The following is a 118,130-nucleotide window of genomic DNA, read 5'->3' as shown; positions in this document are numbered from 1 at the left end:
AATGTCTGAGCGTGTGCATGCGCATGGCATCGGGGTTAGAGAGGAGGCGGGAAAAAAAAAGAGATAGATCAGGTGAAGTGTCTTCTGACTTTTGACTTCGGGGTTTGAGCGACAAGGTATAAGCCGCCTACTGGGGGCCGTGGGGAGAGGGAATCCCCATGCAGACGGAAAGAGAGACAATTGGATTGTGGAGCTCCGTCGAAAGCTCAACGCCAGATACAACGCTGGGAATAGAGGCAGGTGATAGGAGGGACTCTAGCACGGACAAGCACTCCGGCAGCAGCTCCGGGCAATATTAGACGCTGATCAGTCAGTCGATTCAGAGACATATTTTGCGGCGAGTGCAGCTCGCTAGGCACACTCGAGAGGGTAGTAGTGAGAGATGTGATGGGATGTGATGGGATGGGATGGGTTAGGTTAGCTTAGATTTGGCAACCTGTCAGTGTCAATCGACCTGAAGTGAGGTTAGTTCGGGTTTGCTGACATTGGGTACCGGGGTAGTGAAGGTAGCATAGCCTCTTGAGTGCGTGCCTTGAATAGCTATCTAATTAATACACAGTAACTACCTCAACTACTCTTCATTAAGCATGGTAAATCTTCAGGTCTCCGTGTCTGGTGGGCCGCGTTGGGCCTCTAGACCTGTCTCACTCAGCTCGCTACTCTCTCCTGAGGTGTTTGCCATGCAGAGCTGTCACTTTTCTGTTTTTCTGTTTGGATTGACCGTCTGTCTTGTCTGTGAGTGGTTTAGCTGAGGTTGTTAGGTAGTCTTAGAGTCTGTCTATTGAGGGTTGAGGATGAGCGGCAGGCATACTACCTAGGCACCTACTAGGGACCTACCTACTATGTAGGTACTGTGCAGTAGAGGCTAAGTTGCCGAAAGGAACCTACCCTTGTCCGCCTGTGCCTGTCAGTTTGTCAAGTGTGTGTGTGTGTGTGTGATCCGCCAACCACCCCCGGTCCCCTGGCATTGGAGCTGCCTTTCGGGCGGTTAGGTGTCCTAGGTGTCTTGGTCTGGCAGGTCTGGGTACCTCTCACTGCGCACTTAGGTGGCATGGCCATGTATTGGTGCGGTAGTCTTGGTCGGGAGGGGTGTCTGATTGCCCCTTGCGAAGTCCGCCATGTCTCTCGCTCGGCAATTTTCCGCCTAGCGAAGGGTAAGGTACTTCAGAGTCTAGGCCCTTCGCCTTAGAGCTTGGAGCCCCTCTTGCACCCAGCCACACTTCACTAAAGCAAACGGTGGAGGGTGCCGTACCTGAAGGTACCTCCTTCGCTCTTTCTCTCTCTGAGTTATGATCGCTAGGAAAGGAAGGAAACTAACCCGCAACTGACCTGGCCTAACAAGCTACCCAAGGTACGGTCACTCGGCACAAGCCGACTTCACAGCTTGCTACAGTAGGACTACCCGCGCGCGCACGCAACAAGCTTCCTCCCTCACCTTAGCTCAGCTATCTACGACTGCGATCCTGTCCCTCATCCAGCGTCTGTCTGCATCTGCATCTGCGCGTGCTCTCATCCGCCCTCGTCAGGATTGACCATCCTACCTGACGCTGACGCTGACCTGACCTGGCCTCGCCTGTTCTGGCCTGACCTGGCTGGTCTCTTCACCCTGCCCGCCCGCTCGCTTGCTCGCTTCTCACCTGCGTGCGCCAGCTTCCTCCAAGCTGCTGCTCCTCCAAACTATAGCCTCACTCGCCCACTTAATGACTCCACAGGCTCGTTCTCTTTCGTGGGGTTTCAGCTTCTCCGCCTCGTGTCGACCCAGTTGGGGCCCGCTCATCACCTCGCTCAATTGATAGCCAACGTCCTCTCTCTTACGCGCGCACATCCGTCTACCGTACCCTGGCCCCGTCTGTCTGTCCAGCCATCTATCCGTCTACCCGTTCGGTATCTCGTTCATACTTGGTTTCCGTCGTCGTCAGCAATATTGCCATCTCAGTCTCCACATCGGCGCGTCTCGACCTACCTGTCTACCTGACTACTTACATCAGGTGCTCGTATCTGACCACCCCTACTACCGTTACCGTCTGTGCCCGTGCTGTCCTGGCATGCCGTCCCACCCGCGATGGACAGCCTCGCGAAGCTGGGCGGCGGTGGAGCTGGCGTTGGAGTAGGAGGAGGAGGAGGAGGAGGCATAGAGATGGGACTGGGAAATGGAACGATACCGCCGGCTGCCGGTCCGGCATCAGCCTCGGCCGCGGTGCTGGCTGCCCGCGAGCAGCAGTGGGTGCGGTTCTTCGCGCACGCCATTGCCTCCCGCCTCGAGCCCGAGACCTTTGCGCAGTATGTCCCGCTGCTGGCCGCTAAGCACCCGCTGCCCCCGACTGCCATCGCCGACCTCGTCCTGCGGCCCACCCCAGGCAATACAGACACCCTCGACCCCCGTGTGCCGAAGTATCTGCAGTCCCTGTTTGAGCTGCGCATCGTGGACGTACCCGCTGTGCTGAGGGGCCTCTATCGATATAGCACGAGCCATGCGCAGTCGGGGTCCCAGGGCCATGATGCCGACGGCAAGCCAAAAGACGGAGCGGAGCATGCCAATGGCGACAAGAAGCAAGACGGAGAGAGACGCACGGAGGAAGGTAGCGTGCCCAAGTGGACAAGTAGCTACAGCGCCGAGGAGGTCATCTTCTATCGCCTGACTAAGGCCGTTGCCCAAGGGGCCGGTATCAAGACTGCGCGGGATGCTACTGAGGTGGCGGCTGTAATGGCACGATGGATGAACCTTTTCACGGCTGCTGCGACGGCCTTCGCTGAGGATGTCATGGGCCAGCTGCATAGTCCGCAGAATCGCGAAGAAATGGAGTCTGCAAGAGCTGCGTTTGTCCTGCTCCTTTTGAGAGTCTGTGAGAACCCGGTCATGCTAACGGCCCTCAGCGAGCCGTTTGCCAAAGCTCCGCGGGCCGCACTCTCAGAGAGCCTCGCAAACTTCGTGCCGTCGATCCTGCAGAGCGCATCCCAGATAGCAGCTAGGTTGGAGCTATTTCGGACGCAGACTCTGGCTGGGTTTGAGCCCGTCGACAAGAAGAAGGAGGCCGCCAACGCGGAAATCGACGATCTCCTTGATTCAACAATGGGTCTGGAGAACTTTGTCATCCCAGAACTACCCATCACCAATACCCGTGCTGGGTTATATATCTATCTCAATGCTTCTGTAAGTGGACCTAGGTGCCCGAAAAGCCAAGATGTGGCTTGACTAACGGTCCCCAGTTGGTTGGACGGCCTTTGATCGATGATTCTGCTCTTATAAATTACCTACATAATAGATATCAGGTGGGCACTCTTCTATGCTGATACAAATGAGCGCTTCTAACTTCTTCAAGGGTGACATCCAGACAACTGCGAATGATCTCATATTGGCTTCTTTCGACGTCCTTGCAAACGCTGTTTTCCGCAATGAAGGACAGAAAGCGGCACACCTTTTGCGATCATATTTAATCAACAAGGTGCCTTTATTGTTGGCATCCTTTGTGGGCATGCAATCGCCCATGTACCCTTTTAATCCCGAATACTGCATCACCCAAGCGCTCAGCCAGGTTGACACTAATGCTTTCCCAACGCTGTCGTCAATGTTTGATGTCACTAACACGAACAACACATTCACGGAATCTGTAAGACAAGATTTCTGCTTCGCGTGCTGCCTACATGGCCTGGTCCCTGAAACGAGCATCGAGAGACTGCTCGGCGAGATTACGTATCAGACCTTGCCTGCTGGCGGCCGATATAACAAAAATCAACTGGTCCAGGAGTGCATAGCGGATCACGATCGGATGTACAGCCTCATCGGAGAATTGGATAACATGGATGGCAATGTTGGGGCAGTCTGCCAGGCTTTGACAGAGGTATGGCGCCCTGGTAACCGATTATTTCTTCCGATCGGTGCTGACATCTGCAGATGATCGCCCGGCTCTGCAACGAGAAAGAGACAATGTCTCTCAAAATGCTATGTAGCCAACTCGCGCGGAAGCCTTTAGCTCTTGATGTGATGTTGCTCTTTGACAAACCGACAACCATCCTGCATCCTCTTTGTGAGCTTCTGGATAACTGGAGGTATGAAGAAGACCAAGGCGAGTATCAGCCGGTTTACGAGGAGTTTGGCTCGATACTACTTCTCCTTCTGGCATTTGTATACCGTTACAGCCTTTCTGCCTCGGATCTAGGCATTCGTTCGCCCGAGTCTTTCGTAGCAAAGCTCCTCAGCAAGGGTCATCTTAGTAGACCACTAGAGGACCTGTCAGACCAGGAGAAGAGCCATCTAGACGGCTGGATACATGGCCTTTTTGACACAGAGGCTGGTGGCTTGGGTGACGAACTGATGTCATCCTGTCCGCCGCAAGATTTTTACCTGCTAATCCCCACACTATTTCACAACATCGTCCTCGCTCTCAGCACTGGCTATTTAACTGAGGATAGTCTGAAGAGCGGTGTTGAATGTAAGTTTGTACCCAAACTAAAAGGGTCCGGTCCCATAGCTGACATCCGGCTAGATCTTGTGGACACATTCCTATTGCCGTCTCTTGTCACGGCAAACATGTACCTGTCAGATTGTTTATGGGCCGACGGCCCTTCCGAACAGAAGGCTATCGTTAAAGTACTGCAGCTGATTCTGCAGCCTAATCAAATATCGAATGAGGCATCAACGATGCTTTCATCCGTTCTAAATATTGTAGCTAAGCCACTGGAGCATTCGCTACGGACATATCAGCGACAAGACCCCAAAAGTCAGGAGGTCGAGCCTCTGCTAAGAGCCCTTAAGGAGAACATACAATTATCAAGACGCACAGGCGGCGCTGATCACAACGAGCTCGAAAGCTGGACCAGCACTGCCAATGGGGGGCTGACGGCCTCTGTTAGGCACACTATTCAAAATCTGGTACAATGGGGACTTCATCCCGGTATCAATGTCATGCCTACTTCATACACACATCGACAGATTCTTGTAGGCTTGAAACTTTTGGGGGCGAAGCGAATGCTGCACATTATTGTGGAGGAGATGAAGCAACTTACGGAAGCAGGAAGCGGAAGTGTGGCGTACGATGTTGGGACAGCACTCGTTTGTGCCCCAGATGTCACGAGCGATGACCAGCCGCTCACTATCTCACTCTTGGATGAGTCGGGTAACGTCCCGGCATCACCACAACGTCGCATATCTCTAAGAGAGGCGCTCAAGTGGGAAGCGGAAGAGTGGAAGAAGATTCAAAAGACCGACCCCGTCATGGCGGAGACTGTTGTGCGCCTCTATAGAAAGGTCGAGGCGCAGATGGTTGTTACCCAGGCACCCACCGTACTTCAGACAGAGCTGGGCACCCTCGAGGGCGCGGCTCTTGATGATGCGATGGCTGCGGCTGCGGCTGCTGCATCAGCGGTGCCCGATGATGCCATGACCATTGACACCACCGGCATGGGCCTAGGTCTGGGTACCGGCGGGGGAGATCTAAGCCTGGGTGCCTCTTCTGCAAACTCTGCAGGAGGCTTGGACCTGGGTGCAGACAACGATATCTTCAGTGGCCTGGGTTCCCTGGACGGGTGGGACGGGATGGACGGAATGGACCTCAGCTAGAAGCTGTACCAGGTTATTTGAGGCGCTCGTGAATATTTTACAAAGACATTGCATGGGTCAGAACGGTTGTATGGGCAGAAGGCGTCAATACCCCGATGTATCATTACACGGTGTTCTAGGTCATTATAGGCTGTGGGCTACTCCAATGACATGAAAAGCTAAAGCACGTGAAGAGTCTCAGTTTACTCCACCCAACTCCCTATTGTGAATTGTGAGTTACACATGTTCGTCAACTCCCAGTCCTCTGCACCCATGACCCCCTCCATCCCCTCGTCCGCCTTGTTACCACACAGCCCCGCCACAAACATCGTCGCCATGAAGTGGTCGTCCGTCGCGTGCGCATCGCGGTACCGCGGGTGCTTCATCAGGCTCGTCGCCTTCCGCCGCAGCAGCGGCCCGCCCACCCCCTTCCCTCCGCTGCGGATCTCGCGCCCGAAGGCGGCCTCGTCGGCGGGGACGCGCGCGGAGGCGCCGGCGCAGAAGACGTCGACGACCTCCTGGCGGAAGTCGAGGGCCCAGGGCCCCGGGGGCGTGGGCTGGGCGAAGTTGTCGCGGTGGCGGACCATGGGGCCCCAGACGTTGCGGTAGAGGTTGTGGACGCTGCCGCCGGAGCCGACGAAGAGGGTCCGGTGGGCGGCGAAGTCGGCGCGCAGGGGCCGCAGCGCGGCGCCGACGGCGGCGTGGAAGTGCGGGTCGTAGAGGCTGTTTGTGCTGACGATGGTGGTGGGCGGGCAGCCGGCGGGGAACATGCGCACGAGCACGAGGTACGTGTCGTGGATCCAGTCAAAGGTCGGGTCTGGCCGCGAGGGGATCCCCGCTGCGGAGAGGTGCGCCTGGATCGTGGGGATGAAGTCCAGGTCCGGGTTGAGCTCGTACGACTGGTACTTGGATGGGTGGACGTATGCGACGGGCGATTTGGCGGGCTTGGGGTTTGCGGAGATGAGGACTCCTGGGTCGGACGTCGACCAGTGTGCGCCCTGAGAAGTTGTTAGGTGAGATTCATAGAAGCAAAGACAAGGGAAAGAGAGAGGAACTCACCATCATCACGATATGCTTCACTCCACGCGCAAGTGCTTCGTCGCCACACTTCTTCCAGTAGTTCGCTGAAGCGGACTCTTCACCCAGCATCATCGTCGTGCCGTGCGAGAAGAGGTGCACAGGCGCCGCGGCCGAGTTGGTCTTGCCAACCGCCATCTTGACGGCTGTCTATCTCAATCGCGGTTCGTGTTGCTGAGCTGATCGACCTGCTTGTCTTGAATCAAAGACTCAACACAACAGAGTTGTGCAGGAATTGCAGTGAGGACAGTGGCAGCACGATTAATTAGTTATCGAATACTTCATTCTCAAAGCTGAGTCGTTATCTATCTTTCTCAGCTTACTCCATCTTCTCGCCTTCTCTAGAAAAGTGTGTACTGTAACGGTCATGATGTTGCGCGAGTGGGGCCGAGTCTCACTTACACGGGGAGTTGGAGACCATTCCCCCACCTTTCCGAGCCGCATTGCTTTCCCCACAGAGACTTCGGCAGCGGATGCGGCAGGAGTGGACATGTCTCGGCGACGCTAACGAGAAGCTGGTAAAGTGTGGGTTTTGTCTTAGTGTAGGTTGTTGAAGGTCCAGAGTGATCGGCAGTGGCATGTGTGTCAGTGTTTGCCTCTCGGATGACCTACGAAACTCCGTTGTAGATCCGAGCTGGTGAACTGCTCTTTGCTGCACATCGTGAGCGATACGCGGCCTCCTGAGTGGCGACTGTCACCCTCCTCTTCGAGAGTTTCGACATTGTCCTGATGCTACCCGGCAATTACAAACAACATTCTAAAGGATGAAGCAGTGGGATGCATATTTTATCATGATACTAGGATCTGATTTCACACTTAACTTGAATACCTGGGTAATTGTTTCAACATAGTGGATATGATATAGTACTAGTTTACATGTTATTCCTTAACGCCTCAGCTTCCCAATGTACTCAAACCCTTTTCTTCCGACGACATAAGAAGTCCAACCTACCACCGGTAAAATCGCAGTCAAGGCGATGCTTGCTCCAAGTAAGAAACCAGATTCAAAAAAGCCAGTAATCTCATTCTTGGGTTGCCCAGTCGGCTTCAAGGGCTTCACTACTAGTGACCGGAGGCTTGACGTGGACACCCCTTTCGACCCAGCCAACAGCTCTTCAGCCTTCTTGAAGGTTTCTGAAGGCGGTTCTACAAACTGCGGACGAGGCACGCTGAACATTTCTTTGGTATACCGATAGTACAAATCCGGCGTGTGAGCAGTTGGTGCTGCTGGTCCAGCGAGAAGCTGCACGGGTATCTGGTTGATGCAGGATATGTGACAGGGGATGTGTTGCGAGAGATATTTCGCGGACTCCGGTTCTGCAAAGAAGTATCCTGCCAACAATGGGTCTCTACACAAGACGTTAGTGGATTGACGTTGCTCTTTACTAAGTTTACGAGGTCCTTACTCAAACTCTTGTCCGAATGCAGCATCCACCAGACCTGAGCAGGTTGCTATCGGCAAATAGCGACCACTGATCTTCATATTTAAGAGCGGATTGTTCCTGTAGACTGATTAATTATTATGTCTTTGTAAAGATGGAGTATACCCACTTGTCGAGAATGTCGACCAGTTTGAAGTCATTTGAGCCAAAGCTCGATACCTGTCTTCTATCTTCCGCGTCCTTGACAGCTTTTCTAGTCGCCTCATTCTGATTACCACTTGTTTTCTTGATCGTACTCTCCTTTGCAAATGATAGCGTGGCATATTTGGAGCAGGCCTCGAAGAATTCCTTCTTGGCAAACTCGTTGATCAATACTAGATCAGGTGCATATGGTGAAGTACCGCCAAAGCTGAATCTAGCCTTTGCGATTGCCTTTGCAGCCTCCTCGATGTTAGCTGTCCGGTCGACAACAGCTATTGCCCTAGCCTTGCTCGACGAGAGAAGCTGATTGGTAAGAGTGGCGCGAGGGCCACTGGCAGTCTGATCCACCAGTATGCCAGTGTCTAATATTGACTGGTCCGTAACCGTTTTGGTAATACAGAACGTATTGAAGTCGAGCGCTTTGAGCAGGAGAGACCGGAGAACCGAGTCTATTTGCGATATGGTGTCCGATAGCTGCAGGTGGTGTTAATGACTGAAACAACTGTCAAATCTCATTTGAGTGCCTACTTCAAGAATGACGCAGTTTCCAGCAGCAACGGCAGCAGCAAGCGGCGTGATAATGGAGTAGAAGCGTGTATGGCTTGTCGGTCGAATGATGACTATGCCCACTCCCAACCGCCTTTCTTCGTTGTTCCTCCCGTGAACAACAGAGTATTCCTTTGCTAATTCTTCGTCAAAATGTAAGCTCTCGTAGGCATGTCTGACAGCTTCCAATGCAAGATAATACTGGGTTTCTGCTTCCGCGCTGCTCGATTTCGTGTCCGTAAGAAGTGCGCTCACAATGCTTGCCGCCGCCTCTCTCAAAGCTTTGTGTAGGGCTTGGAGCTGATCTTGTCTATATCGAACATTGTCCGCGCGACGGTCAGTGGCAGCTAGCTGCAGTCGTTCGAGAGCGAGGTCTTGAGCCGATGCCATTGTGAATGATTATGGTGGCAATCTCAGGAGACTCAGGAACAGCAACAAGAAGGGACCAAGAGATCAATGTGAATTCTATTCAGCTCACCATCTTAGAAACTGACTTTGTAGTCTCCAAAAACAAACGTTCCGAGCCGAGCTTCATGAATCTAGAGCTCTTCGGCATGCGACCCTGGCTAAGGCCTGTCTTACACGGGAGTGGCAGCGGGGGGTCGGAATGTGGGGTGTAGCACTACACCTGGCAGGTCATACGAGAAGATCTGCGAACATCAGATCGCCTCAGGGCCAATACGTCGTACTTACGGTAAGATAATTCCTATTCAGTAGCTGTGTTCCTTTCTTGCGGCTCAGTCACGGCGCAGACTCCATTCGTTGCGGCAAACCACTTTGCACTCGATTTTGACTACTATTCTCTTCTCACCTGAACCTCCTGGAGTCAGTTCAGCAACACGACACAAAATGTCTGTAACAACGACGGACAATCCACTCACAACTACAATCCGGCAAGATTATCTACAGGATTATAACATTCATTTGAGCGGCGGCGAGCAGTCGCGCCCGCTGGAGCCGCCCAATAGCGACAACATCCCGCCGCCGGTCGAGAATCCGCCCGACTGGGACGACCAGCATCGCGAAGTCCCTCCATACAGACCGGTCAATACACAATTAAGTCGAGAGCAGCGGCCATGGGGATCTAACGGCGTGGAATCTGCATTTGTATTCACCATGCTACATGGTGTTTGGTTGACAGCTGTAAGTGACCTTTGTGCCACTCAGAGATATAGTGCGCATTGATAATAACAACCTAACAGACTGCATCATGGGTATGGAGGAAGACAGGAGGAAAATGGAACGATCAGTATTTCAGATACAAGGTAGGCGGAGAAATCTGAAGGAAATTGTGTTGTCCACGGTTTGCGGTGGAAGACGAGCTACAGCGTCGATGAATAAGAGCAAGACAGCCATATTTTACAGTGCCAGTCTTGTGTTACAAGAAGCAATTCACTTAAATATGTAGATTGCAAACTGCAAGTGATGTCTGTTATTTTTGTTTTGTTTTGTATTGTATGTTATGAAAGTCTGCTGTTACGCACAAGATCTGAAGCAAGCGTTGTACCAGTGACAGAATCAAATCTTATCAGTCAGGACACATGATAATCGAAAACACACCAAGTAAATGAACACCTTTGAAACTCAAAGAAAAGAAGCACATCGGCTCCGTACACTCGGTCTACTAGGCTCATCATGCATCAGTTATTGAAGCTCTACCATTCCCCGCCCCCACCTTCCGCCGGCCGAGGAGCACTCGGAGAAGTTCCTGGTATTATACAAGCAAGCTACAGGAGCTTAGAAAATATGCTTGGGCAGGCATTCGGGACGAGAAGTTTCATTTACATTCGAACCTGTAAGATTTGCTATCAAAATGGATGTTAAAACACCCCCTATCAAGGACATCCAGTCCGTCACGGAGGATAAGGAATCCGGCCTTACATTCATGAAGAACGTATCGATTCCTCTGAAAGCCTCTCCACTACCTATACGTGCCAACGTATATATTCCTCTGTCCACAGACCCCAGCGCCAAATACCCGGTTCTCGTCACTTACGGGCCGTATGGAAAGGATATTCCGTATGAAAGATTCCACAAAGGTTCTTTTGATGAGGTCAACCCGGAACACCGGTCCAAGTACTCGGCATGGGAGACTCCGGATCCTGTCTATTGGTGCCGGGAAGGGTATGTGATTGTCCGTGCCGATGAGAGAGGTCTCGGTCAGAGCCCTGGGCTGCTGGACACCATGAGCAGGGGCACAAGTGAGTGCTTCTTCGATGTAGTGGAATGGGCTGCTGAGCAGCCGTGGTCTTCTGGAAAAGTTGGACTTTTGGGCATATCCTACTATGGCGGATCGCAGTGGCGCGTGGCGGCAAGACGGCCGAAAGGCCTGGCTGCTATAATCCCCTGGGAAGGCATGTCTGATTATTACCGGGACCGATGCCGGCATGGTGGGATCCTCTCGAACAAGTTCATCGGTTTCTGGTGGAACCGGCAAGTGCTCGTAAACCAATACGGCAAGGCTGGCAGATCAAAGCTTCAGTTCCCGCCAGACGGACCAGGCGCTAGGGGTCAGGAGGACACCATCGAAGGTGATCTGCCGGATGAAGTCCTAGTAGCCAACAGACGCGACCAGACTAAAGACAACGAGGAGAATCGATTTCGCGATGATGAGTACTATGCTAGCAAGGAGTATCGTCTTGAGGATATTGAGGTACCACTCCTCAGCGTTGCGAATTGGGGCGGTATTCTGCTCCACCTGCGAGGCAATGTTGAAGGCTATACACACGCCGGCTCTAAGTTCAAGTACCTGCGCTTCATCACGGGACGCCACGATCTCCCATTCTACTACCACGAGGAAGTCGAGCTTCAGAAGAGCTTCCTGGATGCCTTCCTAAAAGGACAGGACCGGGTTGGCTGGAGTGTGCCGGGCAAGGTGCCTCCCGTGACTCTGACATTAAGAAAAGGAAACGTTGGCTTCAACGATTCTGAAAAGGAGAAGGCCTTCCCAAAGCGAGATGAGAGTGCATGGCCACTGCCGAATACTCAATACACCCAGTTCCATCTCCATCCCGACCAGAAACTTACGACAAGCAAACCGAGCAAGGAATCAAAAACCATATCCTATAAAGCCCTTGGTACTTTAGATAGTCCTCAAGCCGTGCAGTTCACAACGGCGCCCTTTGAAGAGGATACAGAGATCACAGGTCATCCATTGGCTCACTTGAATGTCTCCGTCACACCGGAACATAGCGAAGGAGAGAGCGATATAGATCTCTTCCTCTCACTGAGACACATAGACCCAGCTGGGAAGGAAGTCTTCTACACAGGAACGGCTGGCGATCCTGTGCCACTTTGCAAAGGTTGGCTGAGGGCGAGCATGAGAAAAGTCCACGATCAAAATCCGAAGCACCGACCGTGGTTGCCGCACCGGGAGTACCTGTCGACAGACGTCCTTCCGGTCAAGGCTGGGGAGATCTACCCGGTGGACGTGGAGATCTGGCCCACGAACGTAGTGGTGGAAAGGGGAGGCAAGCTCATATTAGAGGTTGCGAGCGGTGACACGCAAGGATCTGGAGTCTTCCAGCATAATTCTGAAGTTGACAGGTATGTGCATTGTATCAAGGATTCCCGGCCAACTGACTGACGATCGTAGACCTCCGTCGAAATTTGCGGGGTTAAATCACATACACTTTGGAGAGGATAGAGAAAACTACCTGACTTTGCCTATCATTCCCTCAAAATAGATATTGTCGCAATCAATGTAAGCCAGATATCGCAAGGCAAGTTGAGGTGAGGAATCACTTGTCTGTAGCTGCCAATAGACTGAATTGAAAAAGTGTTATGGTTATCTATCTTAAAACTCGACCAGCTGAAGAAGCCATCTTCTGTCGATTCTCTTCGGAACAGTGACTTCTCCATGGTTCTAGAGCTCTGCAATTGAGAGTCCAGAAGCTTTTTGTTTTGCATGATTGGTGGAAGCAAGGGCGGGTCAGGGCTGGAAGCCTTTGAAGCTAAGGAGTGCTGTGGAGGTAAGAGACAGATAAGGTAACATTGGAATTCATTTCGATGAGGCTGGAATTAACGTCGAGACGCTAAGGGAGAACCCCAGTCGGCGGTGGCGCAGAAAGCTGTCGGAAGGCCACATTGCAACGCACGCACACCCACCACACACACACGAGAGCAATTGGGGTAACTAACCACCTTTTTCCCGACAATATCTCATCGGCCACTTTTGGATGCTTCATCCCCCGTACACCTGAACTCTCCTTCTTTCTTCCATCTCCTTTTCGCCCGCCGCCTCTCTTGTCCAGCATCATGGCGTTTCTGAAGTTCTCGACTCTTGCTCTCCTGGCTCTCCGTGTCGCCTCGGTCTTCGCGCAAGTTGACGTAAGTTAATGCTTCCTTAAGGGTCCAAGTCGAATACATCGCGAAAAGCAGCTCCACATCCTGCAATTGCCACAGTTGTATCGCAGCTGCTGACCGTGCTTCTCTACATCAGCCAGATGACTTGACCACCTCCGCCCAAGCTCCCGAGCTCAAGGTTGACGTTACTACGACATTCCCCGACTCGGACATCTTCGGCGTGAAGCTTGTCAATGGCCGCGCTACCAAGGCCGTTGTCGAGGTGAAGAACCTCGATGACGAGCCTGTCACCGTTGCCTTCATTGGAGGGATGCTGTCGACCACTCAGCCCTTGCCCGAAGATGCCCCGACCATGGCTGGCGTCCTCCGCAATCTGTCCGCTGTGAGCTACGATATCAGCATCCCTGCTGGAGAGTCTCAGAACCTTCCCTTCCAGTTCCTTCTCGACATGCAGCCTCAGGATGTCAAGCTTGATCTTCTCGCTGTTATCAGCAATGGCAAGGGCCAGGTCTTCCAGATCCAAGCCCACAGCGGCACCGCCAGCATCGTTGAGCCTCCTACCAGCATCTTCGACCCCCAAATGTACGTTTCTCTTCCGACTCGCTCCAATTGACTTGCTAACGGCCCACAGCATCTTCCTCTACCTCTTCCTGACTGGTCTCTTCGGAGCTACCTTGTACTTCGTTTATAAGACGTGGATCGAGGCTCTCTTCCCTCAGGCCAAGCGCACCAAGAGCACCAAGACTAAGAAGGTCGTGGAGGTCTCCGAGCCCCTCTCAGGCTCCGAGTCCACTGGCGTCACAACCGGCGCCTCCAAGGACTACGACGAGGCCTGGATCCCTGACCACCACATCAACCGCCCTGTCGCCAAGCGCGTCAAGAGCAGCGCCAGCGCCAAGTCCAAGACCAGGGTCGTCGAGTAGACTTGCGACTCACACCCGCATCCCCGAATTATCCCTCTGCGAAAAGAACGGAGCAAGAAATTCTTGTCAACATCTACGTGTTACAACATACATGCCTGGGACAGGCAAAAATTGGGCGGGGTGGTGGTGTTGGAAATTGAGGGCGGGCAAAAAATGAAGCATAGCAAGAAGCGGCCGTGGATCGCGGCGCGGGGACTTTGTACAATATATAAAAGTTCAATGCAATGGCTAATTTTTCGTCGCAGTGCTAATGTATGTACAGCTTCAGAATTATGTGCAGTGTCCAACTTTTACCCAATCCCCCCTGACGAAAGCTCCTTACGATGCGGCTGCGACCATCGGCGTCGCGGTGGGGGCGTCCATGGCCTTGGTCTTCTGCAGGGTATCATAGTTGCGCTTCATGGCGGCCTCGGTGAACTGGCTGCCCGTCACCATAGGGTACTTCTTCTGGGGGCCTTGGATCTCGCAATCAGTGTTGGGCTGGTTGAAGAACGCCAGGCTGTAGCGGGGACCGAAGTAGTCGACTGCCGGGTCAGTGGGCGTCTTGACGCGGTGGAAGGTCGACTTGAAGCGGTCATCGCTCCACGACATGAGCAGATCGCCACTGTGAGGGGGTTAGCACCTTGTTCTCAAGTGTCTGGAGATAGCAGTGCGCTGAGTTTGCCTTACATGTTGCAGACGATCTCACCGGCTGTGGGCTCGACCTTAGTCCAGGTGTCACCGATGCCATATTCGGTGAAGACTTCCCGGCCGGGGCAGATCTCGAGGCCGCTCTGGCCCGCGCGCTGGAATAGGAGTGTGAGGAAGTCCCAGTCAACGTGCGCTCCGGCGCGGTAGTAGCCCTCGGGCGTTGGCACGGAGGGGTCTACGGGGAAGTAGTGTAGGGCGCGCAGGACGGTCTGCGTGTTGGGCCGAGTGACGTTGTGCGCCTTGATGAAGTAGTCGTCGGGGAAGCCGAGGCCGCGCGCGAAGCACACCATCAGACGCTCCGAGACGCCCTGCACCTTGCGCATGAAGGCCAGGCTCTGCTCGCGGAAGCCGGGGATGACGTCCTCGGGCAGCCACAGCCCGTCCATGTTGGAGCCGAACTGCATCTGGTAGCTCTCCTTCTGGTCCGCCTTGCCGGTGGAGGGCCGGATCTGCGCGTTCTTCTCCCACCCGGCGTTGAGGTGGCTGAAGGGCACGGTGGCCTTGACCTCGTCAGGGAGCGAGAAGAAGCGCTCCGCGGCGAGGAACTGGTCTTCAACCTCGTCTACTGAGATTCCGTGGTTGACGAGGGCAAAGAAGCCGTCCGTCTCGGCGGCGGTGATGAGCTCCGTGGTGATCTCATCGATCCGGCTGTCAAAGTCATGCAGGGAGATCTTGGGGATCGTCCGGCTGGAGTAGTTGGTCTTGCTCTGAATGGCCATTTTGAAATTTGGCTAAGAACGGCACTACGCAGGGGAGACGTCTATGTAGGTAGAATAGAGGATTGACTAACAGAGTGCCGGGTATCAAGTAACTTCGAGTCAAAGGCGGCAAATACCCATACAAATATTCAAGTGAAGCTTGTGTTGAAAGAAGGCTAAACCATGGAGATTCTCACGATGGGAACATAATGGGTTTAAGATGAGAGCTGTCTGTTGTTCCCCCATCCACCCAGCGGCGAGTTCCAGCTCACTCGTGGCTATCTGGCCTTCAGAGTGTTAGTCTTTCGGCCGACTTGGCCTTATTTCATTTGCCCTTTCACGTAAGAGCTTTTACTTTTGCGAGGGCGTCTCCGCCAGATTCCGCAAGCCACTGGTTCCGTGAGCCGAGACTGCGTGGGCCCAGGGATTGAGGCTCGTCGCCACTGGTGTAATCTTTGGTATCAACGGTGCTCCCCGCAATCTGAGAATCTGGCGTTTCCCAGGCTACTGGAATAGGCGCGATAGTAGAGGTTGGCTATCGCTGCGTCTCTCGTCCAATGGTGGTTCTTCACGCTGTCTTATCACATCCGGAGCCCGCCGCAACCAACTAACACAATCTGCTCCACTGTAAACTTCATCCTTCAGGACCCATCAGCCCGTCCAACCTCCACAGCATCGCTCTGCTTTGAAAGGCCGGAAGAGCCGCATCATGAAACTGTGAATCATTGTGATGACCTTTTTCTGTGTCATTGCAATTCCAAGTTGCGACGCTGTTCGGCCGAGCCATCGGCGACTTCCACTGATAGAGCATTGCGCGGGGTGCAACCTACCCAAGTGCTGTGATTGAGTGATCACGAGTCGCGTCAACCTTGAAGGTAAACCATCACAGGTCGACGAATGCTGGGGATGTCTGCTACCCTCTTATGTTCCCTGTATAGACCGAGTTTTCATTACCTCACTTTTATGCTCTTGTAATTGCCCCCAATTCTGGGAGATCTGACAACTCAGGTGGATGAGATTCCGTTGTTGTTGGTCTTGCCTACTACATCGTGTAATCACAAGCTGAGCCAAGATGGTAAATACAGACGAGACCGTCCTCCTGACGGACGTAACTATCATCACAGTCGATGTTTCAAGGCGTGTCATACTCAATGGATGTGTACTCATCTCAGGTTCTCGAATCTTACATGTTGCCTCAAAAGCACCTACATCTCTACCCCCTGACACCAGGACCATCTCGCTTCCCGGCCGCATCATAATACCCGGTCTGATCAACACTCATGCCCATCTGGCACAGTCAATACTTCGCGGTTTAGCAGAGGACCTCCCACTGCACTCCTGGCTATGCGACCGCATCTGGCCTCTCGAAGCGTCTTACCAAGGAGATGATGGATATGCGGCTGCCCGACTCACTATAGCAGAAATGCTGCTGTCGGGAACAACATGCTTCCTTGAGGCGATGCTGACCCACGGAAGCGGCGTGGGGAATGTAGCCCGTGCGGTAGAGGAGATGGGCATCCGCGCCTGTCTCGGCAAGCTGGTCAAATTCGTCGAGACGAACCCGGCGCTCGGCGTCACAGATGCTCGGGACCGTGACGTCCATCACATGAGCATCGACTCACTACTCGATGCGCACAAGACACACCACGATTCCTGCGATGGTCGCCTACAGGTCTGGGCTGCGTGTGGGACTCCTCGCGGCGCGCCCCTGGATGGCTACGCAAAGGTCGGAGAGGCGTGCAAGGCGCACGACATCGGCATCACGATGCACTGCGCCGAAGCACCCGGCGACCTGCCCATCTTCCACGATGTGTACAACATGTCGCCCATGGCTTTCTGTCGGGATGCAGGGCTGACGAGCCGCAAGACGGTGCTGGCGCACATGTGCCACCTAGACGGCGAACCGGACCTTGCCATCCTAGCGGAGACGGGGACCAGCGTAGCGCACAACCCGACCAGCAACCTGAAGCTGGCGTCTGGGATTGCGGATGTGCCTGCTATGCTGAAGGCCGGCGTGAGTGTGGGACTGGGGACGGATGGCGCTCCTTGCAACAACTCCTACGATATGCTCCGCGAGATGCATCTAGCGAGCATATTGCATCGGGGTGTGACGCTAGATGCGGGCAGTGTGGGTGCTCACCGGGCGCTCGAGATGGCTACGATAGGCGGTGCTCGAGCCCTTGGTTTAGCGACGGAGATTGGCAGCATCGAGGTAGGCAAGAAGGCCGATCTGGTAGTTCTGGACCTCAGGGGAAGCTGGGCTGCGCCGTGGGATCCGGAGACTGTGCGGCAGGGTGGGCTTGACCCGGTAGATCTGGTGGTTGGCAGCTGTGTTGGGAGAGATGTAGAGCTAGTCATGGTCGATGGTAGGATATTGGTGGAGGATAGAAAGCTTGTTGATATTGATGAGGGCGAGATCATCAAGGCGGCTCGGAGGGCTGTTACAGGCATACAAAGTAGGAGTGGCGTTAAAGCCACGCAAAAAGCCGACTGGACGTATGAATAAAAGTGAAGCCATTCGGATGCCAATGCATAGATTTCTTCGTCCCGATTTCTCATGACAATTTGGCAAGGATAGGGCAAGGGGGCCTTCCAATGCCCCACTCCACCATGCAGGTACGTAGATTTCTATCTGCGAGTGATTTCACTGCAGTTTTAGTGCTACTAGATGCTTGATATTCTGTAAACATGTGTTCTAGACACAATTTAAGCATTCATTCTTCCTTTGCATCAAATAATAGATAGTAGTTTATCAAGGATATCATAAGTTATTCAACCAAATACTTAGTACTTAAATCGAAGTTGGCAGATTCGTGGTATCAAAAAGAACATCTCAAAGCTTTGATCAAGTGTCACGATCCTTGTCACTCAGTATCATTATCCTCGATGTGGTAACTGTTATTATACCTGTGGAGGAGTACGGCATGTGATGTTTACTGTAGCCCGTCTTCATGGAAGGTTCTACCAGAATGGTAGATGTAATCATAGATATATTTTCACATATAGCACTAATTCAGACTCAACAGATCTAAACCCATTCTAAGAAAAAATGCTGATTGTCCAGGGCGCGGCAGGATTGCGTTCGTACGTGAATCGTTATCTGGTTCAAATTCAGGAATGGCACCTTGCTCAGCCTGCTGCATCGCCCTGAACCAGAACATGACTCTCCACATCTCGATCAGCTTGCCCGAGCCTATAGCCTCCTTCAAGACCGGTGCGGCAAGTACAGTCGCCTCAGATATGCGTTGTCTCTGAGCCATGAAGAGCGACCTGCGCTCTCGGATAGGTGGGAGCTCTCGGTGGCCGTGTATCACTTCCCACGAGCGCTCTATCGCCTCTCCGAGCAGTGCCTGTCGGTTTGTTGGATCAAGAACGGCGAGGAACAGAGTGATTAGCACGTTCCAAATACCGGCACCGCAGAAAAGGGATAGTCCAGTGTCGAATGTGTCCATGTTCATCTTTCCGTAGGATGCCAAGTATTTTACGAAATCAGCACGCCATCTTTGACACTGTCGATGCATGTCCCGTAGCTCATCGACCAGGGTCTTGACATCGGGACTGGAGGGATCCAGATCTTGTGCAATGGCGCCGAAAGCGCGCCTTTGAATAGTTGGCATTCTCGCCATGCCAATGGAGTGTTCCTTTGCCAGATATCCTCTCTCTGACAAGGGATCCTCACTGTCATAGATAGAATCGAAGACTTCCCGCCAGGACTCTTCTACCAGAAAGCATGGCTCTGCATTGACCCAGCTCTCGCAAATCTAATGGAAATCATCTAAGCTGATGTGTACATCATTTCGACTATTTCGAGGCATGGAAAGGAAACTTACGAGGGGATAGCAGAGAGCCGTAAGCAGACTCTTCTCAAATCCAGTCTTGAAAGCATCTGGACCTTTCGCCTCGATCAATCGGGCGGCTCCAGCAATATGTTGCTTCCAGAAATGGGGCGTGTCACGGTTGAAGAGCTAGACCTCCATTAATCTGATGCACTGAAACGTATGCGAATGAAATTACCTCGAATATAGCCAGAACATTCGTTGCGCAGAGAACCTCGGGGTCAGCCCACGACGGGCTACTCACGGCGGCCTGGAGGCTTGATAGTGCATATCCATATTGAGCAAGGATGGCAGCCTCCGTAATCGTATTGTTTGGAACGAGAACAGACTTGGCTTTGCTGAAGAGGCAACGAAGGGCAGCATCTAGACATTCAGACTGGCCGTAACGTTGTCCGACAAACGCGAAGTAACTCGAGTCCTCGTCTCCTCTCTGGAAAAACAAGTTGCGAGCTCCCCCTGGGTCATCCCGCACAATATCGCAAACAACGATATTATGATGGATCGTCGTTAGAGAAGACAGATCGTGCGGATAGATGCCGTATGCGCTAATGAGAAGGTCCAGTCCACTGAAAGGCATCATATTGGGGACCTGTGAGTCTGTGTAATTGTATGTCTCTGGAACCAACCCTTGATTCCCAGAAGGTGAGTGGACTAGCGGAGAGTGCACCTCTGGCTGGTGAGACGAAGCTTCTGACCTCCTGCCACGGTCAGGTTTGTTGCGAGTGCTTTTTGTAGGTCCGGTCACTGCATCCTCAGTCCTGTCGCCCACGCTGCCTGAGCTAGACGACTCTTTACGGCAAGCTCGATTGACTGCTTTGGTGGATTGTTTGCGTGCATGGACAACGGACTTCATCGCTTGTCGGCGAATCTTAGTTTTGGTATCTTTAGACAAGTCCGGTTCCTCCAAGCTCTGGACGACGAACTCGAACTTCAAAGGAGCAGCCATTTTGAAAAGCCTTCAACTCAAATGCATCCAAAGACTGGCCGATGGTGCTGAGCAAGTAGATTTCACCTAACATTTTCGGGGATATGGCTTTCTTTCATATTGATATTTACAGCAGTACGTACTGTTTGTTAGCTGAAGGCAGGAGGAGACTTAGGTAATTATCCCAGTCGGTATACGACACTCAGCCTTACACGTCCAAACCTTGTTTCCAAGCGTATGTTGTGCAACTGACTTCGTGCCGCCCAGCGTCAAAAATGACCATTTGGTCATTGATCGACGTTGTTTTGACGAATGGTGGTTTTGCGGAGAGCGATCGGAGCGCTGCGTTTTTCTCAACGCGGATTGGCGCCAGTGCCAGGTGGCACTGCCTCGTCCTTTAGCAGGCAGACTGACAAAGGGTCGACAAATCCTTCGCTTGTTCCACGAACCACATGTCACCCGCGTCTCGAATTCAAAATGGCTCCTCGTAAAACGTGTAATACCACCTATTCAGGACTGACGACCGACATACGTGCAGTCTTGGCACGGAAGATGGGCCGAAGAAGGCTCATTGGGAGAGTCTAATTGCCCAGAAGGTATAGCTCCATCTTGGAAGGGACTTTTAATGATCCTTCCCATTCTTCCATCTCAAGATCCTTTCGGGAAAGACAGGTTGAACACTTGTTGTTTATTCTCCGAATGCAATGATATGTCACTACCACCGAGGTGGCTCTTTTCCAGAACATGAAAATTATCTATGTAGAGGGAGTTTTGTTGAATGTGAAATGTTCTACTATATAGTATGTTACTTCAGAGCGTGTTGATGCCTGTATTGAGTCAACTGAGTTTCAGTTTCCTTATTTACCTTACTACACGACACTCTTGCTCTGTTGACAGACACGGTTGACGTTCATCAGTATGATCATCATCGTCCAAACATGACTCTTCAAATGAGCTGCTGTAGTTTGAAATGGCTCTCATATGTTAGAAGTGTCACTGCTAGCCTTACCATAATATGTGTCTGTCACTGAGGTCTGTAAAATGATATTTGCATTGTCTCATTGGGCAATAGAAGTTGCTCTGAAGATGGCTCCTCCAGTCGGGAGGTCTTCCAGAAGCTCTTGTGCCTGCACGCTTTGACAAGTCTTGGTGACTAAATCTGCGGCGTAGCAAATAAAACCAGTTGACGCTAGGCCAGATTCAACAGTGGAGGTGGAGCCGGCCACCTCCGACAGAGATATCATATCTCTCTGCATGAGTCGCGCCTATCAGCACCCACGCGGCTCTGAGATACGGGAGCTGCCACGGTCTGGATCCGGAGGCGATCGACAGCGGGTCTGCGCGCTGTGATAGGGGTCCAGCGGCTTCCTTGACAATGGATCTCGTTGACCAGTCATTATTAACACATAGGTAACGCGGATATATAATATAACATCCTCGTTTGCCCAATGGCGCTTCTCACCGGAAGCTGGACATTGTGCCTCACTCATTGCGAGCCTCAGTGAATCCGACCGGACTGACAATGGCTGCGTCGACTGCCGCCTCTTCCGAGAAAGTCGCTATGTCCAACGATGTTGTCGATGAGCCTCTTCCCGAGCAGGGACTAGTGGCTCAGGGCGGCTGGAGAGCCAAATGGCAGTACCTGAAATGGTACTCCACCAGTAAAGCTGGGTGGCTTGGCGATTATGCACGTCTAGCTCAATGTCTGTGAGAACCTCACTTGCTAACCTAATCATAGGACTATGTGTATCTTGTCACACCGAACATCTGGCCGCTCAATCGGAAGTACAAGGACTACAAGGCCCCTTTCTATGGTCTGAATGATGAGGTTCCCATTGTTCTGACCGTCATACTCGGTCTGCAACATGCCCTCTCCATGATTGGTTCAATCGTCAGCCCTCCTCTTGCCATTGCTGGCGGTGCCTTTTATATGAACTCGGCTCAAACGCAGTACCTCGTCTCAGCGGCCTTCATCTGCACTGGTATCGCGACCGCCCTTCAGGTGACACGGGTTCATCTGAAGAAGACTCCGTTCTTCATCGGGACAGGCCTACTCTCCGTAGTTGGCCCGACATTCGACATCTTACCTATCGCCTTCAACTACACTGCTATGCGTTACGAGAATGGCACTTGCCCAACCGCCGAGGACGGAACCCAACTGCCATGCCCGGATGCCTACGGTGCAATCCTGGGGACCATCTTGTGCACAGTTTGGGTGCAGATTCTCATGTCCTTTGTCCCGCCGAAGACATTGAACAGGATCTTCCCTAAGATTGTAACAGGTAGTTTGCTCTTGCTTGTTGGAGTCTACTTGATCAGCAATGGAATGCAAAATTGGGGCGGAAGCAGCAACTGCCATGACGGCACCGGCTACTACGCCCTCTGCCCCAATGTCGGTGCCCCGAAGCCTCTGAGCTGGGGTGACCCGAAGTTGATCGGTCTCGGTTTCAGCGTCTTTGTCTCGATCATTCTGGTGGAGCAGTTTGGATCACCGCTCATGAAGTCCTCCTCCGTCATCATTGGTCTTTTCGTCGGCTGCCTCATCTCGGGGTTGACTGGATACTGGGATCTTTCTAACATCCGGGCTGCGCCGGCTGTTACCTTCCTCTGGGTGCACACTTTCCACCTCTCTGTGGATGGCGCGCTCGTGCTACCTCTGCTGATCATGTTTGTTTGTGAAGCTGTCTCCTGCATGCCTGATATCCTTGCCACGGCTGAAATTAGCAACGTTGATATCGAGGGAACAGAGTTCAACTCCAGGATCCAGGGAGGCATTCTCTGTGATGGTCTGGGCAGTCTGATCAGCGCATTGGGAACTGGCCCGCCGATGGTGTCTCAGGCTGGAAACAACGGTGTTATTTCTTTGACTGGCTGTGCCTCCCGCCGGGCTGGTTGGTGTGCTGCCGCCTTCTTGATTCTCATGGGTATCTTTGGCAAGTTTGGTGCCGTCTTTGGCTCGATGCCGCCATCGGTGCTTGGAGGCATGCAGGTCTTCCTTTATTCCACCATTGCCGTTGCCGGTATCAGAGTCCTTGGTCTAGTGCCCTTCACGCGAAGGAACAGATTTATCCTCACTGCTAGGTAAGCCAATTATTGCTGATATGAACCTACGAAACTTACTGACACAATCCCAGCTTGGGTATTGGTTTCATGGATATTGTCCAACCAGACTGGTTCGGCCAGATCCTTGACTACAGTGGTGCCAACGTTCATCTGGCGGGTTTCGAGCAGGGCATCAACCTGATTGTTGAGACGCCGTTCATTGTCGCGGCTGTCATTGGAGTCTTCCTCAACCTGGTTCTGCCTAATGATTCAAGTGAGATGGATGACTGGATCAGAGATGCAGCGGGCCATCCCGTCCTCGACAAAGAGCACAGGGCTTAAAAACCCCGGATATGCGCTGTTACCCAAGTGCCCAATAGATTTATACGTAATTAATAGAGAAGCTTTGGGAGATCTATCATCATAAAAATGAATATGTTTGAACTACAACGAAAGGAGTTTCTGAGGAAGTAACATGTGAAGCACCTGCCTACCCCTGGCGCTAGCTCTTCAGCTAAGGCAGCTTACCTACCCCTGTTTACTAGCACGATAAGCTAGCTGCAGCTTCCGATAACGCCACTAACAACAGAGGGAGGTACCTACCTGCAGGCGCGACCTTGTTGCACACACTCCCAACCGACGCGTTTCATCGACTTCTGCCAGATGTAAATTGCAATTAAAAAGAACACAACTTCTCTATTCACCATCAACTTTCTTCCCCCTCGGCTGTGATCAATTACACTTGGCCACGCGCTCGCATATTTTACTGAAGGTTATTATCACCTCAGAGTTCAGCATCAATCAAGAACAAAGGCTCACGTCGCCTAGCAGAAGTATATCACCATGGCGCCAACCAAGCCGGCTGCCCGCCGAGGTCGCCTATCCAAGGCTGAAGCCGGTGCTGAGACGCAAGAAGACAAGGCAACTTCAGCTGCAAACGGGGCCGAGCCCGTCAAACGCCGCGGCCGACCTCCGAAGGAGGACGGAGCCAAAGTCACCAAGCCCAAGCCTAAGCCCAAGGCCACAGGTGGCACCGGCCGACCGCGTGGTCGCCCGCCTCTGGATCCCTCGCAGCGCAAGACGAAGCCCTATGTCCCGTCGGGGCGACCTCGCGGAAGACCACCGAAACCAAAGGCGACAGGCAAGCCTGGTCGGCCGCGCAAGTCTGATGCCGCCGCCATCAAGGAAGCCCTTCCCGAGAGCGATGACAAGGTGGAGGAGGAGGTAGAGGGGGAAGACGAGGAAGAGTATGCCGAGGCGGAGGGAGAGGAGTAAGCTGACGGAAGATCTTTCCATCACAGCTTTCATATCTCCATTTATTGCTATAAGACCGGGGAGGAATTTCATTTTATGGGAGATATTCGATACCTCGCAATATTTGATCATTGGACGGGCGGACTCAAGGGGGACTCGGCGTTGGAACTGGCTGGGCAATTGCTTTATTGCCCATGGATTACTCGATTGTACTCCTAAACTCGGATTATAACACTTGATTGCTAGTAAATACGGGCTCGAACTTCATCTAGGTCTCGGCAAGGAAATATGCTCTACCTTCAAGAGGAATATACTTGTTTTGCCATGGACGCAATTTGCTATACCTTTAAATATTCTTAATTGTGAAAACGAACGCCTTTATCTAGCGAAGTGAAGTCACTCTCTTAGACAAGCAAACCCTTAAACGCCTGTAGATGCTCCTTTACGACCGGACCGAAACACCTCGTGAGTTTTGATGATAGAACCGCGCCACATTAATTTCCAGCCTCATATTTCAGTGACGAGGAACAGTCACTCGCGTTTCCATTCCCCGAACTCGATCTCCAGGTGATCCTTCAGTTCCTTGAACTTATTCTTAAAGTCCCGTCCGCATCGCCAGCACACCATGCCCTGCTTCATGAACCCCTCATGCCCCGGATGGCGACGCGGGTCGTCCTCCGCCAACGGAAAGTCGGCTATGTCGACAAGAAACGGCGTGTTGAAGCTGTTGTAGTGCTTGCGATGCTTCAGGCAGGGGCTGTGCATGTCCCGCGAGAAGACGTGGACATGCAGGTGGCTCATACTCGGATGTGCATGTACGCCGACTTTAACCTCCGCCTCCCAGTCACGCCCTTCTGGCAGCCGCTCTGGATGCTCGAGGTCCGGCGGGTCCGCAGTCCCGTTCAGCACCGCCTCGCGGGCGGCATCTTGCTTGCTGTGTGGCCCGAACCGGCGCTGGAGCTCTTTGGCCACGAGAGTCTTGAGCTTGGCGGTCTCTGCCTCCACAGAAGCCAGGAAGGCGGCGTCCTCGAAAGCGTCGAATGGGTGCTCAAGATTATGCTGGTCTGACCGCGGAAGCAACAGGCAGTGCACCGATGCTTTCGGGTACAGGTCGTGGATGGCGACGAAGTCTGGCGTGTGGTAGATCACCCTGCTGGGCGGGAAGCCACCTGGATTTGCGATGTAAGCACCTAGGCCATCGCGGTCCTTGAAGACGCGGGCTACAGTATTTCCCTTAGAGTGTGTGGCCCCTGGCGACTTTGACTGCGGTTTGGGCTTTGCAGCCATCAGTTCAGTGACTAGAGGAGTCAACAGTTTGTCCAACATTTTGCCTTGATAACTGGGGCGCTTTGGATGGGGAGGTGATCGCAACTCACAGGCATTTCGAGGTTTTGCAGGCGGCGCCTGTGAGGCAGCTGGAACTTCCGTGCCCTGGATCTCCTCCTTTGTAATTGCCTCGTCTGAATCCGAATCTACTGGAGGCATGATGGAAGTCTCGTCTTAGTGGGAATTCTGAGAGCATGTAGTACTTGGAGAGCTGCCTGGCTTGTACATGTATGATGTAGGTTCTTGGAGCTTCGATGCCTGCAGCCCCGCCCCCACACAAGCTCCCTAATAGCTTCCAGGTAGAACTACCCCTATTTCACAGTCGTCAATAACCTTGAGATCATCACACTGTCAAATTCTGACATAAATCTATCTTCTTTGCCTTAAAAGCGATGGTATTCGTTTAAGTCATTTCGAAGCCAAGACCTTGGTGTCCTACATTTACAGTTCTATACCTACAGAAAGAAGCCAGTCTAATATACCATAGCAAAGTAAAACCAACGGTTCTTCGCATAACAGCTGTGTGCTTCGCACCACATTCGCAACAATGCTCCTCCTCATAGTCCATGAACTAGGTGCAGGGGCTGGTTCTTACGTCGCTCCTCAGCAGCCTCGGCGGCTAGGAAGCCCCTTACTGTCGGATCGTTTCGCAGACGGTCCTCGTCCACGGACCTCGAACGAACAACATGGCCAAAGAGGCAGTCCCACAGATCTCCTTTATCGACAGCTTCTCCGGCCGTCTTGCCCTTGCTCATGAGCTTGGAGAGCGACGCATGCTCCAGTTCTATGGAGTTCGCTGCTTCAAGGTTCACGTCTAGCAGCTCAGGGGTGGATTGTTTGGACTTCTCATTTTGAGTTCTGCCCATGTGTTCCATGCGGCGTTGCACAGAGAGATTGTAGATAGACTCCTCAACCGTTCCGTCGACAATGTACAGCCATACCGTCGTCTCCTGCTCCTGGCCGATACGGTGCACACGAGCGATGGCCTGCAGCTCTAGTGCCGTGTTCACAAGTGGTTCGCACAGGAAAACATGGCTGGCATTGACGAGATTCAATCCACTTGCATGCGCGCGTGCGTGTAGGAGGAAGCATTCAATGCCTGGATCTTCTTTAAATCGCGTAGGGCCATTTGGCTTGTCGAATGATGTGAACCCTATGCGGTAGCGACCGAATGCCATCGCAAGAACGTTCAAGAAGTCGTGGTACTGAGAGAAAATAATGGACTTGGATCCAGGATCTGATTCTCTGAGCCACAAAAGATGACGAACAAGATTGTCAATCTTCGTTGTGAAAGCAGGTCCATCCAGGTCAATGTTTTTGATCTCTTCAAGTTTCTCAGAACTGAACTCCGAATAGATGGTCGACTTCTTAGATCCTGGGCTGCGATGGGCATCTTGGGCGGAAGTTGGTCCAGCCATCTCAGTGTGTACTCTCAGTTCTTGCGGTTTCAAAGTAATGTCGTGAAGGTTAGAGGCTTGAAGACGTCGCTTGCAAACAGGACAGGTGTGATGGGCCTTAAACCAGAGCATAATACAGTCCTTGCAGAATTGATGGCCACAAACGGTCAAGACACCGACGGTGAAGGTGGACTGACAAATGACACACATTCTCTGCTCATCGGCCTTGGAATCAGCTTCCTTCAAATGTATTACTGGACACTCGTTAGTCAACAAAGCACCATTAATCAGAAAACGGATACATGAAACTCACGGTATCGGTGCTTGGATTCGGCTTGCCCAAGCTTTTTACGTAGCTGTTCCTCGTCTGCGATGAGAGCATTCATGGCAACATCAGTCTTCGGTCCACTGTAGGATTCCAGCATATCAGATACGGCCTGAAGTTGTCGGTAATACTCTACACGAGCATTCATAGCTGTTGTGAAGCGATCCATTTCTTGCTCTAAGGTAGTGGCCACTTTTTGTTGTTCAGTCAGTTGGTTCTGCGTAAGTTTCAACTGCTCGTGCACAATTTCGAGCTCTACCTTTGCTCTAGAATTGCCTAGCGATGCTTCATGTCTTAACTTAACAGACAAAGCTCGTAGTTTGGATACGATTCCTCTCAAGGACCCAAGCTCTCGAGGGGGTTTGACTTGATCACGGGTTTGTAAAAGTTCCAGAAGCTTTTCCGGGAATGGTCCAAGGCCATCCTTTGCTTGCCTCACAGACACTATTGTCTCGTGCCTCACAAGCTCATTGACCTGGCCAGACAGAGCATCCTGCCGGTCAGCAATGGTGGTGCGGACGGCCTGAACATACACAACAAGCTCCTCTTGTAGCTTTGTTGATTCTTCAAATTCTTCTCCCGTGATCTCTTTGTCCTGATCCTCCTCATCGACAAGCGGCTTCAGCAGAAGCTGTACAAGGTGCTCTCGCCAGTCATCGAGTTGATTAGCTTGATCGTTGAGCGCCTCTCCAAGATCTTGGAGCTCCTCTATGATAGAGCGGCTCTCTATTCCACTCTCGGGGAGGCTCTTGAACTCTGGAATCACCACAAAGGTCTGTCCTAACGCGGAGTCAGCAATGTCCTGCATCGACCGAGCAGCCTTGCGGTGGCTCTCCTTGAGGATTTCTTTGCGAAGCTTTTTCGCTAGATTATAGCCGTCGACTTCTAGTTTTTCCAGTTTTTGGAATTCTTCAGAATCTGGTTTCGTCCAGTCTTCGTTCACCTTTATCTGGTAATGCGCACTCGCGATGAAGAAAACGGCCTTGTGCTGAATTTCGAGCGCGGACCTGAGTCGCCTGCGGGCATCTCCAACCCGGCCAGCCATGGCTTCATCAAGGTCATCCTCGTCTTCGTCTTCCTGAGCCTGGGCATTGCTACTTTTCGCTGGTTGTGCCTGCTCTAGCTCAAGCTTGAGCTGATCGCGGCATTCTGACACAATTGAGTTACTGCTTTCCAGGACCTCCTCCCAGATAGCGAGGGCTTCCTTGACGCGCGGCGAATTCTCCAACAATTGCCCTCGTGTAAGCCTGATGGAAAGGAAAGCTCTTTGATCTGATCTCATGGAGATCTCGCTTTGTTCGATCATAGCCTCAAGGACTTCTGCTACCGTTCGCATCGGACCATTTCGATGGCCCAGTGCACGCCGGTTGCGATGGCCAACTTCTGGGTGTAACGCTGTCTGTCGTAATCGGTCCAGAGCAGTCCGCATCGCTTCAAGGACTGCGGGATCCTCTGGATCCCAATCCTCGGAGAGAGGTTCGCCCAGTGTGTTTAGCCCACAGGATTCCGCCATTTGCTCAAATAGGGTTTGGTAGTGCTGCTCTTCCACGGCGGTGAAAGGCATAGTGATGACATAGCGCTTCTGTGGTGGGATTGTAATCTCATTGCGAACAAGACGCTTGGTGTGCCGCATTGAAATTTGGCCGAAGAGCTCGCGGAAGGAGTCGGTATGGTGTCTGATCAAAGTCTGCCATGCCTGTGGGCTAGAGGCAAACGGCTCATACCTCAGAAACAATAGCAAACCACGAAGATCCTCAACGCTGTCCTTGACTGGTGTTCCCGTGACACCCCAAGCATTAACTCGTGGAATAATTCTTGCAACTGTGGCCGCCTTCGTTACGCCACTTTCGATCATTTGTGCCTCGTCAATGCATATTCGCCACCAAGAAAGTTGCGTCAAGGGGCTTTTGGGGCGATGATATTGCCTCGGCGCTCTTCTCGCTCGGTCAGGAGGTGGTATAGCAAAATCAAGCTCAGCTGTTAGAACATTGTAGGTTGTTACTACAACATCGTGAGTTGCGAGTTCTGTGATGAGCGCTTCCTCCGAGTCCTTGTCCTTTGCTGACTTTCCAATCCCGGTGTAGTACATAACACGCAATTGCGGTGCATGCCGGCTCAGCTCCGAAAGCCACTGATCCTTCAGGGCTTTTGGCGCGACAATTAGTGTGGCAGGAGTTGATCTGACCTGCTCTCCTGTATATGGATCCACCACAGCTGGAGGTTGGGCGGGACGGGTGTGAAGCAAAATTAGTCCAATAATTTCAACCGTCTTCCCCAGACCCATCTCCTCGGCAAGGATGCCGCCTCGTATTTGATCTTCCAATCTTTCAAATGGTGCAATATCCCGTGTAATAACGTTGAACAGCTGACTAACATAACAGATATTGCCATCCAAGTCCCTTGCTTCGATAAAAGAGGTGGGAAGCTTGGAGGCGTCTCTGTGAATTGGCTGAATATCGCCGTTTTCGCCAGTCGATCCTGGGCACCACTGAACACCCTCACGATTGAGAAGCCACTGCACGGCACGTGATTGAAAAGGATAGAGCTCACTACTTAAGTGTGGTATCTTGAGCGAGTTGTTTAACGAGTTGTGAGGATCCGGTACAAATGTCGATCCATAGAAAAGCTGTGGCGAAGTTTCATCCTGGCCATCGTCACTCTCCGTATAGATGTGGGGGAATGCAATTTGCAACATCTCTTCGCGAAAGCTTAACTTGTTCCTGGAGAGAGGAGATATTCCGGGAAAGTTGCTTGTATTCCATTTCACGTCAAACGTGAATGCCAAAGTATCACGAGTTCCATCTGAGCTGAGATCAACATCGGCTGATACCCATAAGACGCCCTGTTGTCCGGCATTGGACCATGACAGCTCTCGCTCACAAAGCATGGCCTCAAGCGCCATAGAGACATCTTTTCTAGGCAGTATTATCTCGACTTTCAGAGATCCAGTCGCGGGCGAGGCTTTCGAGGCAACCTCCAGGTTCAAAAAGCTGTGACTCGCACTACCAGGCCCAATCTCAGAAAGTGCGAACGTGAGATGAGAGCCGATGCTTCTCTTCTTAATTGGGATGCCGGCATAAGAATGCTTATTTGGAAAGTCGATGCTGATCTTGTCTCGGAAGATGATGACGGCCTCGCAGTCAGATGATATTCGGGGACGTTTAGCAGGTCGCGCACCCGTTGGATCGTCCTGGTCATCTTCTGTGGGGATTGATTGCAGAAAATCAACGAGAAACGATGGGATATGATCTATCATGAATATTAGCGAAAGGCTATTGCATGAAAAACAGGCTTAAGACAAACCTCCAGGCACCACGCGAGCTGCTTGGTCGAGGACTGACCTCGGGCGCGGTTTTGATCCTCGCATAGTGACGTTCGTGCGCCCCATCTTCACAAGATGTCGTAAATAGACTATAACATATTTATTGAGGTGACATTAGATTTGGTTCACCTATGCGAACAGTGATGGAAATAAGCCCCTCAAGCTAAAAGGTAGGGAGCCGTACTCAGCAAGGTGAGTCGTGTCGTAAATGTCAAGAGAATGGAAGGAAAGAAAGCTGCTGCAGCCTTGGATGGAGGGGTGTTATCGAAACTTATCGGCGGCGATAAGGCAAGGCTAACGCCCGGGACACCCCACCATGACAGCACTAGCGTGCATCGTGCCTAGCCAGACCACACGCTAGGAATTCAAGATAATCCGCTGCCGTGTCAGGTCTGTTTAGTGGAGTCTGTACTGAAGGTCAATTGGAAATTTTGGCGAGCTGTTCGAGGTAACCAGCGTTCACGAGAGGCTCGCAGTCTGTGCTGCTCGACGGTACACAAGCGAAAGTGGTATGTGAGTCCTTACAGAAGGTATGAACCTACTTTACTGACTTTTCATAGACTGCGATGAAGGCCTCAAGGATACAATCCGTCCTAGGCTCCGTCCTTCGACCAGCGGCGACACAGAACCAGCTGGGAGGAGTACGGTGGACACATAAGCAGTCTCAATCTTTCAAGGTTCCGACACCGATTCCCCTTGTGCCTGATGTCCCTACGTTCCTGACGGTCATCGGCCGTGGGCTCCGCCAACATGCTCCCAAGTTCCCAACTTGGGAAGCTCTTTTCGCCCTGACGTCAGCTCAAATGAAAGAACTCGGCATAGAGCCGGCGCGGTCCCGGAGGTACCTTCTGCAATGGCGGCGGAGGTTTCAAAATGGAGACTTCGGGGTTGGAGGCGATCTACGATATGTTGAGAATGGAACGGCGGAGCTTAAGGTCCTCGAGATCGAGAAGGATCCCCTGACACGCGTCAGGCACGTTGTGAATGTGCCCTCTGGCAAGAAAATTGAAGATTTGCCGGAGGAAGAGCGTGTGCCAGTCAGGAATTTTCACGTCCAAGGAACTCATACGGTCGCCGGACCATATGCAACCCCGCTGGAGGGCGGCCGAGGAGCTCAAATTACTGTGACTGAGGGCATGTGGGAAGACAGGAGGGGCCATAAAGTTGATGGTGGTGAACGAAGAAGAGCAGAAGTTCGGTTCAAGCGACGTGTTGCGGAACGAAAAGCCCAGAGGGATCGTCGCGGTTTTTGAAGAGCCTCCGTGACTCTAGCAACGAGGAGAGTTGAGCGAGCTTGTGTCGCAACTTCTGTATATTCGCAATGGTGCCTGTATACTACCAGATATATTCTATGTAACGATAAACCTCTCTGGCAAGCTTACAAGCGGTTAGAGTCTGTACCACTAGGATGGGGGATCATTATCTCAACAACCAACTACATGTCAAAAACATTCAGATTCATTTAGGACAAAGTTTGCTTAATTCTCACGTGTTGCAATCGTTAGATATCTAAAACCTTAATGGAAAGCGAATAATCGGCATATAGGAATGGACCACATCGAAGAGCTGTCCTACTTGTCAAGCATGCCTTTCTAGGTACCTAGGTAGCTTTCAGGTTCGCTGATCTAGAGATGCAGTCCCTGGCCTTATAACCAACCTCAATTCTTTATTTATCTTATTTTGCTCAAAAAGAACCCCCCTTTTTTCAAAGAGAGCTCGATCAGTAGCCCCATGAGCCAGAGAGGCTAGAGCATTGTCATGTCATCGATAACATTACTTTTCGGTAGATTGGCGTTTAAGTGTGAATAGCTTGTCTGAACATCCAGTGCATGGGTTTCAAAGCCCGAGCGACCTATAGGCTTTGGTTGACGATTGTTAGTTGGATGTTTAGTGCCATTTCGGGATCTGTCAGCAGTGACTAAGTCACAACCCCCAATGGCTTTACAAGCACTTCTAAGCAGCCCTTCCCACGAGGCGGCAGTGGCTTGCTGCACATCACTGAGCAAGATGCGAAGGAGCAGCGCGAACGGGAGATCCCTTTCCGGCATGCTGGGGATAAACAATGCATAACTCAAGCTGCCATAGGGCTGAGTGGTGTTTTTTGGGCGGACGTCACCCCCTAAGCCACGTTCTTAACGGACCGATGAGCACTGCACAAGCGGGTTTGTGGCATCAATCCGGCTGACAGTTCCGGCCGGAGATCCAAACGTCAAACTGGGGCGCGACTGCCGTGCTGCCCAGTATTTATATTCGAGTCGTCGCACCTGCTCGTTTTCCATGGACAAATACGACAACACTCACCACTGCAACCTCTGGCCCGACTCATCTTAGGCCTGACCTGAAGCATCCACGCGACTGGACCAGTTGACGTCAGCCTCTCGGACTCGCCGCGTCTGATAGTCGTCAACGGGCACGATGTCGAACTACACGGGAGCGGTGGTATTACGCGCGGCCTCAGGGACCTACAGCTAGCCAAAGTTGCTAGCTATAACAGAATTCAAGATGTCGTCACGCAGTACCCGGCCGAGAGGGAATTCGCGGACAAGAACGTCACCACCACCGGCACTGGCATGAACCACGACCCTGACGTCTGTAGTCTTTCCCCGGCCATCATCGTACCATCCTGGTTCGGTTCTTAGGGTCGTCCTACATGACCCGGCTGGAAGGCTTGGGCCAAACGACTGAGAAATCAATGTAAAGAACATTGGGCCGTGAACGAGGCGACAGTTCCGTCCATTGCAGGATCCTACTTGGTGGTCATACGAGCTTATAAGCACTTTTCAATGTGTGGCACTGAGCATCTCATTTTGGGATTCGACTGGCACCTCGAAAGTCCGCAACTAACTCTCGGAGCCGTGGCTATGGTCCGGGCAGATTCATGATGTTGCGCCAAGTTCAGCTGAGCTGGCGGGGTCGCCCCTGGCACACAGGTCACTCAGCAGCACTTCCTAGATGCAGGTCGGAATGACTCAACGTCCGACGGTGAAATCAGTCCAAGGGCCCCTGCCAAAAAGAAAAAAAAAGGAGCAACCATAACGGCTTGTCACTATGTTATGTGGTGCTCGTTATGTTGAAAATTTGACGAGATGGTTGCACGGGCCGCTGTCGCAGATGAGATTATGGCGGTGACTCAGAGCCTGAGACATTACTGGCCCTGGGGGACAAACGGACTTGGGGTGACCAAGTGACTCACGCTATCCCTCACACCAGAACGCCATTCCCGCAGCCAACACATGGGAATGTGGAGGGGCTCTCTGCTCAACGTTGGGACATACTGGACACGGCCCTCGGTACAGATTACGAAGTCTTGCGCACATCGATGTCTCTGATGGATCATCCTACACCCCAGTTGGATCCCCTATGAGGTATCACTTATCTTCACGCCAGTTTGAGGGTGGATTCCACTTTGCTAGCCTCCCCTCTTTTGTGAGTGATCCAATTATGGAGGGATCTTCATGGCGCACAGATATGTGATGAACAGCCTGTGCACGCGGCACGGCGTGCTTGCAAGTGTCTTAATTCTAAGTCCTGCAGCTCGACAATTGGCTCCCAATCCTTACTACGGCGGCGGCTCGACGGAACTAATTATAGCTCCTGGAAAGCAAATGCGTCCCTGCTGCTCGTTCTACCATTCTGCGAAGATATCAGTCCCAAGGGGAGGTGTTGTTTCTATTTATGCGGCAGGATGTCGAAGTTGTCTCGAGCGGAAAGGGCCATGGTCGCTTGTTGCTAAAGTTAATCCAGCTGAGAATCGCCAATCTTTCTGAAACAGTTCTATCTTGAGAACACAAGTGAAAAGGGGGAGAAGAGGCGTCGGGCAGGCTAGGGCTTCGTTGCAAATGGATTGGCAGTTCAGGACGGCGCCACCATCGTTGGACTCTTGGCGGAACTTTGGACGACCACACCAAGTGCTAACCAAGTACCCAGTAGCTTCCTCGATTTGCAAGCGCGGTACCCGGTTCGATGTTTCCAAGTGTCCAGCCCAACAGGGCAGGGGTACAGGCCCAGAACTTGTTTTTACCAGATCCTGGGTGTGTCCCGAACGCTTTCATTTTTGCAAGAGGTGCCTTGCCCTCACTTGAGTCGAGATATCTCGATATCCTGCCTCCAGCTCCATGCTTTATGGGTTACATCCTCTCGCTTGACATATTTTCCAGCCAGTCTACTCTACATGATCAGCCCGGCCCCCAAAGTGGCGGGTACATGTTCCGTACTTCGGCAGCGTGCTGCTTGTGAAAGCCTGCAGGGACACAGTAGAATGGTAGAGGTACCATCTGTACACGATGGACCTTGTTGCCAAGCTTCCTTTTTGTGGCTCACAGAGGTCAAGAGAGACTCTGACCATCAACTCGATTTTTCCAGCATTTTGTGGCACACCGATATGCGAAATTGCGCTTCAACTCATGGGCCTGCGTCATCTCTTTCAGACATGGGAACATTCTGAGAAATTGGGAGAGATGCTGCCACGAATGCAACGATGCAGTGACCAGATGAGCGACTGTTGCCTGACGAAGCGCACTACGACACTAGGAAATTGGCGGATGTCTCGACCGTTAGCACCACCATGCGCAAGCTCCATGCGTAAGGCTAAGAGAAGCTAGCCAACAAAAGCTATCGCCTTGGACGCCGCTTGCAAGCCACCTGCAAGATAATAGTGTTGGCGTCCACGACTTGCTTCAATTCCGCCAATCTTTCTTGAAGAAATACATGGCAGGTACAACGCAGCATCTAGGCCACACGCAGTGGTGTGTATCTTCCCAGGGGCCCTGGTAGAAGAAAGTGTTCCCCACGTTACCTTTGAGTACCAACGTGGGCTGCCACTCCCCCGCAAGCAGTTTTGGTAAACGAGAACAATCGACATTCGTTTGTCAGTATTCCTGGACCACACCCTAAAGCTCTAGATGCAAACGGCACGATGGCACGAGGGCTAATTCGGGACCAGTCAGGCGAACCAGGCGAACTCACCCTCATATCATTGGCACACTCTATTCAGCCCAATTTCTTTCCCATGTTTCAAGAGAGGTACTCCGTCTCACTGAGTGTCTTGCAGAGGCGCAGTTCACTTTGCTCGATTTCTCAGCGGCTCAAGTCCGGTCGATGTTATGGCTGCGCGCGGGGTGATCTTCCGTAGGGCCTTTTTTTAATTCCCTAAGCACGGGGATTAATCGCACCTGCGGGGTGCAATGAGGACAAACATTAAGCTTATTCAAGTGTCCGCCGCTTCGGAAGCCCAGTCCCAAAAGGTACTTTCCCTCAGCCCAGGATGCCACCAGATCACCAGGGCGGCTCTGGTCTTTTGGGGCTCGGGTTTCAACCGTCATGCATAAGAAGCCTCTTATAAGGCTTTTTACTTCGTATAACGGTCCTTGGCTGGGTTGGCTCGCACTTCGGTTGATGTCGGTTTGACGATCTCGACAAGGCTTTCGTTAGCCGCAACGAGGATCCAAGTGAAGGATATGCCCATGCTCTTACACACACATCCACACACACACACACAAACACACACACCACAAACTACCCTGGTCTGCAGGACGGACCAGGTACAATAAGTGTACCATGCAATAACTGCTTTTAGGTGCTGATCACACAGCCTCAAAGTTTTTGCATCTCCGCCGGTGTCGTACAAACATATACAAGCAATACCGACGAACTTTCCTAGCGTCACGCCAACTCCTCCGCTAAGATTGGAGACCTGATGAAGGTATGAATCACCTTTATTTGCTTGGAATCATGCACAGGGTTCAGCCGAAAGCAAGGGTCGATAGCCGGGACCCAGTGGTTCCCGATCAGCCGGCGCGAACTGCCCAACAAACAGGGCGTTTGACGAAGGAGACGAAGGCAGAGTAGTAACCCACTATTGCCCCAGCACCTTGGTAAGTACTTGCTCGATTGCATGGAAGAGGATCGTTGTAACAGTCTGGATTGTATCGCTCTGAAAGGGCTGTCCCCATGTGCGTCGCTTGCAAGGTCAATTCTCTCTTCATCTGGGCTCAATCGAAGTGAGTATTTCATTTTTTTTTTTTTTAACTAATCGGTCTACTCTCAACCTGCATCAATTGGCCGAGCTCGAGTACTTTTAATTTGCTACCACTCGTTATTCAAGTGGACGAGGGGAGGAAATTGTTGGAAAATAAAAAGAACAGGGTATATTTTTAACAACCAAGCTTTGCCTCTTTGGGCCACCGTATAACTCGGTTTCCTAGCATACCCATGCCCAAGGTTCAGCTTTTCACCTTGGGTAGGTTTAGCTCTGGCAGATTTGTCCACAGACTGTGACGAATGACGGATGTCAGTCACATCGAATTGAGGCTGGACTGCTTTGTGCCCTGTGCGGCCCGTCACCTCAGGATGTACATACAAGCGTATGCCTGTCACCTAAGTGGCTCTAGTCACACTATCTCGATCATGGCCGGCGAGCTCGAGACGTTAGACCCGAGGCATGTTACCGCTTTAAACGTTTCCGTTTGATGTATAGACACCCCCTCCTACCTGACCGTCACCAGAACCGACTGCCCTCACATCGTTATGGTTCCCGTGGACAGCTTCCCGGGTACTATCCATAAGGTCCACTTACATTAAAGTCCTGCGCATTATGGCCCTGTCTATCAAAATGTCAGACCCTGGACCATTTGCGCTCTAATATTGACATCTCTGCGTCACTTTCACCACCTGTCACTCCAAACCTGAACCGCCTGCTTCGGGCTTGTCCGTCAGTTGAAGTTTATGACTAGACCTGTTCCGCGTCACCTCTGCCGTAGACCCTCAACTTACACACAAGAGATCAGGTTGGGCTGTTTCTGGTTTCTGCCCCCATATATTTCGACGTCCAGCTCGGAGGGTTGAAAGGCTTCAGTCTTACGAGGTTCCTCTGCAAAGTATTAACTATATAAAGGCTGTGTCCTGTAGACTCAGCTCGCTCGATCACTAACAATCCACTCATTGAGTTCCTCACAAGACTGAAGTTTCGACGTTTTCGTTGGCATTGACCTTGACAACTTGGCTGAATTGAACGGCACTTGTTGTTAGATAGGTTGAGAGAACACTTCGGCTGTGAGCTTTTACCTCCCTCTTTCTTGTTACATGTCCTCATCTCAGTTTCCTGAAGATTACCTTTCTCTCGGCAACCTCTCTTTAGAGGCCGAAGAAGACTTTGGACCGCCAGAGCCAGGGTTTGTTGACGATCCAACAACACCTCGTCAACAACGACCGCCGCTTCTGCCGCATTCTTCGAGAGGCTTTTCGTCTAGAAGTGGAACTTACGTAGATCCGCACTCGGGATCAGAGACAGAAAAAGACAAACGTAGCAAACGCAAAATGTCTTCGCGATCCGGCAACAAGCATCACTCTTCCAGCTCAAAGAAACACTCTTCATCTAAGAACAAGACGAAGAATGACGACTGGACAGACGTGACCGAGCCAGAAGAGCGGAGGCGCATTCAAAACCGCATTGCGCAGAGGAAGTTCCGTATGTGAATCCCAGAAGCCCCTTCATATCCACACAGGTTGTACAGAAAGCTCATCTCCATCATACAGGCGAGAAAGCCCGCGAGCAGAAAGAGAGATCAGAACGTGAGTCCAGAAACCAGGAACATGCAGGGAGTTCCTACCATATCCCCGGGCCCACTGATCTCACCGTGGATGAGGACCTCTCAGGCGTTCCTTGGGGAGGCATCAACATGCAACATGTCTTTGCCAGGGGCCACGAGAGCGAAAGCCGTCGTGGCAGTCGCAAGGAGTCCGATCCAGCAATGATGGACGACCCACAGTATCTGTCTCCTTACTCGGGCGGCTATCCTCAGCCTCCCAGCTGGGATGGACGGGATAGCAGCGGTGAGGACCGGTACTATGATAATTCTTCGCCGTACTACGGTTATGACTATGATACCCCACACGGCGACGGCTCAACCAGATGAAAACCGTTATATGGTGGTGGTTTTTTCACTTCTTGCTTGACATCAGGGCTGAGGTCCGACTTACACGGGGCTTAGCAACCAGAACAACAAGGCAGCGATTCACAACCGCCAGGCACAATATGCGGCGAGAAGCCGAGATACGAAGGCCCGCCGAGCAAGATTTCCTCCCTTCTTACGCTTATCTTCACTCTTTTACTGTGTATGGCTAAAGTACGAATTACGATACAATCGCGGGCAGCTACGGTGGAACCGAGGGCCTGGCATGCGGTGGATTCATTTGAAGCTGGACTGGGACTATGAATTCGACATTGGCATTGTAGACGTTGATTTGCTCTTCTCTCCCTTTACTATTACCTCATTTATTCTCCTTTCTTGATTGCATATACCCCTCTCGTGTATCAAGCAGTTTAGCTAGATTACCTACTCCTGCAACAATTACTACTCCTTTGCAACTCTCTGCTCTCTTGATACCTTCGGTCTTGTGACTGAGCATTGTTTGGAGACGCGGAGCAACACCCCGTCCATGGAATTGGCCACCCCTGAAAGGTGACGGCATGCCTTGTCAGTATCTCTTCTGGGAAGCCCGTACATTGTCCAGAATTCGGCTCAACATTCAAACAAAGGCGGCGGAACGTCCCTCCGCTCAGGCCGTAGCTGTTGACCGGGCCATGGGGCAGCCGAGGATTACCCTGAGTCCCCGGCTCGAGAGCTGAACGCGTGCCGCGCAAGTACGTATGCAAGCTGCTTGATCGACCTTACCTCCATCACAGCCTAACCTTACCAATCTACCTGGCTGGCAACCTGGACCACCCACTCTGCCGTGACGTGCGCCAACCCATTCGAGGCATTATACCACGAATTATGCTAGCAGCTCTGGCGTCTCCGAGACAGGGGGATGAAAAGACCCATTGGGTGCCCGGGTTCGTGGTGCGATTGTAAGGCGCCGACCGGAAGGGCGCGCGTGGTGCACCACCCATGCCATGGCATGGATGTCTGGCTGCGAGAAGCTTTCGGCGAGGCAGGCAACAACACCCGCCAAAAACGCGGCACTTTCAAGACACCATGCTACATAGACTGGAGATACTGGTCTCCTGCATTTCAGTTTCCGATACCCTCCTGATACTGATAGATATGCAGCCAGACAAGGCAGACATGAGAAGACGAATGCTCATCGTGCATGTATGCATGCAATTTTGTAAAATCGGACCAATGTGCAGTTTCCAAATCCAAGACGCCTGACCTGAGCGAGGATGCTTCGAGTTCGGTACCTAAGGTACGCCAGCCGCATGGCCCAAGAGCGCGGACTCGAATGGGGTCCGAGCACCGGAAGGGCCACCCACACAGCAGGTAAACCCCCTGTCTTGCAGTCTGTCTGCAGATATGCAGCCCAACCTACCCAGGGGGGTGGGTGGTGTCCCCGGGCTTAACGACCTACTACCCAGGTGGTCTAGGTACCTAAAGCTAAGAGCCAGCGCCAGTGCCTTGGGAGCCGGCCGCTTGCCACGAAAGCACCTGAGCACGCGTGATCCATAGAGAACCCCGGGAGTGGTGCGATTCATTGAAGGACGTAATGAACTGCAGATGAGTTGGAACATCGGCCATTTTCTCCCCTCCAGCGGCACGGTGCAACCTTTCAGCTGGTAGGCGATGTCACGCCCAGACGGAAGGAGAGATCCAAAATGCCGAGTCCACCATACGGAAGGCACGACGGGAGGAAAGACCATAGCTCCACTCCCGGACTTCTCCCGAGCCTTGGAGCGCTCCTGCCCCGGCTGGCTTAGAGGTCTTCTTGCCTGCCCGTTCAGGAGCCTCTTTAGTGGGGAACGCACGGGAGCTTGCACTGACCGCTTTCCCTTGTAACGGCAGAAAACGGGCGGTTTCTTCAATGGGTTACGGTGGGCCCATTGGCAGGCAGAATAAACCTCTCCACTGAAAAAAGTCCCGAGGATCTTCACCTAGAGAGCCTCGTCTACAATTCTTCCCCCCACGACTCGTAGCGCACGAAGTTACAATGGCGGGTTCAAGCGAGGGCGGCGGTGATGCCAAACGTGAGTTCCACCTCCAATTCTATCCAATTGGAGTTGCTCCATCCGTCCTAGGTGCGTCTGGAGATGAAAATGAAGCTGCTAACCCCTCCAATCACTCAGTGGCAAAGCGCAAGAAGCGCGAGGCTCGAGCAGCCCTCGACGAGAAGAAAGCCGCCAAGAATGCGGCGAAGAATGAAGCTAAAGCAGGACGGGTCGCGAAGTGGAAGCAAAATCGCAAGCTGGAGGACAAGGCCGCAAAGGCCGCCAGCCACCCGAACAAGGTAGCGAAGCGCAAGGCACGCCTGCTGGTCCTCGCCGAGAAGCTCGAGGCAGAGGCCAAGACGCTGCTGGCTCAGGCTAAGGACGCTCGTGAGAAGTACACCCAAATCGCACAATCCACAGAGGTACGTGACCCCTGTGTCAGCAATGAGGTGTTGCATACTAGAGGCGCAGGGCTAATCTTAAGATTCGCATTGCAGAAGGAAGGCGCCAAGAGTAAGGTCCAGTCTACCAATTCCCAGAAGGACGAGTCCGCCGATAGTGATGTGGAGTCCGATGGGGATAGCTCGTCAGACGACGGTGGTGCGAAAGTCGAGTCTACTCCTGCTAAGGTTACTCCTGTCGAAAAAGTCACTATCTCCCAGGAGGAAGATGTTGTCATGAAGGACAAGAAAAAGAAGAAGACTCGGAAGTCAGCCATAGAGACGCCAGAGGACAGTGCAGACGAGGCTGAAGAGCCGAAAGTCCAGGAGCAGCTAGCTCAGAAGGACAAGGCTAAGAAGAAGAAGAAACGTAAGCTGGAGGCCCAGGCTGACGACGGAGCTAAGACTGAGGACGTTGCTTCGGACAAGAAAAAGAAGAAGGCCAAGAAAGCGAAGAAAGAGAAACTGGAGGCGACCACCGCCAGCGAGGAGAAGACACCTGCCGCCAATGCGCCCGAGAATTGGAACGTTCAGAGCTTAGACGGCGGCTCTGACCGAAAAGCCAAATTCCTCAGATTGCTTGGTGGCAAGAAGGCTGGACAGACAATGGGAGACGGAGACAAACCTCGAGACAACCTCGATATGAAACATGTTGCGGATGACCTCGAGAAGCAATTTGAGGCCGGTAGACACATGAAGTTCGAGACTGGCGGCCAAAAGAGAGGACTAGGAGCATAGCAACCGGCGTTCGGATTCACGTCTGCGAAACACTTGATTTGGGCGTTCTGAGAGGGCCACCGGATTGCATGGAAAATACCAATTGATGTCATTTGCACCCGCAGCTAAACCCTTATTTTGACTGTCCCTCCCGTCTCCGTGTGATTGGTATAATATCGTACAGGCGCCACCTCGTCCTTGTACCATTTCTATAGCCATGCCAAGACAGCTTTAGGACATATACTTTCAATGTATGGAACATTGCCTCTCCCAGTCGGGAGGCGCTCTTATGATCTGTCGACTTGAAACCCTCATCCCCGCCACGATGTCATCGAAGCAGCTGTCGCTTATGAGCCGAGGCCGAACAGGCGTGAGAAGACCTCAAAGAGGAGTCCGCCGAAGACAATGAAACCGAGGACACCTGGATCGCGTTGCATTAGTTGAGTTCTTTTCTTACGGCGCGAAGGGGGTGTGCGTCTGTTTGCATACCGAGCCAAATGGGAGAGATAGGAGACTTGGGCTGATCCTTCGCCCTCTTCTTCAATTGATCCTCCGACTTGCCGCGGCGCGCATCTTGGTCCTTGGCGAACTTGAGGTTCCTTCGTCGCTGCTCGGGTGTTTGTGCCTGTGACCTTGTTAGCCCTGGCCCCCTTGTGGCGATTGTTCACGGACTGCACCTACCATTGTGAAGGTTCGGGAAGGAGGAAAGAGGTTGATTGTAGATGAAGACGATGCAATGTATCGTCAATCTGAAGAGCAGAAGAAGTCGCTTGACAAGAAAAAGGGAATGACAGGGAAAAGGGACTCGGTGGTGGTCCTGCGCAGGGAGGTTTGATATAGAGTGGCCGAGTCCGTAGGCGGCGTTGTCCCAAGAATGGGGACAGATTTCAACGAGTCTAGCAGGTCGCTCCCTAAACTTTTTGGAGACGTGTCGTCCAGAGCTCTCCCATTAGTCTCCAGGGCAGGGGTAGGTAGGGGTTCGCCTGGCGCGGGGCGAGCCAATCAGCGCTATTTTCCTGCTCGGGCGGCGCCGTCTGCAAGACTGGACCTCTGACAATGTGACTTTGTGCTGTTGCTGATCAAGGTGCTTAACCTTACCTAAATGAAAGTGCTTCTGCAGACACATTATCGAAAAGCTCTGCTGGAGATAACGTGTTGAGAGTTATGCTATCGAGATCGATAACAACCGCCGGCAGGCGACTGCGGCCAAGCGCAGCATTGTCCGGGTCTCTTGTGCAAAGACAACTTCGTTTCGCCTCATCACAAGGATCGCCAACCGTATGACTCTTCACATTTATTCTAATCACAGATCTGTCAACATGCTGACAATATGCTCCAAGACCAACTTTTACAAGACTTTCACACGGCCCGTTGCCAAGGTTCTGCTCATGGCCATTTTCACCTACCAGCTGGCCTACTGGGGGTGGGTGAAACTGGAGCAGGATGAGATCCGCGACCAGCGCGAGAGTAAGTGCTGATCTGTCTCGTCTAGCGCGCTCTCTTCGATTCTGATGCCACGTAGAAGAGATCACTGGGCTCGAGGCCGAGGTCAAGCGCCTGCAGGGTCCGCCTGCCGCCTCGTCAAGGTGACACAGCCTCGCGCACGCCTGTTGTTGAGCTGACCACAGCGCGGGGGAGCCGGTCAACGGCGATGCCACGTTGATGTCATGTTGTCTTCCGCCGATGACGGGCAGTCTCTTGCTTGCTCATCACGACCTCGACCGGATGCAACGGTGCCGTGCCTCCTACCGGTTGCATGGCTCGGTGAAGGAGTGATGTGATGTGTGGTGGCTGAGCCCAGCTGAACGGTCTTGGGGATGAACGCACACCTCACCGTGAGGAAACCATCCGCAGCTCCGCGTCGGCTGAGTCTGCCTCACCTGAAGACATTCACGCACATCACCTTGTGAAAATCAATAGTCGTCTGCACGAAATCGAGATGCATATAGAACACGGGGAGCTATCTTGTTGTTTCAACACCTGTATTTAATATTGTACCATACGGTACTCGTGCCGAACATCACATAGGTAGACAAGATGATACTTGTACAAGATTGAGTAACCCAATGTACCCTCGAACCCGAAAGAACCAAAAAGCAAAACGCCTGTCTCTTGATTTCCAGCTCCCCTTGTCGAGGAGGATCTGACCGTGCCATACAATATCCCGTAAACGCCGCACTTCGCTCATCAGCCATTAAATCGTCACAAGACCTGCCGTCTAGCCCCCAACGTAGTGCTCTAGAGAAGGACGAGAGCCATCAGGCTGGCCGCAAGGGTCATCGTCACCCAAGGTATTGATACGAGAGCCGAGGAAGAGAAGAAGTGGGCCGAGCCGGGGTAGTTGCAAGTAATCACCCCGTTGGCATCCTCCTCGGACCGCCGGCCGTAGCTCTGGTCGAAGCCAATCATGCCCGGCTGTGGACAAGAGAAGCCCAGAGATGCAGGGCAACTCTGGACGATGTTGTAGCAGAGGTCCTCGCAGGGGAGGACCTCCTTATAGGGACCGGGCTTGACAAACTCGTCGATCCGTGGGAGGCGCGAGGAGTCGACGCCGCTGGTCTTGTTATTCTGAATGCTTTCTATGACGGACTGCGATAGTGTAGACTTGTCCGGAAACGGTTGCGTGATGGCCCGTGGCCAGAGATACGAGTCCTCCTTTGCGAAGTCTTCACAGCGAGGAATGGTGACCGAGCACAGCCAGGCCTTGTATGCCTCGGCACATTGCGAACAGTTCCTCACCAGGGAGTATCTTTGTGTCGACTCAGCCTCGCACTGAATCTGGGCGAGATTCTTCTCGAAGTTCGAATACATCTCCTGCGCGAAGTCATCGTAGAAGTTTGCCAGGAGCGTGGCGTTAGGAAACGTGTTGTTATTGCTGGGAACAGCATACGCAACCTCATCGCAGAAGGTCAGGTTGAAGACTACCGCACAGTTTCCTCCCTCTTCCCAGTGAATTAGTGACAGTTCCAAAGAGATAGACACCAAGATACTTACGAGACTTCGTTGTGAAGTTGGTAGCTCGGAACACATGCCCGCCAGCGCCGACGCTGGTGGTAGATGTAGCTGTATTCCTAGCCAAGATACCAGCGTAGTTCGTGCTCGCGTTCAGACCGCTGAAATAGAATTGCTGCTTTGGGAGGTTGCCAGCGCCACGCCTCGTCATGCCTGTCGTAACCATGCTTGCAAATTTGCCATTTCGGACAGCCGCTATCTGTGCATAGTTCGTCAAGCCACAGTACGAGTATCGAAGGCCGCTGATCGACCGGTCCTGATCATTCTGAGCAAACATCACGTATGGCTCTGTGCTCATGACCTGCTGGTCAACCGCCTCGTCAGTGCTAGTTGTGAGGTTGTGTGTCATCAGCAGGGCAGCAGATGCATCGCTGTCTACCCATATCAGATCCGCCTCCGACGATTCATCGTAGCTGAAGTAGGGAGCATCGGTCGACGCGGCGACCTTGAAGTTATAAATGCCAGAAAAGTATTTGGGGTTGATTGTTGGCGCTGAGATGCCTATATATAAATCCTCGGAGGCACTGACGTTGAACATGACAGCTCCTTCGGTAAATTCCTGAAAGTCCTGCTGGTCCATGTCGGCACTAGGCCCAGGAGACTGGTTATTTGATGAAGTTGAAACCCACAATGTCAACTGTGGAGGATCCATAGTCGTCGCACTGATCCAGTCGGGTTGTTGGCACGTATTCGCAGAGATATACACTGTCTTCGTGGCCCGTCGTTCTAGAGGTCTGCTATCCTCCAGCTCCTCGCCATCAAGGCTTCGTTTCTCCGACTCATTCTGTTCACCTCGCAGTTCCAGACGTCCAGAGTCCCGGCCAAATATTTGTGTTCCCTCAAAAACAAATACTTTTGTCGTGCCCGGCTCAACATTCATCGGCACGGGGTTATTGTTCACCAACGACTCGACACCGGGTGGTGCTCGACCCAGAATACTCCTGTCAAACGCCGCGAATTCCGGCTCATACACCCCATCTCTTGTTTCCAGTTCTGTTTCTTCGATATCCAATGCTATTGATTCTTCGAATTGTATCGGTGATCCATGGTTCAGCTCCTCAGCGAGGGCAAATTGTGGGGAGAAGAGCGAGAAGTAAATGAGGATGAGGAGGCAGGTTGCGATCACACATGCCGCGAGCCGCGATGCCAATGGGCTCAGCTGCATCGCGAGGACATGCCCTCACGGGGCGCCGAGATCTCGGGTCGAGTAAGTCTTCGTAGCCGTAATCCGGTCTGTCCTGTCTTGCAAGTGCTCGGTTTAGTCGGACGGTACTGACGGATGTGCCACGCCTCTAAACCAAATCTTCAATCTTTTGCGTGCTAGTGCGATGAGACTGTTCTGCCAACTGGATTGTATTCGCTTTTCCTCGTAGGTTGTCACTGATCCTTTCGCCTCATGTAATGTTGTCCGGTTGATTCTTCTTGAAACAAGTGCCTTTCGTGGAAAGGAGGCTGTCTTCGGGGAGTTTCACAAGCGTGGATCCCATACACAGTGGTGTAGCTGCAGGGATCAAGCAAATGGATGCGTGGTCGTTGTCAGCGCTGCGCCGCACCGCCACCAGGACACCCCACTAGGTACAAGTGGACAGCCCAACAGCACAGTGAAATGACAGTGTACCTGAAGTACCCAGCATGCCCATAATTATCTTGCATCAAGGCCTTTGTGGCTCAACTCAATGGGAAGCTCACTCTTCGATTTGTGGCTTAATACCGGAAAATATCGATGATGATCGTTTCGTAATGAGCGTGTTCCTTGTTCATCTCAGTCAAGTTCACCCTGGAATTGTTTGCTAGCATGCCGCGGACCCTGGACATTCTTCACAAACACAGGAATGTTCATTCAAATTACTGAGCACTTGGAGCAGCTTCCGAGCATCTAGATTCGAGGAAAATTCAGTAGCATGGGTGAATTCAATTGACCGTAATCGAAAAGCCATCTCACGTTCCCATACCGTACATCTACAGGGTTTCAGACCAAAATCATGCATCTAAGTTGGCAGGCAGAGCCGCCAAAAGGACCAAGAATAAAGAAAAGCCATAATCCCCCCATATAATCGTGTCTCTCTACCGCCATTCCGTGTTCCCGCGTATTCAGTTCGTCATATACCAATGTGCCCGTTCGTAATTGTCCAGTGGTTCCTCAGCCGCCAGTCGTGTGATCATTAAATCATGTCCAACGCCGTGAGGAATCAGGGCTTTCAGTTAATTCAGGTGTGCTCTGGGCAGGTCTCCTCTCCGTCAGAGCCACGTGCGCTCTCAGATAGGGAGATACAAAGTCCAGTAGTGCCGCTTTACTCGGCCTTGGCCGCATCAGCCTTCGCGCGCAGGCCAGAGGCAGTGGAGCTGGAGCTGTGAAAGTGCTTGGCAAGCATGGGCGACAGGAAGGAGTGGAAGATGATGTTGGCACCCCTGATATCAAGTTAGGTTGGGTAATGTGGTAGTACAAGGTTGGAATTACTTACTGGAAGGCGGGGAGAGCGAGCCAGAGGAGGAAAACGAACTTGAAGGTGTAGTAGAATGGGAACCAGTAGACGACGTTCAACAGGCTCTCGAGAACGCTTGAGGATGGATTAGCACTACAGTTTCGGTTGCCTTTCAGCGTGGCATTGAAAACTTACGTGAAGAAGGCGAAAACAACCCAGTACTAGCAAGCTCTTGGTCAGTATATGAAACGCTCAGGAACATAGCTGTGCATGCTTACCGTCAGCCACTGGGTGTCATCGGCCTTGTTCGCCGTGAAGAGGGCATCAAGGGAGTAGTATCCTGGGATGACAAAGCCGGCAAAGTTGGTGAGGAGCTGGCCTCCGAGGTTGAAGACGATAAAGAAGAAGTAGAGAGCCACGAGGCCGATGACGGCATAGGCCTTCGGGACGGAAGTGCTCTTCTCGAGGTTGTTCAGGGCCGGGTACTTAGAGAGCTAGAAGATCGTTTCCATGTCAGCGATGTTCTACTCCAAAACGGCTATCGCCCGCAACGGCGCAGCTGGCGCATACCTCCCTGTCGAGCTGGCCCATGTAGTTCTGCACACGATCCTGAGCGGCCGCCATTTTGACAGATGTTTGATGAGAATTAGATTGCAGAAATGCGCAGTGGCAGTCTGTAGACAAATGCCGGTTAGTACCACGAGAGACCGTCTTGCTGCGGGGCCACGAGCTCCTCTTTGCGGAGAATCCGGAGCTACCTGGTTGGAATGCTCACTTACGAAGTCTGAGAGAAGTAAATTAGCGATGGATGCTTGAGAGCGAGTAGTGCGTCGAGTATTTGTCTGGAAGTAATTTGGCTTCCTTACGGTGGGAGTATTTGCGATAGGGAGAATTGTCAAGAGACAGGAATTTTGGCAGGTGAGCAGGTGAAGGTGTGGGAAAGAGGATGGATGGATGACGACTGTCGCTGATACGTGTTGCTAAATGCCCATTTCGACTCCACTCACCTCTCTTTGCTCTTGCACACACAATGACCTGTGCAGCTGCCGGGGGCTTCCCTTAACAGGAAGGGTGGATGTGGAAGTGGGATCTGCTGCTGTGGCTCAGCACCACCCAAGCACCCTACCGTCACAACCTTTCCTGCTCCCTCATCCCCCAGCTGCCCACCTAAAACTCCTCCTGTGACGTCCCTGTGCATGTCATACCTTAACTTGAGCGGGAGGTGGAGGCTAATTGTAGCTAGCGAATTAGATCACTTGAAACTGGCTGAGTAAGGCGGGTCCCAATCTCACTAACCTTCCGAATGTTTACTCTGTGAGTGCCTGAGGCCGCAATATTATCTAAACATCGGCGCATCGGCCTTTCCCAGTGTTGTGCACGGGCCACCCCAGCCGAGAATTTTGGGCTGGTCTCCTTGGTGACCTGCCACAGCAAAACAGAGGGCACGATCTGCCTCGTAACAAAACAATCTCCTCGCAGAAGTAGAAGCCATTCCGTCCCACATTGCTCGACCTTCTTCAGGCCTGCATCTGCTGCGCACCCCTGCCAGCCCGAGCATTCGACTTCCTTCTGTATTCTTTGCTCTCTTCAGCATCGTTTTCACATTCTCTTGTAATTTCTGCTTCTCTGCAGCGCCCGTGTCGTGCCTTGTTTGTCGTCGCATTGCCGCTCATGCTTGTGTTGACGGGGTCTGCGGAGACAATCGCTGACAAAAACAAGAACAACAAAGCCGAGTCAACAAACCACTCGCCGCACAAATGGACCCAACAGGTACGTCGTCTTGGCTCATAGACAATACTAAATGAATCGCTCGTGCGCATTCTGCATTGTCCATTATTTATTTTCTAAATTATTGTGCTCATTGCTTCACAGATTCCCATATGATGTCGGCAGCCGCCGGCCGAGTATCGAAGTCGAGGAAACGTCCTCAGTCCCGGGGCTCGACCGCATCCATCCGGAGCGCGACCACACAACCGAATTTGGACCAGCACTTTGGCGATGCTTCTGATGTCTTCACTACTCAATGGCTTGCCAATGAGCACAATCAGCCAAAGGACCTTGCGCCGGCTCCTCATCAAATGAGCCCCGAGGACATGCTGCTCCAGGCAACCTCGCAAATGCATGCTGGCCGCGACTATGCTCTGGATGCATCCATGAATTCTTCGGTAGGACAGGCCATGTCATTTCATCAGCATCATTCTATGAGCGGCCGGCAATCACTGCCGACTGACTCGTTCAGCGCCAACAACAGCTTTGTCGACCAGGATAGCCAGATGATGGATCGCGATGGGAACGAGGATGGAGACTCCGTTCTCGGTGTTGGTGGCCCATCAAAAGCCTCTCGATCGAGTGCCAACAATGAAGTAGAGATGCGACATCTCTTCAGGCAAAATCAACACCGCAGCTTGGTCGATGTTGCAGAAGAGCTTCATGGCAATGAGCGCGGTCCCAATTCAGAACGGACACGCCAAGTCTTTGCTATGCTTTGGTAAGTAGACCCATTTGGTCTAATAAGAGAGTCAATCATGAACGGTGCTCATTATCGCAAACAGGATCAACTCAGTGTGTTCAAAGGGCAAGGGCTCTGTGCCGAGAGGTCGTGTCTATGCCAACTATGCCTCTCGATGCGCAACTGAAAGGATTACCGTTCTGAATCCGGCAAGTTTCGGTAAACTCGTTCGAGTATTATTTCCCGGCTTGAAGACCCGCCGTCTTGGTGTCAGAGGAGAATCGAAATATCATTATGTCAATTTCACTTTGATGGAGGATGAGCCTGACCTTCGAGAGCCTCCGAGGAGTCTGACAGTACCTCTGGCAGAAGGCACAAGTCTCGTCCCAACTTTCAAGTAAGATACTTCCCCGACCATATACACGAGGAATTTATACTAACCTATATTTAGTGCTTCGTCTGGTACAGCAACAACAACGGCACGTCCTCAGAAGACGGCCTTCCCGTCCCCAGACCTTGCCCAGAACACTGACAACCAACCAACCCGGTCCCGTGAATTTACTCACTCTCTATACAACCAGCCGGACGTCTCAAGTATTGATCAGTTCCATTCCACCATGAACAAAACGTTGCAGAAACTTGACTGGGCGCCGGAATCAGAAGACCCGTTCCAGCAGTCCGAGCCTATTATCCTACCATCTATCGAACCGTTCCTTCCCAGTGGCACGGACCCAGATGCGGCCAAGTCGCTCACAGCTTTGTATCGCTCTCATTGTACATCACTTGTCGAGTGCGTTCGCTATTGCAAGGAGAAGACATTCTTCCACCTCTTCACCTCTTTCCAGGGCACTCTTACTATGCCTGTTCAAAAGCTTTTTGGAAACCCCGCCATTGCAGCTTGGATTGAAGAGTGCGACTTCATTCTATACCATCGAATGATGCGGATAGTATCTGCATTAACTCTCCAAGTTGTTCCAAAGCCGGTTTTGGACACTCTACGCAACATCTCGGAGAGATTGGTGCCGCATATTCGAGATTCATTCCAAGGTCAGCCTCATCACGTGGTGAGAGCAAAGGAAGCTCCTGCCACCTTGTTCGCCGGTCTTATCGACCGTGCTCTCCGTGTCAATTTGACAGCTCATGCCGCCGCAAACATGCTGTCCAATCCGGCGAACCGCGATGAAATGTATCTCGATTGGATTACAATGGTCCGCACTCGCAAGGTTGCGGAGTGTGTGCCAGACAAAGCCATGGATGACGTTGTCAATCTACTACTTACGGAGCTTCGCGGTCTGCTAGATCCTGTAGATGTTCCATGGGAGATTGAGTGCCTCACCCTATATGGCGACATGGCATTGCGCAACGGCCGCCCTCAGCAGTCAGATACCTCTGGTAACCTGGGCACACAGAATGTCCTAGATCGATGGGTCAACTTCCTACGGTCTCTTCCCACTCGATTCCCGTATGCGTCTCCTGCTGAGATTGTGCTCTTCGTACAAAGACTCGGGACCAACGTCATGAGGGATATAACAATATCCCAGGGAAAGAGCTTCGGATCGTGGTGGGTGACTAAATGCTGGGTCGATGAGATGATCTCTTTCCTGGCCGAGCAGGGCGGCTTCATGAAGCAGAAAACAACACAGACAGCACTGGACATTGGCAAACGCCAGGCGTCGACAAGAGAAGTCAGCTGTCAGGGCTCACGATACAGCAGCGGCAGTGATGATTTTAGTATGCCGCGCATGGGACAGGCACAACCTGACCGAGCGCCTTTTCCCACAGCCCCAGCACCTAGCACCCACGACACACTTGCGTTGAACGCAGCAAACCATGACGACAGCGGAATAGGCATTCGCACTCCCGAAGAAGAATTCCCCATGGATAAATTCACGTTCCCACAAGATGGCCACGAGCTTCTCGATGGGGTTGATCTTCACAACGGCATGACCAGCTGAGGCAGGCTTTTGCCCTCCTCTTTGACTTCTAGGTTCTGCTGTTTTATTATTATTATTGTGGTGGTTGCCCGATACCTCCTGCAGCGCACCATGGCTGCTTTACGTCACGATGGGACGATGGAACGAAGATACGACGGGTATTCCTATGGCTTTCATAAAAGGTCAGAGGTCAGGTGGACAGGTCACGCAACATGTTGGCATGTTGTGTTATTTGGAGTTTTTGTGTGTATATATCTTGCTTGGAAAACGATGGCTGCAACTGGAGGAAAGTTGCTGGCGGTGAGGTTTTGTGCCTTTCGACTGGAGTTGTGTTGTCCGAGTTTTTGTTGGAATACAAGTTGCGGCTATTGGCTAGTAAGGCCAAATTACCCCGTAAACGCGTTACTGAGTGGAGGTAATTGAATCGAAAGAGAGATGATGTTAATCTTGAGCCTCTTCCAATTGTGGGTGCGGTCTTGAACAAAATCGGAAGCAACATTCGAAACTCTCCCATAAATCTGCCCGACTCCGTCTACGCCGCCGGGGTTGGCCTACTTAGTCTCTTCCATGGCGTGTCGCACGAGCCCTTTTTAACATGTGAAGAGAGGTTCGGCAGCGCCACCACGCTAGACACTCCGCTGGCACGGGGCACGGGGCAGGTAGGTAGGCGGCGCGGGGATCAACTACCTGGAGAAGAAGTGAAGATCCACTTACACACCGTAAACAAGAAACCAATTTCCTCAAGCTGCTGGTGGTCACTTTGTACGAGGGGTATATATATGTAAGCTTCCAGGTACGCCCGCGGTGCCGGCTCTTACGGTGTGTGAGACTGACTATGACAAAGGAACAATCCTCGAGAGGTGTTGGGATTCAACAAGCTTCCTTCTCAAACTTTAACTCCTTCCGAATCGTCTGGAGTTTGTGACTCAAGAGTATATTTGCTCAGCCCGTGCGTGGCATTATCTGAAGTGCAACACCTTTTTGCTTTTTGGATATCAGTATTTCGGTCCTCGGGTTTTTTGGTTGTCACTACGGCATTTGTTACATTATATCTCGACAAGTCGCACAACACTAGCTTACAGTGGCCAGTCTGAGACAAGATGGTCAGGGAGCTGGAGGGCAACTTCAAAGTCGGTCAGACCGGTCTCTACACCAAGTCATGGCTTGTGAGTCTTCTCCCACGCAACGACAGCATCTCATTCGCTTGACTTACTTACATGTCTGTGTCGCGGGCAGCCCGATGAGACGCCCAAGGCGAAGCTCGTCTTCGTGCACGGGTACAGTGACCACATTGGCCGGTACTATGGCTTTTTTCCGTATCTCGCCGAGCAAGGCATCGCCGTGTATGGCTTCGACCAACGCGGATGGGGCCGCAGCGTGACGAAGCCGGCCGAGAAGGGCCTCACGGGCCCGACATCAGAAGTCATCGCCGACATTGCAGCGTTCACCCAGAGCGTCATGGTTGCGGAGCCGACGACTGCACCGCTCTTTGTCATGGGTCGTGAGTTTGGCCAACCTGGCTTGATCTCTCGTAGAAGCGTGCCTTTGCTGACTCGGATGTGATCCGGCTGGTAGACTCCATGGGCGGCGGCGAGGTGCTGACGCTCGCTTCAATGCCCGAGTATGAGGACAGCATCATCCGACATGTCCGCGGTTGGATTCTGGAGGCGCCGTTCATCGCCTTTCCGGAGAGCGAGACGCCCAGCACGCTGAAGATGTTTGCCGGACGGCTCGCCGGGCGCTTCTTGCCTCGCTTTCACCTCGTGCATGTCATCCCGGCCGAGTGAGTCTCCTTCGCACATCCCTTCTACAGAAAGCATTGTACTGACAGCGTGGACCGCAAGATACATGTCCCGCGACCCGGATGTTGTGCAGAGCGTGAAGGAAGACAAGCTGTGCCACAACACTGGCACGCTGGAAGGGATGGCAGGCCTTCTCGACCGGACGCTGGAGCTAGTGACGGGTAAGGTGAAGCTGAGCCCTGAGGTGCGAAGCCTATGGGGTGGGCACGGCGATGCGGACATGGGCACTAGCTACGCGGCCAGCAAGGCGTGGTTCGACAAGCAGACAACGGTGGCAGACAAAACATTCAAGACGTATGAGGGCTGGTTTCATCAGCTGCACACCGAACCCAACAAGGAAGAGTTCTACAGAGACGTCGCCGAGTGGATCCTGGCGAGGTGCGATAGCGAGGCGAGTGCTGCTGCGGTGGATGGAAATCAAACACAGCAACTGCCGCAGGCGAGCGATGAGGTGAAGACAGAGAGTAAACCAGAATCCAAGCTGTAGGTATGTGACGGGTTGGTTTACTTTATGTACATCATGTAGTTGGTGTTTGGGGATAGTGGATAGGCTATGATCTGCATCTATTTTCTACCTTGTTCACTTATTGGCCCTTTGCAAGTATCGGAAAGGAGAAGAAGCCCATGTCCTGCTTACGTGCCTTGCCGGCGTTGATTAGCTGTCATACCATACTATATTACAATTCTTGGAGGCAACGTAGATGTCCTTGTGCTTTGGGTTATGAGCATTACCGACTCGGGAGGTGTGCATTTCCATCAACCTTGAACCATGTGCTGGAGCGTGATCTAGTGTCATGTCGATGATATCCAGCTTTTCAAGGACGCACTAAACAGCGCTCACTTAAGTCTGGGCTGTAATATTGTATTATCTACAACCGGTTTCCTTGCCAGTAAAGTTGGAGTGAAGGCTTACACTATGAGAAAATGTGCGGGGTCTGAGACTTGGTTGATGCCTGAGGGTGTCTTCAGCCTTGTCTAACACTTCTTCTGAAGGTCGACCTTTGAAACAAATACAAGGAAGGTAGTCGTGCTCCTCTTAAAAACATTGAGTCGTTCAAGTTTTCAGAAACTTTAGATGGCTTCAGTCCAGGGGGACAAGAAAGCTTTGAATCTTGCGCTGTCGCTCAGCAAGCTGGGGTTGTCGCCTCCTCCGTGCACAAAGCATGATGGGTTTTACACACCAAACAACTGGTCCTTCTACTCAAAGTATGAATACAGCCATCTCGATAGAAAGAGTCGCCAAATTCGCCTTCTTAAAGTCTTTTGGGTGTATAGCTTCCGCGAAGAGTATATGCAAGACCACCCTCACTGGATTAACGATCCTGAATCACCAGACGCCTTCACAACTGCCCCAGTTCTGGCATGTGAAGTCATCGACGGAGTACCACTTTCCAAATGTTCAGTGAAATACCTGACTCTGTCGTACGCAGCAGGTAATCCGAGAGACACGGATACCATACTTGTCAACGGATGTATATTTGAAGCCTTTGCACAGCTTGCCCACGCTCTTAAATGCGCTCTTTTCTATTGTGAAAGGAAAAGTCTCATTAAAGATGGGCACTGCTTGTTATGGGCGGACCAAAATTTGTATCAACCAGTCGAACCCTGAGGAGAGAGGCCACCAAGTTATGATGATGCGAGACATATATTCCCACAGTGCAACTACCCTTGTCTGCCTATCTACCAAGTTTCGAGAACTATATCCTAGGGAAAGCCAAGGAGAAGAACACAATGGCTTGGATTGGTTTATGCAGATGTCAGGTTCTACAGACAGCCTTTTTGACGTGTTATGGAACAACTGTGGCAAAACATTACGACATCCCTCGCTGTCATCATTCCTAGCCTTTGTGCGATCCCCATGGTGGACAAGGTCATGGGTGTACCAGGAGTTTATGTGTGCGCAAGAGGTCTGCTTTATTTTTGAACAAGACGACGGACCCTGGGAGGAGATATCCACACACCTTACCCCCGACCCGGGGTCCTGGGCGGATGAATGGAGCAGACGCCTGGCAAAACAGTCTCACTTGGATCTTGCTTACGTCAAGCAACTTAGTGATGATATGATGCAGCAAGAGAAAACTCCAGAAGGGGCTGAAAACCCACAGCGCCGCTCCTCGGCCCGAAGGATCGCTGCCGTTACGGTTGATAGAAACTTCGTTTACCTGATAAGTCAATTTAGAGATCCAAAGGTGCAAAGGTCCCTGCGCGCAATGGCAGACATGCTAAAGGGCCGGTCTCAGCAAGACTGCATGAGAGGGGACCTGAGAGTCCTGCTTCACCATGCACGCAACTTTCGAGCTTCGGATGCAAGAGACAAGATTTATGCATTCATTGGGCTTGCGCGGGTTGACTATGGGTTTAAGCCAGATTATACACCTACCAACACAGCCGTGCATGTCCACTCGGACGCAGCACAGAGAATCTTAGCCCATGACAAAGATCTGACCTACCTTTTGGAGCAAGCATTTGTTGGTCGAGGGGATCTTGGATATTTTCTCCCATCATGGGTACCAGACTGGAACTGCCAAGAAGACCACTCCGTCCTACAGGAACTAAAGCAGTATGCTAAGGAGGCCTTGAAACCAAGAGATTCGTCTGAACCTCTTGATTCTGATGATATCCAGGAGGTTGACGATGAAAATTTCTTGCTGAATATGACTGGTTTCGATGACAGCTCGAGCGACAAACAAGTGGCTGCCGACTTCAGAGAAAATGGTGATCAAAACCTCATGCTGCCAGTGATGGGTAATCAACTTGCGGTCCTTCCTAAGAAATGGGAGACGATCTCCCCAAATCTACGAGTGTTTGCACTCGGGGAGCATGGTATCGCTTACACACCTAACACAGCCCGTCCGGAAGATGAGATCTGGTCTCTCGCTGGATGTAAATGGCTGACACTCTTACGGCTTGAAGAGGAAGATAAGTATTACTTCGGAGGGCTTGTTATCGTGATTGGTGACTGTCGCGGTTGGAAGCCGACATCTAAAATACACCTGATCTAAAGTATTTGAAGAGGCCACGACAATTGCAGGAGCCGACACACGGTTAGTGTTTGGTTCCCGGAACACCAAGTAGACAAGAGCATAGATAGATATGTTTACGGTCATTGCCCTTACTGAGACTGGGAAAACAAAAATGGGTAGTAACTCTTTGTTGAGGAGTCTGTGAGACCTATCTCGAACTAAAATTTCATTACTAGGTCGGAAAAGCATCGGTGGTTAGACGCCGTGATGTAAATCAACCTGGTCCCTGGAAATTGGGCAAGCCAAAGGGAGAGGCTGAAGCAGAACGATGATTGTTGTATATATCGAAATCGAAAACAATAACACAGTTCTTAGACTGGTTGCTATAATGGCCCAACTGACAGTTCAACCTTATACACTTGTGTGGCTGCCTTGTTTGACCGCAAAAACCTCCCTGGCTTTAACACTGGCTTGGCAATTTTGCAAAAAGGCGCATGCTCAAACAAAATCTCTAGTCCTGTTAAAGGCGCCTGTGAAGTGTCGACTTTCAGGAAATAAGAGTGGATTCGCTCATGCACATGTCGGCAATTTCCAAGCCATCTGATAAGATCCATCAAGGTTCCAAGACCGATAGTTGATTCAGAAGTCTTGTCGGATGTTTCTTGACCAATCGACCGGCAGTGGGTTCGGGTAGGGAATGCCGCGAGGTGTGAAACCGCGCTGTGGTGGTTCCGACTGTCGCCGAAACATTGGCAATGGCGCGAACAGACAGCTGGGCGGGCTGCCTCCGGGATCTATAAGACGGACACTTCCCCGTGTCAAGCTCCGACAACATCCCCCCATTCAAACAATCTGGACTTCTTCCGTATCGGGCGGCGAAGATCTCGGCCTCCGTGAATGAGTGTTCAAGGCCGGCATGCCGAGTGGCCTTCGTGAGCTATGCCGACCCCTAACATGCCCCGCACGCCTTCAATATGATGGCACCTCCCCTCAGTAGAAAGGGGAGCAGGACACCACAGTGGTTTTACACGGGCTATGCATAGCACCCAATCACTTTTATGCCAGCTTATGCCGCCGGGCTCTCGGCTTGAGGGACATCCGCGTTGAGCGCGAGTCTAGCGATGCAACGGCGAAGGTGAAGACAAAATTGGCCTGAATGCGCGCTGTTGTCAATTGCCGCACAAGCAGGCAAAGTAAGTGAGCAACAGAGAGCAGTGGCTGCATTTCTCTATTCAGCGTTGCCACTGCGCAAAAGCTTCTTCGTCGCCCACAGTATCGCTGTGCCCCTTTATTATCTATTTCTGTCTGTCTGAGGCATCCCTTGTAGTCGAGGGATCCAAATTACAATTAGTGGTGTTTTGGAATTGCCATCTCTAGCCGCCAAATTCCCATCGTCCCTTTCTTTTTCGGGGGTGGACCAGGATCCAGTCTTGCCTATCCGTGTCCACGGCTGCCCACGTGCGAGCCTCGACACCTTCTGACCTTCCTTTTCTCCTCAGCGACCACGGTGAACACAAACTCTGCAAACTTTTGACAGCTCACCGAGAGCTGTGTCACATTGGGAAGCAGTTTTATAGTCTCTTCATAATCTTACATCCGCAGCATCATCAGAAAGCAATTTCCCGGTCAGCAGTTATCTCCGGCTCGCGTTTCTCGAGTCGCCTCGCCACACAGGATGCCTCCCAATATCCCCTCGGAGCCGGACCTTTCGGCCAGTATCACGATGCATCCCCATCCATTCCAGCTGCGCGAGTATCCCAGCCGCTCAAATAACCAAACGCCAGTCTCCTTGCGCAACATGGCTGCGCTCAGCCCTCCGGTAAACGCCGCCTCGAGCACGGGCGTCGAGACTTCGAACGAGAATGAGAGCGATGCCGTGGCTCGCCATGTGAGCGCCGACGTCGAGAGCCAGATGACTGCGGGCCGCACCGGCCGGATACCGCGATACTCGCTCGAGAACGACCCGTACGGCCTCAGCCAGGCGTACAAGACTGTCGACGAGCTTGAGCGAATCAAGGCCAACACGTCTAGGAAGCGTGACGGTCTGCCAGGCGATGCAAGCCCCGAGAGTGTCAGTGCAGGGACCGTTGCGGTGGCCAAAGGTAAAGCTGGCGGCGGCGTTCTTTCCGGCTGCATCCCGCTGCCCAAGTTTGGGCGGTCTGCCATTCAGGCTCGCCGTGTGCAAGGCTTCTACAACCGACAGAACGAGACCATTGAGCGGCTCCTCAAGTCGGTCGAGGAGCACCGGGAGGCGGCCCGTCAGGAGCAGGGAGAAGACCAATTCAAGTTCAAGATCGCCGTGTATGGGTCTTTCGTGGCCAACATTATCCTCGCAGCCCTCCAAGTGTACGGCGCAGCGGCCTCCGGGTCGCTATCGCTGTTCACGACGATGGCGGACGCGATCTTCGACCCGCTTAGTAACATCACGTTGATCCTCTCGAACCGGGCCGTGAGCCACGTGGACCCGTCGCGGTTCCCGTCCGGCAAGGCACGCCTGGAGACAGTGGGCAACATCGTCTTCTGCTTCCTGATGACGGCCGTCAGCTTCATCCTCATTGCCTTCTCGGTGAAGCAGCTCGTGGACCGCGCGGGCAGCTCCGAGCTTAACGACTTCCACCTGCCCTCGGTCATCGCCGTGGTTGTGGCTTTCAGCACTAAGCTGGCGCTGTTCCTCTACACCTGGGCGCTCAAGGACAAGTACAGCCAGATCTTCATCCTCTGGCAGGACCACCGCAACGATCTGCTGATTAACGGCTTCGGTATCCTGACGTCCGTCGGCGGCTCCAAGCTCGAGTGGTGGATCGACCCCATGGGCGCCATCATCCTGTCCGTCGTCGTGTCCGCCATCTGGCTGCGCACCGCCTTCGCCGAGTTCCTGCTCCTCGTCGGCGTCGTCGCCTCCGTCGAGACGCAGCAGCTCATCACCTACGTCTGCGTCACCCACTCGCCCGCCGTGCGCCAGATCGACACCGTCCGCGTCTACCACAGCGGGCCCCGCCTCATCGCCGAGGTCGACATCGTCATGGACCCGGGCGCCTCGCTCGCCGAGACCCACGACGTCGCCGAGGCCCTGCAGTTCAAGCTCGAGAGCCTGCCCGACATCGAGCGCGCGTACGTCCACGTCGACTACGAGACTACGCACAAGCCCGAGCACGCGTACAGGAAGGACCTCTAGGGCAGCTGTCCGAGGCCGAGGCGCAGGGATGTCGTTCGGCTTGCTAGATCGGGCGTGTTGGACGATTGACTGACCGTTTTCTGGAGAGGTATTTTGGGAGCATTACAAGGACATATCATTGCACGCATCAGACATCCATCAGCGGTGTCATTAACATCAGTCTTTACCGGCGTTCGAGGAGCAAGCAGCAGCATAAGATAGATCAATTGGCCGAGGGGCTTGGTTCACAGGGCGCTTAAGGTGTCGAGCATATTCTTGAAAAGTGTGGTGTCAATATCTCCATTATAACATCGGTACTAGCAATACGCCTAATGAAAGCCACAACCGACATATCGGGGTTGTCACATCGTAAATCGTGAGCATCGTAATGTCAAACCAGACCATGCTCGCCAATAATGCCAAAAATGAACCAAAAAAAACGTACAACACCAGGGATTCGCTGGTCGTCACCGACCCAACTACTAGTCCGGCCCTCAGCAGCTTGTCAAGTGGCAGAGCGGACGGGATGCCGAATTCTCTGCTGGGTATGGTCGTACGTATCAATTTCTGCTCGAGTTCTGGTTCTTAATGGCGTGGCATGTCTCCTGGCTCTGTCCCTCATGAGCCCACGCACATGCTTGAAGTCAATGACCCACATCTCAGAACAAGAACGGCTGAGTGTTTATGCGCCGACAGTTGGCACAGAGGTGATACAAGGAGGATCGCGGATCCTTGTCGATGCACTGATTAAGCCAGAGAAAGAGCTCCTTCGACTGCTTAGGGGTCGGCAAGTGGAGATGCACTTGTCTGTGATAGAGCTTCTTGCAGAGCCTCGCGCCGTCGGTGCTGTACTCCTTCTCTCGCCGCAAGATCCAGTCCTTGCAGTAGCAGCCTTTTCGAAATGTAATGGACGAAATTTGCACAAGCGTGGACTGCCTCAAGTAGTAGAGGAAGAAACCATCTGCTCTGTAACCAGTCCGAGGATACTTACCCAAGTAGGGTGAAGTGCTATAGCGCAGGGGGTCTAGATCGATGTCTTAACGTACGAAGGTCAAATTCAGCTTATATATAGAGACATAGGGAAATGTTTGGCGCGTCTGACTCACTTCCTACGACAAAATTATTTGTCCTGTATACAATGGGTGTCCCTTCTTCGTTGGTCTGCTTGCACGCTCGTAGGAGGTTGATGTGCGGCCTGCGGTCTGTCAAAGGGTACGCTTTCGGCCACACATAGTCCCCTGTACCCTGCCCGAATATCTTGCCGTAACCTTCGAGCAGGAGTCGCAAGTGAAGCTGCCTCCGTCTCGGAGAAATATAAATTGGATTGGGAGATTGGAGCAGAAGCTCGTAGACCTCTAATCGGATCTCATACGGTAAATCGAGGAAGCAAAACGGCTTCGCGATGTCTTCCGTTTGTGTCTGCACCTCTGTTTCCGTTTTGCTCGGAGCACCAATACGGTGCTTGGCCTTGGCGGCGGGAGAAGTCTAACATTTTCGATTAGAGGTATTCTAAAGTATCTCCTATGCTTCGTAGTGAAGTGATTATACTCGGAAGACAAAGGGACTCTTTGCAGATCCAGGTATCCCTCCAGGATTTCGCACAATAAGGACCGTGTAAGCGGATTGGAGGCTTGGAGGGGCGTTTGCCGCTAGGCAGACCCTGCAGTGGGGGTGGGCCTGCGTAGATCTTCGGGCTCACAGCTGTTCACATGACAGCCGCGCGACGTCATTGGAGAAGACGACGAGCGGTGACCTGGAAGGAAGGCAAGCAGGCAAGGAAGGGGTCGTGAGGGAGAGGGGCAATTAATCAAGATTGGGGCATGCCGTTTGGAGATCGGTGCGGATTTGCAGTCAGATGGGAAGAGTCATGACGTTTGAACGAATCGATGAAGGAGGCAGATCTTACGGCCATGTTCTGGACACTTCTCCGTCCTCGTGATGTTGAGGCAATTTGCGGGGTTGTTGCCGAGCCGAGTATCGTATCGCAACCAGAGCACTGTCGCGGCATGTTCTCCGCTCCTAACGGCGAGTTCAGTTCGTTCTCGCTGCTTGCCTGCAAGAATAGGACTTTTAGCAAGAGTCTCGGAGTCTCCTGAAGCTATGGCCATTAGCTATGATGACCTCGTCTAGATAGATAGACGCTGCAGTGCTCTTTTCCGGGTCTGGGGCCCCACATGTCTATGTAGAATAAGCTGAGTATCATTACCTTGATTGCTTCCACCTCACAAGCTGGATGCGGGGAAGCTCAGTTCTGAATGGTGATGACGGATGGCGGGGCAGGCACCTCGCATGTGGAGAAGGAAGTGACTTGAAAGTCGACTACATCGATCAGCTCTGGCCGTTTAGCGATGTACAGTGGCGGTGGTCGTGTGCCACTGCAAGTGAAGCATCGGCGTTTCGAAGTTGCGATTGGCAACGTGAAGTGATGAAATATTTGAGTGTTTTCAGACTTGCGTTTGCCTCTGGACCACAGGAGGGGGTCGCGTGAGCGGTGGAGTGAGATATATCTGTTTAGATTGCCGAGTCATTTCTAAGTAGGTAGCTGCCTAGTGTTTCGAAAGGGTAGGTGATAAATTGATATTGGAGCGAGGCTTTCATCAGGTATGCCATTGAGCTCGGTGAAGCAGGCAACCGGCCGCGCCTGCCGATGCCTGCTCCATGTCACTCATTGCGTGTGGGCAGCCTGCGGTTGTAGATAGGCGCCGACGAGGATAGGTAGGTCAAAGGTTTGCCGTGACTGCCTCTCCCACAGATCCTGATGAATCCCATTTGTAGGCGAGTCGAGCCTTATCACTGTTATCTAAACGTAATTTGCTTTGCTCTGGGCATCAGTAAGGCTCAACTAAGCTACGAGAGATCGAGAAAATAATAATAATGGATATGCGATAGAAACAGAAGACTTTCCAAGATACGAGGGAACTGCCTGCCGTGCCGATCCGATCAATCGCATCCACTCTTGGTAGCTACTGCATAGTATGTAGTCAAGTAGTCAGCGAAGGCACGATAGATGGTTCAAACTACTGATCTAATAAAGAAGGAACGTCCGTCGAACTGGTTGAGGCCCAGACAATGGCTTGTACTGCGGTATATGGCGTGCAGGCATCTACCTCACACTAAGAAAGAATGAATCTCGCTAGAATAGCGCCCCACACCATCTCTTCGTGTAAGACCTTACCGTTTTCCCTAGTGTTTTGTTTCCTGGACGGGCTTCTCAGCCAGCGTGCGAGCCACGTTCCTTTTCTTTCCGGGCGAAGGAAAAAGAAAAGCTGCAACGCCAATCATTCTTTTATTTTAGTCTAACGGTAGATAATTTGTATACTCAATTTCCTCGAATCCGCGAAACGGCGACAAGAAGGCAATTCGCGACAGTTGTGCCACGGAGATAGTACCTACAAAGCATCCCCTTCTCGAACCAATTGAATGCCTCTCAAAGTAATGCACGGTTCAAGAGTATGCTCATTCTCCTGAGAAGGGGTCTGCTCGACATGGCGATTTGCAGCATCAATGGCCTTCTTCTCTGTAGGAGCTGTCTCCCACGCTACGTGATGCTATCTATATTGTGTGCAAGGTGAAGAAGGTAGATACATGTATGTGGCAAGTCAATGTCATGTAGACCTTTTGTCGCGGCTGCCAGCCAAGATGGTCATGTACTATAGGTGGTCTAGGGAACCAGTCTCCGGAATAACGTAAGTTAGCCAGCCCATGCTGTACATTGCCTTACTGCGTACATTCCCACTACGCGTACATGTAGACTAATGAGCGGCAACATCATGCATGGGGAGGTGGAGGTGGAGTGGTGTGTATCTGCTCTGGAGACTAGGGTATATACAACAAGCCTGCATGGATATGGATGGATGCATGCGCGCCGTGTTAAACGAAGACGCCGTAGTCGCCAGCAATTTCCCGCTGGCGATACACACACACACACACCTTTCAATCTCTTATTATCTGTCACCTACCTACCTAAGCACTTGGTGTTTATATTGCTTTGGCAGGTCTGGAGCTTGGGGTTGGGGGAGAGGTGAAGGCCAAGGCGATGAAGTGACTGATGCTTTTAGCTCTAGTCCTGGACCCATTTGGCTGGCCGCACTAAAGAGGCGGTTTGGGTATGGCGTACCAAGGTAGTATGCCTTTCCCCTGTTCCTAACGTAGCGGCAGTCTTTACCGCAAAGTACCTGATATCGTCATATCATCCATCCATGCATCCATCGTCTGCTGCCGCGTCGTGGTGGTATTCTTCGCTATGTACCCTGCCGACCACCACCATCAACAGCGATCCCTGCTCGCGGGCTAGCTAATGGAAGCTGCAGAACGAGAGCGAACTTGCACCGTGCTTCTCTTCCCTGTCTAGAAAGCTGTTTTTTTTCGCCTGATCCTGGTCGGTGTCCGTGTGCGTGAAGTCCCCATGTCAATCCGTCCCTCTGCCATCCAACGCCCGCGCCCGCCACTAACAAAAACACTGACTGACTGACCGACCAACTGGGGACGGGCAGCCACTACGACGAGTACATGTACTACTAACACCGGGCCCCAACGCCGGTGCTGCTTGCTTGCTTGCTTGCTCGCTCGCTCGCTCTGCTCTACTCCTCCATATGATCTTTCCGGTCACTCCTTCTCCTGCCGCTTCTCTGCTTTTCCCTTCAAGCAGCATCTGTACTATAGCTAGCATTCGAGCATTCGCATCGGCATCTCTGCTTTTTCATTTCCTTTTGTTATTGACTGATTGTTTGCTGTTCGTCTCGTTTTGAGGTCGCTAACGAGGCTTCCTGCACACAATGGCTGTGCAAGGCGGGGAGGATGTTTACGCAACGGTACGTACGATAACTTCTGCTCTGCTCTGCCCGCGCCGCACCGCACCACACCACGCAACATCACAGCTCGCCCACGCCCCCACGAGCTTCGAAACGAAGAACTGCGCTGACAATTGCCTTTCTACAGCTTCTATTGAGCGATACGTACTTGCCAGGTAGCTACATCCCCCTCAATTGCTGCGGAATCGCCGGCTGATGTTCTCGTGTAGGAGCTCTGGTCCTGGCACACTCGCTCCGCGATGCCGGCACCACCAAGAAGCTGGCCGTTCTGGTCACGCTTGACTCGGTGTCTGGTGAAGTAATATCACAGCTGAAGGTGAGTTCATCCTCCAGGTCCTTTTGGTCTCTTGCGCAATGCTGACATGACAAGACCGTGTACGATTATGTGATACCCGTACCACGCATAAAGAACGAGAAGCCGGCGAATCTCAACCTCATGAACCGCGCCGACCTGCACTCGGCCTTCACCAAGATCCACTTGTGGAAATTAACGCAATATCGCAAAATTGTCTATATCGATGCTGATGTTGTTGCTTACCGGGCTGTCGACGAGCTCTTCGATCTCCCACACGCTTTCTCTGCCGCTCCGGACATTGGCTGGCCGGACTTATTCAACACTGGAGTAATGGCTCTCACACCGAATCTAGGCGACTACTACGCCTTAATAGCCATGGCCGAGAGAGGCATTTCCTTTGACGGTGCTGATCAGGGCCTTCTCAACATGTACTTCAAGAATGACTATAACCGCCTGTCATTCACGTACAACGTCACTCCCTCGGCGCACTATCAGTATGTACCCGCATATCGGCACTTTCAGTCCAGCATAAATATGGTCCATTTCATTGGCCCCGAGAAGCCGTGGTTCAAAGGGAGGCAAACAAGCGACAGCAATTCCCCATACGACGAGATTTCTGCGAAATGGTGGGCTGTGTACGATCGCCACTATAAGGTTCAAGTACGTCTAGCTTTCCCGCTCTCAGACTTTTACAGGTCTCTGACAATTCTAACAGACACCCGCGCCGACACCCGAAGGAACGCAGCAGGATCAATCACAGAGGCCGCCAGAATTGGTACAGTACTTTGTCAAAGGAGAATACCAACCCACGATGAAATATGTAGTCCCGACAGGAGAGCCACACGACCAAGGATTTTCTACTTACGGTCAGCATTACGATATACCCCCAGCGCATATTCAGGATTCGTCAGCATTTGTTTCGCAAGCATCTGAGCATTTTCAAGCACTATCACCATCTTCAATACCCCCTACGCAATATCATTACCACCACCACCATCACCAAAGTCACGAGCCTCCTGTTGAACAGCACCATCAACACGATACTCACGACCGTCACCACCACCATCAAGAACCACAATATCATTATCAAGACCAACCTCAGCCTGGGACTACCTCCCAGCCACCTGAGCAACAACCCCCCGCCCCCAGCGAGTCTTTTAGTACTGTTGAGGGGACCCATACTGAGGCTCGAAAAGAGCAGGTATCAGAGCACCAGCAATGGGCTCCTCCACCACCTCACCAGGAGACTGAGCACAAGCCTGAGAAGCCTCAACCGCCTCCCATGCAACCTAGTTGGGATGCTCAACGGTTAGTCCAAATTCCTGCACATCTAATTTGAAAAGAGAAAGAAAAAAAGAACAATCACTAATTTCAATGCAGAATGTCTCCTCCGCCAGATTCGAAGCCAGAAGCCGCGAACTTTCCGTCAATACAATACGAAATGTCTTCTGATGTAGCTCCATTCGTTCCTCCCAAACGGTACCCAAGCCCACCGAGGAACATGTGGTATGAGGTGCCAAAAGATAAACCCGCTCCTTCAACCGAGAAGCCCCGCGCGATTTTCCCCTGGGAAACTCATCAACCGCGGGCTTCGAGAGTCTTCGCTAACGACCCGTATGAAAACGAGCCGCCTGTGACTGGGGAATCGACGATTGAGCCGTCTGGTGAGCCCAAGGCTTCATTCGCACCCCACGCGCCCGTAACTGAGCCATCTGTCACAGAAACATCCTCTGCGGAACATAAGAGCGAGCCTCAGACACCTACCACACCAACCATCCGAGTTGTGCCCTCGGACCCCTGGTCCTCCTTCACACGGTTCAACGCCTGGGATGACGTGCCTGAGATTGACAAGTACGTCGATACCCTGCCATGGCACCGTAGGACGAAGAGCCAGGGGACTCCAACGGGGCAGAAATCGCCTGGATCTGGTGGTGGGACGGATCGAGGGCAGAACGAAACGTCCGCCGCTGCAGCTTGGCGGAGGCACGGCTCTAAACTGACCGACTTTCCGACCGAATTCGAGCGACCCAGTCTACCTGTCACTCCAGCACCTATTCGCCGGCCGAAGTTCTGGGGCGGTGGTGGCCCAGGCATCGCCGGTGAAGGTGAGGAAGATGACGAGCAGCTGCCGACGGCCCAGGGGGTGCCTCGGCAGGCTGACTGGGTATGTGTGCATGGGAATTTGTGGACCCCAGCAGACTGCCTCTGTGACTTGACTAACATACTTCGATACTACAAGGACCCCGTAGCGCAGCTTCAGAAACTGGCTAAGCAGCAGTCTGAGCTGCTACTCAGGAAGCTTGGCGGCGGGGAAGACGCTGGTGGCGGTTCAAGCGAGGGAGGCTTTTCGGTACGTCGAGAGATCCCCGATCGCCCGCTCCCCTTTGGCTCTGAGGACGTTAAGTCGCCAACATATGTTGCGCAGTCTTCGGGCGTGCTCAGTCCTCAGCCGGTGAAACCTGGCGCGGGGCCTCGCAGCATCTTGGGCGAGCAGGAAGCCATACCGCGCAGCACCGCTGCAGCGACGACCTCGACGTCGGGCTCATCGATTCCTGAGCCGGCATATCACGGCCCGGGCGTCGCCTGGGAGAAGGACGAGGACTTTTTGCACCAGTCCGCACCCTTGCCACCCACGGAGGAGGAGGAAGACGTGCTGGACACATGAGGATGGCGGGGACTCGTGAGCATATGTCCTGTTTCTAATCTTTAATCTTAACCGCAACACAACAGCAAATGTCAGTCTTGGTCTGGACGATGAGGATTTCACAGTACGGGAGGTTGTTATTGGAGCAATTGTATGATACACAGACTCGGGGTCGAGGAATAATCGAATGAAGTAGGCACGGGCTCAGAAAGGCTATCTGAGACAAAGGGCCCGGAAGCGCAGCTACAAGACTAGGGCTTCGGGTGGAAGAAGCGCAGTCGAAGTGCGATAGATGGAATGGACCGAAGGACAAATTATGAATGAATAAATACCTGTTTTGAGGCAGCACATATTCAATTCTCCCTGCCTACCTCGCTCACTACTTTTCACTGCTTTAAGTAACTTGTGAAATACCGGTATCATGATCAATTGGACTATCCATATCATTGTTCCTTTCCTAATATTGAGTGTTTACTACTTGACTTCCTCCTCTCTGAGGGATGCTCTTCTGGGTACTGGTTCAAAAAAAACAAAACAAAAAAATGCATCTAGACACGCTCTTGTGGTGCTGGAATCCACTTCCTAATCACCTTCTTCATGTACTCGTCCGGGAACCAACCACCCGTGAGCGTCGCCTCGGCGAGAGCGCCGTTCATCACCTCCGCGTAGCCCTCCACCAGAGGAGCAACTTCCCCCTGTGGAAGCTCAACGACCTCCTGCTGTCCCTGCTCCGGCTCCGGCTCAGGGGCGGGGGCAGGCTTGGTCTTCTGTGGCGGCGGCGGCGGCAGCTGTTTCGGGCGGCCTCGGCGGCGCGGGCGCCCCGTCTCCGTGACGTCCTCGTCCGCCTTCTTCTTGTCCTCCTTCGTGTTCTTGGGCGGCGGGGCCACGGCGTCCTGCTCCGGCCGCGCGGGCATGTGGTACCTGTCGTCCGGGGCGCGCATCACGAGGGCGTCGACGCGGCCCACCGTGCGCAGGGCCTGCGTGCCCGGGTGGCCGGCGCGCACGGGGTGGCGGCGGTTGACGTGCGCCTGCAGCTCGACGCTGACCTTGGCCTTGTGGAAGTCGTGCTCGCCGCGGCCGGCGAGCGCGGCCATCGCGACGAGGCTGTCGTGCGAGGGGCACTCGTACAGCATGCCGTAGACGGCGTCGCCGGGGGAGGGGGCGATGGTGGGCAGGCCGGAGGCGGGACTCTTCTTGGGCGGCGCGGTGCCGGGTAGGGGGTTGCCGCAGATGAGGAAGCGGTGGTTGCTGATCTTGCCGATGGCGACGGGCACGGCGCCGGCCTCCTCGGTGGCGTCGCTGGGGTGGATGTTGCTCGCGTAGGAGAAGAAGTAGCGCGTGCCGTGGCGGAGCGACTTGACATTCTCTAGGGTGCGTTTGCAGAGGTCACATCTGCACGGGCCGAGGATCGTGTCTATCTCCATCGGCTCCCCATCCCATTGCAGGTCTGAGGGTGTGGGGAAGGGGGATGAGTCGAATGGGACTGGCGTCGTGAATGAGCCAAAGGTGGGACAATTTAGAGTGTTCGGATCAATATCTGCGAAGGAAGACTCTTCCCATGAATTGGCATACTGCTGCGAAGCACTGAAGATGCCGTTATATTTCCTCGGCATAGGGTCGTATGGGTTTGGTGAAGAGATACGGGGAGGAGGCCTGGGGATACGAAGGGGATCGTCGACAAAGAGGTCACGAAACTCGGGCTCTGGGGTCTTTGCGGCGCGCGATCGTCTCTTCGGTCTTGTGGCTGTGGGCTTTTCTGCTGTCTTTTGGGAAGATTTCGCAGTTGCAGTTGTCTCTTTGGCGGGTTGGGAAGGGCCGGCCTCAATCTCCAGGTTTTCAGATTTTCTGGCACTTGGTGTGACAGTTGTCTTCTTTGCCGGTCTGCCACGCTTCTTAGGCGGTGCTGCGACCTCAGCAGGTGGTTCTTCGGCCTTTCGTTTGCCTTTCGCCTTCTCGGATAATGTAGGAGCTTCCTGAGTTGAGGGAACAGGAGTTTGGGCTCTCTGTTTGCCTCTTGTTTTTGCGGACAATATAGGGGCATTCTGAGTTGCAGGAGCGGGAGTAGGGGTAGAGATAGGCATTGGCGAGGCTGCCTTCTTAGCAACCTGATTTTTCTCCTCAGGTTGAGCCTGGACGTGGCCAGTCGATGTCCTTGCGGCTCTTTGTCTCGTCTCTCTTCCGCTTGAGAGCGATTTTGAGGACATGCCCTTGATGATAGCTTGAGCAATCTGCTGCTCCATAGTGGTGAGCTTCTTTGCCACTGCTGGGTCCAGCTCAGTCTCAAGGCTAACATTGCCGACCAGCTTCTTTGCGAGTCTCTTCCGCTTGCCGGTAGGGTCAGGAGACAGCTGAGCTAGTGTCTCTGCACCCACAACCTTCTCTGTCTGCTTTGGAGTGGCCAGGAGGGTTTCTTGATTATGGGGCTCCTGAATAGCGGCCACATCTTGGGCCTTGGGCTTCCTGCCACGCTTCTTTGGTGGCTCGACTGTGGTTGCGTCGTCCTGCTCTCCTCGCTTTCGCTTGCCACTTGAAGCGATAGGTTCATCATCGGGGGGTGAAACAAATTGTGATGAAGGGGGAGTGTTCGGTGCATCAGACATCGTCTTTTGCGTACTGGGTGCTTCCGTGCCGTCCTCGCCCTTGATACCCTTGTTGGAAGAAGACACAGGCTTGACGAATTGAGGAACTGACTGGGAAAGAGAGAAAGGAGTAGGGGTAGATGGATTAGCTGCCTTGATGTCCTGGCCTTCGTCATCGTACTCTGGTGGAGTGGGCATCTTGTTCGTGAGCTTGATCTTCAGGCCACCAGTTGATTTCGAGAGAATGGCTACAGCTGGTTCAGAGGTGAATGCATGGGCAGCTGGAGAAGAAGAGGATGACTTTGCAACAGTTTCGCTTGGCTGAGTGAAGCCATTCGTGACATGAGATGGATTCTTGATGGTGATCTTGGTGGGAGATGTCTTGGGTGTAGAAGAAGTGGCACTGTTGGCCCGACGGGCTTCAGTTGGCGTGTCACCGTTCTCCATAGCGACCTTGGCGATCATCTCCGCGGTGCGTCTCAGGGACGCAGCTTTGAGCTCTTTGCTGATATCATCCTCCGTGACAGTGGAGTTGGTGTTGACAGTAGTAGCCGGCTGCTGGGGTGGAGGAGTAGCCCCTCCTGAGGTACGGCGAGCAGCTCGGCGAGTGGTCATTGGGCTGGGCCCGGATGGGAGACGGGAGTAAGGCATGATGAATTCAGAGTAAAGTATCAAAAGGGAACAATTCAGTGATGATACGCGATGAAATGGGACAAGTAAAGATCAAAGCTGTCCGTCCAGTCCGAGATACCAGCTCGACCAATATCAGCGGATGCAGGGTTTTGGCTGATGTGACGTATGTATCGTGCAGGCGAGCGTCCAGCTCGATGGAAAAGAGGTAATCCGTCCAAAGAAATTAGTGACAAGGGATAACCAGGATGAGCCAATTCAGTCCTGATATCTGGCGAAGGTTAGAAAAATTGGTGGCGGGTGAGGGAGTGCCAGTGAAGAAAATCTCCTGAAGGTGGGCGGGAAGCGAAAACTGGGTGTGATGGCCAGCCGATGAAGACGGTATTGGTGCAATGGAGTAGCAGCTCCTGATATTGAGGGAATGCATTCAGATTAAAGGGCTCCAAACTTACAATAGCGATGAGAAACGGTCGCGGACAATAGATGGGGACAATGCCTTCTATTGTGTGACTGTCTGAATGCTGAGGTGCGATTAGCTCGCAGCGGGACCAGGCGGACAAGACGGGGGGCTATTCAGCCTTCCCACTGACCTATTGTTCGCAACGGGTGCTCTCCTCTCAAAAACCACCTCGCTAACAAGAAGAAAATGAAGCCTGGACAATCACATATCTCACAGCAGCATTTTCATCGTGGAGAGGTCGTGGTTGTCGGCGGGTTACAGAGAGGTTGCGTATCTATGTGGTTGGCTGGGGGCAAATGAGGGATCCCGGATTTCCAACGTCTCCTTTTTATCTCTCGGATCGGTTGTCTCAGGCCACACCACTCACTCACGCCCACGCCTGCTCACCCATGCTTCCTTCAAATCACACCGTCGGCGCACAATAAGGCCTGGCTTGTATACTACTAGACAGCTTGAGAGTAAATAAATACAAGTAAACATTGCAGGAAAATCTCATAACTCTCAATGCAGCAGTGTGTAATTTGCTGCGACATTGGCCGAATACTTGACTCGTGTGTACATGCAACAAACCTTGGGCACTACACGCAATGCCGGACGTCTAGTCTCAGCTGCAGTAATCAGAAAGTCCAGTTTTGCTTGTTCTTGAATATACTCTTGTCTGTTGACTGATCTCGTTATTTGAGCACCTCTTTGCACGCCTCCCGGGGGCAGCGAGGGTTGCTTCCCCACTTTGACTCCTGCATCTCTGAGTGAGCACAACCACTGCCCGGAAGTGGACGACAGCCTCGAACTCGCCCTCAGCCATATACCGTGAGAGTGCCTCGGCAAGGCTTCTTAACCATGAGCAAGCTAGATCATTCCGAGCGGACTGCCAACGAGCCCCGTGATTCTGTATCGTCTCGCTCCGTCCTCCTGCTTCTCGGACCCTAGCTGACTGACAGGCGACCAGTCTCTCCATACTGTCCTTCTCGCCCGCATAGATGAGATCAACGACCATATTCGCATCTTTCGTCTGGAAATACCCCCTACTCTCGGCTCTATAGAAGTGACAAGGTCCGGCTTGCTGTAAATAAGTTGCCATGCTGATTTCGTATAGTTCTTGCCCGGCCAGTGGCTAGACACCTATGTACCGGAGATTCCGAAGCCAGGCGGCTTCACCATCACCTCGCCACCGTCAAAAGCGCAGCGCGGCTTCGACCCAGATGCACCGGCTCCATATCTCGAGCTTGCGGTGCAGAAGTCCCCTGACAATGCCGTAGCCCAGTGGCTCTGGCAGCCCACAGAGTCGATCCTCCACTCGCAACTGCGGGTCCGCATCGGTGGCAGCTTCGTATGGCCGCCGCCGAGCATCGATCCGTCGACATTGAAGAAAGTTGTCTTCGTTGCTGGCGGTGTGGGTATAAATCCGCTCATCAGCATTCTGAGCCATATCGCTGGGACGGGTGGCGATGCACCGCCGTACGATGTTCAATTTTTTTACTCTTTAAAAGACCCGGGACCGGACCGCGAAGCTGATAGCATGCCTTTCATTGAGAGACTTGCATCGATTTTCTCCAGAGAAAAGGTGAAGGGATCTCTGCATTTGTTCTTGACTGGCGGTGAGCAAGACGCAGGGGGTGACAGTACTGTCCTTGCTTGTAACGAACTTGATCTACCATTCGAAAAGAGGAGGATAACCCAGTCAGACCTAACACAGGCGATTGGCCCAGACAAGGCGTCTGTGGTAGTCTATATTTGCGGGCTTCCAACAATGACAGACGAGTTTGTGGAGAAATTGACGTCTCCAGGAGGGCATGCTTTGGATCCGAGTAGAGTATTGTGCGAAAAATGGTGGTAAATGATTTCACATCCGAGTGTTAAATATGCGGGTAATTTGCAACCCTGGGTATCAGTTGCATCCCAAACATGATGATGCAAATGGGTTCGAAAGACTTGTTTCATGAAGCATCTATAGACCGGGGCTGAGACGGTCGGGTGGTATCTACATACAGAACAGATCTGCGTAAGATCTGGAGGTGACAGCTGCGATAGAGAAGCTATGGAGACGAATTTTGACAGTATATGTCTCCCCAAGGAACAGGATCCATTTCTTCCCCTTCATATCCAGTTTCCCTGTTCCTCGAACGCATGTCTTCCAACGAGGGGACTTGAGTCCTGGCGATGCGTCTCCATCCGGACAGCCTTGTCTGGTGACCTAGATCTAGATCTTATGCGTCCTAGGCTTCCGAAGAAAGAGCCTCCTGATTTGCGACTTGGACGTGGACTCCATATCTTGCTAGACTGGGATGGCGGCAAACCAAAGTGAGATGGAGATGGAGTGCGACGCATCCACTCGGATTCGCTCAGGGTGCAAGGTCCAGGTGCTGGAAGTTCCAAGTCATTATCGACCTCCTTTCCCAGTACTTGCCTGACTTTTGGACTAAGACTTCCTCCTGAAGATCTCTGGAGACTCTGCGGCGTGGAGAGAAGTGCCAAGCTCCGCTCCAAAGCACTTCCAGAGCTTGCCAAATAGTGTCCTGGTGATAACAGTGAGTGCTTCTTGATATCGGGAGTAGATGCAATTGAACCTTCATAATCCGAGGACGATATATCGTCAGAGGGATGAATGGAATGATCATGCTCAAGCGATCTAGCTGTAGGCTCGGCGTTTGTTGGAAGGAGCAGCTCAGTAGCTTGACCTACTACCACACTCTCGTCCATGAACAACTCATCATTAACGAATGGTAAAAGCGATGGTGTAATAGAAGGCGCACGAGAATCGGTCGATAGCTTTCTTGAGCGAGCCAGGGAAGGCTCGGTATCTGGGACTCGAGGGAGCTCCGGCAGTGGTCGTTGAAGGTAAGTGTCCAATGGGCAATCTCGAAGAGCTTTGCTCGGCTGCGGGATGTACTCATTCAAGGGAGACACAGGGCGTAGCTCTGGGGTGCTATTAAGAGTATATGGATTTCTACTCTCCTGTTCCCCATCATGGCAGTCTTTCTCTATGCTGACGCGGTCCACAATCAGACTATCGATGGATTGCGTTTCGATTAGGTCCTCTACGGGTGACGCGTTTTGCACAGTTTCCTCGTCTTCGACAATGGTATTCGACTTTTCTAAGTTGACAATACACACCTCTGAAGGTATCAAGCTCAGTTGTCGGAGATTTTTCCACGAACGGTAGTGGAATCGGAAAGTTGCATATGGGGAGTCTTTCGCTGGAGGGGGAAATGTCAGTAGACTTCTAAATATTCTCGAGTCGTCAATACTTACCGTCGATCAGGTGAAAATCATAGAAAGTGGCATCCTCAGGGGCATCGAGTAGCCCACCACTCGGGGCCCTAAACAGTTAGTTCATGCATGCGATAGCAGAATTAACGACATACGTAATGCCATACTTCTCCTGATTACGGAACTGATCCAATTTTGCAGCCCTTCTACGCCTGCCATGTGATCTAAAAACTTGGATCTCAATGGTTCCACCCTCTTCAGCAACAGACCGCTCTTCTGGATCAGATGCGAAGTGAAAGGATCTCGACTCAATGCCATCACGCTTCAATATGACACCATCCTCCTTGTAATGCCATCGATCTGAGGGCTCGAACAAGGCTCTAGTAATAGTTCCTTTGGTTTTGACTCTTGGATTAATACCCCAGGAAGTGGTATGGCTTCCATTCATGTACATCTTGAAGAAGAGCTGACAAGAGGGAGAAGGTGGACGACCGATAGCGTACTCGAGCCAAAATTTGACACCTATAAGATCGTTAAGCCAGGGACCACAGAAGGAAGCAGACTTGACTCACCTGGCAGGGAAGGAATGTAGACAGAAACTCTGGGATTCAACTTCTGCGGTTGGATGGACGATCTTCCTGATTCAATGGATGACAAAGAGGGTTCCTGCCTTAGCATGTTCTGATCGTGCTTCTCATGTGGCTTTCGAAGACGCACAGAAGCTCCGTCAGGATGTGGGTATTCTGGTAAGGTCTTGGGGACCGATTCTGTGATAACAGAAATGTCTATCCCACGAAAGCATGGCATCTTGAAGAACGTTGCTGTAATATCATTTGATGAAGTGCGGCTCAGAATTTGTCAAATATATAGTCAATGCAGTAAGCCTCACTCTCGAGGGAGCAACGATATGATTGAAAGGTGAGTCTGCCTTGAGGAAGACAGGCGGTCAACCTTGAATTTCACCAAAACCACGGCAATAGCAAGACTGCCTATTAAGTTGAGGATGACAAGTTGATGGAGGTGCAGAGCGGATCTGATTCAGGCAGAGAGGACGCACTTGCCGAACAAGAGCACCAATCTGGACCGAGAAGACGCTCGACACAGTCGGAATGTGAGCGCTATTTCAGAAATGAGCCTGCTCCAGATTTATATGACACAGAGGCTGAGAAATATGCGACGGCTGCCGATTAGCCGCTCTTTACAGACGGTAGTAAAAAAGGGGTGCAAAATAATTGACCTCGATCTGAGCAGGTCCAAAGTATGAGTTTGGGAAGGGTTGTAAATATTGGGGAGAGGGTGCAGAGGGAAGGAACGAAGCCAGCGAAGATAACTCAGAGTAATAAGGCAAGTGCAGCCTGGGAGGGCGCGTGAGTGACCTTCCAGCTCAAATGTACCAGTCAACGTCCCGCCTCAAAGAGTAGAACCCGATAAAGTGCTGCCAAAATCAGTTGAGTGACACGAAAGGCTCGTCTAGAGAATACAGTTCGATCTCTGATGACGGCCCGTCATTATTCTACCAGATTCTCTCTCATATTGCCAGCCATTTGGTCATCTGCGATCGATCCGGTTGGAGAAACTGTGGATGTCTGCACACCATTTCCCGTCCGAGTATGTGCAAAATCACGGATACCAAAATACAATGGGAGAGCATCTACCGCTTGTTCCTGAGCGATTCTCTTTTCTGTTCCTACAAGCCGGGCTCTATGTACACAGGCATCGAAGGCTCCCGCCGACCCGCCCTCATCTCGCACCAAGCACTTCCTTGGTGTCGTCCTCCTTGTTCAGCAGTCCCAGATTCCGTATTTGTCCGGCACTTGGCGCATTCTCTCTAGCAGTAGAAGCCTCGGCTCTTCGGTATGCGGTCTGTAGTGCTGTGACTCTCGCAGCCTATCGACATAATCCGATTAGCTGGGTTTTACTCTTCAATTGCACCAACAATGCCAGAGCAACGAACCTCCTTCTTGTGATGTAGGCACTCGTAGTAATCCTCTAAAGCAGGAGCACACTTTCTTTTCCCTGAGTCGTCCTCCCCGGATGTGTTGACGACATAGCAAGCAAGGAGCTCTTGCCAGAAAGGAAAGCATCGGCCAGGACCTGCAAAGGACGTCGGTCAGTAAGTTTTAAAGGGTTTCAGTGCCCATTGGCTCGTCGCTAGTTGCTTACCGCCGTGTAATCCATAGCCTGACGACATCGCGATCGTTGTTGGGTGCTTGCCGAGAACGTTTATGCTAAAGATCGAGAGTGAACTTGCATGGGCCTCGTCGATTGACGTTCTTCGAGTTCAGAGCCCGGGAGCTCCAATCCAGATTGTCCGGGCCCTCATTGGTTGACATGCTGCACGGGTATTGTGGGTCAGGTACAATGGTACCTCATCAGTTCAAGCCACATCAAGAGCAACAGCTACCGCACGCTAGGTGCAATCGATTCAAGGTGCCAGCTCCAATTCTTGGCACTTACACCTCGAGTTCGACCAACTTAAGCCAGCACATACACGGGAAACCGCACTCCCGCGAAGAGAGGATCATGAAGGACGGATTGCCAATACGAAATCGCTAGATTACTCTCAACGCGATAACGACACGGCACGCATTATGACGCTGGTGCTCTCGGCCCCGAAGCTTGTCCTGCTAGCTGTCCAGCTGGCTGCCAAAGCCGACATTGACAGCTTGGCCTTCCTTGCTGCCCACCACGGCACTGTCCTACGCAAGGACCTACTTCTGCGCATCCTCCTCACCTACCTTCCCGAGACCTTGAATTCGGAGAAATATGTGTCGTTCATAGAAGAAATTGAAGCTGGCGACTTTGAAACTAGGGATCCTGTGGCTATCGACTGCTCGTCAGTGGAACACTTGACCGATGAAGTAGCTTTGAAAAGGGTCCGCAAGCTGCATCTGCTGCAACTAACATGGCCTGATGCGCCGGAAGAGGCTACAGAAGACCCGACAACCTTGTTTCTGCTGCGGCGAGCATACAATGTGGACGAGGAAGCCGGCTTGTTGACACAGCTGCCCGATCTACTTGTGCCGTTCCTAGACCATTCACCTTGCATCCGAACGTGGACTATATCCGTTCTCCTGCCCCTCCTACGGCGTAATTACGAATACTATCCGCAAGATAGCATACCGCAGACGCTATCCGCCTTCGAGCATCTGAATGATCGTGCCGCAGTGAGCTTACTGCTATCGCAAACAGGAGCGCGAGAAGAAGACTACCCCTTAGTTGGTAGAGATCTAAGAGGATTGCTTGGTCCATGGCTATATAATGAAAAGAGATGGGAAACACGGAAATCTGGGCAAAAAGCCCCAGATTCACTAGATGAAGGTGCACAAGGCATAAAGCTTTGCCCTGGCTGGGAGCAACTACTGGTTTGGTTGACTACTCAGGCGTCAAAATCTTGGAAAGTTGCTGTGAGCGCAATTGAGCAGTGGGATGGCCCAGAAGACATTGATCTAGGTGGCTACGGACAGATGTGGCTAGATGATGCTGAGCAAGAGTATCTCGAACGCAGATATGCACGAGCTGCGTTGGCAGCTGCATATCTCATCCCTGAGGGACATACAGAAGCGTTAACTGGGGCTTACACCATTGCCGCCAAAATTGCAACCCTTTTGGACCAAGATCCGCTGCCGCCTCTACAGACTGCTGCATCTCTCTTATCACCATTCTCTGAATTGAATGGAGCAGATGTTCTCTCTTCCAGGAACGCAACCTATCTTCGAAACAACCTCTTAGAGGAGTCTAATGTCCTGACCACGCCATCCAAGACAGCTACGACTGTGTTGTATGCGCTGGTACTGAGTGCGTATATTCTAGAGAAAGCAGGATCGTCTTGCTCGGTACGAAGAGCAGGTGAGCTGGCGATGCTACAAGACGAGCGGGAACAGAAGTCCGAGGCCCTCAAAGTAATACGTGCAATTGGCAACAACGGGCCAAAAACGGACGACAAATACTGGATTCGAGTCAGGAATGAAATCCTTTGGCTACGAGACTTTGGAGCTGAAGAAGATTCCGATGCCAGCCCTTCTCAGCGATATAACGGGGTGTTCGGCCAGTTGAAGAAGGAGTTTCTTGAGGTGGAGATCCTCAATGCCCTCCTTACCAATACGAGTAAGTTCGACGACAGCATGTAATACAACCGTTGCTAAATAATATGCAGGATACACTCTAGCAAAATCTCTGTACGAGGACGCAACGGATAAGCCGTTGCCGAAGAAGCTTTTGCAGGACACGATATATGCTGCAGCAATGCATGCATATGACAATGCCTCAAATCCAAATCGCACCAGGGGCGGCTTGAAGAAGTGCGATGAAATGTAAGGGTCTAAGCCTCCTAGAGGAAGGCTAAACTAATATCTTTGAAGTCTTCGTGCATTTCCAATGACGATAGAGCGGTCTCTTGTGGCTACACAAAGGATAGAAGCATTACTCAAGGCGACGCATGGCTTGAGTAACTACCGTTTGGTGCTAAAACAAGGGGAGCCCTTCACCCCAGTCGTGCTTCGCGTTCATTCAGATCCAATTTCGATCATTGGCAAGGTTCTTGAGCAGAACCCCAAGAGCTATACGAAGATTCAAGACCTGATAGATATGGGAACCAATATGGTCGCTGCTGGCTTGACTTTAAAAGACAAGTCAGGTCACTCCACCCTCACACCGGAACAAGAACCTGGACAACTGTCAATCGCTGAAAAGCGAATAACCGCTATGTGCATTGACGCGGCATTGACTGAAGATGATTTCGAAACGGCTTATGCATATGTTGTCAACCGGCTTGCAGCAATCGGTGCACCTGCACAGACTAAAGGTCACACTGGAAACACAGGAGCTCAGCCATCTAATAGAGTCGTAGATGACTGGTCTTGGAAGGCGGCTTTGCAAGCAGGTAAGTACCGCCGTACGTCAAGAACTGTGCGTCCAACCCATTTGGGCACCGCCAGCGGCAATCCGGATATCCGCCACCTTGAGCAGCGGATAGAGTGTCTGGCCACAGCACTTCGGATTGCGCCGGCTCCAACACTCCAAGAAATTCTCAACACCTACCGCAGATGTGAAGAAGAGCTTGACTCTGCTATCAAAGCCGAGGTGGAGCAAGAGGAAGCGTGGGATGAGGCTGGCGATTTTGGGACAATGCCAGGCGGTTTTGACACAGCGCCCACTGCGCGAAACGCTACTGCATCAGCAAACAAAGCATCATCGTCTCGACAGCAGACTGAAGAGGCACCGATGTCGCTATTCGATCTTTCTAGAGCCAGTGTGCGATCAGCACAGCGCAATTTTACCGCATTATCAAATTTACGCTTGACTACCGAAGCACGGTCGTCAGAGGCGCCGCATAGCTCACCTGAGCATAGTGAGCAGCAGCAGAGAGTGAGAAAGAGAGATCAGCTCAGAGATGCTACGATGGGCACATTAGTATCAGGCGTTGGTTGGCTCATTGGCGCTCAACCGGCGGCTAATCAAGGCCAGGAGAGGGAATGATGGTTGAGACGACCTGCAGATGTACAGATGCTGTATGACTGACTGTAATGAAATGAAGACTAAATATCCGACACCTCCCCTACAGGATCTTTCTTATTCCTAGCCGTGCTTGGTATTGCCTATACTATTCGCTTGCCAAACGTAAATGGAATTCTTCTATCTGCCTGCCGTCTCTGGCCAAACTAATATTCAGCACACGATTTGATCCTAGATTTCACCACTCATGCCCCGGACTTCTTTTCAGTTCCTCAGGTCTTTGTCGTGAACCACCGGATACCATGTTGTGACATCAGACTGTGACGCCACATCCCCTTGAAGTTCGGCATCGGCATTGACAGACTCCTTGCCCTTATCGGCCTTGTCAAGTAGCTGAAATGTGACTGTGGCCCTCTTCATTCTAGCAATCGTGCTGGGGCTTTTCCGCTGTGGGTGCAAATACTCAAGCCCTTCCTCTGGCTTGGCCGCGAGATCAACGAGTGCACGCCTGTTGCGTAGTGTAGCGCGCTGGGTTCTCAAGCCAGGTGTTGGTGGCCGATCTTTAACTTTAGAAGGAGACTTGAGTATAGACTTTGGGCTGAGAGGGCTGAGAGGCGAGCTTCTCACAAGCGGAGACTCGAAAGGATCTGGGGATTTCTCGCTCAGGTCGCCCACTTTTCGCTTCTTATTGAACGCTGCCATCTTCTTGTCCTGCTCCTTCAGAGACTCCTCGAACGAGATCGACTTCAGGGGCAGACCGGTCCAGCCTGGGTGTGTGTCGATTTTGATCATCTTGGCGGTAGGCTCCGGGCTGTTGTGGTCGAACGCGGCTTGGAAGGCCGGAGAATCGATCGCTGGGGCGCTGAAATCGAAAAGCTCCTGAGAGGGAGCATCTTCGCCGGCTGCCTTCTTGGCTGCCCTCTCAGTATCTGCTTTTGTTCCCGATGCATCTTTATCCGCTAAAGTCTCCCTAGGCGACTCCCACTGTGCAGGAGGCATATTCTTCAGGGGTTTGGGCCGATGGGCTTGATGTTCCGTGGTGGGCTTCCCGACTCTACCCCGAGCGGCTATTCGCTTCGCGAAGATAGAGGCAATTCGTGACTCCCCCTCTGTTTGTGATCCCTCGCCGTCAATGGCTGCTTTGGCCGCCTCTTTAGCCGCCCGCAAGCCTTCTAAAACCTCTGCCGAAGAAACCGGGTGGTCGCGATTCTTGAGTTTCAAGGCCTCCTCGCGCAGAACATCAACTGATCTCGCAGCAGGGAACTTCAGAACCGGCTTTGCTGGAGAGAGTGGCTCCTGAGGGGCCTCGCCAATGATCGTAACACCAGCAAGATCCAGCTCCTCAGGCCAATCATCTTCCTCTTGCTCATTCCGCGCCTGCTCTAAACCCTGGCCACGAAAGGTCGGGGAGTAAGGTTTCTGCGCCAGGGTCGGATCGTGCGACGACTGCAGGTTCTCTTTCTTGAGAGGAAAAGTCTTCGCCCAATAGTCCACAAGCTCCTGTATTGCCACGGTAGCCTTGCTTGTATAGGGCTCCGAAACACGCGTGCTCGATTTACCTGCACCTCCTCTCAGCGACATGGTGGCTTTCTCCGCTACACTAGGAGAGTCTGGTGCATCCGAGACAGGGGCCCGAAAAGGGTTGGACGGGAGAGGCACCGTGGAAGAAGCAGCAGTGAGAGGTGACGGATTGCCTGAGCGAATCGCCCGCTCAGCCTCCTGAGTCCTCTCCAACTCCAGCATCCCATGCTTCCACTTGGCTTTGAGCCCGCCATCTCCTATGGGTTTCTCCGCCGAGATGGGCGAAAATACAGGAGAAACGTTTGGCTCGATACTTGACATCAAATCTCCTTCGCTGGCGGCAGCAGTCTGGTCATCTGCATTCGGATCACAAGTATCAATTGCTACATGCTCAACTTATCAGCACTATGAAAAAATATTTTGAGGCAACAAGATCACGCATATCACATACCGTCATCCGCAACACGAACGTCATCTCCATCTTCGGCGTCGACCATGTCCTCGTCAGCCTCAGGGGCAGCCGGAGACGCCGCACTCAACAAAGCCTTCTTGACCGGCGGCTCCTTGCCGCCGCGCTCGATGGCCTTCTGCATCTTGGCCTCCTCTCGGGTGCGCTTGCGCTGCTTAGACTGCCGCGCCTTCTTCTTGCCCCAGGGCTCGGCCGCGAGGTCGCGGACCTGCTTCTCGAGCGCCTCCATCTTGGCCTCGAGCTGCACAATCTTGTTCTCCAGCTTCGCATTCTCAATCTTCTCCTCGGCAAGCGCCGCCTGCAGGTCCTCAAAGGAGAGCGGTTCGGCCAGCGCCCGGCGGTCACTAGGCGCTGGGGAGGGAAGTTGGCCGGACATTGTCTCTATGGAATTGCGTCCGCCTCGGTACTGAACTCGGTCGTTGAATCAAGCGAAGGAGACGAGGAGAAGAATGGGAAAGAATGGTGTCAAATTTCTCGACGAGCTGTTCTTTTGTGTGACACAGTAGGGCAAACATTTTCGTCCGTTGAAAAGGACCGGCCAGCGAATATAAAGCAGTCAGAGCTGAAGACCTCGACGCTTCCGGTGAAGAGTGTTGCATGGTGGCTTTGTCCTGTGCGGACAAAGCCATACCCTAGCGTTCTGCTCATGGGAACGGGGACGTGATGACAGAGGCACGAACAACAAAGCATAGACACTCGCGAGTACATCGAAACCACAAAAGCGTGTGCAAAAGAATAATATCCATTGTGGTAATATAGCTTAGTTATGAGGTTGCTAAAGACTCGTGTACTTGAGAGGTAGAGAAGAGCCTTGGTCTTAGATCTTTGCTCGAGTGGCCGAGCGCATTCACTACAATGGAAATAAAATGAGGCACCAGTATACCGGGCTGGAAGCAGTGAAACTAAGTCAGGCATGCCATGAGGTTAGTTCAAGATGTCCGAAACACCTCCTGGTAAAGCATATGAGCCATAATGCCATGATCAGAAGGACAAAGGCATCATCAATCAGGTGCCCATCCCACTACGTTTTCGGTGTAACGTGGGGTGCTCGCAGCCCGTTGTGTTTCCCAGGCATAGCAATAAAAATACGAACAAAGAAACAAGAGACAACGCTTTGCGCCACCATTCCAGTGAGGGCGAGGCTGGCAGGGAGGCAGACAAGCTGGATGAATAACGCTGACATGTTCATTAGTTGAGTATCACAACTTCAAAAGGGTGTTACCTGTGTTTTCATTTTCTTCCTGTTTCTTTTCTTTTTGATATCTTAACTGCCTCAGCAGCTTTGAATGGGTGCAAAGAAGTTAACCTGTTTCATCGGGGCGGAAACAGCACTTTCAATGTTATTAAATCTGTGTGATGATTTGCGTTGCATATTATACAATTGACGATAAGGTCGCGAACGGGAACGGACAGCTGTAGTAGTAGTAGTTATGGCGCTATGGGAGCGATGGCGATTAATCAATTACATGTCGAATAATTCGTATCAAAGTTGCACCTTAGGACGTGTTGTCAATTTTTTATCGAGGCATTGTGTTGTCACGAAAGTTGTCTCCGTATCAAAATTGGCGAGCTACGGAACGGACTCCACCTCGAGACATGGACGTCGTTTTCATGCCGATCCGCAAGGCAAAGAAAAGAGTGATATTCGTACAGATGAAAAAGACGTTTTGTGAAGAATTGTGCTGCGAAGCTGATGTGATGATCCGTGTGCTGATCCAAGGGAGAAGATGTTCGAGCCCAGAACCGCGTCGACTAGAAAAGGAAGCAAACCTAACGTCTCTGACCAAAGACGCAGCGGTCGTATACCACCATTATGTCTAAAGTTGCCAAAGATCAAGGAAGCTACTTGTCGTCGAAGCGACCGGCCCTAGCTGTAGATACCAAGGCCCGAGAGGTGCCGAAATAAAACTCCAAGACGCATTTTCTTTTGAGTATCCGATTGTTCCCCTGCCCTGAAAGAACATAAGAAAGACGGTGGAATCCTACACTGACACTTGTCGAAAGAAACTAAGTGTCGAAAGTGGCTGTCGAATTGACGGTTCAGCGGCCACCTAAGGTCGTTAGCATCTATTCGCTTTCGTGAATTTATGCTCCTACGCACCGCCATAAGCCTCACGGGCCTCGCCTCGAGGAGCAGACTCGCCGTAGCCGCCGGCAGCAGCGGGACCAGCAGCGGGCTCGCGAGAACGGCCACCATCCCGATCACCGCCACGATCCTCATATCGACGCTCGTAACCGCCTCGGCGATCTTCGCCTCCCTCACCGCGACCTCCGCCGCCATAGCGTTGGCCACGGTCCTCGCGTCCACCTCCATAACGATCGCCACGGCTGCCGCTGTAGCCGCCATCGTCTCTGTCACGGCGCTCATATCCGCTGTTGCGATCGTCTCGGTAGCTTCGATCATAGCCGCCGGAAGAGCCACCAGCGCCGCGATCATCGCGATAGCCACGATCATAGCCGCCACGATCCTCATAGCGACGATCGTAGTTTCGGTAGCGGTAGCTATCGTCACGACCTCCGCCGTAACCGCCTCCATAGCCGCCTCGGCGTCGATCATCGCCATAGCGATCACCTCCGAACCGGCCGCCACCACGACCGCCACCACCACCCTCTGGAAGAATAGTTAGTTTGATTCTTGTGGGGAAGGACGATATATGAAGCTTGACTTACCTCGCTTGGGTGGGCCGAAGTACTTGCCGGGGGTGGGAGTGCGAGGACGAGCACGACGAGCCTTCTCAATGCTCAGAGTACGGCCCTCGATCTGCTCACCTTGGAGGCCCTCCTTGGCGGCGTCGGCCTGGTCAGATGTGACCATCTTGACGAAGCCGAAGCCACGAGACTCCTTGGTGTGGGGGTCACGCATGATCTGGCACTTCTCGACCTCGCCGTACTTCTCAAAGAGGCGCGTAACCTCTTGCTCGGTCAGACGGGGATGAATGCCGGTGACGAACAGGTTAGATCCGGGGTTGATGGCACCATCATCATCACCGCCCTTGCTGCCGCCATCGTCCTTGGGTCCGCTGTAGTCGCTATCAGGTTGTTAGACGATGATCGAGATGAAGCAAAGATGAGTTGAGACGTACCGGTCGCCGTTGCCAGCGGGTGACGCCGAGCGGCGACGAGCACTATCGTGGCCGTTGTCACCGCGGGGCGAGGCAGAGCGATTGTCACGCTCGTAGCGGGGCGCCTCCTCTGTGTGTGTGTGTTAGCGACGATTGATGTGATGAAGAAGTGACAAAAGAGCTGCCGGAAAAATAGGGTGGCGGATTTCTCTCTGTCAAATTGGTGTCAAATACTGACCATCGAATCGGTCGCCATTGGCGTTCTCATAGTCCATAGCTGTGGTCGCCATCTTGATGATTCGAGGATGGATAGCACAATTGATGGAGCTGGTTGTTTGGGTGTTGAGGTTGTGAGGTCAACGGTTTTTGAGCAAGGCTCTCGAGGGATGACCGGGTTGACGCGGAGACGTCGCGCGAGTCAGAAAGAGGACCAGGGATGGGAGAAAAATTGAGATGGTCCGAAAGAAGTGCAAAAAACAAGTCGCAGCCTCAATCCTCAATTTGCTGGGGGAAGAAAAGGAAAAGGAAGATGGAGATTCGTGGAGGTGGAAGATGGGAGAAAGTATGCTACCAACAGGTCAAGGCTTGGGGGAGGAAGAGGAGGAGAGGTCCTTTAGCAAAATAGGACGGACTGTCTGTGATGATGCCAGCAGTTGCCTTCTTTTTTCCAAGTGAAAGGCAGCGCATCCCTTAGCGGACGAGCTAGCGCGTAAGCGATCGGGCTAAGCCCAATACGGCCCTCCCCAGTTCCCCCAAGCCTTACACTCGGAAGCCTCACATTCGGCAGAGCTCCCTGACACTGCCTGCGAATCAAGTGCCGGCCACGTCAGATTTCATGTCCCATGGTCCCTGCTTTATCTTCACCGGCTCAAGCGAGGCTTTCATCCTGCTCTACTATGTACGGTGGTAATATACACCGCAAGATCTGTAGGCCAAAGAGGCACCCGTTTCAAAAAGCATACTACTGGGAGCATGGCGTGGTCTACCTCTGGACTACTGCCAACTCGGGGTGCTCGGTGGCGTCACATCGACAGCCTATCAGTGGCCGATCAAGCAAGCCTACTCTCAGCTCCGCTTCGTACCGACTCAATCAGATGGCGAGCCGTCAGCCTTCTTACATGCTTAAGAGGCCGCCAAATTATCAATTCCGTGTTGTGATATCGCTCGATGCAAGACCGTGAACTATTGAAAAGCCTCAGATCATTGATCGTACAACTCGGTGGTACATGCATTGACTGTATCCAGGAACATATGACTGCTATTCAAACAAGTTGTCCGCCCGACTCATAGTTCTCCTAACTCAACTTCCTGGTCGATAGCAAGGACTGCCTCAATATCAATGGCTGCTGGCTCCTTCTCATCAAGGAAGCTGAGACCCGCGACAGCTTTGCCTCCACATGCTCGCTCAAGTGCCAGAAACGCAAAATGTCCTCCAACCACTGGCCGCGCCTTGAATTGGAGGCCGGGGTATCCACCATCACCCTCGGTATTGTACAGGTCGGTAAACGGCTTGTCTAGAGCATACTATCAGTATTTGACATCCTCGTGGGAGAGTCGGATTACTTACCAGTCGTCGTCTCGTTCACCCACTTCGCAACAGCCGTGAGCAGCTCCTGGCGGGTGGTTTTGCCTGTCACCGCTGCAGCGAAGAATTCCCAGTCGCTCTTCGTATACAGATGGCGGCTGTCGAGCGGTAAGCCATACTGTTGCATCACTGCATGGTACCAGTCACTCTGCATCTGATAGATTTCGTCTGGAACAAAGTGAGACTTAGCACCGCCAGAGAGTTCATTGTCATCTGAGATCGGTCGCTGTCCCGGCCGCCACTTTGCAGAGCTGCGCAGGGCCGGCTTCGAGTCCTCCGGGAGATGGAAGCATAGCAGAGAATCCGCGTATAGGTTGTACAAGGTCGTCCACGAGCCATACCAGTCGTAGGCCAGCTTGGCGTGAGTCTTGTCTCTGGAAAGGCCATACTCTTGCCACTTGGTAATATATGTGTCTGAGATGTTGCGATAGTACGTGGCATCATCCTTCCGATGTAGCAGCTCAGCGATTTCGCTCATGGCCTTGATACCAATAATACCCTTCAGTGCCAGATTAGTCTGGTAAGCAAGCCAGCCGGCAAAGTCGTCTGTTGACAGCTGATTGCGAGGGATGAGCGATTCTCGCACAAGGTAGCCAGTCCATTTCGTCCAGAGGCTGTATGACTTGGCTACCCACTTTGTAGCCTCTTTCTCTCCAGTGACACCAATCTCCTCGCTACTTCCCCATCCGCGGTCCATGCCGAACTCGTCGACTAACCCCGAGGCAGACATGCTCAGTTCTTGAGCTAGGCCATCTGCTTTATCATTGACAAAGGCGGGCTGCGTGTCGTATTTGAAGGCATTGACAAGAGCCAGTCCCATGATAAGCATGTTACCGCACTCTTCAAGCGGCATGTACTCGTCCCTACCATCAGCGTGTCCCGTTGCGTTGGGAAAGTGTAGCCCAAGATCGTGCATGCTGTAATCATTGGGATACTGCCCACTAAGCTGATGCTCCAGAAGCGGTTCCAGTAAATATGCCAGCCATCGAGGGTTCGTGTAAAGGAAGAAAGGGAAAGCCGGGAAGATCACGTCGACGGTTTGGAAATTTCCATTTGACGAGATCTCCTTGAGAAACAGAATTGGGTTGTCCGGTGTGCCAGAGAATTGAGTAGCTCCCAATACCTGTCGGGCAGATAGTGCTGCAATTTCTTGATACTCCGATGACCCTGAGGCATATGCATCAACTGCAAGTTGATCTGAGTAGTTTTGTGCTAGCGAGCTGGCGGCCTTGAAGTCATCGTAGTGGTATTTGATCATCTGCTCCGGATCGGGAAAGTAGGTCGACCAAAAAGGCTTCATCAGAGTCAAGCCCCTCGCAGAAGCAAATTGTACTACAGGATCCTGAACAAGGCCAAATGTGAACATCACACTGTCGGCAGACTTTGTTGTCGTGTTCCCGGAGCCGAACTTGAACGATTTTGAGAACGCAAAAACGGGCTCCTCCTGGAAGATCCCCCTGAAGTGTGAGTCGACTTCATTCTTCAGATGACCTTTCGCCGCGAAGTGTTGGCGCACAACCGTTACAGTACCAGACTGGTAGCGGACATCTTCGGGGCCAGAGAAGTAGAGACTGCCCCATTCGGCGCGATCCCGAGACTCGGTGAGGAGTTGCTGGGTTTCCCGGGATATCTTCCATGTCTTGATTTTTGCATCTGATTTCACGTTCGACTTCAAGTCTTGGAGCTCCCACACGATTTGGCTTTCTCTTTTCCCACTGATCCACTCGCCGTTGATGTCAACATACACATCCACGTCAAAAGAACCCTCTACGAAGATTGTGAGGTAAGCCGCCGGAAGTGACTGCCGCAGAGTCGAGGACGGTGTAAGTGGAGAAAGGAAGGACAGAGTCAGCTTTGCCGGACTCTCGTCGAGCGAGCTCGGGGCGGCGAGGAGGTATGTCAGGTTCGTAGTAGAAGCATCGAAGGTAGCTCCCAGATATTCTGGGTAGGTGATGTTCAGGTCGTAGTGGCTGCCTCGAAGGAAATCCTGAACACGCCCTAGGAGAGGGTATACCTTGCCCGAATCGGGCACTGAGGCCATGACGGCAAAGCCGACCTGCGAGGTATTAGCACCGCCAACTAGGAGAACGCTGCGCAAAGTATGGCACCCTTCAATCGATGTCACGGAACCGCACAGGTTCTTGCATCTGTCGTGCTGGTCGTCTATGATATGCGCATTGCACAGGTATACTTACAGTGTCGCCTGTCCAGAAAATCGGCCATCTCTCCCAAGGCGAGGCTCGAGATTGCATCCAGGTGCTAAGATACGGGTTGCGCACAATCAATGGCACTACTCCTGGTGTCAAAGTCGAGGCGCTCGCCAGAGCGGCCTGCACCAGAAGACTAAACCTCATCTTGTTCCAAGCGAGAGGTACTTCTCAACGACACATAGAATTGCCAGGTATAGGTAGTTGTCCGGGTGGGTAGAATGCAAAGTAGCGAGCCTGCTGTCTAGTATAATGCGATATGGTATGCCTACAAATGGCCATGCACGAAGGTATCAAATGAAACTGGAAGTTGACCACGGGATGCCGACACTACACGAAGGATAACAACGACTCTGGACTGATGAACCAGCAACGACAGCAAAGAGCGCAAAGACAGAAGTCGTCAAGCAATTGGCAACGAGGAGTAAGATCCTGAGGAGCTGGTGGAGCAGGGGATCCAGTGAAGAGCGAATTGAAACAAGGAAACAGGAGCTCCAACAGCTCGCCAGTGGGCTGACACAGGAGGTATGACGACTGACGGCGATCCAAAGAAGCGTCGTAGCTGACCAGCTCCAGCTGCTTGGGCGCCTCGGCAGCAACGCGGGGTGCCCTATGATGTGGTCATGCGCCCCATTCAGGCACACCTCACGAACCCCTCCATTGCGCTGGTCCCCCGCAGTTTCAAGGGTCTTGGCACCAAAACGCTCCCAGGCGCCCGGTGTGCCGCCTGACAACACTTTGGAGAAAGACGCTTCACAGACCCCCAGGTATGCTTTAGCAGTCTCAGGAAGCCTTGTTGTTGGAATTGACTACTCCAGAACTGCGCTTGGCATGGACTTTGGTTGTTGAGCAGACTACAGTTGGCACACTGAAGAGACCGTCTTGGCTAGGTAGGTATAACGAGGACGCACCTACAAGCATACTGTCTGTTGCATTTGCAAAAGCCACAGGTGCCTCCGTGACAGGAGAAGTCAAAAACCCCATAAGCTTTGACAGGACGGTGACAGTCGAAGCTGTATTGAGACTGGAAGACCAAAGTGAGAAAATCAAATCAAGTCTCGTATATATTGCTCATCGGGCTAGGTGTCGTTTGGACACAAGTGAATCAGCTGATCTCGATAATTGCCTATTAGGACCTGATTGTCGGTGGCAGAACAACCGACTGTCTCCCGCGTACCACGACATAACTAACATACAAAGGTTTTCCACCTCTAGGAGCGCATCAGTTCTACTGTGCCCCCCGAGATAAACTCGACAAGGGGGCAACCTCTCGTGCTTTCAACTCCCCGAACTGAAGAGCATGCTGTCTACAAGGTCGTCCCGACGGTGATTTAGAGCTAGCATTGCACGTAAAAGTGACAGTGGGGACTGGATCAGGTTCCATGCTGCAAGAAATGCTATCTATCTACAGCATTTTGACCTCGTGGTCACCAAAGATCCGCACCCGAACCGACGGGAGATTTGGCCGGAGAATTTCTCCCCGCGCAGAGTGATCCGATCAGTTAGGTGACTGACAGCGCCGGACTTTCTTGGTGGAAATAAGGTGACCCGCCGCGCCCGCCACCCATACCCATCCGACATGCACGTTAGCGCCCCCAGCGAGTGCCGTTGACGGATCGAACATATCCAAGTGTCCCCTCCTCTCAGTGGGCAAAGTGTCGGGCGTGGAACTGCAGATCGCGGCAGAGGTACTTCTCGCCGTCGTCTCCCCGGCCGTGGCCCAGCTATGATCCCTACCTTAGCTCACGTCCGGCTAGCTGCACCTGGGCAAGGGCGTACCTCTGTTGTGTGATGGTTCCAAAAGGCGAAGAAAAGTCCATGTGTTGTTCGGGCCTTTGTAAATTATAGCGAGTTCACTTACGATAGACTTAAAACTGCGAGGTCCGCCGGTTCTGGATATGGCCACTCGGCCCCTCCTTGCATTACTGTAGAACACTGCTGATGTTGTAATCTGCTGGCCCCTCTTGTCATACGTTGCTTTTCGAAACCTTGACTCTTCCACAAGCCGTCACAATTCAGCTCCGCGATAACTTCACCTTGGGGACTTCGGCCCCTGCCCAACAGGCAACTCCCGAAAGACGAAGCACAATGACCATGGAGGGCAAGGTCTTCGCCATCACCGGGGGCGCGAGCGGCATCGGTCTCGCGACGGCTAAGACCATCTCGAGCCGGGGTGCCACGGTATGCATTGCAGATGTCGACCCAAAGGCTATGCAGGAGGCAGAGGACTACTTTAAAGAGAAGAATGTGCCGTTCACGGTCAGCAGAGTGGACGTCTCTCAGAGACAGGAAGTGGATTCATGGATCGATGGCATTGTGGAGAAATATGGTAGGCTCGACGGGGCGGCAAACGTAGCTGGAATCATTGGAAAGGCTCATGGCACGGCTGGAGTGGCTGACCTCGATGACGCCGAGTGGCACCGGATCATTGCGATAAACCTCACCGGGATGATGTACTGCTTACGAGCGGAGCTCAGAAAGGTTGTTGATGGCGGATCAATTGTCAATATATCCTCCATTCATGGTCTGAAAGGTATTCGTCCCATCGAACCCAACATGAGGGCTTTCGCTAATGATCCCAGGGTTTGCGAATCATGCCGCCTATGATGTGAGCAAACACGGTGTCATTGGGTTGACTAGATCTGCCGCACAAGAAGTAGGTGCCAGGGAGATCCGAGTTAATGTTGTTGCTCCAGGAGCAATCTATACGCCATTGATGCAGAAGAATTGGGACCTTGTTGGACGAGCTGCCGATGCTCCTTTTGATGACCCAAGTGCGTTCCGAAGACAAGGTACTGCTGAAGAGACTGGCAATGTTATTGCCTTCCTTCTTGGCCCCGACAGTACATTCGTGAGCGGTAGTGTCTACCGCGTGGACGGAGCATGGACGTAATACGACCTTTCGACAATCATCAACCGATCCTCTCATAATGACCAAATCGACGAGGCAAGGTGAAGTGCCACGAGGACCAGAAGTAGTGGCGATGCGGCTCTTGAGTCGATTCGATATATTACGGTCGCAGCCGGAGCAGGACGACCTTGAATTTGCGCATTGTGCGTGGTGCCTTCACCACACATCTTCGGGATTCACCTCGTGCTTCATACCGTCCTCTCTGATATGCTCCTTTTTCACATCCCTTTTCATAGGTTTTCTCATGTCATAAGCATCTTCACCAGACGCATTTGGGTCGCTAGAGTGGTCACCGTAATAGTCTTTGACGACTCGATAGACGCTGTAGCCCATACTTTTATAGAAAGAAATGGCCTTGTGATTTGTCTCCCTGACGAATAGGTCAACGAACCATGCATTGTTAGCGTCGGCAGCGGCCTCGAGATGCTGAGTTAGCAGTTTTCCAATACCCAGGCGACGAGCCTCGGGCGCGACAGTCACGGCGGTAATATGAGCATGCCAGGGCAAATAATGCTCAGAGAACTGATAGACGTCTGGCGAGGACTCCAACTTGCCCATAACTTTCATAGTTCGTTAACGAGATTAAGCAACCAACAAGGTCTCAGACTCGAACTCACTGTAGCCTATAATATTTCCATCTTGATCCTCAGCAACCTGGAACAGTGAAGGCCATTTTGCGTAGTACTGTAGGTAGAACCCAAGCTCGTAGGTCTCCGTGTACGGATCAAGATTGCATTTGGAGAGCTTGTTGAGATCGTCCGGCCTAAATCGCCGGAAATTGGCCATTTTGCTGTGTCTAGGTTCGAAACCACAGATCTCACGCAAGTCGGCAATGTGCAAGTATAAGCTTTCGCTGAAAAGCCGAATGCTTTCTCCAATTGTCTATGGAGAGCCTCTGACTTTCAGAAGCGAAGGCGTCTCTAAAGCCTTGCCGCCAGTTGGAATTCGGCAGTTATGGTCTCGAAAAAGGAAAGCAAATGTGAGAATATGGTGAAGAAAATGCAGGAGCGATCTGATGTCTGTGCAGATTAGAGGTTTGGCAGCACTACTGTTTCAGTAACAAACCCTCCTTAGTGTCAAGCATTAAACTGTTAGCTTCCATGTACAGTACCGGATGGACCCAGTCGGGAGTCGCAGTTAGGTTAGGCGTCAGACGCGTCCTACCTTACATTACCGACCTTAATTAAGACGTGCATGGATGCCACGCAGAAGGGGAATGGAACAACGAACGAACACCAGATCACCTCACTACATTCATCACTTTCAAAAACTACCCAGCTGCTCAGTAATTCTTGAAAACGCACAAGCGAAGATACGATCAAAGATTGCGCGCCACGCAAATCACAACGGGTAGCCGGCTGCTCACGAGAGACAGGGGGCGCAGCGCATCGTTGTTCGACTTGATCAATAATTTCCTTTGTGATATAGCTCTGTTACCACGGTCCCTCCTTGATCCATAACGAATCCCTGCGTCCTGTATCCACGCCGGCAACGACACGTCCTGGGGAAACAAAAGAATTCCCAGACTATCGCCCCATCACAAACAAAGCCATTATTCGACTCGGATAGAGCGACTGTTGACAACCCATACAAAAGTCGCCCCCTGAGCGCAAGCAGCGAGCACTTGAGATCCGGTCAGAGCCGACTCTCACTCTGGTCGCAATGTCCTACGCTACAGAAACACCGCGGCACTCCCGCAACACCTCCGCCGTCGAATTTCAGTCCACAAGCATCGGCTCGTCGCCTCAAGACCGACGGAATTCGAGATCATCATTCCAAGAGCCTTCTACTCCCATGCGCGACAGCTTCAACAATCCCGAGGGGGTGGACATCGGTATCTTCAGCAGCGGTGGTATGGGTATGGGCGGAGGCAACGGGCTAGGGAATCTCGCAGATGAGCTTGCAGACGCCTTTGGATCAGGAGACGAAGAGGAGGAGTACTATGAAGAGGGGCCACCAAATATCAATGTTGATCACCTCGAGGAGGAGCAACCTGAGCGTGCAGAGGGTCAGCGAGATAGCGGCGTGGATGTGGCGAGTCCCAAGGGGCACCATGATCGAGCAAAGAATATGAGCCTGAGCCTGCCGACTCCAAATGGGCGCGGTCACCGCCGGGCGGGAAGCGAGTATGATGGGAGCGAGTACGGGTCAGAGTCGGACCTAGATTCACCTGGCATGCCGCCGAGTCTCGTTGCCAAGATTGACGCCGTCGAGTCCCTTGCGCGGAGGGGAACGGAGAGCAACGGTGGCCCTACCGATGGCGTCTTCAAGCGTCTTACCGATGGCCTGAGAGATCTAGGATCACAATCTGGTGTCGAGGGAAACGCCACCAGGTAAGTCATGATCATATTATTGTCGCATTTTGAGCTTTGCTAACATGACATTAGGTTAATCACCGCCCACTCGGCCCTCACAACACACCTGACACATCAGACTCGCCAGCTTCACAACCTTACATTTCCCCTCCTGTCGCCACTGGTCGCACCTCCGGATCCTGAGACAATAGAGCTGCTCCTCCCTGAGCTCGTCTCACTATCAGACCAGATGCCTCGGCCCTCAACATCTGCCTACAACTCGCTAACTGCGTTACACACCCTGACCTCGGACCTCGTACAGACTCTAAACTATCTATCTGATACACTCCACATGTCTCGGCAGACGACCACCACCGCTACTAGACGGCTCAAGAGCGCCAAAGAGCTAGTTGCCGAAATACGGCGGGACGAAGAACTTGCGGAAGAAGGCGAGAGATGGCTCACGAGGGGCAACTGGAGTGAGCGGTTGCGGAAACGCGAATGCGCAAGCGTCTGCGGCGAGGTTGTAGGCGGCTTTGAGGAGGTCTGCAACAGCTGGCGAGCAAGGTTGCTTGCACAGGCAGAGTCTGCTCAAGCATGAGCTTGCTCATAATCTTTCCTTATAGAAGCGAGCAGGAAGAATGTGGATCTTGTGGATTTCGTCTAATAGCTATAGCGGACGAATCATTCAGGGGCCCATGATCTGCCCCTTTTCCTTTGTTCTTGGCATATACAGGACAGGCTTTCCTCAGGCACGGAACAGCGGCGTTTTGGGAGAGATCACTATACTCGAGCGATGTAAAGAGCCTGAATAACAGGTTAGAAACTGCACAGATACCTTGGTAGATGAATATGATGCGTGATGAGAAGAATTAGTTAGATTGGCCGTCAATCATTCCATGAGACAAAATGTGCAAGAAGTCGACCTAAAACAAAATACCTAGCCCTTATCCCATCCATAATTCATGCCTCAACTCTCGCCTATCCTTAAAGTGTAAGGCGAACTAGGCCGACTATCATAGTATCTCGGAACACCATTCAGGCTTCCAGCATCATCCGGAAGGGGAGTTTCGGCCCTCCGCCTGTGATCATGGTACAAGTCCTCATGCTGATGCCTAGACCCCTCGTCAATCGCCGGCTTCCTGACGTGCTTCGCGGCGGGGCTCTTCCTCAATCTCCCCTCCACAGGCGGCGCATCTCGCGGCCTCCTGCCAGTGTGCGGCGACTCTGTCTCCTCGTCGTCTACGATGACCACCATCCAAACGCCAATGGCACCATTGCTACCCATCAGCGGCGTGCAGTGAATCCAGCGCGGACGACCCTCGCCTGTGGTGCGAGATACCCAACGCACTTTAGCCGTGACCCCTTGACCTTCCGCGAGAGCCTGCGCCAACTCATCGTGGATACGGGTAGACCCGCCGATCTTGGACAACAAGTGTGACTGCAGGATTCCTGGTACGCGTAGAGAAGGCGAAGCAAACAGGATACGTAGGTTAGGATGGGGCCGCACGAGGAGGTAGTGTTCGTAGATGCCAGTGAGGCGGCCGGACGTCACAGAATTCAGGGGCAGACTGCGCACTGACGGAGCAACATCGTCCTCTGTGACCGAAGCCTCATCTTGGAGGAGAACACGCGGCTTGTGCCAGTTGGCATTGGCGTCGGCGTGCTGCACCTCTTCCTGCTGGGAGCGGTGCAGACTGCCGCCGTGCTTCCTGACTGTTTCCAGTTCTTGAAGGTTGAACATCTCGGCAAGTTCGCCAAACTCGTCCTTTGCGCCTTCTTCCGCCCCGTTTACCCCGTTCTGCTCCCCGTTCTTGATGCCGTCACTTGGACCCGTTTCGCCGTTAGACTTCACATGAGGCTCCTCGTCTTTCTCAACGAGGCGCTTAAGTGACTCGAGACCCGAGCAGTCCTTTGCGAGCCCGGAGACGTCGACTTGTGCTCCGAGGAAGTAGCGCACATTGCCGCGGGAATCCATCAACGGTGTGCACATCAGCAGGTTCATGAACGGAGACCCGTCTCTACGGTAGTTGAGGAATGTTTCGTAGTGTTCCTTGCCCTCTAGAAGCCTGTCGCGAATTCTTTTAACACTGAAGGGATTTGTCTTGGGGCCTTGCAGAAAGCGACAGTTGCGCCCAATAACATAGTTCATCCCATACTGCGTTGTCCTGTGGAATTCTACGAGCCCAGTCAGTTAGTTGAGGCTCCCAAGTTGCGTTGACATGAAGCTCACCTTCTGAAGCAAACACAATAGGATTGTCGTGCCGAGAAGGATCTGTGAGGCAGAAGACCTCCGCCAGACCTTCGGACATATCTCGAAGATGCGCTGGCATGGAGCCCGTGATACGTCTTTTCATCGAGACGCTCACGGTCTGTATCCATGTGTGCGTGACGTAAGCAGAGAGATCATCGCGGGCAATGGCTTCAAAGGCTGCATCTGCTTTGTCCCTTAAACACTTGTTCAAAGTCGCATCTGCTCCGGTGGAGCTGAACTCGTGTCCCTCAAGTGGCTCCAAGGCCTCGACAATAGCATTTGAGTAGCTAATCGCCTTGAGGGCTTTAGTTGCGTCTAGATAGTAGACCAGCAAGGGGATAGACTTCGGCCGCGATGTGCAAAGGAAGTTGGTGAACCGTTGAAGTAAAACCGCATCTCCAAAGATGACTTGTAGATGCTCTTTCGAAAATAGCTGCTCTGAGCGAGCTTCCAATGAGTATATCCCTGTATCCCCGTGTGATGGAATGACGAGGTCGAAACTTCCTGGCTCAATCTCTTCCTCTACTAGTGGCTCCAACAAGTCATCGTTTCCGGCCCCTTTAGTCTGTAGAGCCGGCAGGACAGAAGATGCCTGTGTCTGATATGTTGACGCGGCAGAGTTGGCTCGCGACCTTCCAGAACGGGAGCTTCGGGCCTGTGTCGATGGTGAACGAACACTGAACCGACTGCTGTCATCAGGCTCTGGGGACATTGGCCGTCTCGCAGACTCCGGTGTTAGTAGCTGTCGCGAAGGTTCTGGCGACGCCATTCGCTTTGCTGGCTGTGTAAAGATCTCGGGTACTGATGTAGTGCTGAGTACAAACATGAGTTTTCAATTCGTTATAATACATGCATTCCATTCTCATACCTCTTCTCCGTCGCCACCTGCAATGTGTTCGGGTTGATTGGGCCCCGGTGAGCAGCTATAAAGTCCCTGTCGGTAAGAATCTTCTCCAACGTAGCAGCTACGCCAGCTGCGTACCCCGAATTCATTGGAGAGAGCCGAGAGGACTTTCGAAGGGGAATATCTGGAATTTCCGCGCCATTTTCCACAACTGGCTCGTCGTTGAAGTTTTCTCGTGTAGACCTAAAGCCTAGTGAGCTATGACGGCCTGACGAGCCTGCCTCCAAAGCTTCAGCTTCTCTGAGCCCCATGGCTGTTGGACTATGGAGGATTCGGCCGGTGCTGAGGTGTGAATCATCCTTGGGATAGACTCGAACACTAGACATATTGGATTTGAGATGGAGTTCGCTAGGACAAACAGTCTATTGTGGTTGAAACCTTAGAGCGTCTCGCGAAGGAGAAAGAAGAGGAACCATTCACACTTGTGGATATAGTAATGATATTTATCAGATGAAGTGTCACACGGCAGAGTGACACAAAGATTGCACGTTTTTGGCACGTTCACAGTAAATGCTGATGAGACGTCACTAACCCCTTTTACCATATGGCTCATTCGCAATAGATTGCAAATATATCCTAGAGTGAACACAAACCACGGTACCTCTGATAAGCAAAGACCATCTTGACGGCGCTATGGGGACGAGGGCGATGGCAAAGTGGTTCATTCTCCGTAGACTTGTTTGAAAGAGGTAAAGTAGGCAATCGTCGAGGTGAGACTCAAGACTGGCAGGAGCATAGTTGCTTGGAATTGGATAACATCGCGCATCCTATCTAGGAAAGGATTTGAAGATGTAGTCGTCCGGCTTCAAGACTTGCCGTGCTTAGCCTGGAGTCGATGTCCCAAATATGGTCTCGTAGCAAGATTTAGATGGTAGTCTATGCCCTGTCAAGATTATGACAAGGACGAGGGCAGTTGAGGAAAGATTTGCCGGCGACTCGGGGAGTACAAAGATGTGTCCACCCTGATCTCGAACTCCACGTTTCGATCTTCGGGATTCTGTCAAAGATGCATTGATCGGTGGTCAGACCTCTCGGCACCTAGCGGGAGATTGTTCCAACAAGATCAGCTCCTAAGCTTGCCATCCTTTTGAAGACTATCACTTTAACATTGAAGAAGCCGCGCCGTTAGTCAGTGGACCCAATTGCCGTTTCTGGCGTTTCGCCCTGATCGACGAGGGCTAGCTGGGTGCTAGTCGCCGGCAAGTCCATTCTTCAGCGGGAAACCCTAGTTCTGTCGTCATGCTCCAAGGCTCGATGATCATTCTTGGCTCGATGCGGAAAGCCGATGCAACACCCAAGTGCTCATTTGGGGACGATGGGTCAACGTCGTACTACGCCGTAGCCATCGAAATTGTCCATCGAGTACGAAGTTCACAACTATAGCAGCTCCCCTTGCGCACTTCCAACATCTCTGCTCATGTGAACGTCGAGAGTGAACATCGGCCATTTTAATCGAGTGTATAGGCCGAAAGAATTGTCGATGTTCAATGCCAATGCACGATATTGATTTACAATTCTCAGTCGCCGCCATGGTTGCCCCTTTCCCAGCTTTAAATCGACGCGATTTGCTATCGACGACATGCTCCTACCTCCAATTGAGGTGACGGCCATTGGTATACTCACGCACAGCGGGACCAGTAGATTGGTTTGTCAAGAAGTCTATTTACTCCGCGATACCAATTCCGCGATAGTAATTGGAACAGGAGAAAACGACAGGACACTGGCTCCTACCACCGTAGTCTCTTTCTAAAATCATCTCCAGAAAAAGACCCAGTATGATGGCGACGTCGAAACCAAGATGATTCATCTATCGACAGATGAGTTTTGAGGATGTTGACATGTGACTTGGAGGAGAAGTCAAGTCGCCCCTCTGCTGAACCTGCAGCCTTGGGCATCGTTCAGCCTGATTTATTCTTGCCTTTCCCGTCAAACGCCATCAGCTCAACGAGAATGATTCCATGTCAAAATTAAGACGCAATCATGACAACGAGCGAGGAAACTCAGAATACGAGTGCTGTGGGAAAGGTCAACAGTGACATTCAGGCTACCATATCAAGCGCAAATAGTCTTTTGGGCCTGTACAAGGAGATTGAGGGCGAGGTGGCAGGCTACCACGACTGGAAGCAGCGAGTCAACAACCTAGTTGCCGACTTGGGTGAATGGGCCCCGATGGCTTTTCGAAACAACAGATGGTGGCTACCGGTGCTGCGTACCAACCAGTTTGAGTCACATCTTGCTGCTAATGAAGGTGTCTTGACTCCCCATGCAGCCGACTGCGACGCATCTATAGGCTGGGCAAGTTACTTTACGCTCTAGGCCTTCACCCTCACTCTGATATTATAAACTGGAAGTCGACACAAGAGGAGTTTGACCCGACATCTCCAGGTGCAATCCGCCTGCAGGTCGATGGGCCAGTCCTGTGTCATATTATAAATCTTTATAAGATATACAGTTGGCGGTCCAACTATCTGCGTGTATATTTTGAAGCACTGCCGCTACAATTTACCCTATCATTTGGAAGGCTAGATATCACTGATCGCGGAGGCTCAATCGTGGTAGTGTTCGGAGACGGATCGCAGGATGAGCTGAGACAGGTCAAGGTCCCCTTTCAGTACGAAATACCTGCGCACTGTGAGTGGCGGCGGAAGATCGCTGAGCAATTGTCCTTTACACTATATCAACTCGCTCTTCAGTACGGCATCTCCAATACGAGGGCGACCCTTGGAGGTTGATGGCGACCACAATAAGAAATCTCGAAAGGAGCGGGCCCAAAGACTTATTGAAAGCATGAACCTCGTCCTGGAATCGACTGAAGAGCTGTTCCTGACCACAGAGCAGTGGCTACGTAGTGCAACTCGGATCTACCGTAGGGTCACCGTTGATCCGGACACTGCAGCGCCAGCCGGCGACCAAGCCGATAAGAGGCTTGCTGAATTCATTGCAAAAAGTGTGTCTTCCTCATCTACTTTGGCCGGGGTAGCGAAGTTATACCCACATGGATATGCTGCGTGTTTTGTCGCAAATGTACAAAAAACCGCAGAACACCTGTGCATGGTGTCGGACAACTCGCAATTTGATTTCATATGGTCTTCGTTGGGGACTTCTCTGACCCACCTCGAATTGGAAACAGACACGCTCATAACGATGCTGGCCTCGGCACCGCTTGCTCTGAAAGGCGCATGGGATGGACAATGGAATGACGATTTGGCTGAAATGGTTGAAGACAGGACGCTCCCGAAGCTGTTCCAATTGCCCAATGCTTTGATCGACGATTCTGTTATGTTGATGAACCTAACTGAACATTATGAGCTTTGGAGCGCAAAGGACTGCTATGTCGCGTAGTGAGAAGCAGGACTCCTGAACACTAGAGAACTGATAGCATCATTTAGTGCGTCTATTACTTCGAAGCTGTTCATGTTAGGGATTTGTGCAGCGCTATGTGCAATGTCTAGGAATTCTGGGAAGAGCGTTGAGAATCTATCGAGGATTGATCTGTTGATAGACATGGCTCAGTAATGATATCGGATACGATTTGAAATCTTGGACGCAGTCTATATAGTGCATATTTATATCTGACTTTGGTTGGCTTATAGGCGTCCGTCTGCGATGCGTATCCTAGGACGTTTCTGTTTGGCAAGCAAGCATCTGAAGATTACTGTAAATAGGATGCCTCTCGATAATAAACTTCCATCATATGATACAGATCTACACGTGTATGTGGCATTGACTACTTAGAAATTACCCCACTATCGTACTTTCATACTCCTTAGCCCAAAGTAGGCGATGACTGAGAATTTATACATGTTTACTGCGTGTAAGTGCAAAACTACGGGGTGGGCAGTGATGCATTGTTTTTGCGCAAGGGGTTTAATTGGTGACGCGAAATCGATGCGTCGCCTGCCGGTGGAAGAAGCGTGGCTGTCGCGCCACAGAAACCGTTGGACCTATGACAAGTCGCCCATCGGAAGGCCGCGGGGCTGATACAGACCTCTTGGAAGCCTGGATCTGGGCGTCTGTTGTTGACAAGTCAGAAAACGGACCACTAGGACGCGCTGCCGACGACTCCAAGCCAAGGGGGCCGGTCGCAGCGCCCGGCCGCTGAAGGGTCGCGCAAAGTCGACCTCTCATGGTGTCTCAAAAACAAACAAACCCCCCTCTCTCCTTCGCTCTGCTGCAGTTTACTATGCCCAGGTGTAGAGGACGAACCCACACCGCGAGCAGACTAATAGAAAGGGGTCAAAACACACACTCTCTCTAATCTCCAGTCACCAGTGCCGCGACCGCCCTGGCCTCGCAAGCGCGATAATCGTCGAGAGTCTGCTACCAAATCAGCCCTCGCGAAGGTTTGTTATGATGCTGCGGTCCGCTGGGTGTTGTTTTGACTCCGCTCTGGACACACTGGACACATTTCACTGCTGCATTCAATTGCTGCCCTGCCTTTGCAGAGCGCGACTTGGGCCGACCTTTTCGAATGATGAGTACAGGTGGCGTCAATTGGATCTCGGGTCCCGTACGCCATCTGCCACGCAAGAAGAGCCCCAGTGTTTAGGCCGGAAACGTCTGTCAAGGGAGCGAAGGGATACGCTGTGAAGAGACCCAGAGAGGAGACTGCACAGTTCATAGGAGAGAAAACCAGCCTCCCACAATAAACATAATGTGCTAAGTGGCGGGTTCAATATACAATGCATGTACACATCAATCTTACACAAAGACCTGCATTTGCATACTATCCATTACAAATAGTACATAAATTAGAAAAATAATAATGGTCATTCAAATGATTGACTCCCCATCTGAACGCGATTGAAAGACCAATTGCTGGCTGACAAGGAAGGGCAGAGCAATTGCCAGTGTGTAGCCGCCGCGTTTCACAGTGGGCAGCAAGAACACCTGGGGAGAGGACAGGAGACAGGGGGGTAAGTGAGTAAGAGAATAGTCGAGTGGGTGAATTTAGTGAGGTGGTCCGTGCACGCACCGCTGGAAACAGCAAGAACGAGTCTGAATGACGGATCCTGAGGAGGGAGTTCCCTTGTATTTAGGAGGCGGAAGAGCCCGCACTAGACCTCTTCCGGCTAATCGCCATCTTTGCCTTAGCGCGACTCGGTCGTGAGTGCAGTGTTAAGTGTTAAGTGTGTAGTGTGTACTCTGCAGGCGGGAGTTCACACCTCACCTCCCCAGCAGCAAGCCAGGCCGCTGGCCGTCCTCTCCTCCAACTTCACTCCATCCCATCCTCATCCCAATACTCACATCAACAACCCACCAGCCCTCACTTTGCCGTTCACCTCCACGGTACAACAACAACAATAGCAGCACATGCTTTCAGTAGCCACTAATATTGTATGGTGAATGACCACACCAGCCAATATCTATCACCAGCGACACTATTCATAATCCCCAGCGCCACATCCCTCCGACAACCTCCAAACAGATCTGCCTCATGCGATAAACTCTCCACTACCCAAGGTCTGGCCAGGAGAAGGAGGAATTGGAGGAAGCTCTTGTGCTCACCATTACCACCTGTATGAAGACAGCTGCATTGTGGTCTTTCTCTGCTTTGTCAAACCAATAAGCAGGGGAACCGCACCTCGATCCCGTCGCCCTGCCGCTCTTGCCTTGAAGCTCGTGGAAGCAGCTACGACTACCCAGCTGCCCACCAAGCTCCCCTCTCACAAATCGCTCTGTCCATTCTCACCGTCTATCATCCCCTTGCTGCCTGTCAAAATGACTCTGATAGTCGATGCTGCCTCGGCAGCCCCCTCGAAACGGCCGATACCAGACTCGAATAGTCCAGCTGTCGCAAGCCCCTCCCGAATAGCTACGCCTCCATTACCTTCCGATCGCGGCCATCTCGAAGTGAAGCAGAATGCAGACAGCGGCAACTCACGGAGCTATCATCACAGCAGAAGAGGCAGCGATCTCAGCCGGAGTCTCCTCGATGCGGACGCCGTCGACCATGCCTTGCGCCGAGAACTCAGCCGACAGCAACGGGAGAGCACGCCTGGAGGCAGCCCTCACAGGAAGCGTCAACGGATAAATGGTGACAGGTGAGTTGGACGACAGCCGGAGCTTTCCATGCCAGTTTTCGGTCCAGTGAGCCCGTGAGACTAACATGTCCCAGATTCATCCCCACGAGATCCGGTCAGGATTTGCAGGCAAGCTTCAGCCTTCTTCACGAAGATGGCTCGCCTGCGACCCCCTCCAGGCAGAAGAAGCGCACCCCGCACGGCGAGCTACACTTTCAAAGAAGTACGTTGACTCGGTTTCCTTGGCCTGATAACGACACTAACTTTTGGATCTAGCTGAGGAGGCGAACCGGACATTCTCAACTTTGCTTCGTGCTGAGCTTTTTGAGAACTCAATACCTCAGGCCACTCCTCCATCTCTCTCCCCGGATCACACTGTCCCTGGTTCATCCCACGGTACAAATCTACTCGATGGCACACGGTCACACACCCCGCCTAATAATGCATCTGCTCCATCTCTACCTACCACCATGACTCCCTCTACACCTCATAAGAATCTCTTCACATACATGTCTCCCCGTCACCATAGTAGCATCGGAGGCCACCTAACGCCGTCGAGGACTCCGCAGAGTCGGCATGGACCAAACCTAGATACCCGCTCAGAGATCTACAGCTTGTCACCCGTTAGATTCGGGAGCCAACAGATGTTGCTGAGCCCTAGGCGGCAGCCGCGGGCTGTCAGCAAAGTACCGTATAAGGTACTAGATGCACCGGAACTCGCAGATGACTTCTACCTGAACCTTGTGGATTGGGGAAGTGCTAATGTTCTTGGCGTTGGACTCGGCTCCAGCGTCTATATGTGGAATGCACAGACGAGTCGCGTCAATAAGCTATGTACGCTGGAGGATGATACTGTGACGAGTGTATCGTGGATACAAAAAGGCACTCACATCGCGATCGGCACAGGAAAGGGCTTGGTTCAAATTTGGGATGCCGAGAGAACGAGGCGGTTGAGAACTATGACTGGCCACACCGCTAGAGTCGGCTCTTTGGCATGGAACACTCACATTCTGACGTCGGGCTCCCGGGACCGACTCATTTACCACCGTGATGTACGAGCCCCAGATCAGTGGCTTCGAAAGCTGGTCGGCCACAAGCAAGAAGTTTGCGGTCTGAAGTGGAATTGCGAGGATGGTCAATTGGCGAGTGGTGGTAATGACAACAAGTTGATGGTATGGGACAAGCTCTCAGAAACACCCTTGTGGAAGTTTTCGGACCACACCGCTGCCGTCAAGGCGATTGCGTGGTCTCCTCACCAACGAGGACTCCTAGCCTCAGGAGGTGGTACGGCTGATCGCAGGATCATCTTTCATGATACTGTTAGAGGAGCTGTGATCAACGAGGTGGACACTGGTAGCCAGGTCTGCAACATCGCATGGTCCAAGAACTCGAACGAGATCGTCTCAACCCACGGTTACAGCCAGAACCAGATTGTTGTCTGGAAATATCCATCCATGACACAGGTGGTCAGCCTGACCGGCCACACCTACCGTGTCCTGTACCTGGCCATGAGCCCTGATGGCCGTGTAGTTGTCACCGGAGCTGGAGACGAGACGCTCCGCTTCTGGAATGTATTTGGCAAGCGGCCAGGCGCGAGAGAAGACAGCGACGGCGGCGGACGGCTGTCCGATTGGGGAGTAATTCGCTGAAGAGAAGGCCCCGCGCTTATCCAACATCCCAGCTCCACTTGTGTAAATCAAAAACCCCGACTCAACACATGTGCTTTATCTTACGACTCTCCTCACCAGCACGAGGAAACGACACGAATCTCCACAACTACATCATGAATCCTGGACGACGGAATACCCCTTTGGCTTCATTTGGCAGCATCAGTTGGCGTTGGTCGAATTTAGCCTTGCTTGAGACAGCCCTTTGCTATGACGATTCACATCTTGTAGTACTACTTGGAGGACAGTTATTAGGCAGGGGGTTATCATTAGCCTGGGCAATCTGAGGTGTGCAATGCGACCAGACGTTTGCTATCTTGGCTGAGGCCATAGAGAAATGAATTAGATCAGGGCTTAGCGGCAGTTAGGCACAATCCGTCTGGATGTGCTGAAGCATATGCTTCGAATACAGATAAGACAATCTGCGATGATCAAATAGCAATATTGCTGGTCATTCTGCTCAACACAACTTACGTCTCATGAAACGTGAACTTGCGAACTGTTATTCTTCTAGACCGGCATTTACATGGTTTCGGATCTGAACGCGCGTATGGGGGCATATATTGTAACTAGCTATATCTAGTTGCATCTGTTTCCGTGGCACGACCACACAACTCTGATAAGCACAGCGTAATGTATCCTACATGGTGAATTGCCTCGCTAACGTCATGAGGTGAGTCCAGCTACCGAAAAGGGGGGTATACGAGCGACCAAAAACAACAACGTCAAAATATTCAAGCAACGAACATGCATACTCTCTACTCTTGCTTCAATCTCGTGCCTCCATGCATCACCCCTGCGCCTGCCTGCCTCCCCGCCTGCCTGCCTGCCATGATAGAAGAGTGCGAATTTGAACAGAGATAGAAATAATCATAACAGGCCAACTCCGCGTTTGTCGTGAATCATTCGCTGCGAAACGAAGGGTGTGTGTATCAGATGGATGGGTGAATGCCGTCACGGCATCATAGTAAACGAAAATGGAAAGCAAGCAAGCAAGCAGACAAAATCATCAAAATCTTGAATCCTCGCTGACCTTGCGCTCCCTGGCGACGTCCCGCGCGCCGCCGTCGACGCCCGACGACAGCGCATCGCTGGAATGACTCCTGCCCTTCTCCTCGCTCAGCAGCGGGATGTTGTCGACGCCGACGTCCTGGGCGTTGCCCAGCAGCTCGGCGTGCAGCTTGTCCTTTTCCTCGCCGCCGCCGCCGCCGCCGGGCTGGTGGTCCGGGTGTGGCGTGAGGACTGGAGAAGCCAGCATGCTCTCCGGGCTGTTCTGCCACTTTGCGACCTCTGCGCGCATGGCCTCGAGCTCCTTCTGGAAGCGCTTGCCGAAGACGTCGATGTAGTAGGTGGAGCCGTTGTAGACGCTCCAGACGAAGACGAAGAGCAGGAAGGTGGCGGAGGCCCAGCGGCTGTAGAACCACAGCGGGCAGGGGACCATGGTCAGCACGGCGTAGAGGTACTGGATGAGCATGAAGGCGGGCTCCTGCAGCGCGGCGGGCAGGCCGAGCACGAGCCGGCCGATCCACGACTTGGAGTAGCTCTTGCGCAGCCAGGTGAAGGACGTCGGGCGCCCCGCGGCGATCTTCTCGCGCCGCCGCACCGTAATGAAGAAGTAGTACGACAGCTGCCACACCGCGTAGGGGATGGTGCTCCAGGCGAGCATCGAGAGGACGTTCGCGTACGCGGTCGGTGAGCCCGGCGGCGAGGTCTTGATTGTCCAGACGGCGGGGAAGCGCTCTTTTTGGTGCTCTGGGCTAAAGAGATGAACGATACAGTGGAGAGTCACGCAGGGCATGACGTGTATGAAGAGCGAGGTGACCTTGTCGAAGCTGTGGAAAACGAGCGAGTTCCGCCACATGATGATGGCGACCGCGTTGTTGCCAAAGGCTAGGCAGAACGTTGCTGTGAAGAGTCGTTTCGAATTCGGGAAAGCCCATATGCTCAATATCAGGAGAAAGTTGACAAAGTAGCATAGGTCTGCCAGGAAGTAGTGATAGCCCCTCTTATGGTATGTGTAGTAGCGGATCGGCATGAAATAGAGGATTTGGACCGTGTACCACCAGTGGAAGTACTCGGGGAAAGCTCCGATGAAATAGCCACTGAGGAAAATATTCATGACGCCGCAGATAAAAGAGACTTTCTCGCGCAGCGTGATGGCCTTTGTATCGTTCCATTGCCGTCCCAGCTTGTCCACGCTCGTTCGCATACGCTTTCTATACCGATCCAGCTGCTCTTCTGCTGAAGGCACGCGCTTCCTCCACTCCTCAACCATCCGCTCGCGAGCCTTTTGACTTTGTGACTTAAACGCATCTCTGGACTGGCGAACCTTTTTTGTCTGCGCCGATAGCCCCTTTTGGAGTTTCTCCAACTGTTGAGGAAGAGCAAAGTTGTCCAGAATGTCGAGGACACTCAGACGGTCTAAGGGAGGGAAGGCCTCCCAGTCTTCTTGGTATGAGCTGCTCCCGGAGAACGAAGGATTCCTAGACAGTCTTGCGCTCGGAGTCGTGGGACCCAGGGTTGGAGTATCAGCGACGGCGTGTTCTGGGGGTGATGTGCTGAGTCCCGGGGTATCGCTGGGATCTGGCGTCAAAGCGCTGCCGCCCGCGTCGCTGTCGGTCGAGGGGGCATCGGATCTGTTACCCGGTATGGGTATGGGAATGGCTTCTTGTTCTGCCATGTCGCTTATTGTGCGTCTATGGTGTCGGTGGTGGTCGTGGTGGAAGGAAACTTTGCGGAGAGCTTCCGCTCCTCTGAGAACTAATACGTCAGCCATGTGGTAGCGAGTGCCGAGGCCATACTCAAGCGTGCATAACGTGCTATGAGAGAAGGAACATGGGCCAAGACTTGGGACATAAAAGAGTGTATGGACCCTTGAAATAGAGACAAGACTCCATCGGGTCGGCAGCAGGAGGATTGCACCATCCCTAAGAAGGACCCGTCATGTGAAGTATGCCAGGCGGACTTACAAGAGATAGGGCTACTACACGTTGAGGGTAGCCTGCAGGTAGCCCGGCTAGTGTGAGATTTTGTGAATAATCGGATGGTACTTTGACACGCTCTAGGGCGGACAGATGGTATTTGCTCGACTGGCAGGTGTTGATGGAAAACGGGTCGTGTCGAGGAGGTGTTTCCAAGATGCCCTCTGTCCGAGCTATGGCCAACTTTAAGCTGGGCCACCAGGAGGCAGCAATGTCATTCCTCTTGGGTGTCGATAATGCAGATATTCCCAAGGCAGACACGGCTCAGATGTGCCCAGGTGACTGAGTACCGAGCGATGGCAGGGCTGTGGGATAGAAGGGGGTACTGGATGGAGCGGAGCGTGTGTTGGAATTTGTGAAGAGGACAATGGGACTCTTCCAAGTTGCATGGCTTGTGATGCGGCTTGGCGCCAGCAGCACGTATGGAGAAAGCTTAAACGGGGACTGAGTTCTGACGTTATTGGATCATCTGAGTCCCTGCTGCAGCGTGTTGTCATCCACCCTGAGCCCGGCCCCAGTTTTGCTTGGCCCCAGCTCTACCTACCTTAGGTACTACTGCATAGTAGGTACTAGGTAGCTCAGGGCAGGCCTGGAGGGCCCTGTCACTGGCTGCCAGTCCACACCGTGTCTTCGAGATGGCTTCTGGTTGGACGGAAACGGATCAAAAGAATCGAAGATAATGTTCCATCGCGAGTACATGCAGTGGGCTCGGCTGATCTTCTTTGATCCACGATACCTCCAGATTGAGATCTAGAATCATTTACAAGTCACTGGTGGGTTAGGCTTAACAATCTGGAAAGTACAAGTGGTCTCTTGCCCAAGTTGCCAGAACACCCAGGCACGTACTTGATAATGCTCACACTGTACTGGAAGTCAACACTGAGAAAAATGTCAAAACTAGAGTCTGTTACCTGAAAATACTGTAAGACATAGAAGAATAAGATTGAAGTTCGAATTTGATCCAGGTATCTTGTTCGTTTGGGGTGCTTTCCTCTGCTCACAGAGCCACTTTGGTCATCGTTATCGTCTCTTCCATCTGATAACAACCCGGAATCAGAATAGCGCAATCGCTTACCTAAGGCCATGGCCAGTCGCGTTTGGTGGGTGGCACCATCAGCGCACCTGCAGTGCCTCCTTCTCCCCCACCGTGAAGCGCGTACCCTGAGATCAATCAATCGCGCCAAACAAAATCTCACGCTGCGACAAAACGGACAGAGGCCACGCCCGCGATCGGTCATCGCGATCCCACCGTCACCATGGGCAAGCTCATCCGCCTTGAGCTCTACAGTGAGTGCTGCGCGCTTTCTGTGCGCTCTCGAGAGTGGTAGCTAATTGCGCTGCGCAGACTTCAAGTCCTACAAGGGCCACCACACGCTTCTCTTTGGAGACTCGTACTTCACCTCCATCATTGGACCCAATGGATCCGGCAAATCGAACTCGTAAGTTACTCTACCCTCCAGCGTAATATGCGAGGATCATGCTCTAATATCGCGTTCCAGCATGGATGCCATATCCTTCGTCCTCGGCATCAAATCCTCACAGTTGCGGTCGTCTCAGCTAAAAGACCTCGTATATCGCGGCCGTGTCATGAAGACCTCAAAGATAAACGATGACGGGTCGACAGCAGAGCCGGCGACGAACGGTCACACCAACGGCTTCGCTGATGGCGATGAAGATGGCGCGACGCCAAAGTCTTCACGCAACGACCCAAAGACTGCTTGGGTCATGGCAGTATACGAAGATGACGCAGGCGATGAGCAAAAGTGGAAGCGTGCCATCACAGCGCAGGGATCGAGTATATACTACATCAACGACCGCACAGTCACTGCGCAACAATACAACGATGCCCTGGAGACCGAGAACATCCTGATCAAGGCACGAAACTTCCTCGTCTTCCAAGGAGATGTCGAGGCTATCGCATCGCAGTCCCCACAGGACCTGACGCGCCTCGTCGAGCAGATATCCGGGAGCTTGGAGTACAAGGCAGAATACGACAGGCTGCAGGCTACCGTGGAACAGGCCTCCGAGAACCAGAACTTCCAGCTGCACAGGCGGCGCGGTATCAACTCGGAGATTAAGCAGTATCAAGAACAGAAGAAGGAAGCAGAGAATTTCCAGAGGAAGACCGAGGAGAAGGACGAAGCTATAGTCACTCAGATCTTGTGGAAGCTCTATCACTTCCAGCGTGTAATGGATGAATCAAGCGCGAAGATCCAGGAGCACCAGGAGGAGCTGAAAGAATTCCGCCGTAATGTCGAGTCCTACGAGAAGAAGCTGGAGGCAGCGCGCAAGGAGCAAGCCACCATTAGCAGAGAGGTTGGCAAGATCGAGAAGAATATCAAGGCGAAAGAGAGACAAATCGAGGAAAAGGAGAACAGCCTTGTGCCCATCGATGAGAAGGTCGAGCAAAGTAACCGCGAGATTGAGCGAATTGCGAAGCGGTTGGAGACTGTAAGCAAGGAGCGCGATGAGCAAGTCAAGATCATCCAGAAGGAGAAGAAAGACCTTGCCACAGTCGAGAAGGCACATCAACAGTTTGAGAACCAGTGGAAAGAGACTCTGAAGAAGCAAGGCAAGGAGCTGAGTGACGCTGATCGCAAGGAGTACAATACTTTGCGAGCTCAAGCCATGGCGAAGTCTGCTGCAAATCAGGCTGAGCTGGACTCTCTCGTTCGTCAACTGAAGAGCGATGAGTCAACAGTAAGCAGTCTGAAAGGCAAGGTGGAGACATACGAAGCCGCAGCCCAAAAACTGCAAGCAGAGCTGGACAACCTGAAGAAGCGAAAGGAGACAACTCAAGAGATTGTTCGTCAAGTCCAGAGCGAGATTGAAGCTAAGAAGAAGGAGTTCCACCAGGTGCAATCAGAGCGTATCCGGGCAAACAACAGGCATACCGAGCTCGACGAGAAGTTGCAAGACGTTCTGAAGAAACTAGCGGAGGCTGATGACGGAAGACGCCAAAACGACAAGGAGATGAGGCTGAAGGAGATGGTCTCGACCCTGAAACGCATCTACCCAGGTGTGCGCGGCAGAATTGGCGAGCTTTGCAAACCGAAGCAGAAGAAATTTGATGAAGCTGTCATCACAGCCCTGGGTCGAGACTTCGACTCTGTCATTGTAGACTCGGAGAAGACCGGTATTCAGTGCGTTGACTACTTGAAGGAGCAGCGCTTTCCTCCAATGACCTTCATTCCCCTCGACAACATCAAAGTCAACGCCGTGAACTCCGCTGTTAAGGGCACAAGTGGCGCGAGGTTGACAATTGACACAATTGATTTCGACCAGTCTCTTCAGCGTGCTATGGAATATGCTTGCGGAAGCTCCGTCGTCTGCGACAGCCTTGATATCGCCAAAGACATCTGCTACCGGAGGAGAATCCAGGTTAAGGCAGTGACCCTGGAGGGCTATGTCATCCACAAGGCTGGTCTGATGACTGGAGGTCGTCTCCCAGAACACAAAGGAGGAAAGCGACGATTTGAGGAACACGACGTGCAGAATCTCAAGAAGATGGCTGAGAAACTACGCGACGAACTCCAGAAGCTGCCACGAGCTGATCGCCGTGGGCACGCTGAGGAATCTCTACAGTCTGATCTCATCACACTAGAGTCGCGCTTGCATGCTGCTAGAGCCGAGCTGCAAGCGTTCGAGAAGAATGTCGCTAGCAAGAAGAAAGAGCTCGATCATGAGCACCGACAGCTTCGCGAATACGAACCAAAGTACCAGCAGAAATACAACGAGTTGGAAGCCACGCGTCAAGCGGTCGCTAAGTATGAGAAGGCCATCGCGCAGGTTGAAGATAAGATCTTCGCCGACTTCTGTAAACGGCTCGGGTACAGTGATATACGTTCGTATGAGGCGCAACAAGGAAATCTCGAGCAGGAAGCTGCAGAGCAGCGGAATAAGTTTGAGGTGCAGAAGCAGCAGCTCAGGAGTACCTTGAATTACAACCAGTCCCGCCACAACGAGACTCAAGGCCGAGTGAAGCGTATGCAAGAACAACTTGAGCGTATGAAAGCGGACGTTGAAACCTATCAAGAAGAGAAAGCAGCCGTCGAAGAAGCCATGGGCCAAGACCAAGATGAACTTCAAGCTTTGCAGGAAAGCCTGGAGAAAATTCAGGCTGAACAGGCAAAGAAGATCGAGAAGGTGGCGGAAGCGAAGCTCGAAGTCCAAAAGAGAAGCAAAGACATCGACGCCAGGCTGAAGCTTATCAGCGAATTGGAGGCTGAAATCCAAAAGAACAGCTCCAACAGATTTGCTCAATTAAGAAGCTGCAAGCTGCAGCAGATCAGTATACCGCTGCTAGAAGGCTCCCTTGACGACTTACCCAACGAAGACAACCTGCTGCATCAGGATCCTGATGCGATGGATGTTGACGAAGGCGATGATCCGGAAGTCTTGGAAGCTGCCATGGACGATTATGGTATTGAGGTTGACTTTGAGAACCTGGACGAAGAGCTCAAAGATGTAAGTTTGAGTCTATCTAATATTTCTACGGACCCATTACTAATTATCATAGCCTGAGAGGGAAAATGTAGAGGAGATGCTTCAAGAGAAGATAGACTCGCTGTGGGCCGAGCTGGAGAAGCTTAATCCTAACATGCGCGCTATCGAGCGCCTTGAGGGCGTCGAGGCCCGCCTAAAGTCCACAGAACAGGACTTTGAGGACTCACGCGCGGCTCTCAGGCAAGCACGTGAGGAGTTTGGCAGAGTGAAAACCCAACGATTTGAGCTCTTCAATAAGGCCTTCTCCCACATTCAAGACCAGATCCAAGCCGTCTACAAGGATCTCACCCGCTCGGAGGCTTATCCTATTGGAGGCACGGCTTACCTTGATATCGAGGATGATACAGACACGCCCTATTTGTCAGGTATCAAGTATCACGCCATGCCTCCTTTGAAGCGATTCCGCGATATGGAGCACCTTTCTGGTGGTGAGAAGACAATCGCTGCCCTTGCACTTCTATTTGCCATCCACAGCTACCAGCCGAGTCCCTTCTTCGTCCTTGATGAGGTTGATGCTGCTCTGGACAACGCAAACGTTGAGAAGATCAAGAAGTACATTCGCGAACATGCTGGCCCTGGCATGCAATTCATTGTCATCAGTCTCAAGACTGGACTCTTCCAGGACAGTGAAAGCTTGATTGGCGTGTACAGGGATCAGGAGGTGAACTCCTCAAAGACCTTGACTCTAGACGTAAGTACTTCCAATCCGGCTTTGATCATTTGCTAATAGTCCGATAGCTTCGGAAATATGTGTAAAATGGAAATCCTTCAACAAGTAATGTTTCGGCGGGTGGCTACAGAAATGATGGCATGACTATGGATTAAGGAGCTAAATGGTAATCACCGGCTCGAGATGTTCTTTCGGCGATACGGATTATGTACTATACTAGCAATGGACTTGCTTACCCTTTCGGAGTAGGTTTATTCAAATGATATCATCGTATTTTCCCGCAAACTTTCGACTCGAGTGCCTCTGGAGTATGTTTTGACGAGTTGAGGCCTCAGGCGGCTGTTCAGGTTCACTGAGAGAAGCCAGGTTCGGTTTCCCACATTAAGCGCTTGCCTCGATCCCAGCGCTTATGGAAACATGGCTCCCATTTGTGCAACCCAGATGTTTCGGGCTGTTGTGTGCTGCTGATCTTTCTTGACAACACTGAAACAATGACTTATGCACGTTTTCGGCCCCCACGCTCGCATATGGTATGTTTCCCTTCCCCTGAAACGACGAGATTCAAGGCGCCGAAGACAGTAGCCTTGCGCCCAGGCTGATTATATATTGAACACCTTCCTCTGGAGCTTGTGAGGATGGTTCTTTTTCTGGATTTTTTGTGCAAGATCCAAATTACATTGAGCAACACAGAGCGCAGCCCAGCATGGCACTCTCGACCAACACTGCTCTGATATGCCTCTGCTGGGCCATTGCTTTCGCGTGCCCCAGCCTTGCCATTTCACGAACCGTCGGTGATCCTAGCGATGCCGTTGTCCAGGACATCGCTGCGAACTGCACGGCACAGCCTGGCATCGGCTTCAAGTTCGGCCACTGCCCGTACCTGATCCGGTGTGTCCTAAGCCAGATCCCCGAAGACAGGAGCGCAGGGTGGCAGAGCGGCAGCAACATCGCGTCGCTTGTACCGACTATTCTAGCACTCATAGGTACGTTTTTTGAAAAGAAAACCGTTTGAAGTTGTGATGCTCACGCATGCCGTACAACGATAGGTGCCGGACCCCTTGACCTCGTCGAGCTCGCGCTGGTGTCTCCCGTCAGGGCCCTGGCGACCTGCGTCTTCGCCATCGGCCTGCCCCAGAGCCTCTTCCGCCAGCTCGGGCTGCACCAGTCCCGGCTGTCCGACGTGCTGCCGCGCTCGCCCCGCGTGCGCGAGTGGCGCGTGAGCGTCCCGCGCTCGTCTGGAGCGAGCCCCCGCCAGAAGTGGAAGTGGGCGGCGACGTCGCGCCGCCGCGCGCTCAAGGCCGCCGCCGTGGACGCGGCCGTGCTCGCGCTGGCGGGCGTCATGCTGTGGCAGAACGTCGCCCTCGGCCGCCAGAGCATGGTCACCTGGCGCTGCGAGTACAGCTGGCTGCTGCTGTGCTGGCCGGTGGCGTGCGCGGCGTGGCTCGCCATCGCGCTGGGCCTGCTGGCCGCGCTGGCGCGCGACGTCCGCATCCGCTTCACGGAGGACGGGCCCGGCGTGCGGCGCTCGTGGGCGGATCTTCTGCGCTTGATGTACCGGGTGCCGGAGCCGCGTGGGGCGCCGCCGCTGGACCGCGGGAGGCAGATCCCAGGGGTGAAAGATGGTCAGGGGCGGAAAGAGAGAGCAGACGGGGATGAGGTGCGGGAGGTGATGCCGGGCTCGGACGAGCCTGCGTTTGTGCTGACGATCACGATGAGATATGACACGGCATGGAGGTGGTATGAGGCTGCCATCGAGGCGCTTGCAGTGGGGATCTATCTCTATGCGACGTTTGTCTTGACGAGCTCGTTGTTCATCAGTGGCAGCGTAGGCATTGTCTACATGACGACCATGGTCTTGTGTTTGAGTGCTATTAGGATCGTTGAGGCTATATAATTCGGCAAGTCTGGACGATACGAATAAGCTTCATGCTTGGATGAAATTTTTCTTAAAGGCATACTTTCACTGCAATTTTAGGCCCTCCAAATCCCGGCCTCCTGAAATCTCAGGATGCCGTTGCGAGGGCTAAGATTGCAGTGAAGTGTTCAACAAAACGGTCAGCCACTTAAGTATGCATAGACACATCATATGCACCTAAGAACTGCCCTTTCATCTTCACGAACCCACCATTCTTCAGACCATTCTTCAGACCATTCGATGTGACGATGTGACCTTATATTTGCAAGTCGATTTATTAAAAAGCATTCTATGCTTTTGTCTCGGGTATCCAATAACGCCACCAAGCACCCAGAAATCATAACCAAGCATTCCGCCATATACACCAGCCCAGCTTTAAATACCCTTTATTCACCCAGCCGCGCAGTTTCACCTCCTCCTTCTCCGCCTCCTGAGCTCCACCCAATCCTCATCCGTCTCTTCACTCGGCGGCGCATCCGTGATCTTGGAGTACTGCGCGGCATCGTCGTCCCCACCAAGCTTCTCAATGCCATTGTTGCCGAGCAGGAAGTCGCCCAGGTACTTCATGGCGTTGAAGATCTCCTGGCCCGTGGGCACGATGTTCTCGCTGGGCAGCAGGAAGCCGTAGCTGCCCGTGTCCCGCAGCTTGATCTGGTAGCTGTAGCGGGCCTTGAGCTCGTGGTAGAACCAGTCGATGGCGGAGCCGCCGCCGGACTCGATCCGCGGCTGCGGGCCGAAGTTGCTGTGGTCCTGGGCCGTGGCGCCCTCGCAGGCCGAGGCGATGCTGTAGGCCTGGCCGTTTGACAACCGGATAGCCTTGGCGATCCCGGCGGCGAGCTCCTGGAGGTTCTCCAGGTTTGGCGGGTCAACGGAGCAGGAATACGAGAAGGGGAAGAGCACTTGCTGGGAGTACGAGTGCAGGTCAAGCAGGCCCACAAAGTGGACATTGTTGCCGGTCTCGTTCTTGGCCCACTGTGCAAGTTGTAGTGCCTCGACTGCTTGGAAGGGCTCATCGCCGCCGTAGCTCTCCGAACAGGGGTCGGTCTGGTGCTTCACGCTGTCCCACTTGTAGCTGAACGCGTGATCCAGATCGAGGCCGCGGCAGAAGCGGAGGTTTGTATGTTGCCTAGACTTGCGCCAGAGCCGATCTACCTCCCACGTGTACTCAATACCGTCGGGGTTGAGAGCCGGGACGAAGACAATATCAAAGTTCTGGAGGAATTTCGTAATCATCGGCTCCTTGTTGTACGATGTGATGAAAGACCAGGCAAGGTAATTGACAGTAGTAGTAGAGATCCACTCTCTCGCATGGACGCCTCCGGTCACAACGAGCGTCTTGCGGGCCTTGGCAGTTGTTGCCTTGTGTTTGACAACCTCACCAACCCTCAGGCCGAGGATGTCCCTGCCTTCATATGACTTGCCGATAGTGACGATATGGACCAAGGATGGGAACATGGCTTCGAGAAGACGCATCCATTGCGTCACGACGGGCAATGGCTGGTAGTCCTGAAAGAACAGGTTGTCGGTCCCATCTGTGGCGCGTCCGCCGAGGGTGTTTGCGCTGCGTTCGACTCGGCTCTGGCCGATTCTCGATGATTTCTTGGATGGGTACGTCTCCCAGACGGCGGAGGCCAGATCGGGGATGAGAGGGAAGTAGTCTGCGCGGAGCGACTCGGGCAAGAGCCCCATCAAGGAGGGGACATCGTCCTTGTGGAGCCGTATGTCGACATACTCGGGGGTGAAGGCCCAGACGTCCAAGAACAGCCGGTCCGCGGCCTTGGCCAGGGCCTCCTCCTCGTCCGTCTCAGTGACATTGAATCTGATGACGACCTCGTTCGTGTAGCTCTTGGCCTGGAGTCCCGGGTAGGACACGACGTCTGCGGACTTGGCCTTGCCGAAGATGAAGCCGACGGCGCTGTCGCGGATCCAGCTCAGGAAAGGGAAGACCTTCTTGGGGTGCGGGTGCGGGTGCTGGCCGCCATGATGGCCGACTTGGTAGTGGGCGGCGACGGAGACGGCGAGCAGGAGGGCCGAGACTAGGCAGGCGTGCAATTGCATCTTGGGAGGTCAGTCAATTGAGTGGGTGGAAGGTGGCCTCGCGGGCGCCTCCAGCTCCAGCAGCGCGGTGGTGTAGGCACAATGGACAATGACAGGCGGTTGTTGAGGATGGAAGAGGACAGGTTTAGCGTTTTGGCGTTTTGCAGGTTAAGCTGAGGTGCTTCCTTGCTTGCATCAGGATCAGGAAGAGGGGCACGAGGTGAGTGGCCCAACGGGGCAGGTGGGCGGCGGCTTCGGATACGGTAGCCTGGATTCACTTTCGCTGCCATGCTACGGGGTACTGGTAGTTTAGACTAGATTGATCAAAGACGGCTGCCTCCTTCTCGTAACGGGCTGATCCGTTTCAACCACGGCAACAAAGAACCTGTTTCGCATGGCAGATCAACCAAAGATCTCAGTATTCTATAGCAATTTCATCAGAGAGAGATGGGTGAACCGTACTGATAGAAGAGGATACCTCCAGCTCCAGAGTGCATATACTCTAATACATGTACTGTACGTATGATACCCCAACCATTGCGTGTCTAGGTGCAAAGTCCTGCCGTTCCGGCGCCGACGAACTCCACTTGTTAGACCAGGAGAGCGACCTTACGCATGCCATGTCAGCTGGCTTAGTTGGCCTCTAAGTTCCCTAGATACCCAAGATCAGGTAGGCCCCTGAAAGCCGGGACTTCCATTGCATTAACGTTACGGCGCCCCATTGCGCTGTTGGACTCACTTCACATGGCAAAGTCCCACCAAGCACAGCGATGCTACTTCACATGAACAATGGGTAGAAACAGCCGTTGGTGATCCTGTATTTCTGCATTGTCCGTGAAAGTCCAAAGAAAAGGTAATTGGTGCAGTCAACGTTTCTGTAGTCTAGTAGGTAGCCAGGTAGCATGTCAGCATATCCTGAGGTTTGGCTTGCATTCCTCCTCCTCCTCCTCCTCCTCCTTTCTGTCCCTTGATGAAAAAAGCCACAGGGCTGGGCAAGGCCTAGATAAAGGTAGGTATAGGTGCAGGTAGCAAGCTGGGAATGGCGCGGGCATTTGGCAGCGGCGGATAGCGTGGAGAGCAAGGATTTGCTTGGGTCGTAACTTCGTAAGCATGTGTGGCACTGCAGAAAAAAGCACCCACGGTCCCCCTCTCACTGATTTGCAGGCGGCATCCCCCCTGCTCGTTTCCCCTTTAAGGCCCTTTTAGGGGCAAGGTCGGCGTATCGGTCTCTTCCAGGGCGCCTCCCGTCTCCACCGACCAACAAAAAACACACCTGGCCCTGCTGCCGTCCCTACCAATCGAACCTACCTAACCTGGCTTGACCTAAGGTGACCGACCTGACCGCCTAACTAAACTGAATGGGGGGTCTCTCTGGCACCTTAGGTACTTTCCAGACTGGTCTGACTTGACTGAACTGATTGATTGATTGATTGATTGACT

The 118,130-nt window shown here is 52.5% G+C and overlaps 35 protein-coding genes across 35 annotated transcripts; 18 read left to right on the top strand and 17 right to left on the bottom strand.

Annotated features, from left to right (window-relative positions):
• Nucleotides 1-2,062: 2,062 nt before the first annotated feature.
• UCRPA7_1523 (putative mediator of rna polymerase ii transcription subunit 5 protein) lies at nucleotides 2,063-3,291 on the top strand (the record flags this gene model as incomplete). Its single annotated transcript, XM_007914103.1, has 2 exons — nucleotides 2,063-3,151; nucleotides 3,208-3,291. 2 exons carry the CDS (start codon nucleotides 2,063-2,065, stop codon nucleotides 3,289-3,291), a joined length of 1,173 nt encoding a protein of 390 aa, XP_007912294.1.
• Nucleotides 3,292-4,966: 1,675 nt separating this feature from the next.
• UCRPA7_1522 (putative mediator of rna polymerase ii transcription subunit 5 protein) lies at nucleotides 4,967-5,557 on the top strand (the record flags this gene model as incomplete). Its single annotated transcript, XM_007914102.1, has 1 exon — nucleotides 4,967-5,557. One exon carries the CDS (start codon nucleotides 4,967-4,969, stop codon nucleotides 5,555-5,557), a length of 591 nt encoding a protein of 196 aa, XP_007912293.1.
• A 182-nt stretch (nucleotides 5,558-5,739) lies between these two features.
• Nucleotides 5,740-6,751, bottom strand: UCRPA7_1521 (putative aromatic ring-opening dioxygenase family protein; the record flags this gene model as incomplete). Its single annotated transcript, XM_007914101.1, has 2 exons — nucleotides 5,740-6,534; nucleotides 6,596-6,751. The coding sequence occupies 2 exons, from the start codon at nucleotides 6,749-6,751 to the stop codon at nucleotides 5,740-5,742; spliced, it is 951 nt and encodes a 316-aa protein (XP_007912292.1).
• A 1,382-nt stretch (nucleotides 6,752-8,133) lies between these two features.
• Nucleotides 8,134-9,132, bottom strand: UCRPA7_1520 (putative aldehyde dehydrogenase protein; the record flags this gene model as incomplete). Its single annotated transcript, XM_007914100.1, has 2 exons — nucleotides 8,134-8,670; nucleotides 8,998-9,132. The coding sequence occupies 2 exons, from the start codon at nucleotides 9,130-9,132 to the stop codon at nucleotides 8,134-8,136; spliced, it is 672 nt and encodes a 223-aa protein (XP_007912291.1).
• A 1,423-nt stretch (nucleotides 9,133-10,555) lies between these two features.
• Nucleotides 10,556-12,328, top strand: UCRPA7_1519 (putative x-pro dipeptidyl-peptidase (s15 family) protein; the record flags this gene model as incomplete). The annotated part of the gene is made up of 1 exon (XM_007914099.1): nucleotides 10,556-12,328. The coding sequence occupies one exon, from the start codon at nucleotides 10,556-10,558 to the stop codon at nucleotides 12,326-12,328; it is 1,773 nt and encodes a 590-aa protein (XP_007912290.1).
• Nucleotides 12,329-12,999: 671 nt separating this feature from the next.
• Nucleotides 13,000-13,970, top strand: UCRPA7_1518 (putative signal sequence receptor alpha chain protein; the record flags this gene model as incomplete). Its single annotated transcript, XM_007914098.1, has 3 exons — nucleotides 13,000-13,071; nucleotides 13,184-13,629; nucleotides 13,679-13,970. 3 exons carry the CDS (start codon nucleotides 13,000-13,002, stop codon nucleotides 13,968-13,970), a joined length of 810 nt encoding a protein of 269 aa, XP_007912289.1.
• A 318-nt stretch (nucleotides 13,971-14,288) lies between these two features.
• Nucleotides 14,289-15,379, bottom strand: UCRPA7_1517 (putative leucoanthocyanidin dioxygenase protein; the record flags this gene model as incomplete). The annotated part of the gene is made up of 2 exons (XM_007914097.1): nucleotides 14,289-14,574; nucleotides 14,640-15,379. 2 exons carry the CDS (start codon nucleotides 15,377-15,379, stop codon nucleotides 14,289-14,291), a joined length of 1,026 nt encoding a protein of 341 aa, XP_007912288.1.
• Nucleotides 15,380-16,781: 1,402 nt separating this feature from the next.
• Nucleotides 16,782-17,864, top strand: UCRPA7_1516 (putative 5-methylthioadenosine s-adenosylhomocysteine deaminase n1 protein; the record flags this gene model as incomplete). The annotated part of the gene is made up of 1 exon (XM_007914096.1): nucleotides 16,782-17,864. One exon carries the CDS (start codon nucleotides 16,782-16,784, stop codon nucleotides 17,862-17,864), a length of 1,083 nt encoding a protein of 360 aa, XP_007912287.1.
• A 522-nt stretch (nucleotides 17,865-18,386) lies between these two features.
• Nucleotides 18,387-19,774, bottom strand: UCRPA7_1515 (putative c6 finger domain protein; the record flags this gene model as incomplete). Its single annotated transcript, XM_007914095.1, has 4 exons — nucleotides 18,387-18,397; nucleotides 18,447-19,119; nucleotides 19,189-19,323; nucleotides 19,439-19,774. 4 exons carry the CDS (start codon nucleotides 19,772-19,774, stop codon nucleotides 18,387-18,389), a joined length of 1,155 nt encoding a protein of 384 aa, XP_007912286.1.
• A 1,992-nt stretch (nucleotides 19,775-21,766) lies between these two features.
• Nucleotides 21,767-23,503, top strand: UCRPA7_1514 (putative purine permease protein; the record flags this gene model as incomplete). Its single annotated transcript, XM_007914094.1, has 3 exons — nucleotides 21,767-21,769; nucleotides 21,858-23,200; nucleotides 23,254-23,503. The coding sequence occupies 3 exons, from the start codon at nucleotides 21,767-21,769 to the stop codon at nucleotides 23,501-23,503; spliced, it is 1,596 nt and encodes a 531-aa protein (XP_007912285.1).
• Nucleotides 23,504-24,004: 501 nt separating this feature from the next.
• On the top strand, nucleotides 24,005-24,436 carry UCRPA7_1513 (hypothetical protein; the record flags this gene model as incomplete). Its single annotated transcript, XM_007914093.1, has 1 exon — nucleotides 24,005-24,436. The coding sequence occupies one exon, from the start codon at nucleotides 24,005-24,007 to the stop codon at nucleotides 24,434-24,436; it is 432 nt and encodes a 143-aa protein (XP_007912284.1).
• A 510-nt stretch (nucleotides 24,437-24,946) lies between these two features.
• Nucleotides 24,947-25,741, bottom strand: UCRPA7_1512 (putative hit domain-containing protein; the record flags this gene model as incomplete). The annotated part of the gene is made up of 1 exon (XM_007914092.1): nucleotides 24,947-25,741. The coding sequence occupies one exon, from the start codon at nucleotides 25,739-25,741 to the stop codon at nucleotides 24,947-24,949; it is 795 nt and encodes a 264-aa protein (XP_007912283.1).
• A 557-nt stretch (nucleotides 25,742-26,298) lies between these two features.
• UCRPA7_1511 (putative snf2 family helicase protein) lies at nucleotides 26,299-29,318 on the bottom strand (the record flags this gene model as incomplete). Its single annotated transcript, XM_007914091.1, has 4 exons — nucleotides 26,299-27,392; nucleotides 27,452-27,655; nucleotides 27,839-29,139; nucleotides 29,188-29,318. The coding sequence occupies 4 exons, from the start codon at nucleotides 29,316-29,318 to the stop codon at nucleotides 26,299-26,301; spliced, it is 2,730 nt and encodes a 909-aa protein (XP_007912282.1).
• An 11,391-nt stretch (nucleotides 29,319-40,709) lies between these two features.
• On the top strand, nucleotides 40,710-41,885 carry UCRPA7_1510 (putative wound-responsive protein ked protein; the record flags this gene model as incomplete). Its single annotated transcript, XM_007914090.1, has 3 exons — nucleotides 40,710-40,746; nucleotides 40,798-41,129; nucleotides 41,205-41,885. 3 exons carry the CDS (start codon nucleotides 40,710-40,712, stop codon nucleotides 41,883-41,885), a joined length of 1,050 nt encoding a protein of 349 aa, XP_007912281.1.
• A 326-nt stretch (nucleotides 41,886-42,211) lies between these two features.
• UCRPA7_1509 (putative secretory pathway protein ysy6-like protein) lies at nucleotides 42,212-42,548 on the bottom strand (the record flags this gene model as incomplete). The annotated part of the gene is made up of 3 exons (XM_007914089.1): nucleotides 42,212-42,285; nucleotides 42,354-42,489; nucleotides 42,546-42,548. 3 exons carry the CDS (start codon nucleotides 42,546-42,548, stop codon nucleotides 42,212-42,214), a joined length of 213 nt encoding a protein of 70 aa, XP_007912280.1.
• Nucleotides 42,549-43,183: 635 nt separating this feature from the next.
• On the top strand, nucleotides 43,184-43,454 carry UCRPA7_1508 (hypothetical protein; the record flags this gene model as incomplete). The annotated part of the gene is made up of 2 exons (XM_007914088.1): nucleotides 43,184-43,331; nucleotides 43,387-43,454. The coding sequence occupies 2 exons, from the start codon at nucleotides 43,184-43,186 to the stop codon at nucleotides 43,452-43,454; spliced, it is 216 nt and encodes a 71-aa protein (XP_007912279.1).
• Nucleotides 43,455-44,102: 648 nt separating this feature from the next.
• UCRPA7_1507 (putative calcium influx-promoting protein ehs1 protein) lies at nucleotides 44,103-45,528 on the bottom strand (the record flags this gene model as incomplete). The annotated part of the gene is made up of 2 exons (XM_007914087.1): nucleotides 44,103-44,806; nucleotides 44,859-45,528. 2 exons carry the CDS (start codon nucleotides 45,526-45,528, stop codon nucleotides 44,103-44,105), a joined length of 1,374 nt encoding a protein of 457 aa, XP_007912278.1.
• Nucleotides 45,529-47,167: 1,639 nt separating this feature from the next.
• Nucleotides 47,168-47,923, bottom strand: UCRPA7_1506 (putative protein yop-1 protein; the record flags this gene model as incomplete). Its single annotated transcript, XM_007914086.1, has 5 exons — nucleotides 47,168-47,285; nucleotides 47,339-47,434; nucleotides 47,495-47,520; nucleotides 47,578-47,793; nucleotides 47,870-47,923. 5 exons carry the CDS (start codon nucleotides 47,921-47,923, stop codon nucleotides 47,168-47,170), a joined length of 510 nt encoding a protein of 169 aa, XP_007912277.1.
• Nucleotides 47,924-49,500: 1,577 nt separating this feature from the next.
• UCRPA7_1505 (putative rfx dna-binding domain-containing protein) lies at nucleotides 49,501-51,703 on the top strand (the record flags this gene model as incomplete). The annotated part of the gene is made up of 3 exons (XM_007914085.1): nucleotides 49,501-49,787; nucleotides 49,852-50,145; nucleotides 50,200-51,703. 3 exons carry the CDS (start codon nucleotides 49,501-49,503, stop codon nucleotides 51,701-51,703), a joined length of 2,085 nt encoding a protein of 694 aa, XP_007912276.1.
• Nucleotides 51,704-52,782: 1,079 nt separating this feature from the next.
• Nucleotides 52,783-53,971, top strand: UCRPA7_1504 (putative alpha beta protein; the record flags this gene model as incomplete). The annotated part of the gene is made up of 4 exons (XM_007914084.1): nucleotides 52,783-52,848; nucleotides 52,919-53,183; nucleotides 53,258-53,465; nucleotides 53,527-53,971. 4 exons carry the CDS (start codon nucleotides 52,783-52,785, stop codon nucleotides 53,969-53,971), a joined length of 984 nt encoding a protein of 327 aa, XP_007912275.1.
• A 4,274-nt stretch (nucleotides 53,972-58,245) lies between these two features.
• Nucleotides 58,246-59,622, top strand: UCRPA7_1503 (putative cation diffusion facilitator 1 protein; the record flags this gene model as incomplete). The annotated part of the gene is made up of 1 exon (XM_007914083.1): nucleotides 58,246-59,622. One exon carries the CDS (start codon nucleotides 58,246-58,248, stop codon nucleotides 59,620-59,622), a length of 1,377 nt encoding a protein of 458 aa, XP_007912274.1.
• Nucleotides 59,623-64,376: 4,754 nt separating this feature from the next.
• UCRPA7_1502 (putative glycogenin protein) lies at nucleotides 64,377-67,372 on the top strand (the record flags this gene model as incomplete). Its single annotated transcript, XM_007914082.1, has 6 exons — nucleotides 64,377-64,416; nucleotides 64,622-64,728; nucleotides 64,783-65,367; nucleotides 65,423-65,487; nucleotides 66,088-66,871; nucleotides 66,947-67,372. 6 exons carry the CDS (start codon nucleotides 64,377-64,379, stop codon nucleotides 67,370-67,372), a joined length of 2,007 nt encoding a protein of 668 aa, XP_007912273.1.
• Nucleotides 67,373-67,899: 527 nt separating this feature from the next.
• UCRPA7_1501 (hypothetical protein) lies at nucleotides 67,900-70,545 on the bottom strand (the record flags this gene model as incomplete). Its single annotated transcript, XM_007914081.1, has 1 exon — nucleotides 67,900-70,545. One exon carries the CDS (start codon nucleotides 70,543-70,545, stop codon nucleotides 67,900-67,902), a length of 2,646 nt encoding a protein of 881 aa, XP_007912272.1.
• Nucleotides 70,546-79,948: 9,403 nt separating this feature from the next.
• Nucleotides 79,949-82,050, bottom strand: UCRPA7_1500 (hypothetical protein; the record flags this gene model as incomplete). The annotated part of the gene is made up of 2 exons (XM_007914080.1): nucleotides 79,949-81,588; nucleotides 81,657-82,050. The coding sequence occupies 2 exons, from the start codon at nucleotides 82,048-82,050 to the stop codon at nucleotides 79,949-79,951; spliced, it is 2,034 nt and encodes a 677-aa protein (XP_007912271.1).
• A 1,717-nt stretch (nucleotides 82,051-83,767) lies between these two features.
• UCRPA7_1499 (putative transformer-sr ribonucleo protein) lies at nucleotides 83,768-85,026 on the bottom strand (the record flags this gene model as incomplete). The annotated part of the gene is made up of 4 exons (XM_007914079.1): nucleotides 83,768-84,285; nucleotides 84,345-84,703; nucleotides 84,758-84,866; nucleotides 84,975-85,026. 4 exons carry the CDS (start codon nucleotides 85,024-85,026, stop codon nucleotides 83,768-83,770), a joined length of 1,038 nt encoding a protein of 345 aa, XP_007912270.1.
• A 994-nt stretch (nucleotides 85,027-86,020) lies between these two features.
• UCRPA7_1498 (putative glutaminase a protein) lies at nucleotides 86,021-88,544 on the bottom strand (the record flags this gene model as incomplete). Its single annotated transcript, XM_007914078.1, has 3 exons — nucleotides 86,021-86,250; nucleotides 86,304-88,430; nucleotides 88,517-88,544. The coding sequence occupies 3 exons, from the start codon at nucleotides 88,542-88,544 to the stop codon at nucleotides 86,021-86,023; spliced, it is 2,385 nt and encodes a 794-aa protein (XP_007912269.1).
• A 2,072-nt stretch (nucleotides 88,545-90,616) lies between these two features.
• Nucleotides 90,617-91,421, top strand: UCRPA7_1497 (putative 3-alpha-(or 20-beta)-hydroxysteroid dehydrogenase protein; the record flags this gene model as incomplete). The annotated part of the gene is made up of 3 exons (XM_007914077.1): nucleotides 90,617-91,061; nucleotides 91,111-91,184; nucleotides 91,251-91,421. The coding sequence occupies 3 exons, from the start codon at nucleotides 90,617-90,619 to the stop codon at nucleotides 91,419-91,421; spliced, it is 690 nt and encodes a 229-aa protein (XP_007912268.1).
• A 174-nt stretch (nucleotides 91,422-91,595) lies between these two features.
• Nucleotides 91,596-92,225, bottom strand: UCRPA7_1496 (putative n-acetyltransferase 5 protein; the record flags this gene model as incomplete). The annotated part of the gene is made up of 2 exons (XM_007914076.1): nucleotides 91,596-91,999; nucleotides 92,057-92,225. The coding sequence occupies 2 exons, from the start codon at nucleotides 92,223-92,225 to the stop codon at nucleotides 91,596-91,598; spliced, it is 573 nt and encodes a 190-aa protein (XP_007912267.1).
• A 1,008-nt stretch (nucleotides 92,226-93,233) lies between these two features.
• On the top strand, nucleotides 93,234-94,334 carry UCRPA7_1495 (hypothetical protein; the record flags this gene model as incomplete). The annotated part of the gene is made up of 2 exons (XM_007914075.1): nucleotides 93,234-93,772; nucleotides 93,827-94,334. 2 exons carry the CDS (start codon nucleotides 93,234-93,236, stop codon nucleotides 94,332-94,334), a joined length of 1,047 nt encoding a protein of 348 aa, XP_007912266.1.
• Nucleotides 94,335-94,516: 182 nt separating this feature from the next.
• Nucleotides 94,517-96,756, bottom strand: UCRPA7_1494 (putative hisactophilin c49s mutant phototropin phy3 fusion protein; the record flags this gene model as incomplete). The annotated part of the gene is made up of 3 exons (XM_007914074.1): nucleotides 94,517-94,540; nucleotides 95,085-95,911; nucleotides 95,967-96,756. The coding sequence occupies 3 exons, from the start codon at nucleotides 96,754-96,756 to the stop codon at nucleotides 94,517-94,519; spliced, it is 1,641 nt and encodes a 546-aa protein (XP_007912265.1).
• Nucleotides 96,757-103,873: 7,117 nt separating this feature from the next.
• On the top strand, nucleotides 103,874-104,563 carry UCRPA7_1493 (putative wd repeat-containing protein srw1 protein; the record flags this gene model as incomplete). The annotated part of the gene is made up of 1 exon (XM_007914073.1): nucleotides 103,874-104,563. The coding sequence occupies one exon, from the start codon at nucleotides 103,874-103,876 to the stop codon at nucleotides 104,561-104,563; it is 690 nt and encodes a 229-aa protein (XP_007912264.1).
• Nucleotides 104,564-105,590: 1,027 nt separating this feature from the next.
• UCRPA7_1492 (putative f-box protein) lies at nucleotides 105,591-107,261 on the bottom strand (the record flags this gene model as incomplete). The annotated part of the gene is made up of 1 exon (XM_007914072.1): nucleotides 105,591-107,261. One exon carries the CDS (start codon nucleotides 107,259-107,261, stop codon nucleotides 105,591-105,593), a length of 1,671 nt encoding a protein of 556 aa, XP_007912263.1.
• Nucleotides 107,262-108,818: 1,557 nt separating this feature from the next.
• UCRPA7_1491 (putative smc1 protein) lies at nucleotides 108,819-112,824 on the top strand (the record flags this gene model as incomplete). Its single annotated transcript, XM_007914071.1, has 5 exons — nucleotides 108,819-108,849; nucleotides 108,908-109,001; nucleotides 109,062-112,029; nucleotides 112,082-112,759; nucleotides 112,807-112,824. 5 exons carry the CDS (start codon nucleotides 108,819-108,821, stop codon nucleotides 112,822-112,824), a joined length of 3,789 nt encoding a protein of 1,262 aa, XP_007912262.1.
• Nucleotides 112,825-113,441: 617 nt separating this feature from the next.
• On the top strand, nucleotides 113,442-114,632 carry UCRPA7_1490 (hypothetical protein; the record flags this gene model as incomplete). Its single annotated transcript, XM_007914070.1, has 2 exons — nucleotides 113,442-113,721; nucleotides 113,785-114,632. 2 exons carry the CDS (start codon nucleotides 113,442-113,444, stop codon nucleotides 114,630-114,632), a joined length of 1,128 nt encoding a protein of 375 aa, XP_007912261.1.
• Nucleotides 114,633-115,061: 429 nt separating this feature from the next.
• Nucleotides 115,062-116,711, bottom strand: UCRPA7_1489 (putative zinc carboxypeptidase protein; the record flags this gene model as incomplete). The annotated part of the gene is made up of 1 exon (XM_007914069.1): nucleotides 115,062-116,711. One exon carries the CDS (start codon nucleotides 116,709-116,711, stop codon nucleotides 115,062-115,064), a length of 1,650 nt encoding a protein of 549 aa, XP_007912260.1.
• Nucleotides 116,712-118,130: the final 1,419 nt, after the last annotated feature.

Source organism: Phaeoacremonium minimum, assembly GCF_000392275.1.
Source record: "Phaeoacremonium minimum UCRPA7 unplaced genomic scaffold PA7_03_scaffold_110, whole genome shotgun sequence".
In the NCBI taxonomy this organism is placed as follows: Eukaryota; Fungi; Ascomycota; class Sordariomycetes; order Togniniales; family Togniniaceae; genus Phaeoacremonium; species Phaeoacremonium minimum.
This window is presented reverse-complemented; position numbering and strand designations above follow the sequence as displayed.